We start from the raw sequence: 126,986 nt of genomic DNA, 5'->3' as shown, positions 1-126,986 counted from the left end.
AGAACAAGGAACGGTAGAGAGAGAAGGCGAGAGAGTTCAAACAATCAATCACAGCTTTTTTAAAGCACGCTACTCACCTGTGAGGGTCTCAAGGTGCTGAGGGGAGTGCAGCTCAGAGTCAGCCGAAAAGCCAGGTCTTGAAGGTGTGCAGAGTAGGAGAGCATCTGATGCTGATGGGGAGCTCATTTGAGGCCTTGGCTGCAGCGTAGGAGAAGGCTCTTCCACCTGCTCTGGTTCTGCGGATGCTTAGAGGTTCTGTTAGGGTGAGGTTGGTGTAGGGGAGGTTTCTTATGGTTACATGGGACAAGACTCTTTCGTTGAGGTATTTGAGTCTGATGTTGTGGAGGGATTTGTAGGCGTGGGTGAGTTAAAGAGAATAAACTTTTTTCAGCCTTTGGTGAATGATATACTAAAACTGAGATATGTTCAGACAAAGTGGAAAGAAAAATGTATTTGCCAATCAAAAAGAACCAGAACACCAAATATTATACTACTTTTACTTTTTGCATCTGCCCAGGTTTTAAAAACACGTGACGATCGCCCCCCAAAATTCAAACCCTATCCCTCAGAACAAAAGACTTGGACCATAGCAGCTAGCTAAAACATGACTCTTCTGTGGACTGCTTCAAAACTATAAGTATAACATTTGAACAAAACATTTTGGGACATAATTTTAAATACTTGATTTGAGAAAGTATTGCATTGTGAATCTCCTTCTCTCTGCCTTCAATCTCAGAAAGTAATGGAAGACATTGAGAGAGGGCCAGGAAGAGAGCGATTGATGGAGAGAGGGATGGCGAGAGAGAGAAGACACTTTTTTCATCCTTTGGTGAATAATATACTTAAAATGTGATATGCTTGGACAAAGTTAAAAGAAAAATGTATTTGTGAATAAAAAACGAACAAGATCACAGTTTGGTATGTAACTTAAACATTTTACGTTTTGTAACTGCCTTCCATTTGAGCACACACATGATCATGGAGACTGCAAGACTCACACTCATGAACTTCAGAGGTAGAGTCTAGGACCTTAACCCCTAGGCCACACATGACTCCCGACACCTATGCTTCAACAAATAACTATAACATTCACACCAAACAGTGCATATATTAACAGTTTGAAATCCTTTATATTGAGAAAACATTGCATTATGAATCTCTCTCTCTCTCTGTCTTGCATCCCAGAGTGAGGTGGAAGAGAGAGAGAGAGAGAGAGAGAGAGAGAAACAGGAAGAAAGAGTTTGAGATAGAGATGTAGAGGAGAAGAGAGAGAGAGGGCAAGAGAGAGAAGAGTGAGAGAACAAACAGTTTTTAGCCTTTGGTGAATGATGTACAGAAAATTAGATATTTATGGCTAAGTGAAAAGAAAAATGTTTTTGTCAATCAAAAAGAACAAGATTACCATTCACCATACAACTTAAAGTTTAATATTTGTGCTCCTGCCCAGAATTTGAAAGTGCACGCGACCAACGATTCACATAATTAACCTTCAGAGTAAGAGTCTAGGACCATAACCACTAATTCACACATGACTCTGATGTCTTAAAACATAAGTATAGCATTTGCAGCAAACATTATGATACATTGATAGCTTGAGATCCTTGATTTGAGAAACCGATGGATTGTGAATCTCTAACTGTTTTTCATATCAGAATGGAAGAGAGAAGAACGTTTTTTCAGCAAATTGGGGAAGACATACTAAAAATTAGATATTTTTGGACAAGGTCAAAAGAAAAATGTCTTTGCCCGTTTAAAAAGAACAAGATCACCTTTCAGTATATAATGTGCACATTTTACGTTACGGAGCTACCTAGACATTTGAGCACACACATGACTATTGAGACCCCAAAACCCAAACTCTTAACTTGTGCTATTTACACCAAACGTTCTGCTACATTGATTTAAATCCTTGATTTGAGAAACCATTGCATTGTGAAGCTCTCTCTCTCTCTTTCTCTGTCTTCCATCCCAGAACGGAATGGAAGACAGAGTGAGAGAGACAGGAAGAAAAAGATTGAATGAGAGATAAAGAGAGAGAGAAGAGAGAGAACAACATTTTTTTAAGCCTTTAATGAATAATATACTTAAAATTAGATATATTTGGACATTGTGAAAAGAGAAATGCATTTGCCAATCAAAAAGAATGGGATCTCCATTCATTCTATAACTTACATTTTTTACAGCTGCCCAAAATTTAGCAAACTCAAACCCTTAACCTTCAGGGGAAGAGTGCAGGACTTCAACCACTAGATCACACTCAACTCATGTGTAACATTTCTACCAAACATTTTGATATACAGGCAGTTTGAAATCTTCAATTCGAGAAACCATTGAATTGTGAATCTCTCTCTCTCTCTCTCTCTTTGTCTTCCATCCCATAATGGTATGAAAGAAAGACCGAAAGGAAGAGAGCCATTGAAAGAGTAAGAGAGAGAGAAAACAAAAGTGTTTTTTCCCTTGGTGAATGATATAGTTAAAATGAGATATTTTTGGACAAAGAGAACAGAAAAATGTATTTGACAATCAAATAGAACGAGATCCCCCTTCATTATAGGACTTTAATTTGTTATTTCTTTTAGCTGCCCGGAATCCGAACATGACCTATATGATCCCAACACTCAAACCCTTACCATTGACACCACACACTTCAGTAATATACGACGCCTGGGCCGCCGGCACTAGGGCATAGTCGATTCGAGAGAGGCTACCATGGGCACCAGAGAGGAAGGTATATTGTCGCTGAGTAGGATGAAACAATCTCCCAGCTATTCACCAGACCCAGAGTCTCTAAAAAATCAGGAAGCCATTTCTGTGTCCGTCCCACATCCCAGGGCAGAAACCTGTCCATGGTGCCGGAAACCACAGCATTGAAATCCCCACCCAGAATCAACAAGCCACTAGGGAGGTCTAGAACAATCTTACCCAAGCCAACATAGGTAGTGGCCTGCAGGCCCAGGAGGACATAAATAGAGACCAAGGAGAGAGTGTATCCCTCCCAACGTCCCAACACTGTTATATATCGACCCCTCTCATCTGAAATTACGGAGTCAACTACAAATGGGAGAGAGTTTCTAAGAAGTATACCGACTCCCCGGGACCCCGAAGTAAATCCGGCATGCGCAACCATCCTGTAGCCATTCCTGTGCATCACCTTACATGCATTACCTACCAAATGCGTTTCCTGGAGTAGGACAACATCAGGAGAATGTCTTTTAAGGAATTGCAAGACCACACTGCGCTTGATTTTATCCCCCAACCCATTCATATTCCAACTCAAAACTCGCAACCCTCTACCCCCCATCACAGAACATACAGAAGGTCCAACCCCCCTCCAGTCCTTGCAACATCAATAAACAATCACGGAATACAATGCCTTATAAAAACACAAAAAACATGAGAACAAATCAAAAAATGACCACCCCCCCTCCCAGCAACCTCCTGTTGCACTACCCCCTCCCTGCAACCCTGCTTATGACTCTCAAGCCTCCCCAACTTGCAGTGTGCCTGTCGCCCCCACATCTAAGCTAAACTACCAAAAAAGATAAATCTTAGGAGGGGAAAGACCCACTGATAGCCCGTTGACCCCCCATATTTACTGTGTCAAAAACCTTTTTTATCAGAAAGAATACAGAAGTAGTCCGTCCCCAATTGCTCCCCGGTTCCCACAGCAAGAGTACTTATTCTTGTTCGTGGGAGCCCCCTCCTTCGTCTCCACTCTGTCTCTGGGGTTCATGCTGAGCAGTTAAGATGTCCAACCAGCCCGCTGCAACCTCCGGCTTATCAAAGAAATAAGCCTTCTCATTATGTTCAATTCTCAGCTTGGCCGGGTATAGCATGGCGTACTTGAGTCCCTGGTCACGAAGCTTTCGCTTAACTACCCTAAAGCTCATTCTCTGCTTCTGGATCGCTTGTGTGAAGTCCGGAAAAAAACTGATGGATGAGTTTTCATATTTCAAGGGGCCCCCAGATCTGGAGGCCTGGAGGACCGCATCTCTGTCCCTAAAAATAAATATTCTCGCAATCAAAGGTCGAGGCAGGGCACCGACACGCGGTCTACCTCCAGGAACTCTGTGCGCTCTCTCGACGGTAAAGAAATTGCTCAGACCTTTGGGCTTCAGATGATTAAGTACCAGCTCCTCGACGAAGAGATCTGCCGCTTGCCCCTCCGCCTTTTCCGGTACTCCAATAAGACGTACGTTGTTCATCCGGGCCCGTCCTTCAAAATCATCCAGTCTACGGATAGCCAGATCATTCTAGGCCTGCAAATTCCGAACCTCCGATTGCAGTTCGGTTACATCGTCAGTAAGACTAGCAGTCTTGATGTCAAGTGATTTAACTTTCTCACTTGTCTTCGTGAGGTCTGTCCGAATCAGATTCACCTCAATTGATACAGCATCCAATTTATGAGCCAGGGTTTCCATCTGTTGTCCGAGAGAGGACTTGATACCATCAATGGCGACCATCACGTATTGTAGCGTCGGCTCCGCTTCCAGCACAGAAGTTTCCTTCGCTCCTTCTTGCGACTTTCCGATTCCACCAGGCGACCCTTTAATCTGTGCATATCGGTCCATGTTATTAGTTTGGGTATACCTTCCACCTCTGGTGGACTTCAGTTGTCGCTTATCTCCCCCCGGCTTAGCCGCCATTGTGGGACAACGTTCGTCGCTCGATTCAAGGCAGAAGCGATAGATAGCCTCTGTATTTAGACCAATATCCTACTGATGACTCATTAGGAATGCCCGGCAGCCATCTGCCTGTCCGTGCTGTTGGCAAAGATCTTAGGCCTCGGCACAATGACTGGTGCGACACGCAGCAAAAACCTTCAATCCCGATTCCACAATTCTGCACTCCGTTAAAGCGCCCTCACAGTAGGATACTCTGTTTTCTATCAGGGTATCAACTATTCCGGAGTGGGTCTCAACGAGGTATCAGGGAGTTTGAAGCGAGATCGAAAGTGAAACCAAATTCGGAGTCGCGAGGCCGGGCCAGTCGCTTCCGGTCTTCAGAGCCGATGTTGTTGCATTAAAACTTGGGCACAGCGCCAACTCAAACACCGGGATTCCAAGAGATACAGGGCTCAAACTGTTCGGACCTCTAACTGTGGTCCCCGGGGCACGTAAGGGACACGTTTTTCAGCAATCAACACTCCTTCGGTTCCGCTGCAATAAGCACTCCACAGTAGACAGGATAAACAACAGGATATATTCGGGGGGCTACGAGGGTCTCGGGAGCCCTAAGCTCACGCGGCCATCTTGGATGTGCGCGAAGCTCCTCCCCCCTGTAGTGATAACTTTTGATTGTTTAATTGAGGACTTGGCCTTTTTGCCTAAAGTTCTATAAACTTTTTGCTTTCCCCCTAGACCATTTTCCTGACATAGAGATGCCAATTTAGATGCTTTGAGTACTTTGCCACTGCTTATCAGTGTCAAAGTACAAGTGTTCCTTATGTAAAATGTAATGGTGACTGGTTGGCCATGATTGGTATGTTTGCCTTCTAGTAAAGTCCCTAGTGAAGTGCACTGTGTGTGCCAGGGCTAGTAATGCAAAGGGGTGCGGAGAAGGGAACTCAGGCCTGCAGTGTAGGACCTGCGCGCAGAATGCTAAGTTAGCATGTTGTCCTGACAAGTGCAACCACTTGTCAGGCCTGACTTTCCCTTTTACATACACATGGGGCACCCCTGTGGTAGGTTGCAGGTAATCCTTGGGCAGGGTGCAGTGAAGGTAAAAGGCAGGACATATACTAAAGTGTGTTATGTCCTGACAGTGAAAAACACTCCATTTCGATTTTAACTGCTGAAAGGCCATCCTGGCCATAGGACAGAATGGGGAGGCTGGGTGTTGTGTTTGTTAGCCTAGTTTCCTTTCAGTTTATAATGGAGAAGTGAAGTTTAGTATGAATGAACTCAATGTCATAACACATCTTTCTTTAAAGGTGGTTTCGTCACTGTGTGTTCAGAAACCACTCTTTTAGAAAGTGGCTGAGTATTGCGCTCTAAGCATTTCTGTGTGTATCTGCGGAAATGTGGAGAGGAGCTGAGAGAGGTCTTGACACAGGGAGGGGTTGAGATGCCACCAGGCTGCCCAGCATCTGGAGAGTAGGGCGAGGAGAAGCCTGGAGGTGAAAAGGCCTAGGCTGGTGCTATAAACCAATTGACCCATCTCCTGCTGAGTGATTAAGGATCCAGACCCCCAGTATCAAAGGGAGAGAGGTGACACTGGGAGGGAGGCACCCAGAACTAATTTAGGGAGGGGTCAGGGACCCCTGAGCACAAACGAACTTCAAAGACAGTAAGGGGTATAACTATTAGAGCTGAAACCCCTGCATTTTGGAATGAAACAGATATGGATTGAGACTGAAAAGGCTTGGACCCATTCTGTGGTCAAGAGGAACCTCTGCTAATGAAGGAATAACTTAAGATGACAGCATCAAGGCCCAAGTCGCTGACGTCGGAGAGGAGTGTGGGGTCGCGCCCCCCAGGTAACGAGGGTCACCACCTGGGGTGGGGTGCGGGCTTGGAGCGACACTCTCTCGGCCTCTCGCTTATATCAACTGCGCAGGCCTGTTGCTGCGGCTCGGATCTCGGCCCATGCTGGCCCAAGGAGGGGCAGTACTGGGGCCAGAGGGGAAAGCAGTACTTTTGTGTCATCATTTGATCCATAACGGGGGCAAAGTTAATGGAGCACATAAAACTGTCATATTACACTTTGCATTATTGCTGCTAACGTACTATCGAACTGTCGTATGAAGCCTGACCTCATTTGTGCCTGACGAACTACATGCTTGGTGCGCCACGCACTGCGTTATTTTTCCCTTGCAGATTACCTGATTGTAACGTGGCGCATTGCATTATTTCTTCAGTGCACAGCATCTGATTATAACGTGGCGCAATGCATTATTTCTTCATTGCACCGTACAGGATTGTAGCGTGACGCATTGCTTTGTTTCTTCCTGGTACAGTGATCAGAATTGCATTATTCCTTCAATTGCAAGGTACATGACTGTAGCACTACGTATGGCATTGTTTAATTGTTGCACAGTACAAGAGAATATCGTTACGCATTGCAGTATTTGTTTTCTTTTGCAACGTGTGTGATTCTAGCACTACTACTGGCCTAACCTTTTGGAAACAGTTAGAAGTGAACTTAACTGTTTGTTAGAAGCGGTGGTTGGGATTAGAACCTACCAACCCACCAGAAAGAATACTACCCATTCTTATATGTTGAATTTTTATTGTGTGGTCTTATCGTATATCTTCTTATATAAAGTTTATACTCATTTTATAAAAACTTGTGTGGAGTCTATTTGTGGTGATATCATTGGGTTACTGTGAGCGTCGTTGCACATACTGTACACTTGTGCCTTGGAGATAAGCTTGGCTGCTCGTGCCAAGCTACTAAGGGGGTGAGCAGGGCTATCCTAGACGGTGTCCTTACTTAGCCTAATGTTGAGGCGAGGGGTCGAGGACTTCAACCCCAGTATTTGGTGGCGGCGGTAAGCGATAAGGACCTCCACTTTCAACATTTAACATTAGTCCTTAGTATAGATAGCTCTAATGGAGCCTTTTTAAGAAAAACTGTCTTTTCAATATGTGATGATTTTTTGTGATATTGATTGTTATGGTTTTAATTAAAATTTGAAGGATGTGATTATTCATGTATAAGGTGATGTGAAATAGTTATTTTATGTATAAAACCTGAATTACCTGTACAAGCACTTCAGGTAATCCGTTCTCATTACAGAATGCAATTGTGATGTGTATCCATTGCTTTAGTGTAGCAATCAATTTTAATTGTTTAGTGTAGCAATCAATTTTAATTGTTGTTGAAAAATAAAATATTTATATATATATATATATTCACATATTGAATCACTTTATTTGTATTACTGGTTTTACGTTATTATTTTATTGAGAAAGACTTTAATTCTATGTTCACTTGTTTTGTATTGTTCTTACTATATTAGAAAGAATTGGTCTTTAATTTTTTAGAAACCCACATATCAGTGGTCTCCGGGAAAAGGGTTGAAAAGGGAATCTGTTATTGTTGTTTGTATATAAACCCTGTCCCTTTTTTTTGAACTAGGGGGACTCCCTTGTGTTCTGTGAGAGGTTGGGCCATACGCACTTGAAACGTGCTGTTCTTTTGCAATCTCTTTCTCGCAGGTACAAATCCCCCATTCATGACCCCGGAAAGCCAAGGAGATGCACAGGGCGTAGGAACAGGAGCTAAATCCTCTGACAAGGCCTCCCTCCTTTCTATGTCTGGGACTGAGACCGTGTTGGTATCAACCCCGCCCCTGCCAAAAAAATGGATGAATCTAAAGAATAAGCTCCCTGCTAACCTGGAAAAAGGCAGACCCGAAGCATGCTAAATTGGGGCCCCATATCTAACATTTGAAACTAAGGTCTTAATAAGAGGAACTGACATTTCTGTAAATGAGTATTTGGAGCAGTTCCTGAACAAAGTTGCGACTCTTGTATCTTAATTCTGTAAAAAAGTTGGACCTACGATAACTGCAGAAATTAAAAAGGAATTGGAATCTGTAATTAAGCAACCTATCCTCCTCTGGCTTCTGCTACAGGTGCAACTGGGGTGGGTTCACAAGGAGAAACACATTTCAGAAGGCAAATCAGAGAAGGGGTGTACTACATACATAGTCCTAGCGATTCTGGTCCTGAGCTCGTAAGAGACCCAAAACAATCTGGGTCAAGCGCCCTGCAATTGCCACCTGATTGAACTCCATAAGTGATAGTGTTGGAAAATGTTCCCCTATGAGACTACGGGGTGACTGAAGGCGGTGAAGCACTAAAATGTAAGATTAAATACTGGTTATGGTCCCAAGCGGGCTTTTCTGATGACCTGGAAATAGGATCCTCTACACCCCAGTGGGCCAGGTTGGCTAATTTCCAAAGATTTCAAAAGGATACTACTTAGTAGTGAACTTTAGAGACCCAGAGTTTGCTGGTTATATGTTGCAACTAAAAGACACGAGGGGCATATTTATAAGCCCCTAACGCCACCGAGCATCACTTTTTCTGATGATCTGGTGGTGTTGCTCTCTACCCCATATTTACAAGGTGGAGTTAAGACACTTAGTGCCCGATGTAGGTCGCCGAATACCGGTCGGTAACGGCTGAAAATCGTTCATTTTGGCCGTTACCGACCGGTAGGTGTCAAAAATTTCCTGAATCGGGAAATATGAATCGGAAAAAATCCGATTCTGTATTTAGCGATTCCATATTTACCGAATCGGTATTTACCGATTCCGTATTTACCGAGTACTTATTTACCGAATCGGTAATCAAGAAACGGTAAAAAAGGCCAATCGAGATGTAGGAAAACCCCGAAATACCGAATTTCATGAAATTCGGTATTTAAGAGTGGGTATTTACCATGGACTGAAAGCAGGTGGTAACCAGGTGCAGGCTATAAAAAAGGGCCCAAAATGCAAAAGTGTTGCATGAATGGCGGCATTCTATGTGATTGCGATGCGACAAAGGCTACAGGCAGCAGGAGTGAGGGTCTGACAAAGGGAGGAGCAGGTCTACAGACAGAGGATCACCATATTTCAACTGACTGAGCCTGAGATACTGCAGAGGTACAGGCTACACCCCAGAACCATCCTGGACTTAACTAGGGACCTCCACCCATACCTGGATCACTCAACACCCAGGGCCCACGCCATCCCACCCCACGTGCAGGTGTTGTGCAGCCTACACCTGCTTGCCTCTGGGAGCTACCAGAGTGTGATTGCTGTAGTTGGTGGTGTATCCCAGAGCTGCCTGTCCCGATTCTTCAGGAAGTTCCTGGATGCCATGACGCATAGAATGGAACATTACATCCTGTTCCCTGACACACCTGCGGAACTTGCAAAAACAAAAACTAACTTCTATGGACTGGCACACTTCCCGCATTTGATAGGCTGCATAGATGGGACCCACATTCCACTATGCCCACCTGCAGCCACTGAACGCATCTACAGAAATCGGAAGTCGACGCCACTTCATTAATGTGCAGGTGATATGCCATTCTGCCAACATCATCACTGACATAGTGGCCAAATATCCAGGGAGCACGCACGACTCCTACATATTTCAGAACAGCGGAATATACACACGTCTTGTTGCTGGAGATTTTGGTGATGGATATCTGCTAGGTAAATAAGTGTAACACACCCTGATATGAATGGTAGATGTATGTGTCATGTGTATGCAACTCATGGACCTCTCATTCTCTCCTAGGCGATAGTGCATATGCCCTGCGTTCCTATGTGCTCACACCATACCTCAATCCAACTAACAGAGCCGAAAGGCGTTACAATGTGGCACACAGGTCAACTCGCAACGTAGTGGAGCGCACATTTGGACTCCTCAAGAGCAGGTTCTGCTGCCTCCACAAGAGTGGAGGAGCACAACAGTACACCCCCATTATGTGTTGCAAGATAATAGTGACCTGTGCCATGTTGCACAATCTTGCCACCCAAGAAGGCACTGAGGTGGAGGTGACACATCACGAGGACATTGATGATGACCAAGAACATGTAGACCCCCAAGCAGTAGGAGCAGCAGCGACAGATGGAAGATTGAGACGGACAGAGATTACACGTAGATATTTCTAGGTAATGTATGACACACAGACAGGAATAGTGTTTGACAATTGTAGTTTAATATTCACTACATCTGAGTCAAAATAGGGAAGCCATTGTCCTTAAATGTCCATCTGCACGACTGCGTGTGCTCAGTTGCCATGACTGTGAGCAGTCCTGTGCATTCCTGGCAGTGTTCAATGCTTACGGCCACGCACTACATTCCGGGATTGACGTGACAGGCATTCCAAATCTTGGCTGGGGCCTGACTCACCATTGCTGCGCCTGCCGCTCCTGCGCACCTCTGGTACAGGTGTGCTGGAGCCACTCCTGCTGGTGGACCCCTCTGTGGTAAATAAAACAGCGGTATTATTAAGCATTAGCCGAAGCCATAATGCATTAGTCCAAATATCTAGTATACGGACTCCATTTTGTATTTCGAGTCCGCCATTTTTATGCCATACTTTGCCATGTGCTCAATGTTCTGATTGTCCTACCTCTCTGCCAGTTACACTGTGAATTCTACCTAGCAACAGTTATTATTAGTCCTTCTTGAGAGTGTAGCGCATGCTCAGCAAAAGTAACAGCTGTTCCTTATTAGCATAGCCCTCCCATGTTCTAGAAATACTGTTAGTTCCACCCACTGATATGTTTAGAAATGTCCTTACGTGGTTGTGAACTCTGTCTAAACTGTAAACTGAACCCCTTCCACTGTGTATAAAAGGGGCCATGTGCTTGTATTCAGTGTGCTACTCTGTACAATGCTGTAGAAGTGTTGTGGAGGTTGTATCACCACCTTTAAAGGTTTATTAAACTATGCTTTTGTATTTCCAGTTTCCTTGCCAACTTCATTTGTAAGTCTAAGGACTTGTACACAGAAGGGCGAACCCTTTCAGTACTTTTGGGCCTTGCTGAGGTCTGAATTCTTCACCTCTGTCTCCTCCACACCCGTGTCACCAGCATTGGCTGTTTGTGTTGTGAGCATCTGCTCCATCGCAGAGGTCACTCTTCCCATGCCACTTGTCAAGTCTGTGCAGCAGTGCACAATTGCATCCTGCATGGAAATTGAGCGGCGGCACAGTAGGGATGTGGATGTTGCAAATCTGTTTAGTGCCTTGGACTGCTCCCGCATATACTGCCGCTCCCTGCGACGCTCAAGTTGATCCCTGTCCAACTTATCTGACAGTACACCCATGTAGGTGGAGATGTCCGACATCCCTTTAGAAATTGCCTCCAAACTACAGGCAATGTGGCCTATACCCTTATCAATGTTTGTCATTTTGTTGTTCATGCTGCGCACCTGCCTATGCACAGCCATCAGTGCCTTGGCCTGCACGCGCTGTACTTTGACCATTGTGGCCTCCAGGCCACGGAATACGCTCCTACCTACCTGCCCATCGACCAGCCAAACGTGCCCTTCTGCCAAGGACACTGGTGCGCGCGGCGCCAGCAGTGGTCTGTGATCTGGGCTTGTCAGCCACAGGTGCTAATGCCTGATCTGCAACATCCTCATCCTCCTCATCAGAGGTTTGCAGGATCCTCTGTGGGGGCACATCTGCCCTACTCATCCTTCCCTGCATGGTCGACCTGGAAGTTGGTTTTGTTGTCAGTGGTGTGCTTTCCTCCTCAGGAGAGCCAAACAACAGAGGTGATAGCGGGACAGGTGTTGAGGCTCGCTCTGGTGTTAGGGCGTCCTGGGTTGTCTTGTTGCCTCCTCCTACAGCGCTCTGACCTGTGCTTTGTTTCTCCTTCTCACTTCTCTTAGTTGCTGGTGCCCTCTCCTCCCTTGGTGGTGCTGAACTTCGTGAGGACTCTTCTGTGGAATGAAATTGACATGGGGTCAATGTTGTTGTTCACCTGTGTGTACTTCTTAAATAAATACTTTACACACCTTTGCCCAGTGTACACAGTGTGTTTGGAGATGTGTGTGGCATGCCTAGTTGAGTCTTGTGGTGTATGCATTGCATGTTTGTACTCATGACTACGTCTCCCATGATGCATTGCTGGCCCCAAGTATGAGCTGTTCTGCAGTGTCATGACTCTACACAGTGGGGTACGGGTTCAGGGTAGTGGTTGGGGATTAGGGTACATGCATCTTACCTTGTTTCTTTGATGCTCTGGCTGTACTATCCAGGTCTCCAATCCCATGCATGCATTCTGGCTCCAGAGAAGTTTCAACAAGCTCCTCCAGCTCTGATAGTTTTGGCGCTTTGCTCCTACCACCTCCTATCACACCAGCATCCTTTTTTTGGCCAGCAAACTTATTTTTGGTTATGATGCGCAGGTCATACCATCGCTTTTTAATGTCCGCGATCTCCTGGTGAGTCACACCAATGGCATTAACTTTGCCCTGTATGCCAAGCCATATGTTCCTCTTCACAGACTCTGCAACATGCAGAGACTGTCTTCCAAATATTTGGTTGTAGTGACTCACTATTTCTTCAACAGCCACCTGCAGTTCTGCTGGGGTGAACTTTATCTTCCTTTTGCCCTCCCCACGATCCTTCTGGCCATCCTGGGACTCCATTCTGTAGCACTGCTGGGCTCTGGATGCTCTGCTCCTCTCACCTCAGCTCAATTGTTTGTTCAGTTGCTGTGCACCTGCATGGGTGTGGCCACTCCCAGGTACTGGGGAGGGGTGCTTCAGTTTGATTGGTTGGATTCCCTGGGCCTTGGTTGTGGGGTGTGTAGGGTGTTCCTGATTGGTTAGCAGGCTCACATGTCGAATTTAAAACTGCCGTTTCGGTATTTACCGATTCGGTATTTTCCGATTCGGTAAATTCCGAATCGGTAAAATCCGAATCGATAAAACCCATTCATTCATATGGGCCTCCTGGCCCATAGGTATGAATGGGTTTTACCGATTTGGATTTTACTGATTCAGAAGTTACTGATTCGGAAAATACCGAATTCAGATACCGAGTCATTCCGAATCGGTAACTTGTACCGATTTTTTACCTACATACCATTTTCCGATTCTGAATTACCGATTCGGTATGAGTCGGTATTTAAGAATCGGTAAATACAAATTACCTACATCTGGCCCTTAATATTGCTTAACGCCACCTTGTAAATATGCCCCTTACCACAGCAGTCCACTGCAGTGAAGGGGCATGCAATAGGTGTTGCAGTGAGCAAAACCCATTGCTTTTTGACACTGCCCCATATTTACAAGGCTGGGGCAGCACCAAAAACTAAGGGCAGTTAAACCTGGTCTTAGGATGGCGATATGAGGATAAATTATTTTCCTCACATTTTTCTATTTTTATGTGTGCTGTAAAAAGAACAAGATCACCATTCATTATACAACTTGAAACTTTTGCTTTTTGTAGCGGCCCAGAATTTGAAAATGCACATGGCCAATAAGGCCCAAAAGCTCAAACCATTAACCTTCAGAATGAGAGTCTAATACCATAACCACTTGCCCACACATGACCCTTGTCCGGTGTTTCTTAAAACATAAGTATAACATTAGCACCAAGCATTCTGATACATTGATAGTTTGAAATCCTTGATTTGAGAAACCATTGCATTGTGAATCTCTCTCACTCTGTCTTTCTTTCCAGAATGGGAGGGAAGGCCTTGAAACAGAGACAGAAAGAGAGCAATTGATAGAGGGACGGTGAGAGAGAAAAAACCTTTTTCAGTCTTTGAAGGAAACAATTTTTTTTAACAAAGACAAATCATTTGCCAATAAAAAGAAGAACAGGATCAGCTTTTGTTATATAATTTATACATTTTACGTTTAGTAGCTGTTCAGACATTTGAGCGCACACACAACCATTAGTGCACAACATTCAAACTCTTAATCTTTAGTGGGGAGCAGCAGCATAACCAGTAGGCCACATATAAATAACAGCTCTCATCCCTCAAAACGAACTATAACATTTGCACCAAACAGTGAAATATTGACAGTTTGGGATGAAAGACAGAGAGAGAGAGAGACTGGAAGAAAGAGTTTGAAAGAGAGATGCAGAGGAAAAGAGAAAGAAAAGGCAGGAGAGAGAGAACAACATTCTTTTTAGCCTTTGGTAAATTATATACTTAAAATGAGATATTTAAGGCTAAGTAAAAAAAAAAAAAATTGCCAATAAAAAAGAACGAGATCACCATTCACTATACACCTTAAAATGTTTTCTTTTTGTTGCTGCTTAGAATTTGAAAAGGGACATGACTAACGAGGCCTAAAGACTCAAACCTTAACATTCAGAGGGCAAGTCTAGGACTGTAACAACTAGCAAACACATGACTCTAATTCCTCAAGACATAAGTATAACATTTGCACAAAACATTCTAATACATTGATAGTTGGAGATCCTTGATTTGAGAAAAACCATTGCATTGTGAACCTCTCTCTATCTGTCTTCCATCCCAGAACAGGATAGAAGGCATTAAAAGAGAGACAGGAAGAGAAAGATTGATAGAGAGCAAGAGATGGTGAGAGAGCTAGAGAAAAGAAACCTTTTCATCTTTTAGGGAAAGATATATTCAAAAGAAAAATGTATTTGCCAATAATAAAGAAAGAACAGGCTCACCTTTGGTATATAATTTGCACATTTTACGTTTTGTAGCTGCCCAGACATTTGAGTGCACACATGACCATTGCAACACAAAAACTCAAACTCTTAATCTTCAGAGGGAACTTAATCGGTAGGCCACACATGAATCATGGCTGTTGTGCCTTAAAACATTGAGGGAGATAATTTATTAAATGCAAAAATTAATAAATAACAGCTATATCTGCAATGATGAATGTGCAAGCAAAAATGAAATGACACAGTTTAAATGTGCAGAACTATACTAAGCAGACGCGGGCCCTAATTTCAATGTCGGCAGTCGGACCACCGACCGCCATCACAGCGGTCAGGAGACTGCCTGATAAACAGTCGGTGGTCTCACTGCCGAATTAGGATGGCACCACTGTGCTGGCAGTTGGAACGTGCTCTTTTACATGACAGCTTGTGCTGAGGCCCAGAAAAAGAGCCGCAACACAAGCTGCTTTGTAAAAGAACACTTTGTACACATCCATGCTCTGTGTGCCATGTACCATGTGGAGCATGGCTCACTGTGCATGGATGTGAGTGGGTGCACTACATGTGCCCTTAGGGCCAATTTGCAGTGCCCCACGAGGGACGAGGGGCCTTTTTGGGGCCCTCAAAGTCCCTTTCGGGTATCCTTTTCATGGCGGTCGGACCGCCATTAAAAGGCTGTGGGAAAGGGCCATTTTAATCGACTGTTGCCCCGTCGGAATCTATGATCTCGGAGAAGGCAGCAGTGTCCCCTCTGACTGCTTATGCTCTGACTGCCGGTATTGAAATCTGGCAGTTGGACCGCAGGGCTGTCTGTAAGTTGGGCCTCCGGCCTGTCAGTACAGCATGACCAACATCGTAATGAGCACCATAGACATTAGTTCAGGCCTCATTTCATTTGAAATAGACTCAAGATGCTGAAATGTGCAGAAAAGATTAAAAAGCCTGATCTCATTCTGACATGTTTAGAAATATTTCCAAAATCTGCAGAATGTTCTTATTAAAAAAATCTTGAATGCTTTTGCTAAAGAAACATGTTATTGTGATAGCAAGACTTCCTATTTCTCATTAACCATACGTAAGGCTCGGAATACTAGAGTTGTTCATATTTAAACATAATTTCTCTTTTCTATCAACAAAATGCGTTATTAAACAATAAATTGCAAGCTAATGTTTCTTCTTTTACATAGTGCATTGTTTACGCAATGAAAGTTTAAATACATTAGAAGGTTAGAATGTGATTGTTGCCTGTGGGAAAGGAGGTTTACGAATTCAAGATCTTATGTGTAGAGTATCAATTACAACCTTCATGATAAAACTTTGCAAGCTGCATGGTATTTCATAGGAAAGGAAGATCTGAACGTCTCTCAGACTAATGCTGCTGACTGATTGGATCCAAATAGTAGAAGCCTGCTATACATTTGCAATTTACTTTTTGCCTTTATATATTAGAGCGTGTTCCTAGTGTAGATTTAATTATTCCCAGATTTGCATTCCATTGTCCTAAACTGACGGCTGTGGCCACTACTGCTGCTGCTCATTCTGAGATGTTTGCAATAATGCTTGATTTAAAATACAGCTTTCTACTATAACTGTATAATTATTTGCCTAATTGCTGAGACTCTATTGAGTTTCATGAACTACTCTTTTATGGGACGTTATGTTGCTTTGATTGAAGTTTGAGTCTTTGAGCTCCGAGCTCTATTTATCTCGCTCTTTACCTTTGAACCTACAACTTCATGAGTTTTGCTAAGTTCACTTCTGTTCCTTTTCTTTAGAATAAGGTGTTTTTCCTTTATGGCACTCGCTTGATGCATTATTTGATAATTTGTTCTAACCATCATTTTTATGATATTTCTGTAAACTTACTTGAACTGTTCAACTAGCTTGAATAAAAATAATAAAAATAGTTTTACTACTCTCTTATTGAGAAATAAAGCTTTTGAAAACTAATTTAAACTCTCATCCTTGACTGGATTTAGAAATGTAATTGTGATTTAACTTCTCATGATGCAATAGCTCCTAACTCAAATCACGTGGCAAAGGTCCGTCACCGGAAAAGAAAATATTGTGTGTAATTGATGGTCAGAAAATGGTTAAACAATATTATTAAAATGTTTCCCCAACTCTGCGCTATCACTTTTCTGGTAGCAGAATTATGGTTACACCTTAAGAAAGAAGCTTCAAAATTAAATATTTAAGTTAGAATAATATTCCAATTCCTGGAGTCCAGTGCCTGGAACTTGAAGAACTGACAAGGTGTGATTTTCAAAGGCGGTTACTGTTTTTGAGGTGTGAGTATTATTAGGGTGATGTGTTGCCCATTAGCATTTGTGATTACTGTTGAATTATTGTGAGTAGAGTGAGTGGTTTGATGAATATATATGTTTATTTGTGAAGAAGTTGAAGAGTTTCAGGCTTGGCACAGCCTAAGATCCTGGCATATTGAAAAAAGTGTAGAGCACACAGAAGTAGCGATTGGCTAGTGGTATTTCTTGTTTGCCAACTGTGGTGTAGGTGTTTAGGTACCGTGGACTACACAGTTAAGGTAGAGACATTAATGAACTATTGGTATTGTACTAATATTTATTGATGTTAGCAGAACCTGATTGCGCAAAGGGTGAAGCTGTTTAGGGTTATTTCCCTCCAGTCGAGTTTTCACTTGCAAATGTGAAACATCCTTTTGTGTGATAAAATCGGAGGGTGTGAACACCTTAAAATTCTGATTGTTGAATCACTATTGTGTTCTTTAGCAGAGCAAACAAGAATCATTAAATGTTTGTATTGGTGCTCTACAGGTTTTGTTGAGTTATGCAAGTACGTGGGAACTAGTAAAGGAGGGTGAGCTGCTGCAGGGAGCGAGATCATCCATCAAAGTGTTTCGCGCTGAGATTGGTTGGTGACGTTAGGGTGTTGTGCTGTAATTGGTTAGTAGTGGTGTGAATACCACATTGATATTTTATTTGAGAAATAATAACTGTAACAGGATGGGAGACAAAGATTTGATGTTTATATAACACAATCAAAACATAGAATTTTGATTGATTTACTGTTCAAATTTGTGAAAAAGCTTTAAAGAATGTAAAAGTTTTATGAAGGGTGATGTTAGAATTCTAAAATAGAAAGGTGAAGAGGCACATCCTGAGGGTACACCTGCACATTACATGACAGTTGAATTGGGATTACATACATGTTTATGGCTTCATCAAAGGTGCAAGATTACTGAGAAAGAAGGTCCATTGAAATTCCCAAAATGCGATACCTTTGTGATTAGAATTTATTAAAAATTGAAAGAGAAGTTGTACAAACCGAAGCCACCACCTAGATCCACACAGTCTTAAGCTCTGAATATGTCAGAGAAAGTTGTTCAAGAGAAAGAAACAGAAAAATATCAGAATAAGACAAAAAGAACAATGCGTAATTATGCAGGGGGTCGATGAGATGAAGGACAGCAAAGATTGAGGAAAGCCATAGTTGAAGGGACTAGATTGTTTCCTGCTCTTTCTCCAAAAATATTACAGAAGGTGAAAAAGACAAATACACAAGGAAAAGAAAAAGAAAAAGAGAAAGAGGAAAAGGAAAAGGAAAATGAGACATATGGTGATTCAGGAAACAACATTTTAGGGAAATGTTAGCTGCATGTCCCTCGCCAAATGCAACTCCAGCTATTAGTACTGGAGATAATGACACAGTGGGTTGTACATTAGCTGCTGCCACTGTTGCAACTAGTACAATACAAGTTGAAACCCCTTCAGATATTTCAAACTGCCCCACCACTTATTGCTCAACCAGAGACTGTTATTCCACCTGCGATAGCTACATCCGTTACGACAGGTCCGGTACAAATAGCACAAATAACAACTGCGCCAACAGTACCTAGGCCAATTGCTACTGCCACAATAAATGTTAACCTGACTCCAGAAGCTCAAGGAGGTGTTGGAGGATTTACTACATCAGGATTTATTTGAAATGATAAAAATCCACAAATTGGTTGCATGGAAACCGCCTCGGGCAGTTCAGAAATTAAGACAGGAAGGAGGGTCGTTTTGCAACATTAATAGCACAGGAGAAACAAATGTGTTTGAAGATGGAACTTTTACATCATGGTTTGAGAAAGCTGCAGGAATTTAAAAGACAGACAGCACAGTGCAACCAGTTAACACAAAACTTGAAAAAGAGAGACCACTCAATATCCCCAAATTAAAAGTTGAACTTGAAGAAATTATTAGAGGATGTTTAGATTTGGAATATTTGAATCTGTATGAAGAGCAATAAATAGTTTATATGTGTAAAGAAATTACAAGATTGGTAGCAATTACACATGATAAATTAACAGAGTTTCCCTCTACAGAGAAGTTAGAGGGGTCAATTAGATGATAAATTAATTGAAACCATGCATTCTTCAGGAATGCGGTTGAATAGTACAGAATTAATCAAGTGCATTCGCAAATGGAGTGATTTTGAAAAATTAGAAAACTAATGGGCAAGAAAGCATGAAAAGAAAAAGAGACAACCAGAATTACTAGGAGAAAATAAGAACAGGATGAGGAAGGCACTTAAGTCTATCCATAGAGACAATTAGCGGAAGGAGTGTATGTCCATTTGCCTTGGAGTAGAGAGGATCTTAGCGCATTTATGAACAAAGTTCTAAAATTAAGAGACAAACCTCTGCTGTGGCACTCACAAGTTGACCGATTTGTGAAGGTCTCAGAGGTGTTGTGGGTTGATTTGAATATTTTCTTTGATACTGTAGAGCCAAGTGATTTGTGGGCTGAATGTAAGGTTGGTGCACAATGGCCGCGTGAAGTGCCTATGAGAGTTGTGCGAAATAATGCACCATCTCCTGTAGTTATGGAAAATAGGAAGCAGTGATTACTTTCCTAAAAGGTGAAGACTCTCCAAAAGATATTTGATTGGGAAAAATTAATTGAACTACCCAAGAGTCAATAGAATCAGTTGGTTACTTCAAGTGTTTAAACAGCACAGTTGAAGAGAATATCTAGATGAAAGGAACATGGGATTTTTGTATCTCAGTTTCTTATTGGATTAAGATCAGGGATCAGTGCACATATACAGCAGAGTGGGATTTGCTGGCAGAATAAATCGCTTGATGAGATCCTGGGGCATTAAAAATATTGCTGTGATGAATAAGAAATGAAACAGGAAAAGCTTAACGAGAAATTCATGTTGGCCCAGACAAAGTATGCTTAGAAAGGTTGCCAGAATCCTTATTTTGCAGGAAAGCAAGGAGATATGCAAGGTGTTGTTGTTCCACAGGCAGAAGTGCAGGGTACTCAAGGAGGTTTTGGTGTTGGTCAAGGTAGAGGTAGAGGTGTTTCAATTGATCAAAGTGCAGGGATGTTGCAACGCTGAAGAAAATTACCCCTTTCCATTTTTGTAACAGGATCGGGCATTGGAAGAGGAAGTGTAGGCTTAATCCTGAAGCAATACCTGGGAATGTACAAATGCAGAGAGGAATGCAGATGCAAAATATACCAGTACAACAAAAGCATTTGACAATGCAAAAACAAGTTCCCATGATGCCAATACCACAAGCCCAAATGATTCCACAGAAAATGGGAACCCGAAATTTAATTTGAGCCAGATGCCAAAGGCAAACCTAAACCCTTTTCAGATCCAAAATCAAAATGCTCTCCAACAATATCCTGTTTTTGATAATGACAATGCTTGTTCCAGCATTTCACACTGACCATGCCTGAGGGGGGGGGGGAGATTGCATGCTTGGTGCAGTCTTAGAGATGGACCACAGTGGCCAATTCATAGAGAGTGAGGTGAATGGTCATCCTATATCATTTCTTATTGATACTGGCACTACCAGATCTATTGTTAGAACTGTGGAAGTCCCAGGCAGTTTCCTCTAAGAAACCCAAAATTCAAGTTGTATGAGTTTCAAATAAACAGATCGCAAATCCAGTTTTAGAAAAAGTTCCTGTAAAAGTTGGTTCATTTGAGGAAATCATCAATGTGGTGTATGTGATTCAAGCCCTGAGAACATGTTAGGGAGAGACTGTTTTGCAAGCTAAATCGCACAATTGACTGTGCCCTGAATTGTGTCAAGTTCCAGACCCTTGATGAGGATGTGGAATTCAGGATTGCCCAAAAGAATTCAGTTGTAAAATTATTCGCAGCAGTAACAGTTGAAAACTTGCTTTCAGATTTAAAAGAGAGAGTGAATTCAGAAGTATGGGATTTTACATGAAAGGATATCAGACAAACAATGTCTGATATCCAAGTCACTCTGAAGTCAAATTGCAGGAATAACACCTCTAATAGAAGACATGTTACGAAAGTAATTTTGAGGGCATTGGTTCATGTAACTCTCCAATCATTGGTTTACAGAAACCTAATGGGAAGGATAGAATAGATCTTGAGGAAGATCCCATATTTAACCTGCCTCTCAACTAGTGGATTATTACCCGCCCAACGAGACAACATCTCCACCTTAAGCTCTCCCTAGACCTCTCCTCTCCTGTACTCAACCACTGACCTGATTTGATCTGACCTACCTGAGTTGATTTATCAAGTTACCTTAATGCTAAAAATTCACTGAGTTAATGTATCACGTCACCTTGATGTAAACATTTACTGATGTAAAGCACTCTGATTCCTTCGGGCCTTGCTGGCACTATATAAAGCTCATAAAATACGTAAATAAATAGTACAGGACCTTAGGAAAATGAATCAGATAGTTGTTCCATATCGTCCCATGGTCCTGAATCTAGCAACAATACTTTTTCAAATTCCTTGTACAGCAAAGTGGTTTACTGTCAATTATCTTTACCAGGCTTTCTTCTCAGTGTGATTGCACGAGGATAGCCAGTTTCTTTTTAACTTCATGTTTCAGCAGAGAGTTTTGGCACGGTGTCAAGCCCCACAAGGGTATTCACAGAGTCCATCCATTTTCAACCAGATCTTGAAAAAGAATTTGGAGTCATTACAGATGCCCTATAGATCAGTACTCATGCAATATATAGAGATAGAGAACCTATTTGTGGCATTAGAGACACGAGAAGCCTGTGCGCACAATACCATACCATTATTGAATCTACTGGCTGAGAATGGAGGTAACCCGCAGTACTGTTAAAAGGAAGTTCAATATCAGGGACAAAATACAAGCACAGGTGCACCACACATCGATTTTGAAACAGATGGAACAATTATATAGTCCATATCCAATTATGGTGTTCTTCAAAGTTTCTCTTTTTATTCCATTTTCATTAGGTTAAAAGCGAAGTCAAGATTATAACTTTTCACAACAGTACAGCCGACGCATTTCGTCCTAATACAGGACTTCTTGAGTGCTGTTAATTTTAGACAAATAAATATACATATCAAAAGACTGGACTAACAACAAATATAACACATCACATGCTGTACAGAGACGAAAAGGGCTAGTCTATCTAACCCATATTTACATAGAGCTACTTTCAGACAATACAAACAGAAATCAGCAAACAGTAAGACAGACCGACATTCTTTTATCAATTACCAATTATGATGTTCCAAACCAATGAACAGTGTTTGATCAAGCATTCCTAAGCTATACAGTGTTTAAGCAAGCATTCCTAGACTAAACATTTCTTTAGAGGTAGCCTAGTTTCCACATATTTCTAATTTAATCATCTTATTTGGAAATGTCTAAACAGAACAAAGATACTATAGCAAGCTCCTGTTGGCAGCAAAACATGGAAAAGATTACCCACAGGTAATGAAAGGTAGACAAAGCAACAAAGAAAGAGATGGTTATAAGAAACTATTATAGTTAAAGTATGTTCAGAATACAAGGTTATATCAAAACTGTATGCCAAACCAAATCATGTTGGCAACAGACACTACAATAGAAGATAATGATTAGAATAAGTGAATAACCACCACTAGGTATTAAGTGGAACAATATAATCCAGAGGCCAGTGGATAGCATGCACACATACCCTAGTAAGTATAGAAGGACCAACACTTTTAGAGGGATAGCAGGTTAGGTGCTGTCAGTCAGAGGGCTCCACTGTCAGGTTTGCCTCTGTACTCAATATCAGGGACATATCATTGAAAAAGGAGCTTGGAAAGTGTCACCATAGAGAGTGGAAGCAATTCCTCAGATGAATCCACCTTGAACTCTGAGAGGTCAGGATACCTTTGGGAATGGTTGGATAATGTAGATAGTGGATATCAAATTTTTACCTAGTGGCAAAGCCTTTACTGAGGCTGACACTCAAGGATGTGTCTGATCCACTACCATGGGACAACGATTGCTTAAAAGCCTTCTGAGATTTTAAATGAAATCTTTCTTGTGCCCCAGTCATGGGAATGCCTGATTACAATAAAGAGTTTACTTTATTTTGCATTGAGAGGGATGCAGTGCTCTCTCAATGCTGACTGAGATGCACACTGATGTTCGGAAACCTGTGACATATTTTTCGACCACCCTTGACCGTGTCATCGCAGGACTGCCCAGCCACCTTAAAGTGGTCTGCGCAGTGAGCACTAGTTGGGAATGGGGTGAGAGCATAGTGATGGGATACCCTTTAACTGTAATGGTCCCTCACTTTGTTGAACATTTACTGACACAAACTAAGACCCAATACATGACACATAATACACTCACCAGGTATGAGTACAAGATCTTGACAGCTAATAATGTTCTTTTAAAACGCTACCAGATTCTGAATGCTGCAAAATTATTGCGTTTAATGACACTGTTTGTGGTGAAGTTGAACATGATTGCCGAGATGTCACAGATTTAAGCACATAGCCAAGATCTGACAATAAATATGAACCTTTGAATGATCCGGATTATGTAATATTTGTAGACAGCTCATTTTTGAGAAACAATCACAGGAACCTGAGAACAGTTTATGCTGTGTGCAAAGTAAATGATGTCATCGAAGCATCATGGCTTCAAGGTGCTACCTCAGCACAAGTTGCAGAATTGATTACTCTTACAAGAGCTTGCAGTTTCGCTGCTAAATTGAGAATGGCTATATTTACTGATAGTTAGTATGGTTTTAGCGTTGTCCATGATTTTTGGAAATTGTGGTCACAAAGAAGTTTCATGATCTCTTCAGGGATCCCTATTAAAAATGGGACACAAATGAGGAATTTGTTGGAAGCTTTCCAATTACCTACTGAAATTACAGTTGTTAAATGTGTAGCTAACCAAAATTGTAGCAGTTACATTGCTATGGGAAATAGATTTGCTAATTCAGATGCCCTGCTGGCTGCACATTTAATGGAACTTTCGCATGTGAGTTTGAGGAGTACACTTGAGTTTCTATGTTGATGACAGTAATAGACACATGAGATGAATTGAAAGGGTACAAGGACATGTTTAAGAGACAGAACAATAATATTGGATCACAGCAGGTTATAAGAAAAATTCACATGACATTTAGATGTCAGCTGAATGGAGTCCAGTGTTACCTGATAGTTTGTTGTTTCCAATGACACAACATTTCCACAGATATGCACATTTAGAGAGGGATACCATTGATGGAGTGAGAATTCGCACATAAAGTGACTTGCTCTTTTCATGAACCTCGTTAACTTGTAATAGTACTAAACACTCCTGTTCGTCATTAATATTACACTTTTTCAGCACACGCGGGTGTCCTAGAGATGCTTGCATATGTGTTTACTAACCGTAACACCGCTTGCATACTGCAGAATGGCCGCTTTGCAGAAATTTAGTCTGCGCATGCGTCGGTCATACCCACGTGATGTGACGCACTCGCAGATTTGGAGGGAGAAGTTCGCTCATGCGCATTGTAGCTGACATGGCCGCTTATTTCTAACCATGCGACCTGCTTGCACACGCTGCTTTGTATTTCTATCTATTTTTCGCATATTCACTAATCTCTATCGTTATTATGAAGTAAGGGGTACAGAGTAGATTATCATGGTGTACAGTGTATTCTATTTTTCTGTGTTATTAATTTGTTTTCGCTTACTTTTCATGTACCACGCGTCCATGGGCCTGGGTGAGGGAACAAACTCCATATTGAAACCCGTTCCGACCCTGTCACGTGATGAGGGAATCCCACACTGCGCAGAAGCAGAACCAAGCCAGCTGGCTTCTGAAGCAAGATGCGCCTGGGAACCTACCTTGGTCCTAGGAGAAGATGCTGCAACCTACCTAAAATTTGTTACATTGTTTCTGTCTACTGTATGCAACCATTGTTTTTCCGTACTCCTATGCCTGGGAACACGAATGTAGGGGGCGGGTATGAAAAATTAAATATTCATTGTGGGAACTTAGAATTTAGGAAGTAATAGTGACCTAATCAGCTCTCCTGACCAATCGTGAGTTGGGACCCTGTCACTTGCAACATTTGTGGGTGGTCTGGGAACCCAAGAAGGGTATAACTAGCCTAGTTTGTTAGGGAAAATTGTCCGACTTGTCCGAATAGCAGACCTGTCACCGACCCCACGACTCTATAGGTGATTGATACAGAGAGCTGCGGAGCGCTCTGTCCGAATTTTCCACAAACTCTAAGGGGTGGAAATAGACCTAAGTGATGGCGAAGCACTTTTGCTGGGAGATTCGAAAACCCAATCGGGGTTATTGGCGGATTCCGTGCAGTGAGGGGGTAACGCAGGCGTTGCATCCAAAGCTGTAGGGGTTGGTCGTGCCCTTTGATGAGCCCAGTCCTGACCCAAACCTGAGGGGTATCCTGTCCTGATTTTCCGTGAGCTGTTACCTGCTCACCCACTGGCATTCTGAATCCTTGAGGGTCCTTGTCCTCGTCCTTCCCCGAAGCTGACCCGTGGCCAGGGTTAGTCCTCATTCCCGTCTAAGGTAAATATACCTGTGGGTGTCCGTCCTTTATCCTCTTCCTTCCTACTCTTAATAAAGCCTCTATGCCCATGATTTTCTCTCTGATCTCTCTACTGATGCATTTGAAAACTGTTTATTAGCATGTTCCAATTTTCCCCTTTTCCTTTAGGACATATTTGAAACTGTTTTTTTTTTGCTTAAATCCAAGTGTGGTGAACAATAATAAATGTGTGAAGACTAAGCTAGATAGAAAAAGATTAGGGTTTGAATCACTCATAGGCTATAGAAATTCACTGACTAAATGTGTTTAAACTTGCCGTCCCCAGTTTAAGTCTAAATGAATAGCATGTTCCCTGTTACCCTTACCCTTTAGAAAACTCTGTTGCCCTAAATGGTGTTGTCCCTCATCCATAGTTACATTATCTTTTTGATTCTGCTTATTGATGTTTTATCAGCATTTGCCTCATAATTTTGTCACTTTTAATTTTACATTTCTATATAAAGATTTTAAAACACCTCAGGTGTCTGTGGTCATTCAGAAAAGTACAAACTGATGTTATGTGAATAAACCAAGTGTTTTTAGAAGTATTATCTCCTGTCCTCGACAGCTCCTGATCCATCAGGAGGAGCAAGTGCCTGTGGTAAGTCAGGTACCATGGTAATAGTGTTACAGGAAACACACATAGAATACTGATAGTGGCGTGTAAAATCACCCGACTTACAAAATTGTATCTCGTAATCACGTCATGGGCCCAAGTGCGTGAAAATCTGGCAAACTCTGAGTCGGGTGACCTGCGCGCTCTATCACCATGACACGTCTATTTAGACAGAAATGGTTTAATCCTAGGTTCAGGCTGCTTGCAGAAGAAGTGTGTCATCGTTGTATGATTTGTCAACAGATGAATGTAGGGAAATGAACACACATTATAGGGAGATCAGGTAGTCCTTTCAACAGAATGCAAATGGACTTCATCGGGATGCCTGTCTGTAATGGGCTGAGATATGTCCTGGTCATAGTGTGTATCTTCTCGAGAGGAGAGGAGGCCTACCTAACCAGAAGAAATGATAGCTTCACTGTAGCAAAACTGTTATTGAGAAAATTGATCCCCAAATATAGCATTACAGCTTGAGCAAAGACTGCTCTGTAGCTATCAACCTGAGGTTTCAGGTATAGTCGAGCAACTCAATGGGACCATTAAGTCTCAACTAGCTAAAGTTTGGGCTTCAACATCACTGAAATGGCCAGATGCTTTGCTTTTGGTGCTGATGAGTATTCAAAGTATTCCTGACAGAAGAGGTGGTTTATTCCCGCATGAAATTGTCATGGGATGTGCCATGAGATTGCCAGCCGTAACATGCAAATGCTCTTGTGAACATCACAGATGATGATACTCGATTACTGCAAAGGATTGGCTGATATGGTGTGTTCTGTTTCTTACCAGGTTGCAGCTGCCACACAAGATCTGCATACTGAACAGAGCCACCACCGCAGTGTGGGAGATTGGGTTGTGATCAAGACACACGTTTTGAAGACTTGCTTGGAACAGAGATAGAAAGGCCCCTTCCAGGTCATTTTGGTGACCAACACAGCTGTTAAGTGTGCTGGATTTCCAAATTCGGTGCACACTTCGCACACCAAGAACATTTGAAGTGCCTGTTGTGTCCCAAATTGACATTGACGTGCCTAACGAAGGAGAAGAATAGACTGACCCTCAACTTGTAAACGTTACTGAGACAGCATTAGTGTAGCCAAAAGATCTGGGTGAAGAAACAAGCACTGAAACAAGAAGAGTCACCCATTGAGTTGAGTGCCCACAGGACTATATTCAATGAAGACTCAGAAAGAGCAAATCAGTTGACTGGATTCCATCCACTATTCCTGATAAGACAGAGTCAAGAGATGAAAGTGATATAGAAGGAGACCAATTAAAACGGAGAATATCGAAAAGAGAAAGAGTACCTTGTCAAAGGTATTCAGCACCTGAATGGTATTACTAAGTGCACAAAGTACTGAATGTCACATGGATGACTTGTGACTTGTGTGATGTGAAATCTGAACTGGTTGAATCTCTATGATATCGCTATTGTGAACCTCATTCATAAAGATACTTGGTAAATATAAACTTTAAAAATACTGAGAGACATTAAATAGCCTAAGAGTTAGTTTGAAAGGTATAAAGAGACTGAAACTAAGTAAACATTATTTCTTTATTTTAAGAAAATTCACTGAGGCCCAAGAAAGCAGTAGAAGAGTAGGAATAACATTTTAGAAGAACGAGGAGTAGGGTTAAGGTTCTCTATATGAAGAGAGGATGCTGGAAAACTGTTCATAAAAAACTCACCACAATAAGAAGCTGCTTACAGAAATCTATACTGACTATTTGAACTTGTTGAGTACAGTCTGTTTCTAGACAAACAGTTGTCTCCAAAATAAGTGCAAATATATTATGTGTTCAGTTTTCGCAATATCAGTAATAATGATCACAATAGTGCTAGTAGGATGTGTTGTGGAGTTATCTATGGTCTCCCACATCCAGTGTGGTCAGCATGTTTCAGTCAGGCCTTGGTAATGAGCTGGCTTTCTTCAGGACCTATGAATGTGTGAAGTGCTCGTGAAGTGATTTAAAAAAAGGCAGGGTCAGGAATTGAGTGTTAGTGACCTGCTCTGTGTTGCACTCGTTAAGGTGCAATATGGGTAAAAGGGTTCTTCCCTCTGCTTTGTACCTGTAAAAACAAAGGACATAAAACAATACAAACAAACACATAATGAATGGAAATTTGCATTCCACAATGCACATGTATCTTATGTGCTTAAATGCCGTTGTTTCCGTGTAGTAATCATAATGCTAAAATAGTGGCGCGGTACGGACTGTGACGTGGTAGTTGGTCAGCGGTAAAAGTTATATGTGCATATAATCAATAGTGTAATCACACCATGCTGCCGATTTGGTGGCGGACAGTTAAAAGATTATAAATGCTTACTCTTGAGATTATCAGAGGAAAGCTTCATGAGTATCGTGCATTGGGGTCAGCTTAGAAACGCCCTCTTTTAAGTTAAAGAAGAGACACACAAAAAGGTGAGTGAAGTCGCCCAGAGATCAAATAGAGGATCTCCCATGGCCTCAAAAGTCAGCAAGTTCTTCCAGTCCCTTCTTACTTGGGTGAAGCTCGGTCCCCGCGTCAGCACCTACTTGTTGTGCAACGGATCTCCATGGATGTTCACCCTCTGTGTGCTCAGGCTTAAATACTGCCCGCCATGTGCCACCTAGAACCACTTCCTCAATTGTGTGAGTAGCGTCTGCAGTGGGAGGAGAGGGGTAGACATAGAGGAAAGACTAGGTCCTCACTATGTAGGTAGACATAGCGGAAAGACCTCACCATATGTAGTACATAGACATAGAGGAAAGACTAGGCCCTCACTGTGTAGGTAGACGTAGAGAAAAGACCTCACTATGTGTAGTACTATTTTTTTCAGTTGAGGAACAATAAAGATTGGGTTATGAAAGTCAAAGGTAGAAATTATTGCTTCATATTATGATAATTAAATTAGGGAGCGATAGATGGGCTACGTGCCCCTTTATATTGGGAGGCGGGTAAATGATATATATGCCCAAATCGCAAAGAAAATGGGTATTTGTTGAAACAAAAGTTTTGTCACTTTTTACTGAGACTATGCTGCACACTTCAGAGTGTATTAGGATTTGTCAAATGGGATTAGAGCAGTGCGTGGGTAACAGGCATCATACATTCTAGGTAAGCTGTGTTCAGCAAGACCTGGTGAGATCCTCAGTCATTAGTATATTTGGGCTCAAGAATTCAGACTGTGCCAGGGGATATTGTCGGCCAACCCCTGTAGGTGGGTTGACAGGCAGTAAATCCAACGTTGTTCTTTTTTGAGCAAGAATTTGCTATTGTTAGTGTTATGACACTCAATATGTTCCACTACAGTCCAAGACATTGTCATTAGTTGTATGTCCTTTTTGAAGGCAATGTTTTGTTTGCGCCTGATAGTACTAAGGTGCTCCACAATTCTTGTTTTGACTTTGTGCGTAGTCATACCAATGTAGCGTAGTCCACATGGACATTCGATCAAGTAGACTACATTGGATGAGTTGCAATTTGTATGTTTTATTTGTCGCCATATTTTTCCGAGTTTCAGATCAAGTGATTTGTGGGGCATGTCAAGTGGCAGATGCTACAATCGCCACATAGGTAGTGCCCGACCACCTCAGGGAGGCCCCAGGCATTGAGTACCAAGTTTGTAGTGATTGTTTTGGTCACTTTGGGTCTCGTGGAGACTAGTCAGTCTTTGAGGCTGCTGGCTCTTTTGTATGCACAAAGCGGTTTGTCCCAGTTCCTTTTCCCAGAGTTTAGGATTCGGCAGTTCTTTCGGATTATTTTAGACACCATTTTCGATGCCTCATTATAAGTGGTGACACATGCCAAGGGAGCGGTCATTTCCTCCCGTGTGTTATCTTCCAGGAGAGCATCTCTATTCTGATTGCGGGCCCGTTTTTTTGTGTTCTGGACTATTTTGTTGGGGTATCCCCGCTCACGTAATTTTGTGGCCAGCTGCGTTGATTGCTTTTGGTAGTCTGATACATTGCTACAATTTCTACGTATATGTAGAAATTGGCCGATGGGAAGGTTCTCCCTGAGGGCCCGGGGATGGAAGCTCTCGAATAGTAGCAGTGAATTTCTGGCAGTGGGTTTGTGTATGTTGTGGTTTTTAGCCTACCTGCCTCTGCCTCAATGTTGAGGTCCAGAAAAGCAATGTTTTTGGGGCTGGCTGTGCTGGTGAATCATAAGTATGGATCACGGTCATTGAGCCAGGTGAGAAAGGTGGCTAAGGTGTCTTGTGACCTGGACCAGATCATGAGAATGTCGTTGATATATTGACGCCACAGCTTGATGTTGTGAGAGTGAGGGTTGACAGCTGTTAGTATGTGTGTTTGCTCAAAATGATGGACGTACAGGCCCACTACGCTGAGGGCGAAGGCTCTGCCCATTGGTCTGAAGGTAAATTTGTGAAGTGGGGTCAAACTCCTGGTCTTTTAGGAGTTTGACCCCACTTCACAACTCTTAGTGGGGCTAGATATAGAGAGCCTCAATGCTAGTCTCCTACAGGATGCCACCTTACAAGTGCTCCACGACATCCTGATGGAGACCCAGTGGGAGTATACCACCCGAGGGCCTTTATCCTGACATGTGCCACATTGGCGCTAAAAGATAACTTTTTCGAGTTTGAGGGTGAATTTTACCTTCTGACCAATGGTATGTCAATGGGCAGTGTCTTCGCCCCCAGTGTAGTGGGCCTGTACGTCCACTATTTTGTGCTTCACCCAAGTAAGTAGGGACTGTAAGGACATGCTGACTCTCGAGGCCACGGGAGATCCTCTATTTGATATCTAGGTGACTTCACTCACCTTTTTGTATGTCTCCTCTTTAACTTAATAGAAGGCGTTTCTAAGTCGACCCCAATGCTGGATACTCATGAAGCTTTGCTCTGATAATCTCAAGAGTAAGCATTTATAATCTTTTAACTGTCCGCCACTAATTCGGCAGCATGGCGTGATTCTGCTATTGTTTATATGCACATATAGTTTTTACCACCGACCAACTACTACGTCACAGTCCGTACCGCGTCACTATTTTAGCATTATGGTTACTACACTGACAGGACGGCATTTAAGCACATAAGATACATATGCATTTGGGATGCTAATTTCCATTCATTATGTGTTTGTTTGTATTGTTTTATGTCCTTTTATTTTACAGGTACAAAGCACAGAGGAAAGCACCCTCTTATCCATATTGCACCTTAGCGAGTGCAACACATAGCAGATCACTTACACCCAATTCCTGACCCTGCCTTTTTTTAAATCACTTCACGAGCACTTCACACATTCATAGAATCTGAAGAAAGCCAGCTCTTTACCAATGCCTGGCTGAAACATGTTGACCACACAGGATGTAGGACACCATAGCTAACTCCACAACACATCCAATGCCTTGTTTTTAACACTGCCAAGGGCCCGCTAATAAAATTACCTAGTATCGGAATTGGGACACGGGGACAGTCTTTAACTCACACTCACATGCTATCACTGCAAACTTATGGACCACAAAACCAGCTCCACTATAAACAGGCATTAAAGCACACCCAGGACACATTCGGTGCCATTGGGTGGAATGAAGCATGCCACCAACTAGGTTGGTGGGTGAGTGCTTTCAAAAGAAATAATATTTCTTTCTTCCATACAAACACACTATCCTTATGCCCTTTGAGGCTAGTTCCCATTGATAATACATATATTTCAGGGGAAGTGAACTAGCCCTGCTGTTCCTCCCTCTCCCCTTGATACCTAATAAAGAATATTTCTGACTTGAAACCTGAATTAGAAGAGTTCGAAACACCTAGGCCCTGAGTTTGACGTCGTTTGGAGTTGCCTCTGGCTGAAATTGCCGCGGATGTGGAACCAACCGACCTCAGGTCGGCAGTTCAGACACACTGCAATATGGACCATTTCTCAATGGGAACTTGTGCGGCAGGCCGAAACCGTCCACAGCACAAGGTCTCATTGAAAAATTGAAGTTTTTGCATATCTCTGCACTGGTTGGCAGGTTTCGTGAGGTGGCTGCCACACTGTGCAGAGAAGTGAAGGGGGACACCAAAGTTGACCCCCAAGGCCACAATCGGACGGCCAGGTGGGGAGTGTGACGCTTTCCAGAAAGGCCGACATGAAACTAATGTTGGAAAGTGCCATCATAATTCCAACTTTTATATAGTACAAGGGATACCCAAAGGAGCAGTAGGCAAAGGACCTTGGGTGCAAGTATTACTTCAAAGAACAGTGGTCCCTGACATTCAAAGATTAATAAAAGAATATATAAAGACCAAAATTGGAATCTATAGTGTCTGTCCAGCCGGACAGGGTTTAATTACACAAATGTATAGATAGTCAGTATTTTCAATACAGTATCAAAGTGGGACACAGCTGTATCCTACTACAGTACAAAAACATCTGTGACATACATAAACAAGTAAGGCAAGAGTAGGCTATCTGCATCTATCTAGAATGTAGGCAGACAATATTTTGCAAAAAATACACTGTTGTGATTTAGTAAATAATAAAATCAAATCATCCAGTGTACGGTGTCGACGGCGTTTCGATCCCTTTGTAAAATAATGGGATCATCATCAGGACATTAAACATTCATGCCTTCAATTACACATAAGTGCGTGGTTTTCATATAAGACGATGTCTGCTTAAGAAGGACCAGAAATTGTAGGTCATATTTAAATGTTGGTCATATTTAAATGGGGATTTTTGATCGTAGCCCCGTGGAGGTTGCCGCAATGGGTTTCCACTTGCCAAGAAGCCGGTGCTTGTTTGGTCCAAACACACTTATGTGTAATTGAAGGCATGAATGTTTAATGTCCTGATGATGATCCCATTATTTTACAAAGGGATCGAAATGCCGTCAACACCTTACACTGGATGATTTGATTTTATTATTTACTAAATCACAACAGTGTATTTTTTGCAAAATATTGTCTGCCTACATTCTAGATAGATGCAGATAGCCTACTCTTGCCTTACTTGTTTATGTATGTCACAGATGTCTTTGTACTGTAGTAGGATACTGCTGTGTCCCACTTTGATACTGTATTGAAAATACTGACTATCTATACATTTGTATAATTAAACCCTGTCCGGCTGGACAGACACTATAGATTCCAATTTTGGTCTTTATATATTCTTTTATTAATCTTTGAATGTCAGGTATCATAATTCCAACGGCGGAAACGCTGTCTGTTAGGGATTATGAGGGCCTTCTGACTGGCCCGTCGGAACGAGTCGGATTAATTGGACAGTTTAAACTCCAACCACCGTCTTTGTAACACATCAGTCAGAGTTTAAACCTTAGATGTCGGTCGGAAAGTCTCCGACCAGGGGTCAGAGGCTTTGCAACCGACATCTAAATCAGTCCCAAAGTATTTTAGAACATTTTGGGAAAGGGATTGGTACAATTGGAAATTGGATTACACTAGCAGGAGGAGGTATTCTAAAAGATATACTCATGTCAATACTAACTATAGGGCTTTGTTTGTTATTCCTATTTGCATTATTCAATGCTGTAGATATTACTCACACAAAGGAAAGGGCAGACAAAGAAGTAAAAGATTTGAAAATGAATTAGAAATAAATAATCTCATGAAAATGTAAACAACAGGATCCCACTGACGATGGAAGTGCCCTTTAAGCAGAACTAACATGAGAAATGAAGATAGTGTGATGGTTAAGATAACCATCAGAGGGAGGAATTGAGGGAGCTAGTTCATTAAAATGCAAAATATAATAAATACCAGCTATATGCACAACTATTAACGTGCAATTAAACATGAATTGACACTCAGTTTAAATGTACACAAATACACCAAGCAGACATTGCTGTTAGCACTAACCTCAGAAATGCTTAAAAGCAAGTGTTATATTCCATATAGGTACCATAATAAAGGCTCCAGTAACTTCATTACCCTTCACCTATATTCTTCCCTACATTACACTTATAACGGTTTAAAGGGACTGACCTTTTTACCTAGATACAACACTGCATTCAGAACGCGGGTTTTCCCTAGTACCAAATCTCACACATTATGCATGAGGATTCTCGGAAGCACAGCAGGACTACCATCTCTTGTATAATATCAATGTATAAAGTTCATGCTCAACGTCATCCTTAGGCAGACACAGAAATACAGCGAGGTAGGGCCCCTGGGGAGACCTATGGGTATATATGCATCCCATCTTGCTAAGACAGGAATAGAAGACCGAGACTTCCCAGCTGACACACTGACCATAGATACTGAGGTTGCTGCATGCAGACACTCCAGCTCGCAGTGGTCTAACATCCCTCACGGGGTGTCCAACTCGAAACCAAGACAAGGTCCCACAGTCTCTCACATCAGGTAATAGGGTTGACTAAATCCTCGAGGGATTGTTGTCTTAACACCTATACACATGCTAGGTACATGTAGGTACATCTAGTTAGAAAGGCATCGTAGGAGTATGCATCTTTTTATCATGTGTTTTATATATTCATATGTATTTGTGATTATTGTAGGATGGTAGAGCTATACCATCCATTTACCTTTATAGTACTGCTAATCATTTATATCTTATACTGTCTAACGGTTGGTGAAGCTCATCTATTATACACAAGAATAACAACTGTTCAATAAATACTTATTGAAAACGCCCAGTCTGTTTATTCTGTGCATCTCTCTGAGAAGAAACTAAGTAGGCACGAGTGACTGAGTGAAAAGTAGTATATTGTTTCCAAGGTCTTCAGGGATCAGGGCTGTCATGTTCAATGGTTGCCAAGAACTATTTTCTCCTTGGTAAGAGGAGATTCTAGTGGAACTGTGAGCTAGTTGGTACAAAAGGCCAACATACCGGTAGGGGTGTTCAGAGTCAGTCTGTCACCAATCCTACAGTGTATGCTGTCCAAACGCACAGATTCTGTATAACTATTATAGGAGCTACACGACACAAGGCTTAATTTCTCTAGAAACAGACTTGAGATGCTGTAATGTGCACAATAGAGTAAAAGGCCGGACCTTATTCAGAAATGCTTAGTAATATTTGGCAAATCTGCAGAATGTTCTTATTTAAAGAAATCTGAACTGCTTTCACTAAAGAAACATTTTATTGTGACAACAAGACTTCCTATTGCTTATACACCACACACAATGCTTGGAATAGAAGTTGTTCATATTAAAAGATTATTTCTTGTTCATATTAATGAAATGCATTACTAAACAATACATCAGAAGCGAATTTTTTTTTTTTACATAGTTTGTTGTTTAACCGCTACGCTGCTGCGGTTATTTTTGCGCTGTGCGGCTGTTTTCAAATAACCGCGATACATGATGAGCTCAGCTCGTCATCCGCACACGTCACCCGTGGCTGATGACGAGCTGAGCTCGTCATCAGCATCGAAGGGGTTAAGCAATTTAAGTTTAAATACATTAAAAGGGTGGAATGTGATCGTTGGCTGTGCGAAATGCGGTTTATGATTCGAAGGTCTCATGTGTAGAGTGTCAGTAACAACCTTCATGATAAAACTTTGCAAGCTGCATTTTCTTTCATGGGAAAGGAAGAGCAGAACTAACTCTCAGATGAATGCTGCTTACTGATTGGATCCGAAGAGGAGAAGTCTGCTGCACATTTGCAAATTACGTTTTGCCTTTTTTTGATTAGTGTGTATTCCTATTGTAGATTCAGCTATTCCCAGACTCTCAACTCTTGTCCTCCACTGAAAGCTGTGGCTACCGCTGCTGCCACTCATCCTGATATTTAACTATCGATGCTTGATTTAAAATACAGCTTGCTACTGCAACTGTATGCTTATTTTCCTAATTACTGAATCTCTATTGAGTTTAATGAACTACTCTTTATGGGAAGTTCTGTTGCTTTGATTGAATTTTGATCTTCGTGCTCCCTTTATCTCACTCTTTTCCTTGAACCTAAAACTCTTCATAAGTTTTACTAATTTCAATTCAGGTTCTGTTCTTTAGATTAGAGTATTTTTCTTTTATGGAACACCTGGACGCATTTTTTGATAATTTGTTGTAACCATACTTTTTATGATATTTCTGTAAACTTACTTCAACTGATCAACTAACTTGAATAAAAATAGTTTTACTAATCTCCTAATGAGAAACAAAGCTTTGAAAAACTAATTTAAGCTCTCATCATTGACTGGATTTAAATTGTAATTGTGAATAAACTTATTATGATACAATGGCTCCAAACTGAAAACATTGTGGCAAAGGTCCATCACCTGAAGAGCAAATATTCAGAGCCAGAGGGGAGTGGGGCTTAACCTTGTAAATGATGGTAAGAAAAATGTTGAACCATAATATTTAAATTTTGTCCCAACTCCGCACTATCACTATTCAAGGGCACCCAAAGCTATAAGAATGGCGTGAGCGGCAGGTACTACTCATAATGTTTTATATTTCTTGAATGATTAAATGCTGTGTTTGTGCTGATATTACATCCAAGGGGACCAGCAGCGCCCCTCCCAGTACCTTGAGACCCTCACAGGTGAGTAGCTGCACTTTACAAACCTCTGATTGATCTCAAAATTAGATATACAGCGCCACCATGTGATGGACTGTCATTAACCGTACCTCCCCCAAACTTAGACTCATCAACAGAGTTGTGATACCTGGATTCACGGAATCATTTTTATTAATGGTGCAATTCTTTATTGAGAACAAAACCATGTTGCCGATGTACAGTACGGACCAGAGTACACAGCGGAATGGGTATGGAGGAATGCCCCCGATGCCCCTGCCACAATGCCTTGCGCTTTTTCAAGAAGGGTCTTGCTTACAACTTGTGGCTCCTGGGCCACTGGCTGAGTAACCCCTGTGCACTGATTCCTCCCTGGCAATGCATCCGGTATTCCTGTCAGATCAGCAGACCCTGTTAGGACCCTTGCAGCCTGGACCCCTCCATGTGCGCAACTAGCCTCCTGTCTTCTCCAGATCATCACCCCCGTGGCCTTAACCCCCTCCCTCCACCAGGGGTGGATAACATTCTGAATTTCCAAAAACATGGCAGGACACTGGCCAGATTGCCCACTAAAACCAGCTGCTTGGGGGCACCCACCGGAGTCACCCCTACTGTCAAACAGCCATTGCCACTCCACGCAAGCCCACCTCAGCTGCTGGCCCCATCACAGCAAACAGACTACCTTGTGCCAACACTGAACCTGCGGTCCCACCCCTGGGTGCACACTCACCCGGCCCTCTGCACAGTGACCCCCTCACCCAGCCCAGAGGGACCTGCTACACTCTCCCCAGGCCTGGCCTCCTCATTCCTACTGGACTTCCTCCTAGCTATCTTTGGTACAGTGGGGAATGCTGCCTTAGGGGCAGCCTTAGGGTGGCCCTTCAACTCCACCAGGGACTGATCAATGGCATCCACCCTGCACATCATAGCTTCCAAAAGCAATAGCTCCTCCAAGCATGTGAGCTTTGCACCCTTCTGTGCCTATCCTGGCATCCCGATTCAGAAAAGGGGGTGGTGATGGACAGAGTTTCTGAATAAAGCAGAATACTCCTACTCAGTCAACAGATCAGGGCTTGATCCATCACCGTTTTTTAGCTCACTGCACCATCCCAGCTCAGAACCTGGCTACATGCAAATTAGTCTGTCCCTGGCCCAGTGCATCATGGGAACAGGACAGACCAAACTACCAAGCCAATTCTTTTACTGGAAAGGAAACAAGCTTCCGAACACCGGTTTCTGGCATTACAGCCGTCTTCGGCCTGGCTTGCTTGAATCCTGATGGTGCAGTGAGCAAGGGACTCATGTCTGATTATACCCTTCCACGCTTGTGGTGGACAAAACGATTCAGAAAAGGGGGTGGTGATGGACAGAGTTTCTGAAAAAAAGCAGAATACTCCTACCCAGTCAACAGATCAGGGCTTGATCCATCACCGTTTTTTAGCTCACTGCACAATCCCAGCTCAGAACCTGGCTACATGCAAATTAGTCTGTCCCTGGCCCAGTGCATCATGGGAACAGGGCAGACCAAACTACCAAGCCAATTCTTTTACTGGAAAGGAAACAAGCTTCCGGGGACCGGTTTCTGGCATTACAGCCGTCTTCGGCCCGGCTTGCTTGAATCCTGATGGTGCTGTGAGCAAGGGACTCATTTGTGAGTATACCCTTCCACGCTTGTGGTGGACAAAACGATTCAGAAAAGGGGGTGGTGATGGACAGAGTTTCTGAATGAAGCAGAATACTCCTACCCAGTCAACAGATCAGGGCTTGATCCACCACCGTTTTTTAGCTCACTGCACCATCCCAGCTCAGAACCTGGCTACATGCAAATTAGTCTGTCCCTGGCCCAGTGCATCATGGAAACAGGGCAGACCAAACTACCAAGCCAATTCTTTTACTGGAAAGGAAACAAGCTTCGGGGGACCGGTTTCTGGCATTACAGACGTTTTCGGCCCGGCTTGCTTGAATCCTGATGGTGCAGTGAGCAAGGGACTCATGTCTGAGTATACCCTTCCACGCTTGTGGTGGACAAAACGATTCAGAAAAGGGGGTGGCGATGGACAGAGTTTCTGAATGAAGCAGAATACTCCTACCCAGTCAACAGATCAGGGCTTGATCCATCACCGTTTTTTAGCTCACTGCACCATCCCAGCTCAGAACCTGGCTACATGCAAATTAGTCTGTCCCTGGCCCAGTGCATCTTGGGAACAGGGCAGACCAAACTACCAAGCCAATTCTTTTACTGGAAAGGAAACAAGCTTCCGGGGACCGGTTTCTGGCATTACAGCCGTCTTCGGCCCGGCTTGCTTGAATCCTGATGGTGCAGTGAGCAAGGGACTCATGTCTGAGTATACCCTTCCACGCTTGTGGTGGACAAAACAATTCAGAAAAGGGGGTGGTGATGGACAGAGTTTCTGAATAAAGCAGAATACTCCTACCCAGTCAACAGATGAGGGCTTGATCCATCACCGTTTTTTAGCTCACTGCACCATCCCAGCTCAGAACCTGGCTACATGCAAATTAGTCTGTCCCTGGCCCAGTGCATCATGGGAACTGGGCAGACCAAACTACCAAGCCAATTCTTTTACTGGAAAGGAAACAAGCTTCCGGGGACCGGTTTCTGGCATTACAGCCGTCTTCGGCCCGGCTTGCTTGAATCCTGATGGTGCAGTGAGCAAGGGACTCATGTCTGAGTATATCCTTCCACGCTTGTGGTGGACAAAACGATTCAGAAAAGGGGGTGGTGATGGACAGAGTTTCTGAATAAAGCAGAATACTCCTACCCAGTCAACAGATCAGGGCTTGATCCATCACCGTTTTTTAGCTCACTGCACCATCCCAGCTCAGAACCTGGCTACATGCAAATTAGTCTGTCCCTGGCCCAGTGCATCATGGGAACAGGGCAGACCAAACTACCAAGCCAATTCTTTTACTGGAAAGGAAACAAGCTTCCGGGGACCGGTTTCTGGCATTACAGCCGTCTTCGGCCCGGCTTGCTTGAATCCTGATGGTGCAGTGAGCAAGGGACTCATGTCTGAGTATACCCTTCCACGCTTGTGGTGGACAAAACGATTCAGAAAAGGGGGTGGTGATGGACAGAGTTTCTGAATAAAGCAGAATACTCCTACCCAGTCAACAGATCAGGGCTTGATCCATCACCGTTTTTTAGCTCACTGCACCATCCCAGCTCAGAACCTGGCTACATTCAAATTAGTCTGTCCCTGGCCCAGTGCATCATGGGAACAGGGCTGACCAAACTACCAAGCCAATTCTTTTACTGGAAAGGAAACAAGCTTCCGGGGACCGGTTTCCGGCATTACAGCCGTCTTCGGCCCGGCTTGCTTGAATCCTGATGGTGCAGTGAGCAAGGGACTCATGTCTGAGTATACCCTTCCACGCTTGTGGACAAAACGATTCAGAAAAGGGGGTGGTGATGGACAGAGTGTCTGAATAAAGCAGAATACTCCTACCCAGTCAACAGATCAGGGCTTGATCCATCACCGTTTTTTAGCTCACTGCACCATCCCAGTTCAGAATCTGGCTACATGCAAATTAGTCTGTCCCTGGCCCAGTGCATCATGGGAACAGGGCAGACCAAACAACCAAGCCAATTCTTTTACTGGAAAGGAAACAAGCTTCCGGGGACCGGTTTCTGGCATTACAGCCGTCTTCGGCCCAGCTTGCTTGAATCCTGATGGTGCAGTGAGCAAGGGACTCATGTCTGAGTATACCCTTCCACGCTTGTGGTGGACAAAACGATTCAGAAAAGGGGGTGGTGATGGACAGAGTTTCTGAATAAAGCAGAATACTCCTACCCAGTCAACAGATCAGGGCTTGATCCATCACCGTTTTTTAGCTCACTGCACCATCCCAGCTCAGAACCTGGCTACATGCAAATTAGTCTGTCCCTGGCCCAGTGCATCATGGGAACAGGGCAGACCAAACAACCAAGCCAATTCTTTTACTGGAAAGGAAACAAGCTTCCGGGGACCGGTTTCTGGCATTACAGCCGTCTTTGGCCCGGCTTGCTTGAATCCTGATGGTGCAGTGAGCAAGGGACTCATGTCTGAGTATACCCTTCCACGCTTGTGGTGGACAAAACGATTCAGAAAAGGGGGTGGTGATGGACAGAGTTTCTGAATAAAGCAGAATACTCCTACCCAGTCAACAGATCAGGGCTTGATCCATCACTGTTTTTTAGCTCACTGCACCATCCCAGCTCAGAACCTGGCTACATGCAAATTAGTCTGTCCCTGGCCCAGTGCATCATGGGAACAGGGCAGACCAAACTACCAAGCCAATTATTTTACTGGAAAGGAAACAAGCTTCCGGGGACCGGTTTCTGGCATTACAGCCGTCTTCGGCCCGGCTTGCTTGAATCCTGATGGTGCAGTGAGCAAGGGACTCATGTCTGAGTATACCCTTCCACGCTTGTGGTGGACAAAACGATTCAGAAAAGGGGGTGGTGATGGACAGAGTTTCTGAATAAAGCAGAATACTCCTACCCAGTCAACAGATCAGGGCTTGATCCATCACCGTTTTTTAGCTCACTGCACTATTCCAGCTCAGAACCTGGCTACATGCAAATTAGTCTGTCCCTGGCCCAGTGCATCATGGGAACAGGGCAGACCAAACTACCAAGCCAATTCTTTTACTGGAAAGGAAACAAACTTCCGGGGACCGGTTTCTGGCATTACAGCCGTCTTTGGCCCGGCTTGCTTGAATCCTGATGGTGCTGTGAGCAAGGGACTCATCCCTGCACACACTTACTGCACTGAAAACAGGAAGACAATACATCCTGTATCCTCTAACCAACTCCTGGCTAGTAAATGTAAACAAAGCAATATAAATAACAAAACCTAACGCCCCTAAACGGAACAGGACTTTTTAAAATGCAATCCTCTTTAGACAAACGTCCAACAAACCAACAGAGCCAACAGAAGAAACTGCCTCCTACTTATTACGAACAGACTTGGTACAAACCATTGCCAACTAAGCCATGAAAAAACAGCACTGCGCCTAGGCACCCCTCCCTATGCTTGAACAAAACAAACACTGCAATCCACCTCAACTGGGCCTCCGTGCCAGAGCCATCACTGCATGCTATGCAACACTGGTCAGGCGAGTACACAGTCAGGCCTGTGCGGTTGTCGCAGTAATGGCCTGATGCTCAAATCAGTTCTTCTTGATTGCCACGATGCAGAACACAGTGGGCGTGTCGGCAAAGAGGTTGACTGCAGTGAAAAAGCAAAAGGAAAAATAAGTTAATCCAGTACCCCCGGGCAGGGCCGCCAGCAGCTTCTTGTTTGCAGGAGCAGGGAGCGGTAAATTAGACTGCCTCACCCCTCCTCCTCCCCTTTTAAGGGCGTGCCTTGGGCGAACAGAGCGTAATCAACCCAGACACATTCGCAACTGCTTCTTGCTCGCCGTGTGCTTACTAACCAATAGCTGCTCACCATATTGGCTGGTGGTAGCGGCGTCACATTCTACCAGCCCCTCTGGCAGGTCCGCGTCCCACTATAGGTGCTGCTCTCCCTAAGCGGGGGCGTCTTTGCATTAGTGCGTGGAGAATCAAGGGACTTATTTATGAGAGCCATGCGTCACCTTTGCCCACATAAAGTGGTACATGCATGACTCAGGGCTCTCATAAAGATTTATGAAGCGAAGCAAAGCCACCCTGTGTGGCTTTGAGTGGCCTCAGAACTCATGAGTAAGGTGACGCAGCGCAAATCGTTACATCACCTTACTCTGCACCCGGGAGGCATTCCATGGGTGTTGTGGTGGGTTTTCCCACACAATACCCATGGAATTTGAAGCTGCCTCAGATTTATAAAAACATGTAAACCTGGGGAGGCACCAAATTCGTATGCCTCCCGAGATGAGACGTAACCAGGAGAAATACCTTCATTTCTTCTCGTTTTTTCATCTTTCCATGTGTGCTGCCATCTGCACAAAAACAAAACTGCCTGCAACGGAGAGGCAAGGGTACCTACGTTGGCACTAGGCTGTTGAAACAGCACCAGCGTATGCACAGTATTGCTTAATTTTAGTGCATTCCTGCTCTTTCACTTTGGCGTAGGGCAGCGCAAAAAGGTGCCCTATGCCAAAACTCCATAAATAAGCCCCTAAGTGCTTGCACAGCACCAGAAACCACTGGCTCAAATTGAGTGGAGAGGTGAAGGAGGGGAGGGGGCTGGAAGGTGGTGGAAGGTGGTGGACTATTGCCTGAAAGGGATTGTTTTATACATGACCTTAGGCCAGGCCAATATGTGCAGTCACACTCTCTCCTGGCCTTATATTGGTCAGACGTTTAGAATATATATGGCTCAATTATTGGTACCTTTCCATTATAGGCATACAGGGGTACGTTGGATTGACTGATTGATTAGTTTATTGGTGATTAATTAAAAACATACCAATATTACATGCATTGAAAAACAAAGCAAAATAACACTTATATTAGAACTACCAAACATTAAATGAAGACTCTATCCTACAACTTAAAACCTATTATATCAAAGGTCGATGGGAGCTCAGTAAATCCAGAAAACAGTTACATGAATGACCAATTCCCAAAATGTTACAATGAATGAACAAAATCACGTCAAAATAAATAAATTAATTTAAAAAATCATTTGAACTATTTCCTATTAAAATACCAGAACCTTCTGGAATCCTTTCATTGCAGAAGGTAAAATTAGTTTAGTTTGTCGTATGGTTCATAAATTTGACTTAGGGGTTGCCAGGGATCACAGCTGCAACCCCGGGCTTTTTCTTTGCGACCCCTGGTCTCAGAGGTACTGCTTACATTCTGCTGCTGAAATTGACTCCAGTTACCTAAAATAAGTACATTCTGCAGAGTACTATGCACTCTTTTGAATGAACAACGCGAAATAAGAACTACACATTGTTGAACAATTTATAATTTTTCAGTATTATGATTACCTGAAAAATTATATAAACAAAACATTCAGCTTTGTAGTTAGCAAAAGTGACAATGTCTTTTAACTTGTACATATGTCAAAATATGAAGGCATCGGAGCCATTTCTAGGTGTTTTGCCGCCCTAGCCGAGAATTGAAAAATGTCGCCCCCTCCCTTTTACTACCTTCACTCTCTCCCCCTGTCATCCAAGCTAGAGAGGCACACCCTCTACTGCCGAACCCTTCTATGTTACTCTCATTTACTATCAGGAAACACGATCACAACAGTCAGTCCTGCAAACGATCTCAACGAAAGACCCAGGCCAGACTGTTACAGTAGCCATACACTCACAAAACTATGTACATGGATGCCCAATAGAGTCTGGTGTTTAAATACTACTGAGACTTCAAGTGCACCTCGTTTTCAAAACCAGAAACAACAAAAATAGTAACTTGCACCTTCTTCCAAGGCCAGACCTAGTAGTTTTGCCAACGCTTGTTTTTTTTCACGGAGGCACTTGAAATAGTTATCATCTACCATTGCTCGGGGTGCCACACATTTGGCTAAATGAGTAGCCAGGATTACAAATCGGGGTCTCCTGCTCAGCAGCAGCAATTTTACTGCATCTGCTCTCTGTAACACACCAGACTACTATAAAGAAGTTAATGTTCCGTTTCTTGTAAAAGCCCATTTTTACACGACACTTGATGTAGGGGAGTGCATGTGAGGAATATTTTAAGAGCTCAGCAGTTTGGCGGATGAAGAAACAGGTACTGGGATTATAACTGGGTATCCCCAGGACCACACTGTTGATCATACCGGAAGCAGGGTCTACTTATTGGCATGTGGAACTCCGATGCTAGCGGGTGCAAAAGGTCTGCTTTTCACTAAATACGGAATCGAAGTATTTAAAATATTGTAATATCTGTTTTGAATAAATCATACACATGTGTATGAGGGCAGGTCACACTGTGAAGAAACAATCTTTGCAGTGTCCCAGTGCTAAATTTGGTCTATATCTCCTCCTCACAATCAAATTTTTCATGGTGGAAATCGATGAATGATTAGATGGATCCATGAATGGCTTGATAGATTGATTATTCTGTGAGTGAACAGAGGAATGTTAGAAGTGAAGACTAAACTGTGCAGATAAATTAATTTATTGAAAAATAATCATTTAAACGAGAAGTGATTGCATGGCTATGTTGTGAATGCATTAACAAATAGGCGCAGGAGTGAATACATGGATGAGTGAATTTACAAGATAATGAATGCATGTGTGAAGGAATTCAATGGCATGCGCTGTGCACCATAGTCTGGTTGCTAAAGATGAGATCCTGTAGATTAAAAAACATTGTGCAAAACTCTATTCCTAAACAAGACTCCCCCACCCACCTCCAGCTGTTTTTATTTTTATTTTATGAGTTTTTACATAGCGCAAACTTTACCCGAAGGTGTCGGAGCGCTTCACAATAGGAACAGTAGCGAAACATGAGGAAAAATTACAAGTGAGCATGTTAAAAAACAAACGTTACGCTACATAAGGCAATTGTGACAATTGTGCATGTATCAAGGGCAAACAAAATACAAAAGGTAGCAAACGATACGTTACAAGAGGAAAAAAAGTGACGTGTGTATGTTACCAAAGCGTACAAAGTATAAATCGAGGTATAATACTGCACTAAGTGGCAGATACTCAAAACACAAGAACAAACGTTATGTTACATGAGGCAATGGTGGCAATTGTGCATGTATCAAAAGCAAACAAAATACAAGAGGTAGCAAACAATACATTACAAGAGGGAAAGTGACGTGTGCATGTTACAAAGGAGTGCACAATACAAGTAGAAGTATAATACTGCAATAAATGTCAGACTATCAAACCACAAGAACACATTCGGAAGGCACTTCTATAGTCATGTAGAACAGAATTTCCTATAATGGAAGGACTTCCTTCAGATAATAGAGAGGGCGTGAATTACATTTGGAAGTGTCTTTGAAGGAGGAGAGCTTTGAGGTCAGTTTTGAAGGCCTGGTAAGAGGTGGTGGTCGGGAGCTGAGGCGGAAGTGAGTTCCAGATTTTCACTGCTTTGCCTGAAAAGGATTGGGCCATTGACCTTTCCTTCTTGAAAGTGGGAGGTTCAATCACATTACGTGATGGTCTAGAGCCTCCAGAGAGTTTCAGTTTATTCACCAGGTAGCGAGGAGAGGAGGAGTGCAAGACTTTGTGGGTGATACAGGCAGTCTTGTAGATAGATCTTGCCTCAATTGGAAGCCAACGGAGGGTGGATAAAATGGGTGTGATGTGGTCGCTTCTTTTGGCTGCATATATGAAATGAGCTGCTGAATAGAGAACAGATTTCAGGGGGGACAGGTGGGATTTGGGGAGGCCAGTAGGAAGAGATTTGCAGTAGCCCAGTCTGGAGAGAACCAGCGATTAGACCAGGGTTTTAAGGTCATGCTCCGGGAAGAAGCGACGAATCCCCCAAAGAAGGCACTGTTGGAATCTAGCAGGCTTTGCAATGGAATTTTTGTGGGAGAGTAGATTGAGTTTTGTGTCGAGTATGACACCAAGGGATTTTGCGCTGTCGACAATGATGGGTTTATTGTTTAAGTAGATTCATCTGATCCATCCAGGATTGAACCGAGGGAGGAGAAAGTGAGGAGGAGAGGAGCCTTGAGGAACACCTTGACCTACCGCCAAAGGAGACAAAAGACTATTCGCTATTTTGATCATTTAGGATCTATCAGAGAGGAAGGAAGCAAACCATTTAAGCACAGTGCCCTCCATGCACATTCTCTGTTGAAGAGTGTTAAAGAGAGTGTTGTGATTGACAGTGTCAAAGGCTACGGAAAGGTCAAGGAGAATAAGAAGACAAGACTCCCCAGAATCAAGTATTCGCAGCACATCATCAATCACTTGCAGATGGGCTGTTTCAGTGCTGCAGTTTTGAAATAAGCCGAACTGGAAACTGTCAAGAAGATCATTTTCCTTGATATGACGAGAGAGTTGTTTCGCTACACATCTTTCTGTGATTTTTGCAAGAAAAGGTAGGTTAGTGATGGGGCGGAAGTTGTTGAGGTCGTTCGCATCAGCAGTGGGTTTTTTAAGCAGAGGGCTGAAGGTAACAGGAAGGGAGCCTTGACAGAGGGAGAGGTTAACCAAAGTGGTCCAATAGGACAGAGAATGGGTATAGGAGTCAATGACAATGGGGATGGGGTCAAGAGAATGCTCACCTGAGAGCTCACCCTTGTGTTCTGGTGCAGGTAGCCCTGGTCCAGAGAGTAAGGGGCCACCCCCGAGTGCACCTCTGTCGCAGGAGCACCACTAGGTGACAGGGGCTGCTGCTTCATGTAGGCTCCGGCCCCCGAGGAGCTACAGTGCACCAGAAGGCTGGCGTAAGGAGAGTGGCAGCCCATTGCGCTGGCCAGGGCAGGCGAGGAGGGCAGGGGGCTTCTGCTGCCGCTGCTCTCTGACAGGTAGTTCCCCCTGAGGGGCAGCTGGCCATGTAGCTGGAGCCAGGGCTAAGGGGTATGTGGTGGCTGCCGCCGAGCCCCTATAGGCCCATGGAGCCGTAACCCCCCGAGTGGCTGCCCAGTGGGGCCGGGGGCACCTGGAAGTCAAAGTCCCCGAAACCCAGGCCGTTGACCATGCGGTACATGGCGGGCTTCAGTGCCTGGCACTTACGCTGGAAGCTGTTGGCCGCCGCCGTAAGGAACCCTTCATGAACATGAACTCAGAGGCTGTGTTGATGGTCCAGTAGTGGCACTTGCCGGGCCGGCCCAGGCCCTTGGGCAGCTTGATGAAGCACTCGTTGAGGGAGAGGTTGTGGCACACCGAGTTCTTCCAACCCTGGTAGGCCCCGTGGAAGAAGGGGAAGCATGTAAATGTAAATGTAGTGTTTTTTGTAAAGCGCACAGCTGCCCCAACGGGGCGTCTCGGCGCTGTATAACGCTGTGGAGCCCTTCCTGGCTCTCCCTGTGAGATGCCCCTCCTGGGCACCCCCAAGGTGAAGCCAGGCATCCCAATGTTGTAGGGGCTGTTGTGGAGATTAAGCAAGCTATTGCCCAGAGTTGCAGCATGGGACCCATGATTAGACTAGGCGCAGATGCGAGAATTATCGAGTCCACGGACATTGAGCCCAAGACCCTGCCGCGTCGGGACTTGAACCCTGGTGCCGGGCCTGATCTCTGCTTCAGAGTCTGCCGCTGTAACCAGTGAGCCACACTTCTCCACTTGCCTGCATGCCTGCAGGAACAGGTAGATCTCGCTCAGCGTCAGGCGCAGCGCCGGCGCCCTCTGGATTGCCTTGACGATCAGAGCAATGTAGTAGTAGGGCAGCTTCTCCGGCCGCAGCAGGCCGATGGACGGCTTCTTGGGCTTCGACGAGGCCGGCAGCTCCATGGGGGCGGGTGGCGGGCTCAGCAGGCCCTGCTGCGCAGCTCCACTGGGGCTGCAGGGCCGCAGAGGGGTCCGCGGGGGCAGGTGCTGCTGGTGCGCAGGGCCGTTTCTACCATTAGGCAAGACTAGGTGGCCGCCTAGCTTTAATTCTGACGGTTCAAATTTAAAAGAAATTCCCCCTTTTATTGCCCTAGCCTTTTTGCCACCCTAAGCGACCACCTAGTCTTGCCTAATGGTAGAAACGGCCCTGGAAGAAATACTATTCACTAGTAAAACAAAGTGTCAACTAGACTTGTGTTTTGCAAGACCTGTCTGAGAGCAATCGTTGTACAGTGAGTTCCACAAAATATTAGATTGTAAAGACAATAAATTTATTTAGATAAGTTGCCATGGAAACTCGGTAGTGGCTTAGCCAATAATTTCCTTCCAGGGAATAGATTTCAAGTAGACTGCTGAAGCTGAACGTAATACATAGCCAAAGTATAGTAAATATGAGATTCATTTTAAAGATTGCATCACAATTAAACTCAAGCTTTATTTAACACTGTTTGGAAGATTGGGTCCAAACGAAATCCTAAAATGTGAGCAATGAATGATTTCTGAACAATTAGCCAATCTCCCTGCAAATACTTGATGGTCTTAAGTTAAAGATGGCACCAGTTTTATAGGAATAACAGTCAAGGTCGGTCTGGTCTCAATCAATGGCAAATCCATACTAATAATATAAAGAGAGAGACCAAACCTTTGAAGCGAGTAAGCTCCGGAACCACTGCGCCAACCGGAACACCGCATACAGCATTGGAAAGGTGAGGCAAAGCAGATGGACATAGGCTATACACCAGCGCAACATATACTTTGGAAGGGACAAAGCACGTTGTGGGACAAAGTAGTCTGTTGGAAGTAGTACCAGCTCTGGGGAGGGTGTAGGCGTACATTTGGAGTGTGAGAATAGCGTTCAATCGCGTTGGAAATGTGTGGCGACTGAGTACGCTGTGGAGCTTGAGAATAGCGTTCTATCGCATTGGAAATGTGTGGCGGCTGAGTACGCCATCGGATGACGTTGACGCGGCGTGTGGCGTCTCAGTGCACCATGCCATGTTGTTTAGTACGCGCCGTGAAGTGGGTGAAGAGGCCAAACAGAAGACACCCAGGCACGATAAGCACGGCAGGACGGCTTTGCCGCATTTGCAGACTGTGAGGCCAGAACTTCAGAGCAGATACACACGCGTCGGCACCTTAATCAGCCGCTGCAGAGCCCGGGCACGATGTGCACGGCAGGATGGCAAAAGGCACATATCTCTGGGGAGCTTTCGGATTGCAGACATTTCTGTCATACCTGGACAACGCCGGGAAAGGCCGCTAGTACTTAAATAAAATATGGAAGGTCAAATACTAGCCATCTGCCCTTACTTTGTTATTTGATACATGTGTGTCCTGGAAACCTTTCTCAGTGAGCTACACACCCAAATACATAACCATTGTTGCCATTTCTTTTAAAAAGTTAACATTTTTACATATAGCCATTTTACAGTGTACCCTACAAAAAACATGGACCACAGATTTTAACGTTCACCACCTACTTTTTTTTGAGGTTGTAAGCATGCAAGCCATATAAATTAGGAAACATTCCCTCGAGCTCCACTTTATTTCCAGTAGCCCCCAGTGCATTTATAAGCAGGCATGTGTATGGACTCCTTATCTACAGATTGTGTACAGCTGATGTGCAGGCATGCCCGAGCAGCTGCCCACTTATCCTGGCCTCTCACTTTAAGGCTTGTCTGTATCTACACTTAGATGGAAATCGCTCGTTATCCATACTATCATGGAAGCCCATTGTTACACCTATACAGCTCCATTAATTTACCTTTGGAAAAGAGCTTTCTATATCAGTCCTACTCAGACTGGGCTACAGGGAGTTTTCTTTTATTCAGCAGGCAACTTTTTAACACTGGCCACCTGGAAATGAAGATGGCTACCTGCTAACTTTCTTGTGGGTTTTAATCATTAGCAACATACACCATATTCAAATAAATAAATAAAAAACAAAACATGTTATCCTTCTTATGAATCTGCACCTGTAACATCCTTCAAATTACCTTTTAAACTGCTTTAGCTGATTTAAAAATGGGAATGTGCATAAAAGTAAAGGGAAATTCACCTCATTCATTAAATCATAGACTTGAATATTCTTTTTGTGGTTTTCACCTGAGTTGATAGACCAATATTTTTTATCTTGTCTTTTTTATGCACAATGTTTACAGTGGATATCTACTTTCAATATTTCTAAAAAGACTCCATCTAAAGCACTTTGATGATGGTATTTCCTTATTTCTCCTGTGACTAGCCAGTTATTAAACATGCATTTATTGTAGCTTATTTTATTGCCAATGACCTGCTCTGTTTCAAATGGTTTTTAACATTTGGGTGTATGAGTTTGACTTTTAACTTATTCATTGTTTATAAGAATTGTAATGATTTTAATTAATTGCACAATAAACATGATTCTGATTCTGAGTTTATGTACTTAAAGGTGAGTAAATACATTAGGAATGAAGGCTGTCAGAGTGTTGTTTAGTAGTTCGCTAGTTTATCTACCTCTTCCTTGGTCCATTTTCTTCGTAACATCCTAAGCATTATAGTGAGGATTTTTGGTTTTCAGTTTAAACGTAATATAACAAATCAAACTCCACCAAAGGGGACATTTGTTTTTCTGTATAAAATAGAAAAAACAGGATATCTGCAAGGTCCCTGAACCCCTTGGACCTGCTTCTGCTGTCTTTTTGGGAGCATGGCTCACATCATATGGCTACACCTCACTGTTCACTGCCTGTGGGGAAGCTGGGATTCTTCTCTAGATTTTCTTACCACTGTCTAGAATCCCTAGTCAGGTCGACTGAACATTTTTCCCTGTCTTAAAAGCTTAAAGGGAAGATATCCCAATCATAGCTCATAACAACTTTATAATCCAAATCCAAATTTGACTCAAAGGACCACTGACTACGAACTGAAAATTTGAAGATTTATTACAAAGCCAAAAATAATTGAACATACAAACATCTCAGCAAAAGATTCAGGAAATAGACTGGCACTAATACAAACGTAATCCTACGCAAGAGCCTCAAAAGGCTCAAAATAAAAACCAAAGTTAGTTCAATTAACATTAGACATACCATTACTGACAATGTCGAAAGTCTGGACTGCATTTATAAAAAAGAAAAGAATTTTATTAGACTGTCCCTACACTAACTCTAAGGTGACATCCCTATTTAACATACCTCCCAGGTGAGAGAAAAAGGTGTCCGCTGTAAAGACTTCCTAAGAAGTTCACTCACTTTCTAATAAGTAGTCTCAACTACTGAGCTCGTTCTAAGATGCTCCTTTCTACACCTTACTCTGCCTTTAAGATCACAACTATCTACATCTTGCCTTTCCCAAGCCCACTTTCTAACACCTAGGCTGCTCTCTGCTCTCCGCTCTCCACTCCGAACTGCCTCTCCCCCCTCTGGTGATGTCCCTAATACAAACCCCCCAAAACAGTTGACACGCTCAGAGGTACACCCCTCTGGCAGGTGTGGAGCCCAGGATTTTTCCAGTATGGCACCTCTCCATCGATCGTCCGTTGGTGTGTCCTTGGGTCCCAGGCACCTTCTTCGCTGAATGTTGCACTCCCGAATTCCTTTGCAGAGTTTCATGCCTACCATCCTAAGTTCTAAACAATGGACCCTTCTACCTAACGAGCCTTGTGGCCTTGCACCTGCAAGCTAGAACACTTGATAGCATCCTTGCAAACATTCGAAGTTACAATTTAATATTCGCTGAGGACAGCCTTCTCCAGGCGAGAGAAAATCATTTCTTTCTGACTAAGGCTAACCAAAGAAAAATACAGTTAGGCCTCTACTGGCTTCAGCAAGTCCCGGGCCTTTGCACTTTTAAATGCATTTCTAACATGACATTACATTACATTTAGTGTCTCAGTCCAAGACAAACAGCACCCCCATGATTCCATCCTCCTTCATTGAGAGGATTGAAAGTTCAGGTATCAGGATTGTGGCAATAAAGATCACTGTGCATATAGATTACCCTGCAATCAATGTCCTCCCATAAAACCTCAACAATTCCTGTTCTTAGGGTTATGTCAATATGGTCTAAGCAGCATGCCTATAAGAGCTGCATTCCTTCATACAGAGGGATCAGGGGCAATATAAGGAACATGTACAGAGCCCATGAGCCATGTAAAGAGATCCATGAGCTGGAATTGGTGAAGCTGTGTTGCTGTTAGTGTATACATTAACTCAGAATATGTATGTGGTACAACTAGGTAGATTACTAGTGACAGTTGTAAATGCAGCCTGTGAAAGCAACCTGGGTTGCGGTAGTCACAGATCACTGAATATCGATGTAATCAATATTGATTCCTTAAAATGTCAGAAAATAAATATAATTTACTAGAATATCATCTTCCTTTACGTAGCTGACAAAAACATAAATGTTGATAACCAAAATATCAATGTCGTAAATATCTATTCTCACTTATTTTGATAACAACATTATCAGACACAATATTGTGACCTTTAAAATTTTTTATAAATACACACAAAGATTGGAACATAAAATATCAACTACATAAAAATTGGTAAAAATCAGAAGCTTTAAAGTAAAAACATGCAAATTACATTTTACATATAAAAATTAAAGTAGCCTTTAAAAAAATATCCTTACTCTAACAACATTCTAACAATTTTACATTGTGAAAGTAAATATAAGTAACCCCAAAAAACTGAAAAGACATCAAAATATGAATACAATAAGATATTTATAACAAGTATTAACTGCTTGGGTACCTAGGACATGTTGGACACATCCAGCATGGCCTAGCAATGAACTGTGGGGAAAGCACTGAAATTCATGCGGATGGCAGTGGAAGCACTTCCGTTACCATACCATTGGCAGTCTGACAATGTCAGTGCTTGCATGTTGTGCCAAAATCATCAAGATGTGCCAGGGACATGCTGGAAGCCATTTGCTGAAGAGGACGTCCTGCAGGGTAAGTTCTCTGCTGAGAGGGGATCGGGTGGTAAGACAGCACCAGGGTATTGGGAATAGTTTTCCCTTTCCCCTGGTGTTTCTATTCAGTGCATTGCTACTGTGGGGTTGCTGGTGGGACAAGGGATGTATGTTTGGATGTCAATGTATGACATTGTTCTGCATTCTGTCCATCAATTGTTCTTTTTGCATTTTTGGTGAAGGGAACAGCCACCTTGGGCAAAGGTTGGTCCCCATTTTTGGGAGCACATGTTTTTGCTGTTTTCTTCTTCTGGTGGGCAGATTGGTCATTTTTTAGGCTGAAAAGAAAATCACTAGACACCAGGGATTTTATTTTCATACATGATGGGAAGCATCCCGCTGGGGAAGTGTAACTCTTCACATATATTACCACATGTGTTGGCTGTTTTACAGCCCCCCAGGGCGCAGATCAGCTATTTTATAGGCTGACCTTCACCCAAAGGGAAGTGAAAACCACTAGACACCAGGGGTTTTATATTGATACATTGCAGGGAGAGGCCCGGTGGGCGCGGGTTGCTCCCCAAAATCTCTGATCACATGTTTTGACTGTTTTCAGTTCCCTCAGGGGCGGATCAGACATTTTTTTTTAAACTTCTTTTTATTAAACCAGTGTCTGCATCCATACAAATTACACAGTTACAGGCTTACAATACAAGTGTTTGATCGATTTCCACAATCGGCGGCCCAGAAACATGCGGGCATGAACATAATTCAAAGGGATCTCCTATATGCTACCCAGCGCCCACCAACCCCTCCCCTCCTGACAACCAGTTTCCCTCCCTTACCCTCTGTAATCGTCCCACTGCTGCCAAACTTTCTACCATTTCTTGGGGCACCCCTGGCTCTCAAAGATTGTCTTTTCCATGGCACAACACCAGTCCATATCTCTCATCCATTGTGACACTTTCGGCGGTTGACTTGCTCCCCAGGCCCCTGCAATATCAGATCGGACATTTTATTCCCCAATCTGTCCCCAAAGGGGGTTTGGGGGGCTGAAAACCATAAAACATCAGGCATGTATCTTGATACATAGTGAGCAGCGACCCCTACGGCAAGGGTTACCCCCCAAAAAAATTAGCACTTGTTTTGGCTGTTTACTTTCCACCTGGGGGCAGAGAGGCCATTTGTAGGCTGATCTGTCTGTAAGAGGGGTGGAAAATCACTAGACACTCGGGAGCTTATTTATGTTTGTTGGTGAGCAACCCCTTAGTAAAATAGCATGTCCTTTGTTTTCCGCTTCCCCTTCAGGCAGTTCGGTCATATTTTTGCCTAATCTTCCCCTGGGGGTGGGCCGGTAAACCACTAGACATCAGGAAATTTTGATTTATTTAAGTTGGGTGAGAAGCCCCTTGAATGGTGGTGTGTGTGAAATGGTGTTCTGCTGGAAATGGGTGTGAACTAGCGTTTGGCTGGTGGTCTATGTGGAATTGCATGTGGCTGGCAGTGTATGTATACTGGCGACTTGTTGGCAGTGTGTGTGGACTGGCAGCTGGCTGGCAGTCTGTGTGTATAATGACTTGCTGCTAGTCACTACACACACACTAGCAGCACAACAGCAGCCCATGCACACTTCCGATCAAACTCCAGCCCACACACTCTGCCAGTTGCCTGGTGGTGTGATTGCTGTGTCCGTTCTGTAGGCAAATGAAAGTGATGGGCCTTTGAATGGTGCCATTTGTTGATGTACGTGCTGTAGTGTTTTGGGTCCATGGCTGGTGGTGTGAATGGTTTTGTGTGTGTGACGAATGAAAGGTGTGTGAATGGCCTGTAAAGCAGTTGGTGCCTTGACAGCTCACGAGCTGTGAGTCACTGGTTCAGTATTCAATAATTTAGGTTATATTATTAACAGTGATTTCTACGTTATGATGCTTGTAAAATCTTTTCTTAATAAAATTTACATTTTGTACTTTTTACTCACCCTCGTGCCAAATCCAGTCAGTATACTTGTGTATTTGGGTAGTAGATGGTTGTGTAGCAATATTTGTCTTTTCTGTATTTCACTGCCAGAGTGCACATAGTCTGTAGGGGATACCTACCAACCCCAGATATTTTTGTAACTTAGATACTGGAGAACTCCAGGGGGGTGCGTCTTTCGTGGATCACACAAGGTTTTCTTACCCAGAAGCCCTTGCAAACCTCAAACATATTTTAAAAACTCAAATTTGCTTCATATTTCTTTGAGTCAAAATACTGGAATCTGCAGGGAGAAACACATTTCCCACTACCTTGCATTCCCACATGTCTTCCAATAAAAATGGTACCTCACTTGTGTGGGTAGGGCTAGGGCCAGCAAAAGGAGGGGGTCTAAGGGTCAAAGCAGCAACAACAACAAAATGGGTAGCTGTGTTTTTTGGGTCCTTGGTTAGTAGCTACTCAGGGAAATCTTCTAAACCCGGGCATTTCTGAAAACTAGATACCCAGATTACCATAATACCCTGTAAACCACAAAACCTGCCTACAGGTGCCATTTTCATCAGAAGACATAGGGCAATGGTGGGTGGAAGTTGTGACCCCCTCACAAATTCCAGACGTTTTCCTCACAGAAGTGTGAAGAAAATTATTGTTTTTAGTCAAATTTGAGGTTTGAAAAGGCTTCTGGGTAAAAAAACTTGGCGAGAGCCACACAAGTCACCCCAACATGGATCCCCCTGTTCTCTACTTTAAAAAGAATGAGCAGGTTTGCCAGGTTTTCCTAGGTGTCACCTGAACTAAGGCCTGACATCCCCAGGTTCACACATTGAAAAAGTAGGGTCAGCTTTCAGAGGACAACATGTGATGTGTCTGTGTTGGGATTTGTTCTCTTTCCCATCACGGACACTAGGCCTACTCACACAAGTGAAGCACCATTTATATCAGGAAACTTGTGGGTGTACAGAATAGTAGAGCATGTGTTATTAACAATTGTATTTCTCTGGATTTGTGCCTTCCAAATATAAGCCAGTTTCAGTGGCTTAACAAAACTTGAGGGGGCCCCCCTTGGACTCAATCAGGGGTTCTCAGTCGACCTGTGCACAGTACTGGAGGGGGCCCTTTGGAGCTCTGGGCCCCTCCCATGAATCATGGGTGCTGCAAAGGCAAATTTTACGCCACAGGCTATTGTGTCAGAAAGAAGACATTTTGAAAAATGCCCTTTGAATCACATGGTAGAATGGCTAACCACATATTCAAAGATGTATCAATAACCACTGCTCCTAATGCATCTGGAATCCATTTCAGAAATGCATAGGTTTCCTTGATGCTAATTTATCACTCTTTTTATTTTACCATATGAATTGCTTTCTACCCTGTTCACAATGAAGACCCATTGTAAGGTAAAGTTCAACTGTTGGATCTGGGTACCTTGGGTTCCTAGAAAACGTACAAATCCATTTCAACTAGACAGGCCAAGTGGGCATAATGGTATATTGCTTTTTTAAAGCCGCTATTGTGAAAAGAAGTTACAAATGAAAACGTGGTCAAAAATGGGAATTGTTTCCTATTCATTTTTTTTTTTTAATTTTAATAGTTTCTTTGGGAAAACATTGAGGGATCTACAGAAATTACCCCTTGCTGAATGTTGTCAACTTTTTACAAATTGATAGCTTTCTGGGATTTTCCATGAGTTTCACCCTAGTTTTGACCACAGACTGGTAGTAGTTTTGAAAAAATGGGCTACCGCTTTGAAAAATGACAAAACTGTGGTAAAAAAATAGTTTTCTTTGCTTCGGCTATGCATGTTCCTGAAAGCTGGAAAGATGGTGATTTCAGCACGACAAACCTTTTGTTGATGACACTTGTAGGAAAAAAACTGATACTTTTTCCTATTTTTATGAAAACACCTGCTATATTTTGCCTATTTTTTAGGCCTGCTCCAAGGGGTTTCACAAACCCTGGGGATGTTTTGAATCTCCAGAATGTTGAACAAAAAGGACACAAGTTTGGCGTGGATACCTCATGTGGAAAAAAAGTTGTAGAGGCCTAAGCGTGAACTACCCCAAATAGCCCAAAAAGGCTTGGTAGTCTAGAAGGAAAAAGCTTAGCAGCCAAGGGGTTATAAATTTAACCAATAAACAAAAAATAATTGATATATATATATATATATATATATATATATATATATATATATATATATATATATATATATATATATATATATATATATATATATATATATAAGAAGCCGGACTCCTCACAGGATAGAAAGGAGAAGAGGCCACAACAGGGAACTTAACAGGAGCCGTTTAATAGTGGACAGCGTGGCATAATGCATTTCGGGAATAGCCTTCCTCAGTTGCTGTTGCTGTCACGTGATGACCTCGCCTGCACCTTTAAAGTGTCCAGTACCACCCTCATTGGAAGGTGAGTATGCTCCCGCCCCCAAGTCACATGTGTATTCAACCATGGTGGCACAAATGAGACTCCAACTCCCAGAAAACATCTCTTCTGGTGAGCATAGCTTGGGGACGGCAGACAGAGTTCAGGGCAAAGATGCAGTGATGAAAGGAGGTCAGCACGCCAAAGTGAAAGTCACACACACTCACTTCAGTCCCAAAAAGTTCAAACCCCGAGTGCAATGCAGCCAAACAATGAGCCAAATGTAAAGCCGAAAATTCAATGAATACGACTCCTCGTTCGGTAACGAGCTGCCACTGGCAGTGGGCTGTGGCAGACAAAGCACTTGAAGCGGGCAGGAAATGATCCAGGAAACGGAGAAACAAACATGCCTTGACAGCAGATGCCAGCTCGTTCCTGCCGCTTTGTTGAACCGGAGCCTCCAGCGCACCTCTGGCATGTGCGCGAAATAGATAAGAAGCCGGACTCCTCACAGGATAGAAAGGAGAAGAGGCCACAACAGGGAACTTAACAGGAGCCGTTCAATAGTGGACAGCGTGGCAATATGCATTTCGGCGAATAGCCTTCCTCAGTTGCTGTTGCTGTCACGTGATGACCCCGCCTGCTCCTTTAAAGTGTCCAGTACCACCCTCATTGGAAGGTGAGTATGCTCCCGCCCCCAAGTCACATGTGTATTCAACCATGGTGGCACAAATGAGACTCCAACTCCCAGAAAACATCTCTTCTGGTAAGCATAGCTTGGGGACGGCAGACAGAGTTCAGGGCAAAGATGCAGTGATGAAAGGAGGTCAGCACGCCAAAGTGAAAGTCACACGCACTCCCTTCAGTCCCAAACAGTTCAAACCCCGAGTGCAATGCAGCCAAACAATGAGCCAAATGTAAAGCCGAAAATTCAATGAATACGACTCCTCGTTCGGTAACGAGCTGCCACTGGCAGTGGGCTGTGGCAGACAAAGCACTTGAAGCGGGCAGGAAATGATCCAGGAAACGGAGAAACAAACATGTCTTGACAGCAGATGCCAGCTCGTTCCTGCCGCTTTGTTGAACCGGAGCCTCCAGCGCACCTCTGGCATGTGCGCGAAATAGATAAGAAGCCGGACTCCTCACAGGATAGAAAGGAGAAGAGGCCACAACAGGGAACTTAACAGGAGCCGTTTAATAGTGGACAGCGTGGCAATATGCATTTCGGCGAATAGCCTTCCTCAGTTGCTGTTGCTGTCACGTGATGACCCCGCCTGCACCTTTAAAGTGTCCAGTACCACCCTCATTGGAAGGTGAGTATGCTTCCGCCCCCAAGTCACATGTGTATTCAACCATGGTGGCACAAATGAGACTCCAACTCCCAGAAAACATCTCTTCTGGTGAGCTTAGCTTGGGGATGGCAGACAGAGTTCAGGGCAAAGATGCAGTGATGAAAGGAGGTCAGCACGCCAAAGTGAAAGTCACACGCACTCCCTTCAGTCCCAAACAGTTCAAACCCCGAGTGCAATGCAGCCAAACAATGAGCCAAATGTAAAGCCGAAAATTCAATGAATACGACTCCTCGTTCGGTAACGAGCTGCCACTGGCAGTGGACTGTGGCAGACAAAGCACTTGAGGCGGCCAGGAAATGATCCAGGAAACGGAGAAACAAACATGCCTTGACAGCAGATGCCAGCTTGTTCCTGCCGCTTTGTTGAACCGGAGCCTCCAGCGCACCTCTGGCATGTGCGCGAAATAGATAAGAAGCCGGATTCACTGAAAAAACCATTGGTTATAGACCATATATAGTTAGGGATTAGCATTTACAAAACCTTATTTTACTCGCACAAAACCATTGAAATTCGCATATATAGTTAGTTGCACTAACTATATATCGCGCACCCACAATCCACTGCTGATGATGCCACATATTACATCATTCATGACATGGTCAGTGACATCACTGATGACATCACTGATGACATCATCCAGTGACTGTATGTTTCTGTAAAGTTAAAATATGTCTTACATATTGAAGAATGAGTGGATGTATAAGTGTCTGGATGAAGGATTTAGTAGGTGCATGACTGACTGTATGAGAGAGTGATTACATGTGTCTCACTGAGTGCATGGGTTAGTGACTAAACTGTCTTAATTTGTGCATCATTATGTCTGTTGTTCTGTAAACTGCTGCATGTGTTGATCAGTAGCTATATGAGTAACTATATGGGTTATTGATTGGTTGCCCAAGTATTTGTATGGGAGACTGAGTGTGTGTGTGGGTGGCTGGGAGGTGTATGACTCTGTGCATAGATGTGTGAGCAGTTGATTCACTAGATGTATGGGTTCAAAAGTGCATGTGGAAACAGCTGTATGGGCGGTTGACTATGTGCATGAGTGTATTGGTGAGTGAATGGATATCCCAGTGCTACATGTCAAAGTAAGTTCATATGTAAAACACAGTACATGTGAGAGTTGACATATATAAATAACTGTGCATAAGAGCCAGTGAATGTGTGAGTGGTTGTATGGATCATTGTGAACTTGTATCAGGGATTGTATAAGAGAGTAAATATGTGTTAGTATATGTTTGAATAAGTAAGGTGTGTATAACTGTATAGTTGAGGAAATGGAGGTGTGATAGATTCTTTGCATGACTGACTAGATGTATGAGTAACTCCATGGATGAGTGACAATCTGTGAGTGTCAGGTTTACACTGATTGTATCTAAGGTTTTATTAGAGTCTGAAGAGGTTCATCGTATTATCACATGAATGATATTATCAGTGATGTGATCAGTAATGTCAAATGAGATGTCATCAATGATGTCATCAGTGATGTCATTTGAGATGTCATCAGTGATGTCATCAGTGATGTCATTTGAGATGTCATCAGTGATGTCATCAGTGATGTCACTAACCATGTCATGAATGATGTAATATGTGACATCATCAGCAGTGGATTGCGGGTGCGCGGTATATAGTTAGTGCAACTAACTATATATGCGAATTTCAATGGTTTTGTGCGAGTAAAATAAGGTTTTGTAAATGCTAATCCCTAACTATATATGGTCTATAACCAATGGTTTTTTCAGTGATTTTTTAAGGTTTTGTAAATGCTAATTCCTAACTATATATGGTCTATAACCTATGGTTTTTTCAGTGAATTTCAATGGTTTTTTAATAGCAAATATCAAAAGCTGTAAAATGTATTCTTATTGTAATGCAAAAATTTATTTTATATGTTTTTAATCAAAAAAATGTATGCATCTGCCAAACCCTGACCTCTTAATAGTGCACTGTGGTGGAAATGATTTGGGCACTATGACTGGGGTTGGTCTGGAAATGCTTTTAAAGAACACCTTTCATCAATTGATGACACTTTTCCCCCAAACTGCCTTGGTATATTCCAATATATGCCAAAGACAGAAATGGAAGTGGTCCAACCAATTTTTTCTACAATTTGAGAAAGCACGGAAACATGTGAATACATCTGTTTCTGCTTACATGAGAGACTATGGAATGGGTTTAATATACAACAATAACTTGCGTTACAACATTCAGGACATCTACAGAAGAGATGGTGTGCACTTCTCCGATGAAGGGAATAGAATATTCGTCCTTTATTTAAAACTGTGCATTGGAACCTACTTGTAGGTACCTAAATTAGCCACAGAACCCAATAGCTCTTTTCAGAGCTACCCTACCTCTGATCATTCAAAATGTTTATCTTTTTCTAACTTTTTTTTTTTCACCAAAGTACGCTCCCCGGTTCGCTTACCGGTGCGCGTACCGGGCGCTCCCCCCGCAAAATTTTCAAATTTTTTATTTTTTTATTGTTGCATATATCAGCGTCCTAATCCCCCCTCAGAAAACCTAGAGGGTCACAAAGTGTCTACCGTGCCCCCTTCTACCCATTCTGAACATTGTTTGTCCTCCATCTTGTGTCTCAATTCTACCGATACTCAAAATGGAGGACTCCCGTAACGCTGCCGGTTCGCGTACCGGGGTGCGCACCGGTAAGCGCTCGATAAAAAAAGGTGGGAAAGTAATTTACAGAAAAACCACTACAGACATTTTCATCAAATATAGAATAGGCCCTACTACATAGCCGTCCCTACCATTTCCCCAAATTTGATGGAATTCCATTGAGAAAATTATGCTGTAAGCCTAACTAAATATCCTGAGGTAAATTACCTAACAAAAACACTTATGAAGTGTTAGAATTGACAACCAATCAAAATGCTACTTTCAATATCTTCTATTATTTCATGACATTTGATTGGCTATGTACCTGCATATATATAAAGAAAGAGAGAGAAGCACAGCCATTTTGACTACTACTTCTTGAAGTACATATCAAGTGCATTTCAACTGAGAACTTAAACTTCTATTTGAAAGGTAAAATGTTATTTTAAAAACTGAAGTATGTTCTGTACTTTAAGTTAATTAGGAAAACATTTTCTGATAGTTATATACTATCCCTCTGTAATACTTATAGAATAAAATAGACTTCTCTGTTTTAGTTATGGATGGAGTTAGGCTTGCTTGTATAATTAAGAATTGACTTAGACTTTTTCACATAAATTTTTTGATATTTCTACTTCCAGTCTGATACCATACACTGCCCAAAGAAAAAATCACTGTTTAAAAAACCAAACTACCTGTCTGTACTTAAACCCAACAGTGCCCTATCTGTACTGATATATTTTTTAAAAATTCATTTTACAGCACAGAAATGGAAGGAGAACAAAAAAATAACGTGGAAATTGTTGCAGAACGCAACCAAGATACAGATAATGAATCAGAATTCTTTGATGAATCAATGGACATAGAACTTCTGCAATGTGTTGAAGCTGTGGATTTCTTAATTGAAAATGAGACACAATCTGACCAAGAATTATTAGAAGTTCTTTTTAATTTTGAAAACAAATCAGAAAAATAAATTTATATTTAATAATTAAAATTTTTTTGAGACATTATTCATTTTTATATGTATTTTTTAAACTAGTAGCAAATTGATGATAATGGTAAATTAGACTTTAAATATACTGTGCAACTTTAAGTTTGCTCATAGTTACTTCCTTTCTTCCACTATATCATCTCCAATGTGTATTTAACATCTCTTTATCATCTCCTGCCTCCATGGTGTTTCTGCTTTCCTGACAGACTATCAATCAATCAGTCAATCAGTGACACTTATAAAGCGCGCTACATACCCGTGGGGTCTCAAGGCGCTGGGGGGGGGGGGAGCCGCTACTGCTCGAACAGCCAGGTCTTCAGCTTCTTCCTGAAGGAGAGGTGGTCTTGGGTCAGGCGCAGGTCGGTCGGGAGGGAGTTCCAGGTCTTGGCGGCCAGGTGGGAGAAGGACCTTCCTCCTGTAGTCGCTCTTCGGATGCGGGGGACGGCGGCGAGGGCGTGGTTGGCTGATCGGAGGTGGCGTTTGGGAGCGTAGAAGTTGACTCGGCTGTTGAGGTAGCTCGGGCCTTGGTCGTGTAGGGCTTTGTGTGCGTGGGTGAGGAGGCGGAAGGTGATTCTTTTGTTGACGGGGAGCCAGTGAAGGTCTCGCAGATGTCCGGAGATGTGGCTGGTTCGTGGGATGTCGAGGATGAGTCTGGCTGAGGCGTTCTGGATCCGCTGGAGTCTCTTCTGGAGCTTGGCGGTGGTCCCGGCGTAGAGGGCGTTGCCGTAGTCCAGTCGGCTGGTGACGAGGGCCTGGGTGACGGTCTTCCTGGTCTCGGTGGGGATCCACCAGAAGATCTTCCGTAGCATGCGTAGGATGTTGAAGCATGCCGAGGAGACGTTGTTGACTTGCCTGGTCATGGAGAGGGAGGAGTCCAGGATGAAGCCCAGGTTGCGTGCATGGTCTGTCGGTTTGGGTGCGGTGCCCAGGGCGGGAGGCCACCAGGAGTCGTCCCAGGCGGAGGGAGAGGGGCCCAGGATGAGGACCTCCGTCTTGTCCGAGTTCAGTTTCAGGCGGCTGGTCGTCATCCACTCGGCTACCTCTTTCATCCCTTCGTGCAGGTTGGCTCTGGCGGCGGCGGGGTCGTTGGTCAGGGAGAGGATCAGCTGGGTGTCGTCGGCGTAGGAGATTATGCTGAGGTTGTGTTTGCGTACGATGGCCGCGAGGGGGCTCATGTAGACGTTGAAGAGGGTGGGGCTCAGAGATGATCCTTGGGGGACGCCGCAGATGACTTCGGTGGCCTCTGACTTGTACGGTGGTGCTACGCTATGAATTCCATATACCACAATAACTTCTGAAACAACCTGCAAGATATCTACAAAGGAAACAATGTATTTTTATTTTTAGACGCTGCATTTGTACCTACATGTTGGTACTTAAATAAAACAAATAAAAAAAAACAAAAATAACAATCAATAAACATACAATATTTGAACATTCTTTCATCCTATTTTCCCAATATTACGCTTCCCGGACTGCTTCCCGGTGCGCGTACCGAGCGCTCCCCCCGCAAAAAAAACGATAATAAATTATTTTTTTTTGCCCCGCGGGGCCCTTTTAAAGCCCCCTCCTCAAACCTAGGGGGTCAGGGAGGATGTACTCTGCCCCCTTATGCTCATTTCCCCCTTTGTTTTTGCCACATCTCGTGTATCGATCCTACCGAGACACAAGATGGCGGCCGCTCCGGACTGTTTCGAATGTTGACAGACACCCGACAACCAATCAGCTTCGCTTCGCGAAGTTCCGTTACGCGTCAGGTACGCGAACCGGGGCGCTAACCGGAGCGCTGTCTCAGATATATCTGTTTTTAAAAACGTTAATTTCTCAAAATCCACTGGAGCACATATATTGAGACATAGCAAAGGCACGTCGGACAAACCATATCTACAATTTTGCCAAGTTTTGTGTAATTCCATTCAGCCGTTCGAGCTAAAAGTGAGTCCAACCGCCCTATGGAAAACTCAATGTTAAAAATGCGTTTTGGGACCCCCCCTTTTTTCTCGGCCCCCCCTTGACGAAACACCCCCAAATTTTCAGGGGCTGCTCAGAAACAAAATGTGCAATTTTCCTGAACATTTCAGCCAATTCCGTACACAAACGCCAAAGTTATTCGACATAGAATTTTCAAAAATCCCATAGGAAAAAATCCTAACTATATATATATATTTTTTTTTTGTATGTTCTTATATAGCGCTCGACTACCCGGAGGCATCTCGGCGCTTGCCTTGGGAACCCGTCCTGGCTTTTCCCTGTGAGATAGCCCCTAACGGGCATCCCCAAGGTGAAAGCCAGGCATCCCGCCGCGGGGGGCCGTTGTGGAGATTAAGCAAGCTTAATGCCCAGAGTTGCAGAGTGTGAACCCATGATTAGGTCAGGCACCGAAGCGAGAATTATCGAGTCCGTGGACATTTGAGCTCAAGACCCTGCCGCGTCAGGAATTGAACCCTGGTCCCGGGTCTGACCTCTGCTTCAGGGTCTGCCTGCTCTAACCAGTGAGCCACACTTCTCCACTATACCTACTGGCGACCGCCAGTAGGTAATATATATATATATGTATATATATGTATATATATATATATACACATATATATATATTACCTACTGGCGGTCGCCCGTAGGTAGTTATAGTTAGGATTGGCTACCATAGGAAATTCTGAACATTCTATTCGGAATAACTTTGGCGCCGATTGAGGGATCTGCCTGTCATTTTCCTTAAAATGGTCTCGCTGCGCTCCGCTCCTTCCCTGAAAGTTTCGGGGGGATTCGTGAAGTGGGGGCTGAGAAAAAAGGGGGGTCCCAAGACGTGTTTTCTCCATGTTCATTTCCATAGGACGATCTGACAAGTCTACAGCTCGAACCGCTGAACGGAATTACGCCAAACTTGGCAAAATTGTAGGGACTGGTACGCAGATGTGCCTTTGCTATGTTTGGTGAAAATTGCTCCAGTGGTTTTTATGAAAATTAAGTTCAAAAACACATATATATCTATAGGCGCGCTCCGAGCGCTCACGGGTGCGCGTACCGGGGAGCGCACCCGGCGTGCTACGGGAGTGCGGGAGCGAAAGCTGATTGGCTGTCGGGTGTCTGTCAACATTCTAAACAGTCCGGAGAGTCCGCCATCTTGTGTCTCGGTAGAATCGAGACACAAGAGGTGAAAAAGAAAGGGGGATATAATTAAATGGGGGCAGAGTAGACACCCCCTGACCCCCTAGGTTTTCTGAGGGGGGCCTAGAAGGACCCTGAAGGGCAAAACAACATTTTTTTTAAAAACTTTTCGTGGGGTAAGCGCTGGGTGCGTTCCCGGGTACACTCTCCGGTACGTGCACCCTGAGCGCACCACGGTGTTTAGTGGTAAGTTTGCTCTGAAAAGAGCTGTTGTGTTCATTGGGTGTTTTTGGTACCTACAAGTAGGTACCAATGCAGAGTCTTATACTCAAGAGGAAAACTCTATTCCTCTCATCTGTAAAATCCACACCATCTCTCCTATAGATGTCTTGCATGTTGTAACGCAAGTTGTTGTGATAAATGAAACCCATAGCATAGTCTCTGAGGTAAGCAGAAACAGATTTATTTACATGTTTCCTTGCTTTTTCAATCTGTGGACAAAATTGGTTGGACCAGTTCCATTTTTGCCTTTGGCATATATTAGAAAATACCAAGGCAGTTTTTGGAAAAAGTGACATCAATTGCCCAAAGATGTCATTTAAAAGCATTTCCAGACCTACCCCAGTCAAAGTGCCCAAGTCATTTCCACCACAGTGCACAATTATAAGGTCAGGGTGTGGTAAATGCATAAAGGATTTTATCAATGGTATCAATTGGTGACTCCTCAATCCTCTTTGTCCAATCCATACAATGTTCACATTTGGTAAATCAAGATTGTAAATACCTCTGTTAGTTGCGTATTTTTGAGCCCAGTGGACATAGCTATGACCCACAAACCAGATTCCTTTCATTTTGAAGGTAGGTGTGTGAAGGTAGGTGTGCTTCTAGTCAGATGAGTTGTGGAAATGAAATGGCAGTTTGATTATGGTAAAAAAAGTGTTTGAGAATCAGCGCAGATGAATAAGAAGAAATGATTGGAGCTTTGTTAAAAATCTCCACTGAAAATTAGGGTGAATGCTTTTTTTTTTAAAGAAGTCATTTCAATGGTTGAGAAAAAGTCATTTAAAGAAACATTGCATTTTATTAGCTAGTAGATTGAGAGGTCTAGCAGGCTTGATGGATTTTTTTGCAACCTAGTAAAATGAACTTGTGAACTCTGTGTTGGTTTTAGAGGGAGTTACCATGGTTACTTGGTGAATGAGCACTGGGGGGATGGGTGAATGTTATGTGAGTTTCAAAGTGTTGAAATCTTCAACCAATTAAAATGTGCAGTTTGGTTTTGAATTTGTGGGGGAACACATTTTATTGGCTATGTGCAAGAATATGGCTCTGAAATCAGAAAGAATCTGTGCCATTATTGAAAGGCTCCCAGTGAAGGAAGCATTGTTCAGAGATTCTGCTTTAGAATTTCTGTTGACTGTGACTGCCACTGTTTGATATCTTCCAAACCATTTTTAAAGGTGAGTAATGATTCTTTTAAAAAAGATAGAGAGTTTAAAGATTTTTTACAAGTATCATAGTGTGTGTCTCTGTGAATTAAGGAATTATATTTTTCCCTTTTTCCATAATGTTAGGTGTGCGCTTATAAGGTACACTTCTTTAAAAATTGTTTTTTATGCTTGGATTTAATGCTGGTTTAGAAATTGTGTAATGGTTTTATTGGGGTTGTAAATATGCTCATTTTTTGAAGCACATTGTGCAACATGTAGCATGGGTAGAAGGAGTGAATGTCTGGAGAGGGATAGGAATAGCAGATAGAAAACCATATGAAATGGTGAGGAGATGTATAAACACACAGCTATGCCAAAGATTGTGCACGCAGCTTGTAAATATGCAGGCAGAGAATGCAATCTTTGACATAGGTGTGTGTTTATTATGTAGACTCTCACAGTCATAAGATCTCTCACGGCATTTCATATTCTTGTCTGGGTGTATATTTACAAGGTGTGTGTACAATGTTTGACATAGTTGTGAGTTTATAAGGTACACTCTCACAATGTTATCATCTCTCACATTACATAAGGTAAGGTCATGGGATTGCCCCATGTGAAAGGATAAATTGCTGGAAATTATTTTTTAACTACAATTTTTTACACTGTTTTTTCCTGTGGTGTGCTTGAGGGCCTCATTTATGAGGCCATGCGTCACTTTTATGCCGCCGGTGCGTCACTTTTTGTGACAGAGCAGTGGTGTAAAAATTGCACCTTCTTGAGTTATATTTACAAAGTGACGCATCTAGGTAGATGCGTCACTTTGTAAAGCCCTGTGCCACATTATACGTGCGTCAGGTGTAATGTATGCAAAGGGGGCGTATTGACGCAAAGAAGGGTTGTACAAATGACGCAGTGAAATCTATGAGATTTTTCTGCGTCACTTTTAGGACGCTGTTGTGTCAAAATTTTGCACCTGCCTCACAGCAGGTGTAAAACTGACGCAGGCCCTTTCACTTAGGGCTTACCCCATGTGAAAGGATGCATTGCTGGAAATTATTTTTTAAAATGGCATAAATTGAGATAGAATATTCAAAAAAAGAGAGACATATTTACAAGCTGCGTGCGCAATCTATGATATAGTTATGTGTTTATAAGGTACACTTCTTTATAAATTGTTTTTTATGCTTGGACTCAATGCTGGTTTAGAAATTGTGTAATGGTTTAATTGGAGTTGTAAATATGCTCATTTTTTTAAGCACATTGTGCAACCTGTAGCATGGGTAGAAGGAGTGAATGTCTGGAGAGGGATAGGAATAGCAGATAGAAAACCATATGAAATGGTGAGGAGATGTATAAACACACAGCTATGTCAAAGATTGTGCATGCAGCTTGTAAATATGCAGGCAGAGAAAGCAATCTTTGACATAGGTGTGTGTTTATTATGTAGACTCTCACAGGGATAAGATCTCTCACAGCATTTCATATTCTTGTCTGGGTGTATATTTACAAGCTGCGTGTACAATGTTTGACATAGTTGTGAGTTTATAAGGTACACTCTCACAATGTTATCATCTCTCACATTACATAAGGTAAGGTCATGGGATTGCCCCATGTGAAAGGATGCATTGCTGGATTTTATTTTTTTTACTACAATTTTTTACACAGTTTTTTCCTGTGGTGTGCTTGAGGGCCTCATTTATGAGGCCATGCGCCACTTTCATGCCGCCGGTGCATCACTTTTTGTGACAGAGCAGTGGTGTAAAAATTGCACCTTGTTGAGTTATATTTACAAAGTGACGCATCTAGGTAGATGCGTCACTTTGTAAAGCCCTGTCACTTTTAGGACACTGTTGTGTCAAAATTTTGCACCTGCTTCACAGCAGGTGTGAGACTGTCGCAGGCTGTTTCACTTAGGGCTTGCTCCATGTGAAAAGATGCATTGCTGGAAATTATTTTTTTAAATGGCATAAATTGAGATAGAATATACAAAAAAAGAGAAACATATTTACAATATATGTGCGCAATCTTTGACATAGTTGTCTGTTTATGCATCTCCCCACTAATGCTGTGAGAGATGTTAACATTGTGAGAGTCTAGAAGCATATTGTGTTTTTGTATGGTGTATATTGGAAATGAATTTTGGGAATGAGGTAGATTTGTACTTTGCTTTGTAGTGGTCATTTAAATGGGTTGTGCTTTGTGTTAAAAACGATTTAGTATGGAAAATGTTTTTTTGTAAAAAGTCTTGTACATATATATGCTTATAGTTAGGTGGCCTGTTTTTGGCCAGTAGAGACAGTGAAATATTATGAGCAGAGACACATATACTGCTTGTAGAGGCAGAGATGGTATATTACATGTAACATGCTGGTCATGTGATTAATTTGACATTGTGAGTCAAACTTCATTTGAAATGGATCTGGCTGAACAAAGTGCTTACTTGATGTCTTAAAAAATATGGAAGTACATGTTTTTTAAAGACATGGTATATTACATGTGACATTCGGGTCATCTGCCTAACATCACAATGATGGGTGAATGAAGCTTTAGTCATAGTGTTATTTTAGGCACATGAGCAGCATGTTATATGTTATGAGCAATTAATGTTATGTGTTGCTTATATATAGGTGGCCTGTTTTTGGCCAGTAGAGACAGTGAAATAATATGAGCAGAAACACACATACTGCCTAAGATCATACTGTAAGTGTAGCTTGATTCACCCATCACTGTGATGTTATACAGAGTCATACATATTGTTGGCAGAGATAGACATGGTACATTATATCTAATATTCTGATCATGTGCCTAAAATCACACTGTGACTGAAGCAAGATTCACCCATCACTCTGATCTTAGACAGAGTCACACATACTGTTGGCAGAGACAGACATGGTATATTATATCTAAAATCCTATTAATCTCTTTAAGATTACGCTGTAAGTGAAGCTTGATTCACCCATCACTGTGATCTTTGGCAGAGACACACTTACTGTTTGCAGAGACTGACACGGTACATGATATCTAACATTCTGATCATGTGCCTAAGATCACACTGTGAATGAAGCTTGATTCACCCATCACTGTGATCTTAAGCAGAGTCACATATACTGTTGGCAGAGATAGACATGGTAGATTATATCTAAAATCCTATTAATCTGACTAAGATCACACTGTAAGTCAAGCTTCATTCACTCATCACTGTGATCTTAGGCAGAGACAAACTTACTGTTTGCAGAGACAGACACGGTACATTATATCTAACATTCTGATCATGTGCCTAAGATCACACTGTGACTGAAGCTTCATTCACCCATCACTGTGATCTTATGCAGAGTCATACATACTGTTGACAGAGACACACACGGTACATTATATATAACATTCTGATCATGTGCCTAAGATCACACTGTGTCTAAAGCTTGATTCACCCATCACTCAAATCTTAGGCATAGTCACACATACTGTTGGCAGAGACAGACATGGTAGATTATATCTAAAATCCTATTAATCTGCCTAAGATCACACTGTAAGTGAAGCTTGATTCACCCATCACTGTGATCCTAGGCAGAGGCACACTTACTGTTTGCAGAGACAGACACAGTACATTATATCTAACATTCTGATCATGTACCTAAGATCACAATGTGAATGAAGCTTGATTCACCCACCACTGTGATCTTAAGCAGAGTCGCACATACTGTTGGCAGAGACAGACATGGTACATTATATCTAACATTCTGATTATGTTCCTAAGATCACACTGTGACTGAAGCTTGATTCACCCATTATTGTGATGTTAGGCAGAGTCACATATACTGTTGGCAGTGACAGACATGGTACATTATATCTAAAATCCAATTAAATTAAGATTACACTGTGAGTGAAGCTTCAAATAATGAGCAACTAGAATGCTAACATTCTAAATTTTTGGTAAATGTGTGACACATCTGACTGCTTTTTTGATGGAAGCAAGGTAAACTAGCATTGAAAATGCAATAGATTTGGTGTGATCTGAGGCACATGTGCACGATATTACATGTAATCTACCATCTCTGTCTGCTAAAGCACTATGTGTGTCTCTGTACTAATTATTTCTCTGTATCTACAGGCCAAAAACAGGCCACCTATTTATAAACAATATTAATTAGTAAATTGTTTTTGACACAAAGCAAAGCACATGTAATGTAAATGAGCCTTTTGTTGTATACTAGTGTTTATATTGTTTATTTATTGTAATTGCTATGTAATATGTTTGTAGTGGTGTATAATATGTTATTTTTTTGTTTCCACAGATTATAATCATCTATACAAACAAACAAGAACATGCCTACAAAAAGCAGAGCTGCTAAAATTTAGAAACGGAAATTAAGGTCTAAGTAAAAAGAAAATCAAGAAGCAACCAAAATAAAATCTTCAGAGAAAAAGAAAAATGCTTCTGGTAAGCAAAGTAAAATTTTTCTGAGGAACTTATTGAAATGTCAAGCAAAACAAAGTTGTTTACCTAAGAAAAATGAAACAGCTGTAATTTCAAAAAAGAAAGGATATCCTTCTAAAAATGTTAGACGTGTACAAGGAGACAATATCTTGCAAAGAAATACAAGAACTAAACAATTTTCTGACATTCGTAGACGAATGTTTTACAACAGAATTGTTTTAAATTTATTTAAAAATTTCAAAACGTATAAAAAAGACATCTTTTTATAATAAAAAAAAAAATAATTAAGATTGTGGATGAAGCATTTAAAGTGAAAAATAAATTGTTTAGTTTAGTAATGAATAGAATTCGTACACTTGATAAGATAATCAATGTGTTCAAATCAAAATGTAAGTGGAGGAGAGTAATTAATCGAACTAATTTCTGTGATGTTTTTTTCTGGAGAATGGAAGCATAGTTCAAGTTCTGAGCCATATTTTAATGAAGAAAGTTACTTTCAAGATAATGATTTGGTGCATGCGGTTGACACCAGTGGTCAAGCATATGAGGTGAAGGATGGTTGTCTGGCTGAAAAAGAAGAGATTGTGTCTCGAAATACAGAAGAGGTGTTAGCAAATGAAGTTTTAGGGAGATGTCCTAAGGCTCCAGTTTATACATGGAATTGAAGTAAAATTTGTAGTGTTCGACAGGAATCAATTGATTTGTTTTGCAATTTCTTACGGACATATACTAAGAAAAGTGTGAAACAAAAAATGAAAATTTTACAAGACTTAGGGGTCCATTAGGATGTCGGGCGGATTTCCTCCGCCAGCCTGGTGGAGGAAATCCGCCCGACATCCACAGCCCAATTCCCCCCGCCATATTAGTATGGCGGGGTGGACCGCGGCGGTGAGAAACACCGCCCGCATGTTTTCCGCCCCAGTCGCCTTGCGGCCGGGGCGGAAAACAAGTAACATGGTGGCGGTGTCTGTTAGACACCGCCCGCCATATTACAATGGGCTTTCACCAATGCATTACCGTGGTGGCATTAAAGGCATGCGGTGACTCCCTGCGGGCCCCCTGCGGGCCCCCTGGGAGTCCCTGGCTTGGGGGGTTGCACATGGGGGGTACCTATGGTACCCCCCCGCATTTCAAAGTGCAACATGGCAGGCACCGGGCGGTGCCTGTCATGTTGCACCTTGAAAAACAAAACGTGCACTTTTCACATAGCGGCGGGCGGAGATTTCTGCTCCGCCTGCCGCAATTGCAACCATACAGGATGCGCCCGCCTGTGTGGTGGGCGCATCCTAATGCCCTGATCGGAACCCCCGCCCTTATGGCGGGCGGTCCCGGGTCTCGATATGATGGCGGGCGGACTAAGTCTGCCCGTCATCATAATGGGGCCCTAAGATCCTTGTAGACTGAGAGAAAAAACGGGTTTGCAAGGGCATTCATTGGCTTGTCTTTCAAGGAAAGTATGTCAGAGTGTTTTCATCATTTTAGGATGTTAGCAGTCCATCATAATAAAGTGAGGAAATTAGTGAGAAGGATGTATTATGCAAAAAGTCCAGCACTTAAACTAAAATAGTTAAACAGTGCTCTTTTGCATGGAACTGAATTAGATGTCAAAAACATTTGTGATGAAATTGAGTCTTGTTACTTTGGTGAAAAAGAGGTCAGTACAGAAATTGATACACTAATAGAAGGTAATGTAGAAGAGAATGAAGAGATTTTAAGTACAGAAAATTTTGAAAATTAAATTATAAAGTTCAAAATCAATTCAAGTGAAAGGCCTAATTTTTCTTGTGTTTGTTGTCGACGAACTCATTATAAACATCAGACTAGATTAGTTGATTTATATGTAAAAAGCGAAAAGATAAATAATGAGTGGAAGGATTTTGCTACTTATTTGTTGGTTGAAAATTGTTTTGATTTGGGCTCTGATCAACGTATTTGTACATATTGCTATAATAAATTAAATGAAAATAAAATGCCTGCTAGAGCTGTTCATAATAATATGGAGTTGGTAGATATTCCTTCTGAATTGATGGATTTAAATACCTATGAGACTATTCTGATTCAATGTGTGCATCCTTTTCAGGCTATTGTTCGCTTGGAGCCTAAGACTGGGAAATTGACTCCTTCAGATTTACTGAGAGGATTAAAGGGAAGAGTTATTTATTTGCCTCTTGATTTTAAGAAAAATATTGATACGATTGGTGTGGAAAAAGTAGAAGAGGAACCTCTGGTTATTCTAGTTAATGGTGTTCCGACAAAAAGTAAGAAAATCTGGCAAGAATTAGTGGATGTTAGGAAAGTCAAGAAGGCAACGTTGTATTTGGTAAAAAATAATCAGTACTATAGAAATGTGTATTTGGGAGAAGAAGAAACAACTGTAGAAGAGGACACTGATGTCTCTGCTGGGCAAATAGAAAAAGTTGATGTCTCTAGAAGTGAAGAAATTTATGAACATTATAGTGTTCATCCATTGCATTCCAAAGAAGTAATGGGGAATGCTATTGACTTGTTTCAGATGAAAAAAGCCGAAGGAAGTCCCATTAGTGTATGGGAAGAAAGTTTGGAAGCTCGTTGTTTTCCACAGTTATTTCCAACAGGTGAAGGTGGACGATATGATGACCGACCTTTTAAAATTCCTGCATCTGAATACTGGACTTCAAGATTATATGCAAAAGATCTAAGGTTTCGTCAATGCATTCCATATTTGTTCCATCTACTGTCTGAGAGTGACTTGTCTGGACTTTCCTATGCAGTAAACCATATATTGAAAAGTGGAGCACATCTACATAATGTTTCGGCAAGGGATTTTATGGATAAAGTCAAACTGCAAGACAGTGTATTGGAATCTCAGCTAATTAATCTCATGGCATGTCAGCGTGGTACTAACGAGTATTGGTACCGTCGTCATGGGGAATTGAAATGTATGCTAAGAAACTTAGGAACTCCTACATGGTTTCTCACTCTTAGCTGTGCTGAGTATGCTTGAGAAGACTTACTTGAATTTCTACGAGAGGCAAATAAAAACATTGAAAATATTGAATACAAGACACCTGGAGAACTGTGCTCTTTGGATCCAGTTAATATATGCAGGTATTTCAATCATAGGTTTGAAGCTATGATGTCTTTTATTACAAACAAAAAAAATCCTCCGCTTGGAGAGGTGTTGGATTTCTTTTGGAGGAAGGAGTATCAAGCAAGAGGTGCTCCTCACATACATATGCTGCTATGGATTAAAGATGCACCAAATTTGGATTAGATTCAGATGAGAAAGTGATGAGTTTCATTGAGCAGTATTCTACATGTACTGTTTCGAAAAGTACAGACGAAAACAATTTAAGACAGCAAGTTTTACGCTTTCAAACCCATCGTTGTGGGAAATGCTGTCGTCGAAAATACAAATCCAAGGATAAGTTCTACACGAAATGTTGTTCTACATTTCCACGTCCTGTAACATCGAAAGGAAGAGTCAACAATTTTATGTCTTCTCTGCGACATACTGTGACAAGGAAATCACCCAAAAATACATACAACCTAAGAAGAAATGAGGAATCCAAATTTATAAATGACTACAACCCAGTCATTTTGTCCATGTGGAATGTTAACATGGATATTCAATATGTGGCTGACAACTCTATTGCTGTGGCTCGATATGTGACATCTTACATCACAAAATCAGAAAAAACGGAACTGAAGGAAATGTGGGAGGAAATTTCATATGAAAAGAGTCTAAGCAAGAAATTATACAGTTACAGTCTAAAGGTGTTGTCGCATCGAGAAATTGGAGCGTGTGAATGTTCTGATAGGTTGTCATCAGCAAGTCTACATGCCAAATCTAGAACCATCATTTTGGTGAGTCTAGGTCTTGCTGCAACACGAAACCGAGTTTTGAAATCTGTACAAGAAATTGAGTATTTGGCGGAGAAAGAACCGGACAGTACAGATATTTTGAAGACAAACATGTTGGATACATACTATCCAAATAGAAGTACTCACCTTGAGAACGCTTGTCTCTCTGAAGTTCTGCAAACCTACACTTTTAAAAGGAACGTCACAGAAGACATAAATAAAGGTGTATATGCTGTAATTGGATGTGAAGGCTGTTTAGTAAAACAAAGAAAAGGTCATTTGATTAATCATCGTAAATTGAGTTGTGATACTCCAGATAAAAGAGAATTTTATTACTTAGCACTTTTACAACTCTTTAAACCTTGGCGTAGAGAAGAGGAACTACTTGGAGATTTTCTTACTTATGAAGATTCATTCAATGCAACCCAAGATACCATACAATGTCCTGTTTTTTCAAGTTATCTACAAATGTTGAACGAGGAAATACAGCAAGAAGCTACAATTGCAGCAGAGATTGCTAGAGACAGTTATCAAGACAGTCAGAGTTCTACTTCATTGAGTCAGGATCCACTGGGAGGACCAATTATACAAAATGAAGCTGCCACTGCCATGGATGAAGTTGAAAGAGCCATGGAACAAGCTCAGGAGGATGGAGTTGACTTAGAAGATTTGGAAAAAGAACTAAACGTTGAGCAGAGACAAATATATGATCAAGTCAAACATCAAATTGAGCATGGTTTATCTCATGAGAAAAAAGAGTGCTCATGTACATCATTTGTACCTATCCGACTGTATGTGAGTGGAGAAGCAGGAACTGGGAAAAGTTTCTTGATTAAAGTGATTGCAACATATTTGCAGAAAAAAATGGAGTCATCGCTCTCTTGTGTTGTTACTGCTCCAACTGGGTTGGCAGCACACAACATTAAAGGAATTACTTTACACCGCTTATTGATGCTGCCAGTGGAGCATGATAACAAATTACAATACCACAAGCTATCTGGAGAAGCTTGTTGTGAAGTTTCAAGAGTACTAAAGAAAATTAAACTTCTTATCATTGATGAAGTAAGCATGGTATCAAATGTAATGCTTGCTTTCGTGCATTTAAGAATGCAAGAAACTCTTAAAACAGACTATGATGTGTTATTTGGAGGCAAACACATCATTGTTTTTGGAGATTTACTGCAACTAACTCCAGTGAAAGGACAGCCAGTGTTTAAAATGCTTACGCATGAAGATACCAGGAAGTGCTTAGGAAGCATTGGAAATGTTAACATATGGCTAAATTTTAAATATGCAGAACTACTTCAAAATATGCGACAGGCAAAGGATGAAGATTATAAAAATATTCTACAAGATGTAAGAATTGGAAAAGTAAGTGAGCATGGGAAAGCAGCTTTACATGCACGATTAATTTCTAATTTGTTTCCAAAAGAAAACATTCTCCCAGAGAATATTTTTAAGAAAATTCCTGAAAACAAATCTGTCATATGCTTGATGCCAACTCTGCAAGAATGTTCAATCTTCAACACCAAAATGTTAAAGTTGGAAAATCAAGAGATTGTGAAACTGGAAGCTTTTGATAACATAGAACATGAAGGAGCCACTAGTATTTTGTCAGAGAAGTTGAAAACAAAATTTAATTCTTTAGAGAAGACAATATCTAAAATTGCTGGTATGGAAAAGACTCTGTATGCATCTTTAAATTGTCGTATAATTTTACGACGTAATTTACATGTGGAAAGAGGTTTAGTAAATGGAGCAATGGGTCATGTTGTGGATTTTGTGAATTACCGAAATAGAGATGGAATTGAAATTATAAAAATTAAATTTGATGATATTGAAGATGTACAACAAATCAGTTGTTGTACTGCTCGGTTTTTGCTAGTGAAAGATTTATATGTCCGCCGAAAACAGTTTCCTGTTTCTTTAGCATATGCAGTAACTATTCATAAATCTCAAGGTTTAAGTGTTGATACTGCTTTAGTGAATATTGGAAATTCTGTGTTCAAGGAGGGGATGGCATATGTTGCTTTGTCTCGAGTTAGAACTTTATCTGGATTGTATTTGATTGATTTTGATGAGACAAAGATTAATGCAGATCTAAATTGTGTAAAAGAATATAATAGGTTAAGAAGAGAGTATGCTCCAAATTTACCTCAATATCCTCTGTTTGAAAAGCGTGTTGTAGGCCGAAAAATAAGAAATGAGACAAATTGTAGTGAAGTTGTAGCAAAAAGAAAAAAAGTAGATGAAACAGTAATTGTAAGCAGAAAGGAAATGGATTCAGTTAAAAATGTTGTTGGATTTCAGTTTGAAAATAGTTCTGGTGTCAACTGTTATGCTAATGTAGTGGTTAATGTTGTTTTCTTTCTCCAAACTGTAAAAGAACAGATTGCTGAAAATCGTGATCAAATACTTTGTTGTTTATTAAATTCTGTGTTTGAAAAATGTAACAGTGATAGAACAAAAATACAAAGTGTTTCTGAAATTCGAAATATTTTAGACACATGTTCTGGTCAAACACAATTTTCACAGAATATTCAACAAGATTGTCAGGAATTTTTAATGTATATGTTTGTTGTATTGCAAGATGAAGGTGTAGATGTCGAAAATCTTTTTGGCCTTTCTTATAAATGGCAACATGACTGTGACAATTGCTCCTTTTCAAGTAGTACTACAGTACACACTGAAAGATTTATATATTTGACTTTACCAGACTGCAAATCAGTGTCTTTTAATAATGTAGTTAGAGCAGCAAATCAAAACATGGTTTGTAGTCAATGTAAATCTGAAATGCTTTCAAGTTTATTTTTAATAAGCTATGGACAGTATGTTATTTTAATGTTCTAACGATGTAGACCTGATGGGACTAAATTGACAACATGAATTAAAAATGTTGTGGCTTCTCAATTATCAATTTCAGGAAGAACCTTTACAACTGCAGCAATTATTTACCATGATGGTCCTTCAACAACATCAGGACATTACACAGCCTATTTAAAATGTGAAAAAGGTTGGAAGCACTGTAATGATACTCAATTGACTTTCAAACAACGTTTGCCTTCTGACTTACTAAATTCTTACCTAGTGTTCTTACAACCAACATTTTAGAGAAGGTAATTGGCTATGAAGATTGCAGCAGTTAATATAAGTTAGTTTACTCTTCAAAATTACTTTCTGAATGAGAGTGATGAAGGTAATAAAAAACATGTAGTTCTCATGGAGATAGTATATGTTTATTATATAAACTGTGCTGTGAGTATTATAGGAATTATTTATTAAATGTAAGCTAAAGATGGAAGTAAAACTCTTGTTTCATAACGTGAAAGTTGTTGGAGCTTTTCTTTCAGAAAGTCGGGTAAATGAGACATTTGAAAAACAGTGGACTCATTTATATAGAAAAGGACTTTCTATACACTATTTGGCCTCATGGAAAAGTGGATGGATCAAAAGTGAGTTTAGATATGGTTTTTAAAAATTTACATTATTTAAGTAATTATTCAATGGGTTTTATAAACACAATCATTTTGATTGTGTTTTTTTCCACGCTGTTATATGATGAGTACTTTTGAAGTCACTGTTTTAAGTGAAATTCAATATATTCTGAGAACAGCAAAAATAAACCATTTAACATGTTGTTGAAATTATTTTGTATTTTCTATTATTAAATATATATCATTTTTGAATTCTCTTATGCTCAGTTACCTATTTCCACCCTCTATCACTCTTTTTAACTGAACCTCACTAGCCTTTTTTGACTCTCCCTCACCTCCCTTCCCTTATTCCATTTTCCACACTTATTCTCATTAACCACTCCTTCACTGCTCATTACCTCTCTCCCATTCACCAATTTCCAGCTGTCAGTCACTCTACTTCACTCCCCTTCCCTTTGTTTCCTTTCTTTGTTCCCTCAATAATTCTTCTTCTCTTATTCACCATATAACACTTCACTCACTTGTTTTCTCACTTCTTCTATCCTCTCAAATCTTCATTCCCTTTCCCTCACAGCCTGTGTCTTACTTTCAGTTTCTGGATCCTCTCACTCTCTCACTCCTCTTCCGTCATGCTTACTCCCTAAAAATAACCCACACTCCCTTCCTTACCTTTCTTTGCTCTCTTACTCAGTTCCTTTGTGTCACTTTTTTCTTTACTATCGCTATATTCTCACTCCTTCACTTCATTTGTCTCAAGCTTACTTGCTTTTATCTTCTCTTTATTTTCCCTTTTTCATCAACCTCCCTGCCCTTCACTCATCCTCACTTACCCTTGTTAATCTCCTAATTTATCTCTTGTATTGTAAAATATATATTATAAATATTGTAACTTATTTTGTTTTATCTTTCACAGATATATATTAAAAGGACATTTTAAATTAAGTTGATATTACTTATAAGGTAAGTTTGGTGTAGAATATTTTTTTCTCTATACTATTTTCCATAACCTCACTACTCTTCTTTGATATTCCCACATCTCTGTTTCCTTATAGCGCTTGCCTCACTTATCACAAATCTCATAGATTTCATTGCGTCACCTCTACAACCCTTTCTTGTGTCAATACACCCCTTTTGTATACATTACAGTTGACGCACGTATAATGTGGCGCAGGGGTTTACAAAGTGACGCATCTACCTAGATGCGTCACTTTGTAAATGTAACTCAACGAGGTACAATTTTTACACCACTGCTGTGTCACAAAAAGTGACGCACCGGCGGTGTAAAAGTAACACAAGGTCTCATAAATGAGGCTCTCAAGCACACCACAGGGAAAAACAGTGTAAAAAATTGTAGTAAAAAAAATTATTTCTAGCAATGCATCCTTTCACACATCCTTTCACATGGGGCAAGCTCATGACCTTACCTTATGTAATGTGAGAGATGTTACCATTGTGAGAGTCTACTTTATAAATACACAGATGTGTCAAAGATTGTGCACACAGCTTGTAAATATGCACTCAGACAAGAATATGAAATGCTGTGAGAGATCTTATCACTGTGAGAGTCTACCTTATAAACACACAGCTATGTCAAAGATTGTTTTGTCTGCCTGCATATTTACAAGCTGCGTGCACAATCTTTGACATAGCTGTGTGTTTATGCATCTCCCCAACATTTCATATGGTTTTGTATGTGCTATTCCTATCCCTCTCTTGATATTCACTCCTTCTACGCATGCTACAGGTTGCACAATGTGCTTCATAAAAATGAGCATATTTACAACTCCAATGAAAGCATTACACAATGTCTAAACCAGCATTGAATCCAAGCATAAAAAACAATTTATAAAAAGTCTACCTTATAAACACACAACTATATTAAAGATTGCGCACACAGCTTGTAAGTATGTCTCTCTTTTTTTGTATATTCCATCTCAATTTATGCCATTTTAAAAAATATTTTCCATCAATGCATCCTTTCACATGGAGCAAGCCCTAACTGAAAGGGACTGCGTCAGTCTTACACCTACTATGAGGCAGGTGGAAAATAAAGACACAACAGCGTCCTAAAAGTGACACAGTGAAATCTCATAGATTTGACTGCGTCATATGTACAACCCTTCTTTGCGGCAATACGCCCTCTTTGCATACATTACACCTTATGCACAGAGAAAAATAGTGAGAAAAAGAAGGCATGAGATGAAAAAGAGATGTGAAATGCACATTGGAGAAAATATAGTGGGAGAATGGAAGTAAATGTGAGTAAACTAACTATGTAATACAAAAATGTTGCACTCTATACTATAAGTCTCACTTTATACTACAATTATTTCACTACTATCTCATAAATTTTAAATAAAATATCAGAAAAATGTCTCAAACAATTTATAATTTATAAATATAAATTTATTCTTCAGAATTTTCATCACTTAGAAGTACTTCTAGCATTAATTGATCAGGAATCTCCTCATCAGAACTCTTCATAAATGATTCCTGGATCTCAACATAGTCTAAACATTCCATTAATTCAACATCCAAAGTCTCATCATTAAAATCCTCCATTCCATCTTCTCTCAAAACAAGGTCTTCTTCTTGAATAGTATTATGAATAGGATCATTTGAAACCTCAATCAAAGTATTCTCAACAAAGGTTGCAGAAATTAATCTTAATTGTGTCTGTCATTGACATCCATATTCTTTTTAAATTTCTTGCTGTAAATAGTAGGAAAAAACACTTTAATTTATCGTTTTTAGTAATAGATAATATTAAACTAGCTTTATCAAGTATTAAATTCCCCTTACAAATTAACAACTCACCTTTTAGAAAGCAGTAGAAGAGATAATACTGTGTAAATTTTTACACCAGAAATACAACACCAGAAATTCCTCACAAATGTACCTCGAAGAGTACTATCACAAAATGGCTGTGTTTCCCTCTCATTAGAGAACCATTTCATTAGTAGAAAACCAATGAAACTTCATCACACAGAAATTCAAAACCAAAGAAACATTTTAATTGGTTGTAAATTTCAAAAGCTAATTGGCTCTTGAGGGTCTGTAAACATTCTAAATGGTCTGCATAGTCCACCATCTTGTGACTCTGAAGAATAGACACACATGAGGTGAAAAATAAATGGGGAAATAATTAAAAAGGGGCAGAATAGACACCCTCTGACCCCCTAGGTTTTCCGAGGGGGGCATAGAAGGACCCTGACAGGCAAAAAAATTAAAAAATTCTTGGGGTAAGCGCTGGGTGCGCTTCCGGGTGCGCTCTCCGGTACGCGCACCGTGCGCGCACCAGGAAAAAATGATAAAAAATATATACATTTTACAAATGTTTTTTTTAAAAAAAAAAAAATAATAATTGATGTAAAAAACAGCTAACAAAAATAATTATAGGTTACAAAGTCGATATACAAATCAATTAGCTTTTAAAAAAACTATGAAATTCACAGAAAAAACCATAGGTTTCACAATCGTTATAGTTAGGAATTAGCTTTTAAAAAACCTTTGAAATTCAGTGAAAAAAACAGCGGCTTCACAATCGTTATAGTTAGGAATTAGCATTTAAAAAACCTTTGAAATTCACTGAAAAAACCATAGGTTTAACACCAGTTATAGTTAGCTGGACATTTTACTCATACAAAACCATTGGAATTCCCACGTTATAGTTAGTTGGACTCACTATAACTCGCACGCCCGCAATCCACTGCTGATGATGTCACATATTACATCATTCATGACATGGCCAGTGACATCACTGATGACATCACTGATGACATCTCAAATGACATCACTGATGACATCATCCATGTGATAATACAATGCATCTCCTCACACTCTAATCTAACCTTTGATACACCCAGTGTTAAATATAAACTACCATTCTTGAAATTATTGACTCACCAATACCAGTAACTACAAACACACTCACTGATTGCTAGGTCTACACACATCCACTCATTCACCCATACAATCACTCATACATACGGACACTCATCAATAGAACACTATCATATACAGTCATATTCCTATACAAACACTTACACACTGACACTCATTCACAGACTTACTCAAACACCTAGTCAGTTATGCAGAGAATCAATCACACTCCCATTTCCTCAACTACAAAGTTATACACATCAAACCTTACTTATTCAAATATATAGTAACACATACTTACTCTCTTTTACAATTACTGACACAAGTACACATTGAGATATATAGTCACTTACGCAATCACAGGCTCTCGTGTATAGTAATTTATATATATCAACTCTCACATGCACTGTGTTTTACATATGTACTTACTTGGACATGTAGTACTGAGATATCCTTTCACTCACCAACACACCCATGCACATAGTCAACCGCCCATACAGCTGTTTCCACATGCACTCTTGAACCCATACACCAAGTGAATCAACTGCTCACACATCTATGCACAGACTCACACCTCCCAGCCACCCACACACACCCTCCGCCTCACATACAAATACTTGGGCAACCAATCAATAACCCATATAGCCACTCATATAGCTACTGATCAACACATGCAGCAGCTTACACAACAACACACATACTGATGCACACATTCAGACAGTTTAGTCACTAACCAATGCATTTAGTAAGACACATTTAATCACTCACTCATACATTCAATCATGTACCTACTAAATCTTATCTTTTCAGAAAGACACACATTCACTGGATGTTGTCATCAGTGATGTCATTTGAGATGTCATCAGTGATGTCACTGGCCATGTCATGAATGATGTAATATGTGACATCATCACCAGTGGATTGCGGGCGCGCGAGTTATAGTGAGTCCAACTAACTATAACGTGGGAATTTCAATGGTTTTGTATGAGTAAAATGTCCAGCTAACTATAACTGGTGTTAAACCTTGGTTTTTTCAGTGAATTTCAAAGGTTTTTTAAATGCTAATTCCTAACTATAACGATTGTGAAACCTCTGTTTTTTTCACTGAATATATATATATATACAAATAAATCATAAATCCAATTAGAAACAAATATACCAATGTATATGTTGGACCTGACATCTTTTGGCGTGGTTTCCCTTGGCTTTTTGCTTTCTGACCTCCCGTTTTTTACTTTGTTTATGCTGGCTGTAGGATTCTGAGCACTTTACCACTCCTGACCAGTGCAAAAGTGCATGTGCTCTGTATCTAAAATGTGATGACAATTAGTTTATCCATGATTGACATATTTGATTTACAGGCCCTGTGCCCAGGGCCTGTAAATCAAATCCTACCAGCGACACTAAAGCACTGGTTGTTCCACCCACCTAAGTAGCCCTTTAATCATGTCTCAGGCCAGCCACTGCAGAGCCTGTCTGTGCAATTTTAAACTGACATTTTGACCTGGCAAGTTCACCTACTTGTCAGGCCCAAACCTTCCCTTTTAATACATATAGATCACCCCTAGGCACCTTATGGACAGCCCATGGGCAGGGTGCAGTGTACTTGAAAGGTAGGACATGCACTTTTGAGTTTTACATGCCCAGGTAGGGAAATACTCTTAATTTTGTATTTCACTACTGCAAAGCCCATCTCACACATACAGTAAGATTAGAGCTGCACTGTAAGCTTTTACAAGTGTAACTTTCAATTGAGAAAAGATAGGAAAAGTAAGTTTGGTGTCTCTGAAATCATAATTTAAAAACACATCACTAGGTGAAGTTGGTTTTTAAATTGCAGATCTGAAAATGTCACTTTTAGAAATATGGCATTTTCTTACTTAGACCCTTTAGTGCCCTCTGCTTGGCTCTAGAATACACATCTGGACTGGCTGACAGCTGGATTCCTGCATTCCCTTTAGACAGACACACACAAAGGAAGGATAGGTGTGCCTGATCTGCATATTGATGGGCCTGCCTGAGCAGGACATGTGGGAGGGGCTGAAACTCTTACCTGAGAGGGCTAAGTCATGTGCCACAAAGAGGGCTGCATACCTTCCTGTTGTGGGTCTGGAGCCAAGGCAGGGGTGGGCAGGGTCGGGCAGGGTCTTGAACACCACAAAGGCCTTTCTTTGAAGTCTCCCTCCTTCAAAAGCTAAAATTGGTAGAAGTACTGGACCTCTGACACCATAAACTCACTTCACTTTTGAGACCTGAGGAGTCTCTGCCTGGAAGAGGAGCTGTGCTGCAGGAGGAACTGCTACTCTAATAACTGCTTTGCTGTGTTGACCTGCTGCCTGTTGCCTCTTGCCTTTGCAGTGAGAAGGACTGAACCTTATATCTATAATCTCTAGTAAAAGCTTAAGTAACTCCAAGGACTTGTTGGTTTTCTCCCTGTTCACAAAGTTTTCAGGGCCATCAAAGACTTCATTTTCTTCTACAAGGCTAACGGACTCTGCCACCTATGAGCCTGGCAGCTGCAAAGACCGGTACTTGACACTTCCAAAAGCAGTGACTCCTACACAGACTGCCAGTGCAGCATGGCACTTCGTGCACCAAGACAAGCTAGTGACCTGATCTGCAGTTGAGCTCTGTGCTCAGGGATCCCCGAAACCGTGCTTCATTCCGAGTGACAGTGGAGAATGGACAAAGAAGCAGCGCGTCGCTCACAATTGCTGCATTCCTTTCCCTAAGCCAGCGGTCTTCAATCTGTGGGGCGCAACCCCCAGGGGGGTCGTGGAGTCCTGGGAAGGGGGCCGCAGATTCTGCAGAGTGCAGCTCCTGGCATTGGGCTGAGGGTGCTCACGGCAGAGGCCTAATTCACACCGAGGTGTGAAAAACATCAACGCCTCATTAACAAGTAAAAGGTCTTTTAAAGACCTGTCAAGTACTTGGATGTGACTGTGTGTGTGTCCCTGAAGCTGTTACAGCCGGGCTCACATACACGAGCTGGGGGGAGCTGGTGGGGGTGGGGGGGGAGGGGCTGGGGGAGTGGCTGTAATGTAGCCCTTTGAGTTCAATGGATGTTGCGCACCTGGAGCTGTGGGTCCCGTGACACGTCCCCCGCCCCCAGCAGGGAGGCACAGAGATGCCCTCCCATGAGTGGAAAAGAAGAAGGAAGACGCCGCAGAGAGATACTGATCTCCCCCCCCCCCCCCCCCCCCCCCATGAGCGAAGCACAGAAAAGGTGGGTGGATGAATGATGGGTGGATGGATGGATGAAAGGCTGAAGGATGGATGGATGGATGGATGTGTGAAAAGGTGGGTGGATGAATGATGAGTGGATGGATGAATGAAAGGGTTGATGGATGAATGATGGATGTATGGATGGAAGGATGAAAGGGTGGATGGATGAAGGAGAGATTGGTGAAGGATAGATGTATGGATGGAAGAATGAAAGGGTGGATGGATGGATGAAAGGGTGGATGGATGAATGATGGATGGATGTGTAAAAAGATGGGTGGATGAATGAAGGGTGAATGGATGGATGAAAGGGTGGATGGATGAATGATGGATGTATGAATGGAAGGATGAAAGGGTGGATGGATGAAGGATAGATTGGTGAAGGATAGATGTATGGATGGAAGAATGAAAGGGTGGACAGATGAAGGATGGATGGATGAAAGGGTGGATGGATGAATGATGGATGGATGGATATGTAAAAAGATGGGTGGATGAATGATGGGTGAATGGATGGATGAAAGGGTGGATGGATGAATGATGGATGTAAGGATGAAAGGGTGGGTGGATGAAGGATGTATGTATGGATGGGAGGATGAAAGGGTGGATGGATGAAGGATGGATGAAGGATGGATGTATGTATGGATGGGAGGATGAAAGGGTGGATGGATGAAGGATGGATGGATGTATGGATGGGAGGATGAAAGGGTGGATGGATGTATGGATGGATAAAAGGCTGCATGGATGAATGATGCATGGATGGATGTGTGAAAAGGTGGGGGGATGAATGATGGGTGGATGGATGAAAGGGTGGGTGGATGGATGTATGGATGAAAGGGTGGATGGATGTATGGATGGGAGGATGAAAGGGTGGATGGATGAAGGATGGATGTATGGATGGGAGGATGAAAGGGTGGATGGATGAAGGATGGATGTATGGATGGGAGCATGAAAGGGTGGATGGATGCATGAATGGATAAAAGGTTGCATGGATGAATGATGGATAGATGTGAAAGAGGTGGGTGGATGAATGATGGGTGGATGGAAGGAAGGGTGGATGGGTAAAGGATGGATGTATGGATGGAAGGATAAATGGGTGGATGGATGAAGGATGGATGTATGGATGGAAGGATGAAAGGGTGGATGGATGGATGTGTGAAAGTGTGGGTGGATGAATGATGGAGGGATGTGATGAGGTCTAACAGGCGCATTTATGGTTGTCAAAAGTTGATGATGAGGAGTACCAGTTTCTAGAAACGTTTGTCGGAAGGGGGTCCTTACACCTAAAAAGGTTTTACAAGGGGGTCTCGGCATCAAAAAGTTTGAAGACCTCTGTCCTAAGCATTGTCGGGGCAATGCCTGTGCAAGTGAAGTCTGGATCAAGAGAAGCGGATCGTCACCGAGCCTCAACTTCTTTTCCCCACACGTTGCCAGGGTAATGATGACGCTGAGTGGAAACCAACACGGATCCCTGAACCTGAGACCGAAGATCTAGCCATTGAAATGTACTGTGTTCACCTGGGATGCGTGAGGTCCTATAGCGGAGTATGGTAGGAGAGAGTCCTCAAAAGGTTGGAGAGCTCGCAGCCTAGGCGGGATGTAACGTCTATGAGAGGTTGCCAAGTGTGTTTAAATTTAGTATCTGTATGGGTGAGGACAGCTGTCAGCTGTTCCATTGTTATGACGTGCCATAGGCGCAAGAACCATGCAGAGATTGGGGTGGAGACGTCTTCCATTGGAGGGCTATATATTGTTTTGCAGCTCCCAGCATCTGCACGATAAGGCGCCAATCGTAATGTGTCATGGCTTTAAGTTGCATTGGCCTCACACCCAATAAGGTTACCGAGGGGGAGTTTGGTATAGGGAATCCCACTGTGTCCTTGATGTGGCTTAGGATCTCTTTCCAGAACACCATCAAGAGAGGACAGGCCCACCAGATATGAATGAAGTCCCCTGTCGATGATTGACATCTCCAGCATAGGGCAGAGAGAGTCGGAAGCCTTTTCTGTAGGCGCGAAGGGGTGTAGTACCAGCGAGTCATTCATTTCTATGCTGATTTGCGTTGGGTGGTACTCATATAAGTTCTAGGGATGTCACGCCATAGTTCTTCCCAGTTTTGTGGGGAGACTCTTCTCCTGGGTCAGTTATCCATTGCTTTTGGTATGTATGGGGACGGTTGGGTGGTGAATGTTGTAGCACCTGATATGTGCAAGATATTAGGTTGTGGGTGCCTTCAAAGGTTAGGACCAGGGACTCAAATGGGGTGAGCGGTCTATGGCTACCAGAGCGTATTTGGGAGTAAGCAATCAGTGGCAAAGTTAGTAGTATTGAAGTCTGTTGGCTTCAGTAATATGGAAAGGTTGCTTTCATTGTTCAAATTTTTTAAACTTATCGCACTTGTAGTCCTGGATAAAGCGGCACTCCCCCTGACTCCAGGATGGGAATGCATGTGGTCGTAAAGCTGGTGGGAACATGGGATTTCGAGTCATAGGCGGATTAGGTGAGGGGAAGGTTGTAAGGCCTCTAGAGATCACGATCCTGTCCCATATCCCCAGGACTGTTTTTGTGGGGGTTGCTATGTATGCGCTGCAGGGTTACACCCTTCTGCAGAGCTAGGCTAGGTCACACAAGGGCATGCAATCGACTGCCCGGTCCATGTGGAACCAGTGTTTTTTTACCCTTGCGAACCCCCCATTCAGCTATGTATCGAAGATGGGATGGCCAATATTATTCCTGAAGATTAGGGAAGGTCGAAGGCCTTCTCTGCATCAAGAGATATCAGACAGCCCGGAATGTCTCAACTTTGGACCTTTTTATAAGGTGGGCAATACGTCGAATGTTGTCAGCCCCCTGGCGGTGGCAGATGGACCCCACCTGGTCTAGGTCGATCAGTTACAGGAGGTAAGGCTCTAGACGGTTCGCTAGTATCTTGGTATAAATTTTAGCAATAGGTCGTTAAGAAGTGCATTGTGTCAGAGAAAGTATTAAAGAGGTGGAGTAAGTGGCCCTGAAGATGAGAGAGAAAAGTGCCGGAAAAGATAACCAGGAGGCCGTCCGGTCCCGGAGCTTCATTAGTCAGAAGTTTTTTAGTGTTCTACCCAATTTGCATAAGGTGATTGGGTCCCCTAGTAGTTTCACATGTTGAGGGTCAATGGGTTCCCAGGGGCATGTACTGAGGAAAGTCGAAGTCTCTTTGGGCGAGTGAGTGGCGGCAGCGTATAGCTCAGTGTAAAACGTGGCAAAGACTTGCCCATTGTCCCGTTCATAAGTGGCCCAGGTGTTGTCTACGTGTTTGATTTTGGAAATATGTGCTTTAGTAATTTGAGCCTGAAGGGGACGTGCTAAGATTGCACCCACATTTCCCCCCCTTGAAAAATTTCTCCTTAAGCGACATAAGTGTTCGTTCTGCCTTATCAGTGTGATGTGATCTCAGTTGGCCCCGTAGCATAGTAAGGTGCTTCTTGTGTTCTTTTGAGAGTGTGGCGTGGGCTCTGCGTTCTAAGGCCTTGATGTTATTGGTTAAATTGTTTTCAACCAGGCAAGCTTCTCGGAAGCGGGCAATAGCGATAGAAGATATGACACCTCGGATGGTTGCTTTAAAAGCATCCCATCCCGTAGCTGCAGGTGGCTCTGGGGGGGGGGGGGGGGGGGGTTCGCATCAAAGAAATCAGAGATCGCCTGACGAATCTCAGCCAGATATACTGGTTCCCGCAAGACATGGGGAGGAAGGTGCCATCTGTAGGGGGCATTGTGTCGTCTACCTGGGACTGGGAACGTCATCGCCACATGGACATGATTGAATATGGATATGTCTGAGATATCGGCCGATTCCAGGGAGTTTATCAAAAAGTGAGAGAGGAAACAATAGTCAATTCTTGAGTAAGAACTGTGAATATGTGAGATAACGGTGTAGTCGCGTACGTCCGGGGAATGATATCTCCAGGCGTCCGCCATGCCCAAATCTGTAAGTTCCCTCTTCAAGGCGGCTGACATTGCCCCTGTATTCTGGTAAGTGGTGTCACTACGGTCCTTATTGGGATCGCAAACCATGTTAAAGTCACCTCCAAAAATCACTGAGCCCTCCAGGGAGTGCAGTGGTCTTTCAGCAAGGATCTGAGGAAGGAATCTTGCATCTGAGTAGCCGCATAGATATTGAAAAGGGTCAAAGGATGTGCACCCAATTGGGTGTGGAGTTTTAAGTACCGGCTCTCAGCATCCCCTGCCTCCCCAATATGGATTTAGCTAGTACGACAACCCCGCTGTTTTGGTATTGATAGGGGTATTTAGGTTGCATCATGAGATGTGTATCAGTAGAGAGCAAGTGAGTTTCCTGGAAGAAGATAATGTTGGGGTCTTGGAGGAGTAGGTATTGCCATATTTGTCACCTCTTATTAGGCGAGTTAAGCCCTTTATTATTAACATTTTGAAGCCACTGGTTAATTGTTTTAGATTGATGTTTTGGTGGATATGGGGATAAATGTCTTGTGCCAAGAATGAAATTGTGGCAAGCCCACACTTGTGGCGAGACTATGGGAGGTGTTCATGAGTTGTTACAAACGTAGACCATACGGATTTTGCAACCTTTGCCTTGCATTGGATCTCTGTTCATTTTATGATATGCAATATGGTCTAGTCCATTAAGGACTTCAATGAGATGCTGGCTGGGAGGGAGTCCTCATATTGGAGACTGAAGCATCCAATGAGGATTCTTTATTTATTTATTTATTTATGCATTTTATAAAGTGCACAAATACCCGTAGGTGTCTCAGCGCTGAGGACTGACGGCAATCGGGTATATAGGTGAGTTATTGATTAAAAAGCCCTGTTTTCATCTGCTTCCTAAAGGTAAGCAGGGTAGGACTATCTTTGATATGGGGGGAAGGATATTCCAAAGTTTGGTAGTGGCACACAGAAAATATCTGCCACCCCAAGATACTTTTTCTGTACGGGGAACAATAAGAAGATTAGCAGAGGAAGAGCGTAGTTGTCTGGGCGAATTGTAGGGCCAGAGGGATTGCCTGAGAAAGTCAGGAACGATGGAATGAATGGCCTTATAAGCAATGCAGAGCACTTTAAACTTGGATCTGCTTCTGACAGGTAGCCAGTGAAGTTGGCGAACTACTTTGGAGATGGGTTTGAATTTGGGAGTGCCTGTCAGCAGCCTGGCTGCTGCATTTTGTTTTAGTTGTAGTTTGTTGAGAACTCTTTCTTGCGCGTTGATAAATAGACTATTGCAATAATCTACTTTGGACATGACCAAAGTACTGATCAATGTTTTGGCGGCTGCAGAAGGGAAGTATGGGAGAAGTTTCTTTATGATCTTGATGATATGAAAAGCTGATGAGACTGTTGTCTTGGCGTGGTGCATGAATGATAACTTAGTGTCAAAAATTACTCCAAGGTTTCTGACTTTTTTGACTGGTGATGGGATGGTCCTAATTCTGCTGGCCACCAGAGGGAGGACCAAGAAGGTGTAAGATTGCCGAAGATCATTACTTCCGTCTTGCTAGAGTTCATTCTGAGCGAGTTGCTTGCCATCCAGGCACTTAATGCCAACATTCCTTTCTGAAAGTTGGCTGCAACCCTAGTCCCGTCGTTGTGTATTGCCAACACTAGTTGTGTATCGTCAACATAGGAGGTTAGGCCCAGATTGTAAAATTTAATGAAACAATGGATTTAATATCTGTTGGGATTGCAGATCATCAAAGAAATTAACTGAGCATTTTGGCAGTCTGTATGCAGTAGTATTCCTAACAACTTTCTTGCTGCTATATCTGCATGTAGGTCGCTTAGTAAATTATAACATAGTACTCCTACAAGTTGTATCTAGAATCAATGTCTCAAACTTTAATTGGGTGTCTTTACTGTCATACATCAGACCAAGGAGGAGGTTACTCTGAAACAATGTACATTTTTGTGTGAGGTGATCAATTTTAATCAACCCAAGTGAACCATCTATTGACAACGGCATCCTTTTGCACAGCTCTGTTAACGCTTTAAATTATTAGATTTTAGCCGTGCTTTAACTTGGAACATTCTGTCTTACAAATAATAGACCTGCATTCACAGATAATGAACTTTACTTGGGCATCAAGCAAACCCTAAACAAAATGCACTTGGGTGTATGTTTAGGAGAGATGAATGCTCTGCTACACCTCATTGTGATTTGGCAACAGCAACCACTTCCTCTCTTACTTCTGTCTCACAAGGAATCTCAATGTGGCCATTGTCATTTGCAATTGCTGGCATTGCATTTTGCCAGCTACCTGTCCTTTCAGGTTTTAAACCAGCACAGAACTACTGACCTTAATTGAGTTAATCACTTTGAGGCTCATTTAAAGCCTGGCTGGAGGTTCACCGAACTCTTAAACTGCTGGGTGGTTGTGGTGACACCTCCATCAGCCCTACGACAGCCCACCTGCTGCATTATGAGATCTAAGCAGTGGTGGTGGACTTTTTCTTGCCAAAAGTGTGCCCCTCATGATAGTGACAGGCGCACTTTTGGCAAAAATGTATTGGCTGGTGTGCCATCAGTTATGGTGGGCCAATCGGCATAGTTTTCGTTTTTCAGAAGCAAGACACTGAAGATTGTTCCTGAAAAAACCTTAATGCAATGGCCCTGATGCACTGGGAAATTTCTGTCAGCATGTGGAGCATCACTGTGGGAAGGCCTGGTTTAAACAGTTCCTGTCTTCCAATAGGGAGATGCTAGTAGACCTGCAGTGGATGGGCCACCGCCTAAAGGTTTCTGAAAGCAAAGCCATCCTCCACCTCTAAATAAGGAAGCATGAATTAGGTGGGATGCTGCAGCCACTGATTTATGACAGACGCATCCCCCTTTAAATTATTTTGTTACTATTGTAACACATTGAATAGAAGGGGAAAAAAGCAAAGGTGTTTATCCATGAATACCTTCTTTATATCTGTGATCCAACAATATTATAATCACCATCCATGAACAATGGGGCACTGATTGGCATTATTCTGGTACATTGCAAGGAAGTCCCACTTCTGGTTTTGCTAAAAATGTGTTGCTCTAGCTGTTGAGATTAATTTCACCATCTCACCTATTTACTTTCATTAAGACTTCTAATCATACAATGGATACTGCATATTACTGAATGTTTGATTACAGTAAAATACATATCATTTGCTTTTGGGAATTGCTTACCAGATGTGTGTCCAGCTATCTGTTGTCTGTCACTCTTAACTGTCTCCAAGCGCACTTGCCATTGTAAATATTTAGAAGTCAAAAAAGTCAACTTAAATAAAGCTTTTACTGTTTGAAGAATTGTGTGAGACACCTTAAAACTCAGGCACAAATCCAAACTGTTTTAGTAAATAGTTGTTGGGTTCCGGTATTTGGAATACATATTTTCAAATTTGATTCCCATTGTGGCAGAATTGCGTGCCATGTTAAACAGCAGCAGAATTTCATAAGAACAGCTGGTTATTTAAAAAAATTATCTTTCATTTGCATACCTATTCACCAGCATAAAGACAAACTCCATGAAAATGGAATATTCAACAGCAGCAAATGGTTGAACGAAATCATGGAGAGATGTAGAAAGCGTCAGTAAATACTGCCTTTTGTCGGTTTTATCGCCGGCAGAATCATAATGTTACATTATACATATCCAGCTGGGTGCTTTATCAGATGAATGCCTCCAAAATTACATATTCAAAGTTGTACAGGAGATGACACATAATATTCATGAAACACAGCAAGATGATAAGCAATACAATCATTGCGGATTCTTAAATCAAAACTTAAATATGTTTCTAGGGAAACGGTTTGTACACTTCTGAGCTTTTCTATTTGTTTTACTAAAATGAACAGTGTAAATTGACAGAAACGTCAAAGCAACTATCAGAATGGTTGGAAAAATTCTTGACCTAAGTCTTGGAAAAATTGGCCTAACCCACAAATGAATAGACACAGCTACCTCTGGATCCATATGGTCAATATCTGGAAACAAGCAGGACGTTTTAAGACAAATAACCGTGATTTAAATGTATTTCTAGAGGGAGCATGATTAGACAGATTGCTGACCAAGTTTGGGAGCCAATTCCAAGATTTGAAGGACAAATAGGAAAAAAACAGCCTCTTAGTTTGGCACGATTAATCCGGTTCAAGGCAAGCATTTTGAAAGAAGAAGATGTAAAAGTACTCACGGGGATGTATGAGGAAATCGTGAAATTGGATTCAAATGTTTTACCAAAAATTACGCCTAGATTACAAGCATTTAGCACAGCTGTTGGTGGAGACCAAAGATATTATGCATATCATAAACCAGACAAGATAGAGTCAAATTCAGTTTCAGATGGTTAGTTGTCAATACATCTCGCCGATAAGACTAAAAAAATGTATGACATTTTTTAGATGTCAGAACCTGTTTGGATTTTTACACAAGTTGATTATCAACCACAGAGGTATAACAGCAGAAACTGAACTGTGTAATAAGGTGAACCAAAGGTAATATGCATAGGTTGAATGAAGTGTGGTTGAGTGAAGTGACTGGTGGAATTCTTCTAGTCACTAGTCAAAAACCAGGTCTAACATATGAAAGCTAAACAGCTTGTTCCAACTTTTCAAGAAAAGATGAGATCAAAGTGGAAACACTGTTCTTCACTCCTTGCTCCCACAAACACTTTAGGGAAGTAAACCATTGTTATAAAGATGATCACTCTGAGGCAGAAGAAGGTAAGTGGAATTTTTATTATGTCACCCACTCTCCAAGACTGCCAGAGGGATGCCAACATTCCATGGCAAGATCCAATAGGACATACCAACAGGGTGTGGGAGAGAGGGGTGGCGGAACGTACCAAAAGGGGAAAGAAGAAAGAAGGAGAAATTACAACAGCCACAAAAGGCTACAGAGAAATCCAATAAAATTGACATGCAGAGCCACCAGCCTGACGTTGTTAAAAGCATAAAAACCCAAAAGCATGTAAACTCAGCAGTACATTTTAAATAAAAAAGGCGTGAAAAATTATGAAACGTTAGATCATAAGCAGATAAAAAGTAGGCTGTCAATCTCAGCGAGAGGAATGTTTTTGTTGAGCGGAATATGAATTGTAACAACACAGTTCTATAGAAAAAAATAATTGCAAAAGCACGAGATCCATTGTATCTTCAAACACAATTATGAGGAAAAAAGGTTTGGTTTCCAGGTTTTGATTTGCTAGTGGATGAAACGATACAAATGTGCCAAATCATTGAAGGACCTAATCCTTTGGAGACATTAACGATATCAGAGCATCAAGAATATAATTGATCCACTGTGGCTATAGAGATTTAGGGAGCAAAAGATTTAGGCCATTATTTGTTTGTCATTATTGTTGAGTATGCCTTTTTACTTACCGGTAATCTTCAATACTCCTGGTCTGGTTGTACTCGTCCCATTCATGACATATGGAAATAACCATAACCCTGACAGAAAACAGAACAGAGGAATGCTGGGACCCCTACCCCACCCCCTCCCACTGGGAGTACTTAACCAGTACTTACCCAGCATTCCACCTGAACTACCATGCCACCAATAGGAAGGCCGAATGTCCGGGAAGGAGGGAGGGGCGTGATGAATAGGACAAGGACAATGGGACAATGAGTAATGAAGATTACCGGTAAGTACTCGGACATTACCCCCTGAACCCTCCAGTCCTCATCCGATTCATAAAATATGGAGCATACCAAACACAGAAACCCGTCCTTCCGAACCCCCAAAGAACACCCAGAACACTGCACTGAAAGCAGCATCCCATGCGAAGAAATGGGAGAACCACAGCAAAAAACAGAAGGAGCACACAGCCTGCAATGCTCCCAACTGAAAAAAAAGGGGTGCACTACCCAGAACAAGCAGGAGACAGTCAAGGCAAACAAAAAAGCAGCAAGCCCACGGCGCAGCTACACCACCACAGCGAAGGACACCCAAGGCCACACAACCCAGAGGGCAGCCAACCCACACTGGAAACGACCCCAAACCAACACCAGAGGAGTAGCCACCAACAATGAAGCACCAGAGACAGCCACCAACAGAAGGACTGTGAGGAGGCCACATACAGAAGAAGACCCAAAAAAGCCAAGGAAAGACGAAAAGGGACACAAAAAAGACCCCGAAGAACCAGGACCCTGGAACAGAGAAGCCACCACAGGCACCAAGGAGGCAGCCAACCACAGAAAAGACAGTCAGAGCACCTCGGCGCCCAGATCCCCAGATCCCCCAGATCCCTCAAATCGCAGAGTAGAAGGGAGCCAGCCCAGAAAACCACCATGAAGGGGACAAGGCAAGGAAAAGCAAAACCAAGGCCTGAAAGGAGGCACACCACAGAGACCCCAAGCTGAAAGGCCAAAACCCCAGAAGAGAAAAGGGGGCTGAAGCAAGCACATCACCAGAACAACAGGTACACAGAGGACCAGAACAGACCAAACACACCATAGGGCATGAAAAGCCTGCAAAGGCTCTCATAGGGCTAAAGCCTGCCGACATCCAGTGCCCCACAAGCCACCCCAGAGAAACAACAGCAGAACCAACAGATAGCGTCCCAAAGCAGACAAAAGAAGGAGCCCCAACCAGGAAACGAAGAGCGACAGTGACAAACAACTAGACCAACCCCACCACAACCAGGGAGACCCACAGCAGAATAGCCCAAACAAAGGAGGAAAGGGCCTTCCACCTGGGCCCAGGCACACACCCACAAGACCAGCCAAGGACAGGACAACACAGCCCAAACCAGGAAGGAGGTACACACTGACCAAGGAACAAGCCCCGACCAACCTGACGGATGTGTCCATCAGAGAGCTCAGAGGATACCACCGCTGCTGAAAAACCTCAGGATGACCAGACCCTGTGGCAAGAACGTCCAGCATCAACCACCAGTGCTGACACAGGACGACATTCTAAAGCACCCAGACTGGGAGAAGGAGCCCTAGCTGGGGTACACGGACAGGCCAACAGGCCAAGACCGAGGCACTCACAAAGAATGCAGCAGACACTGGGAATCGACCACTGGAACCCAACCCAGGAAAGGCACCGCCGACCCCTCCCACGGGAAGTAGGTCCGACGAGCACCAGAACACCAGCTGCCTGAAGACCAACCAGGAGGACCAGGCACCCAGAAACCCACACCCCAGAAAAAAAACAGGGGGAGAACCTGTACCAGACAATAGTGAAGGAAAAGAGGCAAACAGGACCCTGACATATAGAAAGAAATCCCCAAGGGGTGGACACCAAAAGACCCGAACTGGACCAAACTGGTAAAGGACCCAGAAATCTGTGAGGACCAAGAGATCCAAGGGACCGAGGGATGCAAGCCTTCAAGGCCTTGAGAACAAGGGAACCCAAAGACCAAACAAGCACTCCTGGGGAGACCCCTCCACAAAAAACACAAATCAAGGACTACACCCACAACCAAAGGCAGGTTGTCTGAAGGCAGACAAAACAACTCCGGAAAATGACAAGCCATCGGAGAAGAGTCGCACATTGAACAACACAAACAGCGACTAGCCACAGCACACCCTAGACCCAATAGCTGGGCCACGGGCCACTGGGCCAACCAGCCCAAACCGGGAAAGAGGAGTTGCCCAACCAAACTGCAGAAGGGCCAAGACAAAGCCCAATGATGGGCCAAGAGCAACTGGAGACACAGACAGCCACTGGCCCAGTCCAAAAACAAGCGGGAAAACAAGCACCATGCCATGACCACAAGGACAGGGGAGACAAGCGGGAAGCCCCACAGCCCAACCCAGCTGGCGGCCACAAAGGTATGCAAGAAGCCAGCCAACAGAACCACAGATCCACCAGCATAGACAGGATGAGGAACCCATGCCCACCATCATAAAGCCAAACCCTAAGACAGGAAGGCCAAATCAGCCCAAGAGAACAAGCAACAGAATGCAACACCCATGCCAGCAACCTGAGGTGGCTCAGCAGGCAACCCCCACCCAAGCAGCTGGGCTACAACCAACCACCCCAGGAAACAGAGTAAGAGGCAGAAGGCCCCGGCGCAGCCCAAATGGCCGGAGTACAGCCACCCCCAGAACAGGAGCAAGGAAGCCACCAACACAGCACAACCACAGGCCCGGAACCAGAGGCACAGGGCCAAACATCCACACACCAGAAACCCCCTAACTGCCCAAGGCAGAGAGAAAAGCCACTGGAACCAGCTACAACCACGGCCACAGAGGCAACACACTGCAAAAGGCAGCAAAGAAGCCAGGGCAGAAGCTTGTTCAGGGATGCCAACAGCGTGGCCCAGCCCGCACCTGGGGAAGGCAGGAAGGGCCAAGGGGAAGGGCAGGGAGGACGGCCCTGACCCCAGCAATGCCCGGCACAGAATGCTGCACCCCAAGGGGGTACAAATGACCCATTGTCCAAGACACCAGGAAGAGGAAGACAAGCCAGAACAACACCCATGGGAAGACACCCAAAATGTGACCCCAGAAGGCCCCAAAAGCCCAGGAGTTGCCTCTCCCTTCAGGAGCCTGCTGACACCTGGAGGCACCTCGGCCAGGAGACACGCGCAGTCACAACAAGACACCGAGCCACAAAAAATAGAGTCCGAAGGCAAAACCTCACAAATCAGACCAGAAGGGCCCCCCAAGGAAGACGGAGGCTGGACAACCCACTGAGCAGACAGAGGCAGGAAGAGGCAAACTGCACAAATTGTACCCATACCGACACAACAACAGCTTGGCAACAACATGCCCAGGAAAAGCACCATGCCTCCAACCCCCCCAATGCCATCACATAAATTCCACCATCCAAGTCCCAAACGTAACAAGAGACAGGACAACCAGCACCCTACAGGTCAACACCCACACTCTCTTGGAATGCCAGCCATGTCAGGAAAACGTTTACCAGCGATACAGAGCCGCTGGTGGAGGGACACATAAACCAGGTAGAGGAGGGGCCAGACACACCGGTGCCAGAAGACCTTACCCCAGAGCCATAGCTCCAGACATGGCTGACATAGCAGGAAGGCGGGCAGGAACACCAACGGACCACGCCCACAATGCAAAGACCAAGCTCCATGCGAAAAATGGGTAAAGAATTCACCACCACTGTTGGGACCTGAACCTGCGGCTGGGGGGACATGCGACACAGCAGGCTGAAGACATCGCCACTGAGTAAAAGTGCTAGCATACCAAAGAAGCCAACAGCCATAGAAAAGAAGGGAAAAAGAAAACTTCTGTGCAGCACTCACCGCTGGCGCCAGCAGACTCCTGACTACACTGTCTGCCACAACCACTGCCCCACTAGCCATCCGAGGTGCGCCCAAATGCCAGAGCGCCTGGGCAGCATCCAATCCATCCATACTGACGACCAGGCACTCCAGGGGCATGTCCAGCACAGCCCTGTGGCGCCAATCAGTCTTTGCAGCCCATCCTTCTACCAGCCCAGCCACCAGGAAGACGTGCCCTTGCAACCCAGAACAGTCTGGGAGGGTCGGGACTCCAGGCAGAACCAACCAGAAACATCTGTGCCTCCCGGCAAGCCCAGTAGGCTGGGAGGCACCCGAGACAAACCCTGTCAAAAACAGCCCTGCAGCCAAATGGAGACCCCATTGAAGACCGCCATACCCATCCAGCAGGAGCAGCAACCAGTACCTCATCCCATTCCTATCGGCGGACAGAAAAAAAAGTGCGAAATGCTGGCTAAGTACTGGTTAAGTACTCCCAGTGAGACGGGATGGGGTAGGGGTCCCAGCTTTCCTCTTTTCTGTCAGAGAGATGGTTATCTCCATATGTCATGAATGGAACGAGGAATGGAGGGACCAGGGAGTAATTCACGTTTTCTCTTTGTTCAGCAAGTCATGTCTATGTCTACTTTGACCATACTATCAGTTTTAGGTTAAGTATTTCCTGAATGGGAAATACAAGTTACAGTGAATTTCTGACAATATGCCACCGTTTTGTATGATGCAATTTAGTTGTTTCATGAGTTATATGTGTGTCAATATAGGACAATTACACCATTGTGGTATCAGGGGTATCATGGGAATGGCATGACTGAAACATTCATTTTCCTCATCAAGAAAAAGCAAGTCAATGAGCCAAATTGATGCAAATCACAAAGCCTCTCAAGTGCCAAGTGGCTATAAAGCAATCCCAGGTGCTTCAACAGGGAAGTCTCCTACTGAATTAATATTTGTAATGTCAGGCAAATTAGACTTTTACAAACGTGGCATAGTAGAAAGAATCCTTATCATAAAGCTATTTCAAAAAATAATTTGAAAACAAAACAGAAAATGAAAAATTACATTTACAGTAAAAGGTTTGCAAAACTCAGAAATCAGACAATAGACCCAGAGATTGGATAATAGTGTAACACCCTCAACTGAGAAAAGCTGACCGGCTATTTCAAAGTACTCTGCTCTAGGTGACTTAAATCAAAGGAACCATGGTCTTAGTGACATCTCCCAAAAGTCTGTTACCAAGAAAGTGTCTCATTTTAAATATATACCACCTAAGGAATCAGTGTTTGTTAATGACCTTGAATTGGTGCCAAAAGATACAAGATACAAATCTAATACCACAAGACCAGAGTAAACCTGTGGGGATTGTGCAGCGGTCACAGCATACACATGAACAGATGTGAAGAAATTGAGAGTTTTCAATGTTGTTTAGATTTTTTGTCTAAAGAAAATTCTGAATTCAGTTCCCTTACTTTCTTCTCCCTTCCTCTTTTTTCAAAGTGTTTATTTTAACAAGCATTTACAATGCAATGGTTTTGCCTTTGTTAAAGTTAGAGCTATTGGCATTGCTCTTGACATTTTTTTTATTTATGTTTTTTTTTAACATAAATAAATGGCATTGTCATTTACAATAGCAGGGCAGGGCACAGGGAAGGGGGGCGAGGAGAGACGAAAGAGAGCTGCGGGCTCAGGGAAGGGGGGGCGAGGAGAGACGAAGGAGAGCTGCGGGCTCTTGTTGTAATGCTTGCATGGATGAGTTGGTGGATGCATGCAAGGGTGCATGCATGGATGGGTGTATGGATAGATGCATGGATGGGTGGATGGATAGATGCATATATACAGCCAATCCCTCAACAATTTATGCAATCCACCAACCCATCCATGCATCCACCCATACATCATGCATACATCTATCCATCATGCATCCATCCATCCACTGTGTCCCACTCCGACCCCTCTAAATATAACTCATTTTTTTGTATATAGAGATGACTGTATTCACTAGTATATGCAGTAGACCTTTCTACTCTAACATTCCTATGTGACTCTTGCAGTACATCTATTCATATCCCTTCCATATGTATATAGAAATATAACGAGAATCAACAGTCTTCTTTGTGTGACTACATCTAGTACATTTCAATTGTTTTCCTGTTTGTATCTTTTACTTAACGCATGTAAATCAAAGTCCTTAGGTTTGGCAACTGGTTCTTATGTAAACCGCTCTGACACCTTCGTTTAAAGTTTGCTCTACAAAAAATCACATTAAATAAAACTTTACCCCACAAATCCAACCATCCATTTGTGCCTAGGCTTACATTTTACGTCACCGACTTTGGCTGCTTCTAAGGCTGTGTAAATGAAAGGGAAATAAGCCAGCAAGATGGCGCAGTGAGATATGTGCTCACTGATGGCATTGACTGTGACATGCACGTCCCAAGTTCAAGAATCCTGGCGTGGCAGCTCAGCTTTCCATCCTTCAGAGGTGGGGAAACAGAGTACTGTTCAATGGGATAATAGAAGCAACCTTCCCTTACAGCACTCCAATATGGCTGCGCCGCGAAGCTCATTAGTAATACAGCAAGCTATATTGTCAATATACTTTAATATTATTCTTACTAGCTGTTAGGATGCTGTCTCTCTCCCAACTCCGCCATACATAGAAATGCTATGTAACTAAACGTACCTGCTGTTGTGCTGCATAACTAAATACTTATAAGGTCCAAAAGGTGAGACCTATTGGCTATGCCAATGCTTGTTTAAGGAAGCTAATCCCTTAAGTGCGTTGTGATTTACAATGACCATGCTTTATAAGCATATGGGTTGTGGATTCGAGACGCCCCCTTCAGATTGTGCAGCTGAAATTCCTGCATGTGGAGTGACATACAGCCTCAGGGCACGTGCACTCGTGAAATGGCACAAAACTGCATGGAAAATTTCTCTCTGGCACAGGAATGGTATTTCCGCAGCTAGTTTTTGCACCAATTTCATTTTCCCACTAGAAATAGAGATCAATGTGTTAAAACTCTTTTAGCGATGGTGTTTACAGCACATTGAGTGATATCAAAGTGTAACGGAAATGCGTTGATACATTAGAGCTGGTATTCCCATATCTTGAATGTTTAACCCATGCACATTCCTCCAGGTAAGCACATGAGGGAACTGTGAGTACTAAAACCCACGGGTGTTAGCGCAATTTGCGCGAAACCTGTGTTTTCAAATTTGGTGCAATCGCCGTTTTCGGCACATTTGACAGCCGAGCCTCAGAATGTGGCGGATGGTATGTTGCTGTACCCTGGAATGGGAGTAGTAGGGCCAGGACTCTACAGCGGCACCTTCTGAGTGCACCTCTCCTACTATTAGCAGCGCTTGGGTGAACACGGGTAGTCCGACGGCCAGCTCTAAGCAGGGCCTGGTGGAACCCAGAAATGCTGGGTACATGAACTGCGCAGCCCGGCGTGGCTAAGGATGAAGGCAGGCTCCTTAAACCTGTAGAGACGGATGAGCGCATGCATGGACAGCCAGAGCCACCCCTGCTGATTGAGTTGTTCAATTAAAGCACAAGACATTTACATGCTGTAATTTCCCCAACTTGCCGACAAGCGCTTTAGACACTACCAGTGTCGCCATCGATTAGCGCATTGATTCCGGCTGAAGCTGATACATTTTTGCTTGTTAGTTAAAGTACTTTTCCTGAGCCTGTACGGCGGGAGTGCTGGGGACTGCTTCCGCAGACGGGCGCGGGATAGCGCTTAGAAGTAGTCAAGCACAGAGATGACTGCAATCGTACAAATAACAGTGCCCGCTGAGGCAGGGTCATGGGGAGTTGCTGTTGAGCTCAACAATGTGGCCCCTCACACTTGCACCCCCTTCGATGCTCTTCATAGGGAACTTCCGACCCGCGCTGGGTTCATGCGGGGTTGTGGGGCAGATTAATGGCTAACCTCTTGGGCTGCCTGTTAGACCTGCAGCGTTAACACTGCCAGCGCTAAGTCAATATTTAATTGGCGACCACAAATCCCAGCGCAGGTCCCACAAGAACCCCTCCTTAGGTGCTAGCAGGGCAGTTCACAGTCTCACTCTCTGCCGGCGTGAGTGGATGGGGCAGTAACGGGGCACTTCAAGGAAGCCACCCCACTTGACACTAAGGGAATCACAAAACACATGGACAGTGGCGCTATTGTGAGGGCTTGCGATATCTCAAACCTTTCCATGTAGACACTGAGGCTTACGTGGGTGGTGTCTCGCGGAGGGGACCCTCTTGGTCTTTCAGATCACCTTGCCGCCTGCAACTGTCTCTTTCCCGCCTCTGTTGCTTGTTTTCTCTGTTTCCTAAAGTGTCCTGTCGCTGCGAGCAGGCACCAAAAAACTCCAAACCCACAAGTCAGACATTTGTCGTTTAAAATGACATTCTCTTCTAAGCCCCAAAGGTAGTTCAGTGTCGCCAGGGTTAGCAAAAGCTGGTTCTGCTCCAGTGAACTCATGATTTCCCGTGCACCCCTCCGATGCCAATAGACCACCCCCCCTTTCCGCTGGGTGCTTTCAGTTTTATCTGCCCACTTTAGAAGCTGCCTGTGAGGTTCCCAGCCTGGGACAATAGCACTTTGCACTGAATGCAGAGAGGCTTTAGAAAGAAGGCGAAGAGCTTTACAGGCACACTTCACTTCTAGAACAAAACCAGCCGGAGCCGCTGCCATTCACCCAGCATGTGCACTCCCCGCTCCCCACTGTACCGTCGACGGTTTATCGAGCGGGTCGTCCGAAGGAGGAAGATGCGGTAAAATCAGAGCACAGTTTTTGACGAAGGAATATTGGACTTAAGAATATTCTGCAGAGGAAGGCGAGGGTATTTTTCCTGGCAATGAAGTGGCTTATGGGGAAGAGCTGCATCGCCCGCAGTTCAGAGAACGACTGCCGGGACTTGCCAAACAGAAGCGCTGCAGTGCCACCCAGTGGCCAAAAGCAATACTTCACAGAAGTCAGCCCTAAAACGAAAAGCAATGGACGTCTCTGGGTGCCGTCAATGCCGGACCAGATTCGGGGGCGTTCCTGGCTTTTGGCTGACGTAGCGTGACGTCGCCAAAAGCCAAAAATTCTCGGGAACGCCCCCGAATCTGGTCCGGCATTGACGGACAGAGCCCTCTTCCAATGGCTAGCCTCCATTTATGGAGCTAGCCAATTGGAAACTGGGGACGTTCCATGCCCCACATACTGTAATCAATAGGTTTTCGCCTAGCGAAACGATGCTTTCGCATCGTTTTCGCCAGTCAAAACCTAAAAAGGGGAAAATGTAGTGTATAATAATGTAAGTAGTCCTTTTAAATATGAGCAAGCTGAAGAACCTTTGTGGTGTCCTGATACCGAATGTACGGGCTTAAATGTTAGTGACGGCAAAGAGGGCATAGATTGAAGCTCGCTCTCTATAATCAAATGTAATTTTGTCTTTCAGAGTCTTTATGTAAATGTGTCACATCTGTTTGCAGTGGATAGAATAAGGCAAGAGGATGTCAGCAACAAGTTTAAGATTTTTTACAGGGTAGGGTGCAAATGGGATTCGGATGAACTCGAGGGAAATTTGGAATAGAGGTAATCCATTGATAAAAACTCCAGACTTGTGCACTAGACAGACCATTGTGCCACTTGAATGAAGAGCAGCAGAATCTTCAGATGTTCAGGAATAAAAATAAAGTAGACTGAATAAGTTTTAGTTGGAAACAACTGTGACACTTGTCACATAGATGTATTGAAGCTGGTGTTTATTAAGCAGCGCCCTGAGAAGTTGAAAACTCTATTTTAAAACACTTTCTGGTTGCAGTGTAGACCCCAAGATTTCTAATAAAATTAAAAATGTGGGGAACCTTTTAAGTGGTCATTTTGTATGCATTTTGCGTGGACACATAAATCGGCCTGTCAGCAACTCTGAAATACTTCATCCAATGTCATTTGGTGCATTTCTAAAGGGGCTCATCAGCTCAAAGAGCATCAGTGTACCAATCCAAGTTGGCATGATCTCTTTTAGGCTTGATTAAAAAAAAGTGTTCCCTGTAAGGTGAGTGCGCGTCCGCGCACCTCAATGACCCTGAGCGCGCAGTGTCCTGAATGAAGCGCACGCACGTCCCGGGAGAACGCTCGTGCAGCCTCTTTTAAAATGTGAGGGGTACAAAAAAATGTAATTTTCTGGTAGTGGGGAAACGATCTATTGGAAGTGGCTCCTGCACTTGCTACATTTCTTTCTTAAAGGGCCGTGGCTGCCGGATGTTTGTGGGGCTTTGTGAAAATATTTGTTAATTGCAGCACCGTCACGCCCTAATACATTTGGGTGAACTAGAGTAAATTGAAAGTGTACAATAATTCTTAAAGGAAAATCACTGTCCTGTATATCACAAATGTGTTTGTTATCATCCCAGATGCAGGGGCGTGGATTCCTTTAGTGCAGCGGGTGCAGTGGCCCGCGGCTCAAAGGGCCCCCCTGAACCCTGATTATTACTGTATTTTGTCATTCAGATTGCAGCTGGGAGCTTCATTGCTTTCTCGCCCTAAGGCCCATGACAGTGTCTACGATACTTGACAACCTTGAAATGAATTACGTTCTATATCACTGTATCTAAAACTACTTTGTCCTCCACATACAATTCACAGCCCAGATACAGCAGGGTCTCAGGTAAGTCTAAGAAAAGGTAAGTGGCCAAGAGAGGACAGTGATTTCGATATGCACTTCTGATAAAGGAAGATCCACCCCTAGTTACTGCACAAAGAGAGGGTGGACGACGATCAGGGTAGCGGATCCCTGCCTTCCTTTGAAGGGAAAAGGCTCTGTGGGAGGCATGTATTTGCCCACAACAAACACTTCATTGGTTAAGAAAATGCTTTTTCTATATTGGTTGTCGGACTTAGAAAATGCAACATTTGTTCTTTATGTATCAATTGTAGGAACATTTAGGTACTGGAAATGGTACTTCAGTTCTTCATTTCTTCCTCTGAATACAGAACAAACTCAACACAAAATCTTAGTAAATCTCCCCCTTAGTGTGACATTTTCTCGATAGTGAAACCAAGCGATGAAGTGCATGGAAAGAGATAAATATTGGAAATTACACCCTCTTGATCAATAAGACCTACAATATCTTCAAACTGCTTCAAACCCCCTGAAATGGAAAGTTAAGATACTGATATGATTTGTGTGCCCAGAAGATATAAAAGTAAAGAAATAATCCTAAAACATCTCATACCACCCATGCCTTTGCACTTTATTGCACCATAATACAGCTAAGCACATCCTGCTGAAATCAAATGAACACAGGGCATATTTTTTGATGTAGCAAACAGTACAATAAGAAGCAGAATAATGTAAAGCTGGAATTTTTACAATTTACCTGTACATACTACAAAGAATAAATAGAAATAGAAAGTAGTTTTAAAAGCGTTCTGGAGGTGATCTATGAGTGACTAACACTTAAAGTAAATATATACAGAAATGGCACGTTACAATGAATAAGTGAAATTTTGTATTCAGTCCTATTTAGTATCAGGCCCAGGCCTTTGCAGACTCTTTGAATAACAACTAATAGGCAATTTTTCTCTGGAAAAGGTATCAACCCTAGGGTGAGTTACCTGACTGCTGCTTTCCACCAGTGCTTTAGAACAGCTTTGTTTTCAGTCTTGAGCGGTGACGTGTTTTGGTGCTTCAGCCGGGGAGGAAGGAAAACATCTATAGCTGCAATTTAAAGATGTGTCAGAGAGCATGGACTGCCACAGGCAGTTCTCCTCATGGTTTCTCGCTCTGGCTCACAGCAGTTTTTGCTTCCTACGGGGCCCCTTGCATGCTGTTTTATTGGGGCTCAGCCATCAGCCCAGGCAGCAGCAATGCCTTCTAGGGTAAGGCTAGTAAAATGAAAAACATCCTGCACAGTCTCATTCACCAATGCTGACAACTCTGTGAAGTCCGGTAAGCATGCACACACAACATTGCCACTGAGGCCCCAAGTGGACTATATGACACCAATCCCTCACTCTCTCTGTGCTTGCAGCCAGCACCACAATAAGAAACACCATGTTTAATTTGCCCATCACTTAGTTCATAGTCGTAGATTTGTTCTTACTGTGGATCAAGCTATTCAGTAATTCTGTCAAAAGTGGCTAAACGTTAAGATTTGGTGCTAGAATACACATCAGGTAATTCACCAACTCGTGTTCTAAAGTTTGCAGCGGCGATAGCAAGTCAGGCGTACTACCGTATCCTGTGTATGCCTTACGGTTCTGACGTTCCTCAATAGGCAGCGGGGAACTTCCAAAGAAAGAATATCACACGCTTTCCTAAAATTAAATCAATTTTATGTGACTGGTATACTGTGACCGACAGTGGCTGGTGGTTATACTTACTGTGTTCATTCTGTAGTTCTTCTTCTTCCCCTCGGCAGCGTGACTCTCCACTGGTGACAACTGGCCCTTTCACAGCTGTCTCCTGACTGCATGATGCAGCAGTGCACTCTCCCTCACCCAGTGGACTTGAGTCGGCTGTCCCGGACTGCTTAGAAATAATTTGCAGATGTGGCCAATAATTTAGCTCCTGTGCTCCCTGACAGAGCGGGCGGCTTGGACAAGTTTGAGCACCATCAACCTTTACACATTGTGCTTTTGGATGTTCTGCATTTCTTAGGTAACACATAACTTAGAAATTTCTGCTTAGCCTAGTGTGCCACCCGGCTGGTAGTTTGCTGCTTCTTTCTATCTCTTCATCCAGATATATAATACAACAAGTAACATTACACCTACAGCAGTAAAATCTTATGATGGTACCACCATTGGAATATTGTGCTTTTCTAAACCCGAAGTGTACTTGCCTGTGTAACCAATTCATGTCATGGCGTGTGTACCCAAATTGAAAACCTACCGTAAGATCCTTAACGTGGTGCTGTATGTGTGGAAATGCAGCATCTTTTCACTTTTTTAAGCAACTGTTTGGCGTGATATTTGGCGCTGCACCCACATGTGCGGTCTGGTTCCTGGCGCACTTACCCATGGCTGCAGCGCACACAGACCCTACACTGCCGTACACAAAGGAAAAAAATTAAAGGGAACACTGGTTATAACACAATTTCCGTAGCAAATACATCATTCAGCACAGCATGCTTTATTGACCCAAACCTCTATGTTGATTCAGCCATACCTAACCTGGGATCTCAGCAGTCACAGCAGGTTACTCTTGACTCGCTTTAGACTAGATACAATTTTCAGGTTAACTACTTTTCCTAATATCAATGACTGTTCCCAGCCCACCTGCTATTGCCCTTGTGATGGCATTTCTTCCCAATCTACATTACACTTGACCCTCTTTTGTAAATTTTATTTAGAACCTAGAAAGCTATATCTTCTACCAATTTTTAAAAGTCTTGGTTTACGTCAATGTCGCCCTGCCCTTTTGGTTCTCCATTAAGACAATGGGGTGACCCAGAACGTCAAAGAGTCCTGGGTAATAAATGCTATTCAAAGACAATGGTCTCAGACAATTATTTCTACTCAAAGATTTTTATGATCACCTTCTCTTAGTCATGGGGCATGTCCAATTAATTAGCCCAAGTACATTCAATGATAATATGTATACAATCAAATCAAAAAAAGCAACAGCAATAATTATAAATCCAGGGCAATTTTAATTAATTGCAATCATGGCTATCTCAGTGTACAGAAGGAGAAATTCGGTTGCCCAAACTAGAGTATGTGCAAGAAACTGAATATAGCGTGTTAGGATAGAGAGATATAAAAAGAGCATAGAATGAAGAGTACTTCAAATTTGGATACACAAACAATAAATGTATACAGTGAACAATTTGCAGATGGCCTGGCGTGTGATATTTTCAAAACAATTTCTTATGGAGACAGTGCTTCCAAAATTATATTGCACACAAAAAAGTGTGTAACAACATCCAGGACAAAGATTCTAATGGCGTCGACGTTTCGACTCGTCTTTGGGGCCTTATGGAAAATTAAACCTTGGCCAGCGAGTCTTCATCAGGACTAATAGTATGGGCAGCCAGAAGAGTAGCAAGGCCCTGAAAGAGATTAAATATATGTATAAGGCTGTTGCATAGCCAAAATGAAAATATACGCTATAGAGTGGATTTTGGCTTACCTAATCAGTGTAGGTGGCAGTGGTAGGGTGATGAGTCGAAACGTCGACGCCATTAGAATCTTTGTCCTGGATGTTGTTACACACTTTTTTGTGTGCAATATAATTTTGGAAGCACCTTCTCCATAAGAAATTGTTTTGAAAATATCACACGCCAGGCCATCTGCAAATTGTTCACTGTATAAATTTATTGTTTGTGTATCCAAATTTGAAGTACTCTTCATTCTATGCTCTTTTTATATCTCTCTATCCTAACACGCTATATTCAGTTTCTTGCACATACTCTAGTTTGGGCAACCGAATTTCTCCTTCTGTACACTGAGATAGCCATGATTGCAATGAATTAAAATTGCCCTGGATTTATAATTATTGCTGTTGCTTCTTTTGGTTCTCCAACTTCTTGAGTCTGAATTCATTGCTTTCAATATTGTTAGGTTTTAAAGTTTTGTATCAGAAATAGAAAGAATCTATAATTATATTTTGGAGTGTTTTCCTTTTTATTCCACCCTTTTTATTTTTGCTGCATTTGATAACTATTTGATATTTTAAGTAAATATGTACTTTTCTCTTATGATGAATGTACTGTTATTTTATATATGTACTTTTATGGTTTGCTATGAACAGAAACCGAATAAAGTTTTACTTACTTACATAATTAGCAAAAACAAGGCTGGTTTCACAAAACTCTGGTCAGTTTATTTGAAGCAGTAGGTGACAACTTCCAGTTGGTGTTATGGATACTAGCTGAATTCAGGACAAGGCAAGGTAACAGGCGTTCTTGCTCTCTGCAGGCACAACGGCTTAAGGGAAAAGGCGTTCAAAATGAGTACGAGCACCTAAAGGCTTTGAGGAAGGCAGAACAGAAGCTGAGGACTGAAGCAGGTTGGACAGGCAGTGAACAGGGAACTGTGAAGTCTGCACTAAAAACTATGAAGATAACACAAGTACAAACAGCAGGAATGTAGAAGCAGGGGCACAATTGACAAGCTATCATAAATGATAGTGTGTCTGCTTCTTGGTAGTGATCTCTCAGAGAGGCCAAACAGATCCTACAAGAAGGCAAGGAGCAGGTAAGTCTCATTTCAGGGAGATACCCAGCAGCTCTTGTGGAAAGAGAGCACTGGTTGGATCTCTGTGCACGAGGTACAAGGCCTCAGAGACAAACTGGCACCCTGGGAAAACAATGATAATCAAGTTTATAACATAAGCGACCTATGACTCTGCTGGCAGGCAGGTCGCTCCCCACGCTCCCCACGCTGCTGCACGGCTCTGCCTGCATTGTTTTTGCCTAATCTTGTATTTTTCCCCTGTGCCTAACTTGCTTTCTTGCCCAGACATGTTTTTATTCCCCTGTGCCTGTACTTGCTTACTTGCCCAGACTTGTTTGTATTCCCCTCTGCCTGTACTTGCTTTCTTGCCCAGACTTGTTTTTATTCCCCTGTGCCTAACTTGCTCCCTTGCCCAGACTTGTTTTTATTTTCTGTGCCTGTACCTGTTTTCTTACCTAAACTTGTTTTTCCTCAACACCGGCCGAGACCAACGCTGCAACCAGGCCGCCCCGAAACACACCCACGGACTCTTCTCCTGCCGCAGCTGCAGATTCACCTGTGACAGAACCATCAAACCACCAAGAACCAGACCCAACCACCTCCGCTGCATACTCCTCAACACCTGCTCCGCCAGCAAACACGCCATCGAGCTCTGGGACCTGCTCGACACCACAGACCCGGACGTAGCCTTCCTGACGTGGTGGAACGACTCCTCTGCACCAGACATCGCCGTAGGCATCCCAGACGGATACAAGATCACCCGCAGGGACCGCGCCAACAGCATCGGAGGAAAAATAGCCATCGTCCACAAGTCCACCCTCAAGGTCACCACCCACGCAGACGACTCCCTCAAAACTGCCGAACACCTGCATTTCCGGATCCACACCGACCCCATCACCACCCTCAGAGGAACTCTCATCTACAGACCCCCCGGGCCCCGGGCCCACTTCAGCGACTCCATCGCCGACCTCGCCATCACCCACGCACTCGCCTCCACGGACTACATCCTCCTCGGGGACCTGAACTTCCACCTCGAGAACAACAATGACGCCAACTCCTCCACGTTGATCGACAACCTCGCCAACCTCGGCCTCAGACAACTCTTCACCGCGCCCACCCATGCCACCGGCCACACGCTGGACGCCATCTTCTCCACAAGCACTCACGTCACCTTCAACCACACAACCGAACCCCACTGGACCAACCACCGCTGCATTCACTTCACCTTAAAAAAACCAACCACGCACCATCTTACCCAACAGCTGTCTCGCCGCTGCTGGAGCAAAGTCACCAAAGATCAGCAGATTATCAAACTCTCCAAGAATCCACCCACCCAGACGCCGCAGCCCGCAACCTCAGACAGTGGACCAACGACTGTCCCAACACCATTGCCCCACTGAAGAAACCTTCCAACAACCACGCCAGCAAGAGAGCCACTAGGTTCACCGACGAGCTCCTGGCCTCCAAGCGTGCACGCCGGAAACTGGAGAAGAAATGGCTCCATGAACGCACACCAGACAACCAAGCAGCCCTCAAGGATGCCACCCACAGACACCACCACCTCATCAGATCAGCCAAGAGATCCTCCTTCAAAGACTGCCTGGATAACAACGCACCCAACAGCAAAGAGCTCTTCCGCATTGTAAAAGAACTCTTCAACCCCAGCGCCAACACCAACGACATCCCGCCCTCACAGGAACTGTGCGACTCACTGGCCATCTTCTTCCACCGCAAGATCGCCGACATCCACGAAAGCTTCAACACCACGACCAACCCGACCACGCCAGACTCCACCCCTCTCCCGAACACCAACAGCACCAACCGCCTGACCTCCTGGTCCAACGTCAGCGACGTCAAGACACGCAAGGTCATGAACTCCATCTACTCAGGATCACTGACAGACCCGTGCCCACACCACATATTTAACAAGGCAGACGCAGCCATCACACCCCAACTACGGAAGATCATCAACATCTCCTTCAAAACAGCGACATTCCCGAAAAGCTGGAAGCACGCCGAAATCAACGCCCTCCTGAAAAAGCCCAAGGCAGACCCCAAGGACCTCAAGAACTTCCGGACCATCTCCCTGCTCCCGTTCCCGGCGAAGGTCATCGAGAAAATCGTCAACATGCAACTGACCCGCCACCTCGAAGACAACAACATCCTGGACCCGTCCCAATCCGGTTTCAGACGAAACCACAGCACCGAGACAGCCCTCATCGCCGCCACAGATGACATCAGGCGCCAATTAGACAATGACGAAAGATCTGCCCTCATCCTCCTGGACCTCTCGGCCGCCTTCGACACGGTCTGCCATCGCACTCTAAAAACACGCCTCCAAGAAGCCGATTCCAAGAGAAGGCCCTCGATTGGACCACATCCTTCCTCTCCGACAGATCCCAGATTGTCCGCCTCCCACCTTTCCAATCCAAAGCCACCGGCATCATCTGCAGCGTCCCCCAGGGCTCCTCCCTCAGCCCGACGCTGTTCAACATCTACATGGCCCCCCTCGCACAAGTGGCCCGCCACCACAACCTCAACTTCATCTCCTACGCTGATGACACTCAGCTCATCCTCTCCCTCACCAAGGACCCACGCACCGCTAAAACCAACATCCACGACGGAATGAAGGCTATCGCCAACTGGATGAGGAGCAGCCGTCTGAAACTGAACACGGACAAAACGGAGGTCCTCATCCTCGGACCCAACCCCTCAGCCTGTGACGATTCCTGCTGGCTCACCACTCTGGGGACAGCACCGACACCCACCGACCACGCACACAATCTTGGATTCATCCTCAACTCCTCCCTCTCCATGTCCAAACAGGTCAACGCCGTCTCCTCCTCCTGCTACAACACCCTCCGAATGCTCCGCAGTATCTACAAGTGGATCCCGACCGAAACAAGAAGAACAGTGACACAGGCCCTTGTCAGCAGCAGGCTGGACTCTGGCAACGCACTCTACGCCGGAATCCCAGCCAAACACCTACGACGACTACAGTGCATACAAAATGCCTCCGCCCGACTGATCATAAACGTCCCCCGCCGCAGCCACATCACCCCCCACCTGAAAAACTTACATTGGCTCCCCGTCAACAAGAGGATCACCTTCAAACTCCTCACCCATGCACACAAAGAACTCCACAATGCCGGACCAGCCTAACTGAACAGCAGACTTAGCTTCCACACCCCTCGCCGCCAGCTTCGATCCGCCAGCCTCGTCCTCGCTGCCGTCCCCCGCATCCAACGAACAACCTCAGGTGGCAGATCCTTCTCCTACCTCGCCGCCAAGGCCTGGAACCCTCTTCCTACCCACCTACGGCAGAGAGAAGACCTACTCGCCTTCAGAAGACTCCTCAAGACCTGGCTCTTCGAACAGAAGCGAAGCTCCCCCCTCAACCCCCCCACCCCAGCGCCTTGAGACCCTCACGAGTAAATAGCGCGCTCTACAAATAGTTTGATTGACAAATAGATTGAAGCACAAAACAGGAACATTGGGAACAGAACAAGAAACACCAAAACAGAAACTAGGCTCAGGGAAAGCATGATTGGAATCAATGTCAGGAACAGGACTGGGATACACCAAACAATGAATACTGAAACAAAGACCAAGAAAACTCTGCACCATAAGTAGGCAAGACAGAAATATGCAGTCACACAGGGATACAGAACACAACACAAGTAGTCTCCATATAACAGGACAGATCAGGAGAAGTGTAGACAAAACTAAAAGCTAACCCATCAAGGGAACAAACAAGCTGGATAAAAAAGAGACAAGCAACAGATACAAATAACTAGCCAGAACAGGAAAATTCAATTAAATACCAATGCAACAGATATCAAAGAGCAAGCTTGGACATTTAGCAGCAGGATCACAACAGAGCATATAGTCTTAGGAGCAATGCCAGTTGCAAGCCACTGCACTCTAGGCTCAGAAATAGCTGGAAGCTCTGGAAACGACCACACGCGTAGTGAGCTAACCAGGCGTAAGGAATAAACCAGGTACAAGGTACGAGGGAACCACCCATGAAGGGAAGGCTGAACTGGGACTTGGAAGGGGAAAGGCTAGCAAAACCAAGGGGCACAAGACAGGAAACAGGGGAGCAAGGAGCAAAATACAGATCAGAGACAAGAGAGCAAAAAGTCCAGAAGGCAGGTATAAAAGTTTCAGAAAGGCTGTTAGATCCAGGAATAAAGAGAGAAAACAGAGCACCACCAGGGCATAACCAGGATAGGGTTTGAAGACAGAAAGGACTGCAAGGACCTCGAGGCATCAGGAAGATGGTTTAGAAATCTGGACGTGGATGTGATTTTGGGATAGGAATGCAGGGTGTAGTCAATATATTCTGGTGTAACATCTGGTCTCCACAAGACCCTTGTGAGCACTTGCTGGCAGGAAGGCAGAATCCTGACAGCTGGTGACAGGAAGGGTATTTGTATGCTTTATGGCAAATCCAGGAGTACAGACTCTAATTTAGATACATGAGTGGTCATTCCAAGGCTAACTAATAATCTACAACAATGTAAAGTAATTAAGTGAGCATAAACGTGGTAAAAGTTATGACCGGCCATAGGAGATGAACAGAGGATTTTTCAGAAAAGGTTGATGAATGCACAAGACTGAAAAAGATCTGCAAAATTAACTTGGTTTTGCAAAGATGACCAATGTTAAAAAACAGCCCTAAGCACAAAAATATAAGAAATGTATCAACATTGTTCCAAAATTAGATGATAAACCAAACAGAAAGTGGTTGCACAAGTTGGAGAGTGATTGAGCTGAACTAGAAGGAGTTAAAAAAAATTACAAGGAGGGAGAGTGATAGAGGAAGGGGCCCATAAAGTTTTTCATAAAACGGTTAAGCCAATTCTATGGCGATGTGGGTTACTGACACAAAGCATAGAAAAGTCATTTGAAATTGCAAAAACCACATCGGAATGTTTTAGTGCAGAAAAGATATCACGTTTATTATCCAATTAATGGTCTTGAGTCTCATTCTTGCGTTCGTCTAGAAAATGTACATACAAAAGAGTAGTATGAATGCTGAAAAGCGAAGGGAGGTGAGGAAAAGGAGGGCCTGGACTCGACTGACTGAAAGTGAATGATGAGAGGGCTGCCAGCCTGCCATATATGAAACAAATGTCAGTTCTAAATGGCTTCCCAATGGGATCGAACTGAAGTCCCGGTGAGAATGGAAGTCTGAAAACAGACTGCATACCGTGCTCTGTGCTCTGCTGGTGTGCGGACGTGCTCAGACGAGCTTACCTTGAGTGCACCATAGTTCCATACTTGCTATGATATGTCTAAAAGTGTATACCTGAGACAGGCAACAATTAAAGCAGAAAGAACTAAAGAATGAAGACAGAATGGTGATAACAAGGATAATTGGGTTCCAGATGCTTCTCACACTCTTGGCGGGCATACTGTCAGCACGAGTACTGGGAAATAGCATACTTTTAAACAAAAGAAGTAAAAAAATTCAAACATTAGGCAAATAAGGAAAATTAAAGTAAATGGAGTCAGAATCCTCCAACTACAAGGAAAAAAATTAACATTTAAAACATGAGGTGCATATAATGATGTCAGTGGAAGCTAACTTCCCAATTAGAAACACCTTGACTGAGCTAGAAATGTTCTTCTTCATATCTTTGTGAGAGAGATTTTAACTAGCATATGTTAAACTCTGCATTTAATTGTATATATCTGCAACAGGACCATAAAATGTACATTATTTAAAAGGTCAGCAGTTCCTGGTGGGAAGAAAAATGTGTTGGTGTTAAGCAGGTAAGAGTTTAACATTAACTATCCTTTTACCACTCAGAGAAGTAAATCTCAGCAGATGAATTTAGACATTGCACCAAAATATAAGACCATTTAATATGAGGGCAGAACAACCTTTTGACTTATGTACTTCTTTATAGTAAAACTCATTTAGAAGAACGATACTTGCTGAAGCATCCAATTGTGTTATGCTATGAGGACTTGAAAATATTCTTCAGTGAAAAACACCATGGGCCTTATTATGAAGTCTGTCGGAAAGACCGTCCGACCGGTGCAGTCACGGATACATCAGCCCGACTGGTCCGCCATGTTTCTGACTGATGCATTATGATGTATAGCAGGCAAAACTCTGACTGCATCGATTGGTGACTATGGTGAGCCAACCGCTTTGGTCAGAAATGAGTCTGAACCGACCGCGTCATTCAGAAAGGCAGTCCATAGGGATTCTGATTATGAACATGCGTTGGTTGTCCCGCTTAGCAGATTATGATGCATCCGACAAGGTTGCAGAACCATTGTGGTTTGTGTGCTACCTGGCAATTGCAAAACTGAAAAACTCAGGCCAAACAAAAAGCATAGGCAGAGCCAAAATATGTCAATTTAAAAAGTAGACACACCCACCAATCTACCTATAAAAAAGAGAAAAATGTATCATGATCCTTTGCCCACACAATACTGCTGAAATAGCCAGAAAGAACTTTCTACATTCATTGGTGTCAGCCCTGCACACACTCATGCACTGCATTCACACCACTAGCCCATATCACTTTTTGTTTCAGATTCCTTTCTTAGACACACCTTCTAATTAACATGCACACTCACTCTCACCATGTCAAAGAAAAAGCAACCACGTTTTACTGATCAGGAGTTGATATAGTGCTTGTTGATGAAACCCTTAGAGTAGAGCCACATTTATTTGGGAACCTAGTCCAACAGACCTCCGCCAGCCAGAAAAGTGAGATGTGGGACAGGATAGTCAACAAAGTGAACGCTGTAGCACCCATCCTGAGCACAATGGATGATATCAAAAAGAGGTTGTATGACATCAGAAGGAGGGTCAAAAAATTGTCTACAAAGGAACACTGGGCTGCACAATGAACTGGTGGTGGCACTCCTGTACCACCTGTGCACTTTAATTCCTGGGAGGGGAAGGTGCGTTCTATCGTTCCACTGGAGATCTTGTTTGGAATACCTGAAGGAATGGAATCTGGTAAGTAGGAACTCCACATTTCACACAAGGTAGCAATGCCATTCCTGAAGACATCTCTGTAATAGTCCCAGTTAGCTAAATGAATTTTTTTTTTATTTAAACAAAGTAATAGTTAAAGATCATGGGGTGTGTATGTAATACAGATAACCCACATACCTGCAATGAAGATAAAAAGGGTAAAAACTATTGCCATGTACACACTTCTCCCAAACTCCCATCAAGTTCATGTACTCCAAACACCAGTCACCTGTGTCAGCCATCTTGCCAGTACATTTTCACTCACTGTCAGGAAAGCAGAGTTCCAGGTGGATTGGTTGCACTGGGTGGTGGGAAGGTGTGTGTAGGACAGAGCCTGATGGGAGTTGGAGTCAATGCAAGCACTCATCCTCCCACCCAGCCCATCTGGAACTATGCTTTCAACTCACTGTCCTGTACTCATAGGCACAGGTGAGCTGGTTGTGCTGGGTAGAAGGCGGAGTGTTTGCTATAACTAAAAGTCCCATCAGGACCTGTCCTACACATACGGTCCCACCCAGCTCAGCCAGCCCCCCTGAAACTATGCTTTCTTGACAGAGAGTGGAAAAATGCTAGCAAGATGGCTGATACTGGGGCCTAGTGTCTGACTTGACCACAACTCCCATCAAAACCTTGTGCTCCAAACACCATTCAGCAGTGTCAGCCATCTTGCTAGCACATTTCCACTCACTATCAGGAAAGCAGAGTTTCAAGGGGGCTTGCTGGGCTGAGTGGGAAGGTGTGTGTAGGACAGAGCCTGATGGGAGTTGGGGTCATTACAAACACTCCTCCTCCCACCCAGCCCACCTGGAACTATGCATTCCTGACAGTGAGTGGAAAAGAAATGGCAAGATGGCTTAACTGCTAAATGGTGTTTGGAGCAGAAGGCCTTGATGGGAGTTGTGGTCCACTCAGACACCTGGTGCCAGTGTCAGTCATCTTGCTAGTACACTTCCTCTGTCAGGAAAGCAGAGTTCCTGATGGCCTGGTTGGGCTGGGTGGGAAGGTGTGTGCTGGTGTGGATGTTGAGGTGGATGCATGTTTATCTTTGTGTGTGCCCTGGTCAGGGAGGGTACTTGGGACTGTGGATGGGAAAAAGGCAGGAAAGGGGTGAAACAGCCGAATTTGGGACAATGCTACCATCAGTGTGGAGGCTGGAGCCTGATTGGATCTCTGTAGGGAAGACATGTCATAATGAATGCCCTCCAGGAAAGATACCATCTGTGTAAGGTGATTAGTATGCACCTGGAGGACAATCAGCACTGCTGTCTGCCCCACAGATATCTGCCCTCGGAGGTCAATGGCCTCCACACTCAGGGCAGCAGGAGAGGCAAAGGCAGGGAATGAGGTGCCTGGCGCAAAGTATATGCCTCCCCTTCTAGGGGAGCAGCCACAACAGGGAGCTGGGGCGCAGCTGGGAGGGTGGAGATGGTAGGGCTGATGGTGGACTCTGAGGGAATGGACACAGGTCCAGGGGCATTCACCACCACCTGGGAGTCGTCACTGGAGCTAGAGGCTGATGTTGATGATATGGATGTTATGTCACTCGTACCCTCCTGTGATGCTTTCGTCACCCTCTGTGCCACTGGTTCCCTTTTGATCGGAGTCAGCACAGGAACTACTCTAGCTAGTTGCTTCCCCAGCATCCGTGGTGCTGTTTCGTTCCCTGCCCGGGTCTAACGCTGTGAACAAGAAGTAAAATGAATCACATAAGTTGGTCATATGGACTTGCCAGAGATGTCTCATCACAACTCTTACAAGATTACACATCTACATCATTAGAACTTGTGGGTAACATACTTGATGTGTAGGTCAGAGCCTGAATGGAGATGGAATCATTGGCAACAGTGATGTAAGTATACAATGATATCAGAATGGCAGGGATTGCATATGGTCCATGGAGTATGGGCACTCTGTTAGGATGTAGTATACATTCTTGTGCCTCTATTGGCTAGGGGTCAATGTCCACATTAGTTTTGTCCAGGAGTATGACATGAAGTCACAAACCTTTGCTTTTGAAATTGGACTTCCTAATAGTTTCTGCTTACAGATGTCAACATAGTGCAAGTGTGGCGCAGTCCAACACTTTTGACAAGCATGCTGCAAATGTCTGAAATGTGCAGAAAGACAGCAGTCTTAAAAATACACCTGGATACATATGGACTCTGCCTACAGGGCAGTGACTTGGGACATACATATGTACACAAAGTAATTGTACAATTGATGTATGTGACTTGATAGTGGTAGACCAATGTCTTTGCCTTCAATAGATCTGGTTAACTAGTTGCAATGACAATATTACCACAGGTGGCTGTCACCGTAGGCCAATACCCTTTCATTGCAGTTGACCCATAGTATACATATCCTGTGCCTATAGTGAGTGTGAGATAGGTATTGTTCTGACAGTGTCCTGGCCCAGTTGCCTTCCAGGACTCCCCTTTCTTCAGATATTCTTATTATGATTGGTGTCTGTATCTTTCAGTGCATTTAAAACGAGATGTCAGTCAGTACATCCTGATTTTTTGGGTACATCATGTGGCTAGGGTGTGTGTCCATGACATGTCTCAGTAAGTTACAGTGTTTTTCTGTCCTTACAGATCTACAATTATTGAATCTGTTAGTTGCCTGTGCAGCCAGCATATGGTACATGAATGGTTGTCACACAATTGTAATGCTAGTCATAACATGGTGTGATTGTGGAGTTGTACAGTACCTAGCATTGTCATGTACCTATCATTCTGGTCTCATGCCACAGTTAGAGAATGAGAGTGTGTGCCTTTCCTTATCTGTGAACTGGGTGTTCATAAACCCAGAAATATGATTCACCATACCAGAGTATGGTAAGCAGTAGGATAGGGGGCATATGGTCGATCCAATGGTAATGTTAGTTGCAATTTGTTGTCCAAGCTTTTCAGTGAGTATTTGTGAGATACTTTGAGTGTTTCTACATGGCCAGAGAGGATGTGTGACATGCTAACTGTTAACAAGATACAATGCCTAGGACTTCTGGGTTGTGGTTTAGTCTATTTATTGTTTTGCATTATGACATGCTATATGTTGTATCTTAGATTAAGCTTACTGTGTATTTTAGTTTGACAAGGGTATCATTGTTGAGAATCTTAAGGATGTTTATCATGAGTGTGTGGTTACCATTTTCAACCACCCGAGCAACTTGCTAGTGCATTTCACATACAGGCACAAGTTCTTAAGGTTGTGCTTTCAGGCATATGATGATTCAGAAATTGGATGTTACAGACCTAACATTGTACCTAAGATGGCAGACAGTTTGTATTTGGCAAAGGCTGTGATAGTCATCTCAGTTATATGACACACATGTGACTTTGCTCCATAGAAATTTGGAGTTGTCACCATACTGATGGGAGTGGATTGTGCTTGCTGTGTCCAAGATATTTCATCTACTTGTTCTGGGGCACTGGTGGGTGCTGCATGGGCTAAGTGTGTTATTGTTTCAGACATTTAGCTGAACTCTATTCATTTCAAAGGGTATTTTTTATGTACATCAAAGTGACATGTTGGTAATGCTAGGCTATGTCAAGTCCTGTAGGTATAATTTGAGTGAACAACGTGTGTCTGTGCTTGGTCATTCAATGCCCCTTCTAGCCCCCTCATGTGATACAGCTGAGTTATACCTTTTCAGCATGACAACACATGGCAAGTATCACCTTCTTGGCTCAGTTTATGCAAGCAGATTGAACCTCAGTCATTAGTAATGGGAGTGTTGTAGAGTATATTTAGTTCAGGGTGGATGCTGTGGGCTTGTTCTGGATCGTGTTTCGTCATAAATGGAGCGCACACCGCTAGCCCCTCCTCCGGATCGCCCCTCGGGACTCTGGTACTTGCAGTTCTTCAGTGGATCACCCAGGTGGGTGCAAGTCGGTACTTGTAGGACTGATGAATCTCTAGACCCGATACATGTCCCGGGTTTAGGATATCGCCAGAGACATGTCTCGGGTTTTGGGATGACTTCCCTCATCAGTAGAGAAAGATTGTTTAGGGGTGGAAGAGAAGGCCGCCACACAACAGTCAAAGGCTTCGATGCCAGAACCGGCATGCAGGTGCGTCTTCCAAGAGCCCGTCGGCCCAAAGCTCAAGGGAGCCGTATTGTGTTTCGTCATAAATGGAGCGCACACCGCAAGCCCCTCCTCCGGATCGCCCCTCGGGACTCTGGTACTTGCAGTTCTTCAGTGGATCACCCAGGTGGGTACAAGTCGGTACTTGTAGGACTGATGAATCTCTAGACCCGATACATGTCCCGGGTTTAGGATATCTCCAGAGACATGTCTCGGGTTTCGGGATGACTTCCCTCATCAGTAGAGAAAGATTGTTTAGGGGTGGAAGAGAAGGCCGCCACACAACAGTCAAAGGCTTCGATGCCAGAACCGGCACACAGGTGCGTCTTCCAAGAGCCCGTCGGCCCAAAGCTCTGGATCGTGCCATGGTCAGCTGCCCATGGCCTAACAAATGCTAATTACTACAGGGTCCTGCTATAGAGCACTGCCTTTAGGAGGCTGTCAGTGTTAGAAGCTACAGGTGGGATTTGCAGCCATGGTGCAGCAGGGTGATGCCCAATAAACACGCACCACCCCTCACCTGGGTCCCTTAGGAATGGGCTGAGATGTCAAGATGTTTGGCACAAACAGCTTTTCAAGCTACAAACAGGAATGAGAATGTTCAATTTGAGTTTTTTTCCCTGCCAGACATGCCTTGCTGTCACCCCTCACTCAGCCTAAACAATGTATCAGCATCATGACAGCGTATAGCCTCAGCACTAGACGGTGCAATGGATGTGACCGGCACTTGCCCATGCCTGAATGAACATCAGGGAATCCTATGGGATGTCCACAAACCTAAGTCTGACATCCATTTTGCCATCATATCACAATGGGTACTGCTCACCAGGGATGATGGCAGAGGAGAAGGGTGGAGAATGGATTACTGATTTCGGCTAATGACATCTTACTTAGCAGACTTCAAGTAGTCCAAAATACAGCAGCAAGGCTAGTTCAGAATGTACCTCCCAGATCACCAGTGTGCCCTCTTTTGGAAAAGCTCCATTGGCTGCCTATCCGCCAGAGGGATTAAATTTAAAATATGCTGTGTCATTCGTAAAGCTCTCCAAAATCTGGGTTCCCCTTATCTGGCTGAGAAGTTTATACCCTATGTTCCAACACGTGCTCTCCGCTCCAGCAATAAATCTCTTTTCCAAGTTCCCTCCATTCGGAGGGTAAGATTGGGAGGAAAGGCTCTTTCTTACCTTGGCCCTCGCCTTTGGAACGAACTTCCCGTTAGCCTCAGGTTATGTGCAGAACACTTTCTATTTAGAAAATTGTTAAAAACTTTTTTGTTCAAAACTCAGTGAGTTTCTTATGACCATCAACCTTCCATTACTGTCAGTTTAAGCGCAGAGATACTCCTTCGGGAGTCGATTCTAGCGCTATATAAACCAATAAATAAAATAAATAAATAAATAAGAGTGGCTTTTTGTTCACACTGTTCCATTGACAAATCTTTTTATGGTGCAAGTTATGACTATACTATTTTACCCACACATAATTTGGAGTTTAGCATATGATAGGTGTGTATGTGGTAATTTGTGTATTCAAAATCATAAGGAGGTCTGTGAAATGGTTGATGCTGGTCCAGAACAAAAGGAGATGAACTTGGCTGGTTCTTAAGGCTGGTGGATTGGCCCATGTTATATCTGGGAGGCAGAGGGGACTGTGAGTTCCCTGAAGTGTTGTGGGCCTGTCTGCTGTGCAGGGGTTATAGTGGCCTGTGTCACACCCATGCACTAAATTGACAGACAAGGTAGGAGTTGGGTGTTGAAATGTAAAGCATAGCTGCACATGTTGTTGGAGAGTTTAATGTTGGAGGGGCAGAGCTAGCTAAACAAGGGTGGAGATGAGAGTGAGCTGTGATGACATTTTGTGCATGGAGGGGAGCCTTAGATGTAATAAGGGGAGAGCAAGTTAAAAATTAGATAAGAGTGGAAGGTAGGAGTTAAGGTCAAAGGTAGTGCTTGGCTAGGATACGTAGAGTATCCTCACTGTTAGAATGGTAATTGTTGGAAATGCTCGGGTGTGGATATCAGAGTGTAGGAACTTGAAAAACTGGTTAAGGCGAGGTATGCTAGGATTATGTAGATGTGAAAGCGATAGAACCAGCTAGACAAGGTTAGAGGCTAGCAGGAGATAAGAGTTGTGGTATGTGGCACTACGGTGAAAGGTGGCTGCGATGATTCCTTGAGAAAGGTCATAGTTAATATGCAAAAGTTAATAGAGGTAGGGAGCATGGATCTGAGATATGGATGTAAGAGAGCCACAGTGAGACCAGGTAAAAATTTGGGGGAAACAATGTGGATAGGTGGGTGTCAAGGGGATACACCAGTTGTGTAAGTTAGGATGCTGGATGGAGAGAAGGTGTTGCCCAGTATATGGATGGTGTGTTTGAATATGTGGATACTGTAGTTTGGCAAATGACCATTAGTAGGCCTTAAGCAGAGTAGAGTAAGTAAATGGTGAGAGGCTAACGAATAAGGCCAGATTCATTGAGAAATGTAAGTGTCAGAGTGAGAGATGTGGTGAGGTGTTAAGAGTGAATTTAAGAGGTGTATATAATGGTGCACCTTGGCAAAAAAGAGTGTCCCACAGTCAGTGGAAAGGGGAGAGATGGGAATGAGAGGGTGACATGATACGGTTATAGTATGCTGAGAAGGTGATAAGTACAGTACATTGTGTGTACAGCGTGAATGGGAGAGGTATTGTGTACATAGAGGTGAAGAGTGGTGCAGGGTAATTAGGTGGGGATGTAAGAGGTGCAGCACCAGAATAAAAATGTGAGTGTCAGGGTGAAATAGTAAGAGTTTAAGGGTAGAGCTTAGAGCCAAGAGATGGTTTCTAAAATGTCAGTACTAGAGAGGGATTGTAAGGAGCCCGTGGATGAAGGAGAGGTTGAGAGATGAGCATGTACTTTGAGGTGGATGTGAGAGTGGTCAGACCCGCACAAGTAGGGAATAGGTAGGCCAAGAGGTAATGTGGAAAGTTACACATGTAGGGGATAGGTAGATGTAAGTAGGCAAACACAGTTGCCAGACAAAAGTTAGGGTTCGCTGCTGCGTGCTGCCTACTACTGATTGCTCATTACAGATTGTTGAAATGTCTGCAAGGAGACCACTAGCATATGCAATATCTATTGATATCACAGGACTCATTCCCTCCACCCTGAATGCCTTGAATGAGTTGTGTTTGTGCATATTTACTAAGTTTTCCTTTGTAGGTTGATGTTGTCACTGATTGCTCAGCCTTCCCCTTGGATGCTGCCCTGGGATTGAGGTATTGAGGGTCCATGTTTTCTTTCCTGATGCAGCTCCATTGTGCAGCAGGCCATCGATTAGGGCCATAGTCCCCAAAGGAAAGACTTTAGAATGTGTGTTGCTTGCCCACTTTGAGGCAGACTACTCTTGAACCCCCCCTCCACACTTCCCAGTACACTACACACATGTGGATACTTATTGCATTATGATTAGGAAAGTCAGAGTTATGGGGATGACAAGGAATAGACACACATTGTGATGATATATCAGGAGGCGCAGGAATTTATTTTTTAGAACTGTTACAAGAGACCCACGTGAAACGGGCTAGGAGGGAAGTTCCAGGAGTGCGTGCAGAGTCATTAATTTTGCCCCATCTACTCTTGTTTGTCAAGCAGAGCACTTGTGTGGGTCCATACGGGGTCCCATTTACCCCATTAGACACTGCAATGGAGACTGAAGGGCAATATGGCTTTGTAGACGGGCTCCTTGATGTTTGGAAATATTATTGGGCATTGTGTATGTACTGAATGTGGCCAAACCAAACACCATCCTGCAACTATCCCTCATCCTCATGAGGGGAGAGCATATCCCCTGGGTTGTGGATGGCAGTTTCAATTGTGTCCTGGAGCCGCAGCTTGACCATTCTCACCATCCTCTGCCATCCTCTCCCACATGTTGGCAGCGTGCCTTACCTACTGTGATGTGCACTGATCCCTCTGACACTGTTGGTGGATCCTACTTTTGGAGACACAGGAGTGCTCCTGCTACTCTGCAGTAGAAAATCTGTACATTTGGATTGGGAATATTTATTATCACAACAGCAGCCTACATTGTTGTTGCCCCGAGCATTTTGAGCATTACTGAGGGAATCCATCTCCAATTATTTACCTGACAACTTGGACACAGGCACTTCTAGGTTGTTTGAGTAGGAACCACTGAAAGCAGTACTGAGTGGAGAATGCATGGGGGCTTTGTTGGGTTTAGGGCCAATATCCACAGGGCTCTGATGCAAACGGAGGCACCACTAGGTAAGCAGGAGACTGTGGTCCAGTTTCTACCTGGGATGTTACCCACATTTACAGATAATCAAATATTTGCCCTGACAATGCAGCTACTAGCCCAGCAGCTTTGTCAGGGGTGATAAGCATTGGGAGTTCCACTAGGCAATGCTGTACATGTAGTATCCATTGATGCATGTGACATGCTGCTCTATATGAGTATACCTGCATTAAAATTCCAGATATTTCTGTGAGACTATAAGATTTCCAGAGAGTGTCAAGTTTGAGTGTTAACTGGGCCAAGTCTTATGTTTTCCCTCTGTGTGGACTATCCTCCACAAGTGGTAATGGCTAGTGAGCAGAGGGTGATATGTGACCTTGGGTGTTTTGGTACTTAGGGATCTGTAACTGTCATGATGCAAACAATTTCATTGTGTAAATCTGACCAGGGCCAAATCCTCCTCATGTCCACAGATGGCTTTTTGGAGCACTCTCCCAGTTACAGCCCAAGGATGTATATCACTTTCCAAGATGGTAATGCTCCCCCACATCTTATATTTTTTCCATCACCTTGAGGTGGTTGTGCCTTGTGCTGCTAGGGATATTATTCAGGCAGATGAGGGCTTGAAATGTATCCAATGAAAGGATAGATTTGTAAATGCTCATAGCACGACAGACCATTTGCATGCATTTAAAGGTATCTGCACTCCTAACACTGCAACACTTGGGAGCAGTGACTCTCTAATGGGGTTGGGCTAAGGAAACTGGGCTGTGCAGGGAGGAAGTCTTGTGCCTCCACCAGGTTTCAACAGCAGGACAACTTGTTACAGGACTTACAGAACACACAGGATGTGTGAATGACTTTGAAGGGCCAGGCTCACGGACATGTGGTCATGGACCTATCACAGGTGGTCCTGACATGGCTAGATGAGGCAGCTGCTCTATCATGTGAGGCAGCCTGGGTGCTTGACATCTCCTCCTTCGATCACGGGGGCTCTTAGAATCCACATATGTAAAAATGTCAACTGTTAACAATGACAGTTGTACTAGAGGCCATGGTCTCACCCCCCATGTCTGGACTGTGAGGCACCTGGGATGCTGACCTTTTAAATACCCAGGATCCCTATGTGCTCATCTATCCTTTTATGGGTATAGTGTTTTTGAAGTAGTTCAATATTGAACAATATGCTCCTGTTGTGGTATACGTGATTCAGTGATGAATGTTTTTTATGCACGACTGACCAGATCTGCATTGCCTGCTTAATGAAAGATGATTTAAATCCATACAAATT

At 43.2% G+C, this 126,986-nt stretch overlaps 1 pseudogene; it reads right to left on the bottom strand.

The window, feature by feature from the left end:
• Positions 1–5,909: 5,909 nt before the first annotated feature.
• Positions 5,910–95,417, bottom strand: LOC147750696 (forkhead box protein F1-like; annotated as a pseudogene).
• Positions 95,418–126,986: the final 31,569 nt, after the last annotated feature.

The sequence above is a fragment of the Lissotriton vulgaris genome, chromosome 1_1 (assembly GCF_964263255.1).
Source record: "Lissotriton vulgaris chromosome 1_1, aLisVul1.2, whole genome shotgun sequence".
Taxonomy (NCBI): Eukaryota; Metazoa; Chordata; class Amphibia; order Caudata; family Salamandridae; genus Lissotriton; species Lissotriton vulgaris.
The sequence above is the reverse complement of the archived record's forward strand: the minus strand, read 5'-3'. Positions and strand labels throughout refer to the sequence as shown.